Source organism: Pithys albifrons, chromosome 2 (genome assembly GCF_047495875.1).
Source record: "Pithys albifrons albifrons isolate INPA30051 chromosome 2, PitAlb_v1, whole genome shotgun sequence".
In the NCBI taxonomy this organism is placed as follows: Eukaryota; Metazoa; Chordata; class Aves; order Passeriformes; family Thamnophilidae; genus Pithys; species Pithys albifrons.
The window spans coordinates 38,676,958-38,821,136 of record NC_092459.1 but is presented as its reverse complement, the minus strand read 5'-3'; the positions used below and the strand labels follow the sequence as shown (position 1 = coordinate 38,821,136).

At 36.8% G+C, this 144,179-nt stretch overlaps 1 protein-coding gene and 1 long non-coding RNA gene across 5 annotated transcripts in view; both read right to left on the bottom strand.

Annotated features, from left to right (window-relative positions):
* Positions 1–4,631, bottom strand: part of LOC139668313 (uncharacterized) — a 7,626-nt gene extending 2,995 nt beyond the window's left edge. The window contains exon 1 of the long non-coding RNA XR_011697027.1: positions 4,410–4,631. This is a non-coding gene — a long non-coding RNA (uncharacterized lncRNA). The remainder of the gene's footprint in view (positions 1–4,409) is intronic.
* Positions 4,632–28,187: 23,556 nt separating this feature from the next.
* Positions 28,188–132,164, bottom strand: FUT9 (fucosyltransferase 9). Of its 4 annotated transcripts, XM_071548788.1 has the most exons (3): positions 48,999–49,028; positions 48,593–48,685; positions 28,188–35,176 (listed from the first exon to the last, which is right to left on the bottom strand). In XM_071548788.1, exon 3 carries the CDS (start codon positions 35,166–35,168, stop codon positions 34,089–34,091), a length of 1,080 nt encoding a protein of 359 aa, XP_071404889.1. In that variant the 5' UTR covers positions 35,169–35,176; positions 48,593–48,685; positions 48,999–49,028; the 3' UTR covers positions 28,188–34,088. The 4 variants fall into 4 exon arrangements, with proteins under 4 accessions (XP_071404889.1, XP_071404887.1, XP_071404888.1 ...); XM_071548786.1 differs by lacking the exons at positions 48,593–48,685; positions 48,999–49,028 and adding an exon at positions 132,014–132,164; XM_071548787.1 differs by lacking the exons at positions 48,593–48,685; positions 48,999–49,028 and adding an exon at positions 41,820–41,903.
* Between the last annotated feature and the right edge of the window lie 12,015 nt (positions 132,165–144,179).

Here is a 144,179-nt window from a genome sequence, read left to right as displayed (position 1 = left end):
TTTCTTTTGCCTCTCTACATTGGACAAAAGAATGTTATGTTTAAAAAACCCAAAATGCTGTTCATTAATCATCAATAGACTGAGAAAATGGCTTCCAATTAGCTTTAACCATGAGCAATGAATGGGATAGAATGACTCATTTAAAATGACATTGTGGCTATTAAATATAAACACTTATTTACTCAAAAAGTACTTTAGAATTTATCAGAATGACAGTTTCTTTAAGAGTTCCTACACTTGGGAAATTATTTGTTTGCTTTGTTCTATTTATCACAAGCTGATCAAGGGGCAAAAGCTGTCTGCAGTTTCGTTTTCTAAGAGAAGTTTTAGAAGACCATATTAAATATTCAGTTAGGGTGGTCATATTTGTCCTCTAGTTGTACTGATAGAAATCCAAAGAGATTGCTTACTAAGGAGTTACTCTAGATTTACAGCAGTACAAAGAGCAGAACTGAGAGTAAGGTGGGTACATCTCTATTTGTTAGGAAGGCATTCATCAAATGGTTTTACAGTATGAACCAGAATATTCATGTACTATTAATGAGCTAAAAGATGTGGAGCTTTTGCTACTTTTAAGTCTTTTGGTGTTTATCACAGCTCAACTCAGTTGTTTGTCTTTAATATTAGAAAAAAAAAAGTAATTTTGAAGCATATATCCCATTTTCAAATTATCAGCTCAAAATGTGTTGTGGTTTAACTGCAGCCAGCAACCAAGTCCCACACAGCTGCTCACTCACTTCTCTCACAGTGGGATGGGGGAGAGAACCAGAAGAGTAAAAGCAAGAGAACTTGTGAGGTGAGATAAAAACAGTTTAACATGTAAAGCAAAACCCGCACATTCAAGCAAATCAAAACAGGGAATTCATTCATCTCTTTCCATGGGCAGGCAGCTATTCAGACATCTCCAGAAAAAGAGGGCTCCATCACTTTGTAACAGCTGCTTGGGAAGACAAATGCCATTGCTCTGGAGGTACTACATTTTATGCTCCTTCCTCTGGTTTATATGCTGAGCATGACTACCTGTGGTACCCTGTGCTAGCAGCTATGAAGAGAATTGACTCCACGCCACATGTAAAGAGCAACAAATGAAATTTGATTAAGCTTAAAGGTTGGGACAAGTTAAAAATGAAAGCAGGCATATATTTTGATATTCTTGATTGATTAAATCTATACCTGTGAAGGTGAAACAATCTGATATAATCTGTTATTCATAATTAAAATGATCATACTATATGGAATTGATGTAGGATGCTGAAAACACTTGCTGAAACCAACCGTATAAAAATTGAACAGCAGGAAATGATGTGCTTTTTCAGGATCTTATAGAGGCTTATGTTTACAGTAACACGTAACTCTTTTCCCATTGAAGTTATTTTGCCTATATTCTTTAATACTGCCTAAGGCACCTACATAAACTGAGAGGATTTCCAGATGGAGCTGAACTTGAAGGGCAATTACTATTACTGTGTATCTCTGAAACCAAGACACTTAGTCTCATAATTCTTAATGTTAAGGCTAATATTAAGATTGAAAAACTTTGGTTACTGTCTTTTGGAACGAAAATCAAGAATTATATTCCAAATTTTGCTTGTTTTCTATTTTCTCATCTAGACTTTCTCAGCATAGGAACTGCAGGTCATAAAAATACCATCTGCTGAGACAAAGACACAGTCTACATAATTTCTGAGAAGGTGGCACAGCTACTGCCAGTACTGCAACTGTGTCTTCCACTGTGTAATGTGTTGCAATTAAGTGTATGTGGTTGCAAATGCCATATAGTCCTGTCATGGTTTTTCCAGGGTAAGAGACAGCTTTCATATACTATTAAAGGAGTTTTTTCACTTAAAGTTGTTTTGAAGATTTCTGGAGCTGAAAGACATCAGAATTACATGCATGATATGTTCCTGACACTGATTTTATGAACTTCAGTTCTGATGCTTCTTAAAACTAAACAAAAGCATAGCAGGAGAATTAAATCAGTCAGAAAGGTAATATTAATACTAGCAAAAAATGTGTATGCTGTGACATTCAGGCTGATATTGTTACCAAAGACTGTGGTCTCATTTGTAATAGTAGCTTCACACAGTTATTAACCTAATAATCATATTAAGGACTGTACCTGCAGAGCACTTTAACACTCAAAGCTTTGTCCTTGTGGGACATACTGCTACACAGAAAGGAAATGTAAAACACTTTATGGTGCAGCAGAAGGAGTCAGCATGAAACTGCACTTTTCATCTCCAAAACACTTCATAAACAAAACCAGATACTGTAAATATTACTATCCTCATTTCTATAGATGAGGAGAATATAATTTACTTTCACACTGTCATGAGTCATTCTGAGCAATTTCAGGACTGCTCAGTTTCGATTTCTTTGCTCTTGACAAAAATAACCTAGTGATAAACAGACTACTATTACAGCCTCTCAAATATAATTATTTCAAGCTACAGTCTGTTTACATTGGACAATGAGTGTGTATACAAAAAAACTGTGAATGTAGGACAGCACATGTATTATGTGGTACTCATGCACATATAAAGCTGAGGAAAAATGAATTAAATATGTAAATTATTTGTCCTTTTTTGGAAGCTTAAAATTTCACACTCCCAATGTGAGTTATTCAAACTGGATGCTTAGTGCTATGCTTGTTCAAACTGGTAATTTTAACTTAATATATATTTATTTGATTATAATTAAAAATAAGTAATGATATGAGACATATAGGATTTTAAATCTAGTGCCAATACCATGATAACTGCCCTAATAAAAATGCACAGATGACATCACAGAAAAAACAACTTGTACAAAAGAGATTAATAGTTTGTATTATTATTTATGGACACATACATGCAGGTTCTTTAACATCATTGTCTTTACAGGACAGTGTCATTAGTAAATCTAATATTAGATGAACTCATTGAGTTAGGCAAACATGTAACAGATAAATGAAAAAGCTTGATTTAATACATCTGCTTCTGTTTTGGTTTTGGGTTTATTTGTTTGTGGGTGAAGTTTTTTGTTGGTTTTTTTTTTTTTTGGTTTGTTGTTTTGTTTTGTTTTTTTTCTGATCAGTGGAAGTTACAGTAACACAAAGTTTCACTTGAAAAATCTGTTGATTTTACTTGCTTCATTCCAGGCTACTTCTATGGCATTATTTATTGACCTAAGGCTGAGTTGAAAGTGAGGATATTCTCCTTTATCTGGACTTATTAGATTATTTTTTTTAATTTATCTTATTTGAAAAAATGTTGACTGTAACAACAAGTTGACATGCATTTTAACTGAAAAAACAAGTGGATGAAAAATTCTGTCACACCTGTTCAGCATAGTTAAATATTTTTCTAGGTAACTGGAGTGCTTGATAAGCAAGAGAGGCTGAGGGTGATTTCATTCAGCACAGTTAGTATTCATGACAGGTTCACTTTAAAACACCAGATCTCCATTGACAGTTCTGCTCCATTCTGAGTCTCCATTCCCTTTTTACAAAGGCACAGTTCCTGTTATGACTTGTTGAGACAAGAAAATGTTTTAGCAACATGATTGCTTGCCATGGCTACAAATGATGGTATTTTTATTCTTTGAAAGGGTTTTTCTTATATCTAGACCAGAAAAAAGTGTGTAAGGACACTACACTGTGGCATGATGAGGTCTAAAAGTTTTAGCAACATCAGTGTTTGAATCCCATAGGAGTAATCACACTAAAAGTCAATCACTCAGGTCATACTGAGTTAAAGTACACCAGACAAAGAAGCAATAGCTTCAAAGATTTTAGGAGTTCTAAGAAGACTTGTGAATGCCACTTGTAAAGCTATCTTCACATTCAGGCCATCCAAACTAATAATTCAAAAAGAAATTGCAAAATGACAAAAAATTGAAAATTACCCCAAAACTGTAATTTTAGATATATAATAACCTTGCATGTCTCATCAATGAAGTTTTAACCAAAGTAATCTTGCACATGTATATTAGAGAGCAAGAGTAGGCAGAAGAACTAGGAAGTATGATTTACTGTAACCAATGAAGAATTCTCTGAATATCTGAATCTCAAATTTATAGTAACTTTAGTTTTTCCTGCCAGTCTAATACAGTTGCTTTCATTTGAGTAGACAGCTTTAAAGGTAAATATATATAATAAAATTCCAATAATTTTTTGAACAATAACACAAATATATGCTATATATATGCTACATATAAAACATTCCATTAATATTATGTACACACCATTCCATTAATACAGCAGCAGATGGTATAGCAAGTTGCAAGAAAGTCTGCAGTAACCCTTCAGTCTTTCAGTCCGGATATATCATGGTGAAATAAAAATACTTAGTAAGAATAAAGGATTTACATGTTAGCCTACAGTACAACATAGAAGCTGACATGTTTTACTAGATCAGTAATTTCTTTACCTGATCCATGGGCTGAAGTCAGTAGGGTCTAGAGCTGCAAGGTCCATGCAAACACTAAATCTGTGCCATGTTTTGAAAATTATCCTGTCTCCTGAGATACCTCCTGCAAAACCACTGCAGAAATGCTCCTTTATATAAGGAATATGGATGAAATTATGTCTGGGTATCAGCCTGGTAATGTACTCTTGTAGCCATTGTACTCAGATAGAACACATACTAAGTAGACAGTGGTTTTGATTTTGTTTTTGTGGGGAAACTTGTCCTCAGTATCACTTCTGTATTTGCATGTGTAAGTCTGCATATGACAGCTACAGTCCTAAGCTTGATCTCCAAGTAGAATTTTTAAATATCAGCAAAAGCTTGAAGCCTGACATCTTGGCTTACAGTGTTAGACTATAAATATTTATATATACATATATATACCTTTGCAGAGAGATTTTTATACTTTTACACACACTTGTTCCACCTGTACTTTAAGCCATGAATGTACTCACCAGCTTTAAACTGAAATCACCATGCTTGGGGTAATGCAGTAATCCTTGCTCAGAGCAAAGTGCTGCCTAATGAAGCCATGTGAATTCTGGATCACACCTGGCTTGCATTCAGCCAACTCCAAGTGCAAGCAGGACAGTCAGGGCAATTGCAAAAGATCTGGCAGACCCTGAAATGAGGAAAAGGACGACCTGTTCACTGAAAGCTTAAATAATGCCTAACTCCCCAGTTCTGAGAGGAAGGCTAAGACTAAACTGTATTTGAGCAACAGTAGCCTTAAGCTAGTATTTTCATTTAATTGTGGAGTGCTTGTATGTAGGCCCATGTTATGGGTTCACCTAGGTGGGCCTAGATTTGGGCTCTGAAGTGTGGACTAGGCCGAAGCTGTCAGCTGACTTGAGCTGGGCTGAGCTAACAGCTGACCTCTTCTAGCCAGTAAGTTTGTATTCCATACCACATTATGACATCATCTCCAGGGAAGTAGGAACCAGTGTGGGAGTGGTTAAGGCAGTCGCTTCTCAGCCCTCCTCTTGGGAGGACGCACGATGCTGTCCCAGGGGGGATGGAGAGGACCAGGCCCACCACTGGCTCACAGGGTACCTCAGGAAAGTAAAATGTGTTGTTCTGGGTCTCTCATTTCTGCTTGGGTTTGTCTCCCTGGGGAATAAGCTTCTTCTTAAGTAATGTGTAGTTAGGACAGTAGAATTTGTGTGTTCGTTAAGAAGTTGAGGTGGGGAACTTGTTGTTGCAGACTTGTGTGAGTGTATATTTGTACTCTCTTCTAATTGTCTCTTTCTTTCTGTGAAAAATATATGTAGATTTAGTATAAATGCAGTTTGAAGTGTTTTTTTTTTCTTTCCCCTCTCTTTTCCTCCCTTTCCCTGGTGTTAGGAGGGAGGCTTTTCTCTCTGTGCTTGGGGGGGTTGGCAGTTGCTTATCTCAAACCAAGACAGCCCAGTAGTGCATCGTGTGGTATTAGTACAGCATAGGTATAATTGAGGGTGATTGTCATGGTTTAATTCCAGCTGGCAACTCAGTCCCAGACAACTACTTGCTCACTTCCCTCTAGGTGGGATGGGGGAGAGAATTGGAAGAGTAAAAGTGAGAAAACTCATTATCTGAAATAAAGGCAGTTTAACAGATTAAGCAAAAACTGTGTGCAAACACAAACAAACCCAAGGAATTAATTCACCATTTCCCACTGACAAACAGGTGTTCAGCCACCCCCAGGGATGCAGGGCTCCATCACACATAACAGTGACTTGGAAAGACAAAGGCCAGCACTCTGATCGTCCCACACCCCTTCCTTCTACCCCCAGATTTATAAGCTAAGCATTACACCTTATGCACTGGATGTTCCTGTGGTCATCTGGGGTCAGCTCTCCTGGCTGTGTCCCTTCACAACTCCCTGTATACCCAAAATCTCCTCACTGGTGGTCTTGAGTGAGATGCTTTAACTCTCTGCAAGCACTGCATTGCTCAGCAATAACAAAAACATCCCTGTTTTATCAACACTGTTTCTAGTACAAAGCCAAAACATAGACCCTTACCAGCTGCTATGAGGAAAATTAACTCCCATTCTTGTCAAAACCAGCACAATGGTGAACAGACTTTGGTTTAACAAGTATATTTTTAAAATTATTTTTAAGCTTTTTAGAAATCCAATTACTTATTTAGTGTTGAAGGTCTTTTGGGACAGAAATATGGAATCAATCTGTCTTTGTGTGCATGTGCAATGCATTCATATATTTCTACTTCTCAGTGCATATATTTGTTCTTATTCTTAGTTGCTCCTGAATAAAAATAGTGAATGCATTAGAATGACACAGGGGAAGTTAAACATAAGTGGAGGCAGGAGGCAGAATGTTTTTAACAGTGTCAGGTGAAGGTAAAGCTAATTTTCTGATCTAAATTCTGAGAGTCCATTGTTTGTTTTTCAGTGTTTGTATTTGCATCATTCATCAAATACTCACTACAGGCAGTAATCATGTGGGAAGAAATCCTGAAATCCAAGAAAACTGTGAGAGAAATCAATTATTCCTGAGTGGATTCAGAACAACAAAGCATGTTTTTCAGCTGTTGTTTTTCACAAATTCCATAGGATATTAGTGTGCTGAATACAGATTTTAGGCACGATTAGGTCCTGCTGTGCAGAGAAGTGCTGCGGAGAGGGTTAGACTCTTGGATGCCCAAGGCCTCATTTCTTCACACTTCCCTCTTCTCCACACTGCATTAGTGTAGGGCACTTGATGGGAGGGGAAGGAAGAGTCTCTGTGACTAACCTGCTGATTTGGTTGTTTTCTCCCAAAGCAAGGCAGCCACCAAGGGTTGAATTCTCATTCTCTGAGTCTGAAGATTCAGACTGCTGCACTCCTGGGGCAGTACAACTACATGCTGCTGGCTATTCAGGGCTCCAAATAAATTGGCAGCTTTACTCTTATGAATTCTGGGGTTTCTCAAGGTGAAAAAAATACTCTTGGAGAGAAGAGGGAAACATTTCAAAGTCCTGTAAATAGCTTAGCTCTGTTAAACTTGGTGGAATTTGACTGCTAACATCAGTTCAGGATTTTGATAATGTTTTGGCAGAAAAAAGCCTTGAGGTTCAGCCATACTGAGTTCATTGTTACTGTTGTCTTCTCTCCAGGTTTCACAGCAGGGAGAAATGAAATGACTGAAATCTTGTTAGCTATTTGAAGACCATCTGTATTTTCTTAATGAATACTGCACTCCTCTTGGAATCATGAAATATGCAATATTGTATGTTGACTCTAAAACAAATTGTGCAGAATTTAAACTTTGCATATACACTGAACCTTCATTTATTTAACAGATTCTCCTGTGAAATCTACCAACATGATATTAATCATTTAGCAGCTGCTACAAGAAAGAGCTCTTAGAAGGTTTGACTTAATGTCTTGCATTGGAGTAATTACTTAGTGGCTATAGGCACTTGATTCTATGTAGTTAGGAATTCTGAATTTTATCTCATTACTTTTTATGATGACTATATCCTTTAGTGTAAACCTTTCACTGGCTGTAAGCAGCCTATCTATACTACAGCTATAAAACACAAGGATGGGGGAGGAAGAATTATATGTGCAGCCTACCAGAAATACTTTGAAATCCTTTGAGGAAACCTTCAAATAGTACCAAATGTTAATACAGAACAACAGTAAAATATTCAGCTGAGTTTCACAAATGAAGATGGGTATTTCATAAATGTCCCAGCAGACCTATAAAATGTCAAAGCTTATAAGTCATTAAGTATTAGGCTGCTTTGATTCTGAATACAGAATTGGCATGGTTTAATTTTTGCAGAATCATTAACACAATTATGCAATATACTGAGGTTTCATAGAACCTTTTAAAAACCAAGATAGCATGAAATGTGGTTGTGGGATAGAAAACAGTCTATACTGGAGAATTTCCACTGCTCTCACTAAAATAATTCACACTTCATAACATGAATTTTGTGGGATCAGTGATAGGGTCACAGCTCCTCAGAGCAGATGCACATCCAAGCCACAACCTCACTCCCTGTTGGCAAAGACAACAGGCATGAACCACTCTTACCCAGTTGCCTATCCCTGGTTTCCATTAAAAGAAAGTTTGTACTCCTGAGGTACCCATGATGCACTTTCCCACAATCTCCACTTTGGGCAATGGAGGATCGGGGCTGGGAAAGATGCCACAAAACACATCTGGAATGTGAGCTAGGCGGCCAGGGAGCTAAAGAACTTTTTGATAACTCCAGCTGACTTCTTTGCTATATGTGTCTAACACTTCCTTCACCTGGTCCACTCATTGCTTGAAGTAATAGGATAGAACAATTTGACTTTATAATCTATAAATTGCTGGTTTTATAAGAAACCATTAACTATAAGTCATGTATGGCAAAGAAAACTTACATAAAATAAGGATTCTAACATGAACTGTCAGAGGTCATTAACTTCAGGCATTGTTACCACTCTGTGAACATTGCAATCAGGCATCTGTTTAACTTTGAAACATTAATTAGTCCCAGATCAAATGAACTAACTGCTTGCATATTCAACACCGAGCTTAAAATGTTTGCAAAGCCACCACCACAAAAGCTGCTTTTGACTATAGCTTTGTCTTAAAGTGAAACTTTTTCTATTCATTTGAATTCCTGCAAAGGGGACCATGTCTTAGAGGAAATGTGACATCTGCATCTACATAAGTGGCAAGTAAGGAGATTAGGGCATCCTATAATACCTCTGTGTAACTGGACATTTAATTCTTGAAGAGACCTTACAATCAGACTTGATGATCCTGGTGCATCCTTTCCAGCTCAGCATATTCTGTGATTCTGAGATTTGGGCCTGGAAAAATACAGGTCCAGTTGAGGAAGCTCCACAGTGATGTGCCTATATTAAAGCATCACAGAGAATGAAATGCAAAAGGAGGAAAGGCCTCCCTGCTTAACTGTTTGATACTGACAATAAACAAAGCAGTAAGTAAAATTGTGGAAAGAAAAAAGTAGCGTGCACTTACCCTTATTTGCCTTTATTTTCAGAGTCCCTTGACTTTGTGGAACCAAGGACTGTTTCCTAGTCATTGTGTTAATTGGTTTATTGAAATGAAAAATAGAAATTAGATGTAATAAGGATTTTTGGACTGAGATGATTTTGGGGGGCTTTCAAATGTACTTTTCAAGAGCCACCTGTATATGTGCTTGCATAATTAGAATCTGTAAAATACTGATTTGGGTGATGCACACATTCCACAAAAAAAATCAGGTATTTTGGAAATGTGGGTTAAGAATTTGGGTATGTTCAAATGAACTGCTGCTTCTGTTAATTACAGCTACTGACCTGTCTGTTTGGGCTGCGTGAATAACTGATATTTTGGTTCAGCAGCCAAACTGAAAAAATTTAAAGTTAGGGTAAAACCAAAAAGGATGAAAAGAAGGTGCACGTGAATTTAACTGAAATAAACTTCTTTTGATATTTCTCATGGAAAAAAAAATCCAATAAAAAAGTTTGCATTTGATGCCAAATGAAAGATTTTTAGTTGGGTCATATTTAGGAAAAACTGATCAGTGGAAATGTCTGGTAAGAATTACTTATCAGGTACAAACTCTGCCTTTTTCAGAATACAGTAATCTTCTGTTGTATATGTTTTCATGCTTGATCTCGTCACTGTGATGAAATGGGGTGGGAGTGTGTGTGTGTGAGGAAGCATCTTATATTTGAGTGAGCAACTCTTTTGCTGCCTAGCAGTTTCTTCTCTTTTCCTTCTCCTTCCTGCTGTTTGGTCTTGAAATTCTCTTTCCCAGAAGTCTCTCACAGAACAAAGGAGTGTATGAAAATCAGATAGAAACCTCTCCCACACAGGATAAAGTACACACTGTTTCAGAAAATAACGCAATGGAGTTATTGAGGACAAAGGGATACACTTTTATCAGGGAAAGAAGACATTACTTGATGGGATGAGTGGGCAACAGGAGCCTGTGAGTGAATTGGGTTTTTGATTAGCAGAGAGGTTATGTGAGAATATGCACTTTAGAGATAGGATTCTGCCTCACCTCTTTGCCTATCATGTCCATGCATAATGACTAACAACACTCCTGGACCTCAAATCTAGACGATTGGAGGTGAAATCTCATCCTGGCTATAATTCAGAGCAGGGCCTGCCCGTTCTGCTGCTGATCGTACTGTCCACTGTGGCTGTGGCAGAAGTGCTGCAGCACAGCTTTGGTGGGTGCATATGCCTCTGTGGTCACTTCACCTGAAGAGAAAACTACTGCATTAGACAGAAATGAATTTCTGCTGTTGGTCAGCCCCTGGATCATTCTGATAAACAACTTTCCAATTAGCTGTGCAAGTGTTTTCAGAACTTCAAGCTACTTCACTCTGTCTCCCTGGAATTTCATGCCAGTTCTTAAAAAAAACACTTGCAAAGAAAACCTGAATGTTTTGTATGGCTTGACTCTCATCACAGACTCCAATGTGCAGGGATTAATCTCAAGTGAAATGCTGTGTAGACAGAAGATCTGTATAGAATTATACACCATGTTTATAACACTGCAATATATATAAGCTGGGGAACTGTTTCATGGGATGCTTTTAGATCATATGGTCACTTCTTGTAATATATGCATTGTTAATCTAATAATATCAGGTGCTTGAGAATGGATAGGATTAGTTACAAGCAGGAAGCAGCAGTAGGTTGCATATGTGTGACTACTGAAAGTGAAATGAAAAGCAACAACTAGCAATTACAGTAATTCAGACAGAACCAGAAAATAATATCCAATGAGGCCTTGTTGAGTTTACTGCTTGAATTAGCCTCTTCTTTTTACTGTTTGGACCTTGCCATGGGATTTGGAGGTGTTGTTGCAGACCTTATGGTCTCTGCATGATCATACAATGGCCCGTGAAATGGAATTTTGTATCTCATAGTGATTCCATATTTTTTCTGTAGAGTTCAGAAATCCTGATCCTTCAGTGAAGCTGATTCAAAACTGTGCCTTTCCCCAAACCAACATGCACACATGTAGCAGAGTAAGGAAGAGATTAATTTCATATGCTAGCAAGGATTTTATCTTGTGACATGTTGGATGCCTATATCTCCTCTCAAGGTTAATCAAAGCTGAAGGAACTCAGGCTTTTCCAAGACCAAATAGAAATCATGATGCCTTACACAAAGGGAGAAGAAACTCTGTGTTAGCCCTAATGCTGCTTGTGTCTAGAGTTACTAATTCTTTTGAAAGAACACTGTTGATGTGTTTTGTAATATCTAATTTATGGTAATTTAATATCTCTTGCCCTCCAAACAATCCATGTAAGTACTCCTACTAACAGTATAGAATTTTGAAATGAAGTGGAACCATGAAAAATCTCTCTATTTTAAACTGAAAGCCAGAAATTAAATCAGGCCAGTTCAAAACTATAGATTTAATTCTCAAGGCTACCCCTACAGTTGATTCAGATATTAAATCAGGTGTAATGCTTCTGCTCATAAAATGTCAGGTGAAATTCTACACATACCAATTAATTGTTATTTTTGCTCCCAATTCAAAACACTGGAAAGACAGGCTGTTTTTAGAACTCCAATGTTTTATTCATAAATGCACCTTTAAAACAACAATGACTTTTAAATGCTACTAAAGGAAAAATTATTCAGGTTAGAAGCAGCTATAACTACTTCCTTTCAACCAAAAGAATTAAATAGGAATTAGAGTATTATTATTTATTTTAATGTAGTTGGAATTATCCTTCCACATACAGGCTTTCCACACTGATTACTTTTATTTTAAGTTAAAGCAAAACCAAGACAAAATAACAAGTCCAGTGTCCACCAGACAGCTTAGCTGTGCATGAAGTACAGAGAATGAAAGAGAAACCATCTCTGCAGGAAAAGTGTTTCATAATTTAAAAGTGAAGTATACAAAAATCAAGTGCTATGTGTTTATTGCCTCATATGCTGTACAAAGGATGTTGCCACTCAAACTTTTTAAATAGCTCTTCAAAATAGGCTTGTTCCATATGGCTTGCAGCTGTTTGCAGTTTGTAAGTCTAGAGGAAATGCACAAATTATGGACAGATTTTCACCCACTCATCTTTGAAAGATGTTTTAGAGATCAGGCCAATGTGAAAAAAAAATCAGCACAGAGGAACAAACTTGCCTAGACTTGAATTTGCTTCATTGAAATGGTGCAGCAAGACAGCTAGGTTTCCTTTTCATCACCATTAATTTATCTAAATGTCAGTTCTGAAAACTTAGTGGTTATTGACAAGAATGTAAACACAGAAGCTGGATAATAACATTAGGTGGGCTTTACCACTGATGATATTGGAAAGGCAGAAATCAGTTCTCTAAAACTCAGTACAGGTCCTGGAAGAGCCACTTAACTGGTTGCAGCCACCAGAAGAAGTGTATTTTAGTTAGCACACTGCCTTCCTCCAGCTATTTTACTATGTCTAGTAATAGCACTTTTGACTTTCAAATCCCATGCTGCACTTACCTGTCTGGGATACAAACTGAAACCCCAACCCCGTCTTATATAGAATAAGTGATACAGTGTCAAGATGAAGCACACCTAAAATGCTTCATTTTGTAATATCTTCTCAGATTTCAGCCTTGTTGTAAACTTCACCATTGCAATCATGGATTCTCCTAATTTCCCAATAGCCCTCAGGTATAACAAGACATTTCATGTTTACCCATCAAAACTAACAAGCAGAAAGGTGTTTGCATTTTGACTTGCTCCTTGCTTCAGAAAATTAACATTCCCGCATAAACTCTCCAAGTTACTCTCTTTTACTCACTTCATAATCCCTTCCCTCCCCTTACATTCATTTATCCTCTCTGCACACCACAACAGTTTTTTGATCACTCAAGACACAAAAAGTCTGTGCAAATCAAAATGATGTTATTTCATGTTGGACTTTCTAAGGTAAGATACACTTCATCTAATTTAAATGCCCAGATTTTATATATTTAGACTTTCAGCCATTCACCAAAACTTCATTTACAGTTCGTGGAGAGTGACAGGCCTCTTCAAGTATGTATTTACCTCACATATTTAAAATACGTATCTTATTAGTCATTCGATGGAGATATTTGAAAGGAGAAAGCCTAGGTGACAAGATTTAGACATTAAATTCTATGCCCAGCTTTAAGATAACTAAAGTTAGGTAATGTAAAGTTGGTTCTTAACTGCTCATTCCAGTTGGGAGGCCACTGTAGCTGTCCATTTGCAAATTACTTCCTGCTTTTTATTTTCCATTTCTTCCAAGCCAAATCAGTTGATGTAAAATCATTTCCAGCCAATCTTTTGCCAGCTGTTGAAATGAAAGGCAGTCAGATTTACATCAGATAATATAACTGAGGATGTGTTAGAATACTTAGCTTCTTACTGTGAAATAACAGAAGAACAATTTCAGAAAAAGTCATCTCTTCAGGGTTGTTTAGGTCTACCCAACTGTTTTACATTGTTTATGACAGATTTTTTTTTCAAAGATCTTTGATTTCAGTTGATGTTCAGATATCCCTAGAAATTTTGTGTGTAGAACAAATGCATGAAGTATCATAACAGGCCCTGGGCCTCTACTATTTATTCCTTGAAAATAAATGGAAATAGATTAATGAAAGTGCAAGAGTCCTATCTGGACAGCACAACACAAAATGGTAAAAGTATTCTTATTTGGGGTTTTCCTCTCTTGAAGTATTTCTTCTACTTAATTTCTTTTTTTTCTACTTCTTCTTCTAGATGAACAATAAGTTGAATGTAACAAATTTTGTGGATTTTGAATTGTAATTTTTAAGAAAGGTCTTAGGTGCTTTACACTTCCCTGGCAGATGCTTCTGTTTGAACCTCTCTGCCTTCTATACCTTTCAATTATATGCACTCCCATCTTTACCCAGTAAAACTGAATTTCCCAGTGCTGTTTTGTTCTGCTTATAGTTCTTCCAGAACAGCAATGAAATTCTGTCACATTTCCTGCTCTGCTGCAGGACTCTTCCCAGTCTGAAGCAATGTCTTTTTCCCTGTGCGGTTGGTGATGAGCTGTGGTGCTGCAGGAAGGGGTGTCTTCTCTCCAAATACAGCTGTGTATCTTAACCCCATACATTTGAGGAAGGATGTGGTAGGTGGAAGTGTTCCCTTGCTGGGACATTAGGAGAGAGAATTCTGTGTACTTTACATAGTTGCATGCATTCAATTTTACTCACATTTCTGCTACCTGTATTCTTTTGAAAACTACCTAGGCTTTGAGTTTAGACCCATGAGCTTCCTCTGCTTCCTTTTCTGTTGCAAACTGACAGGTGATGGGTGACAATTCTGTTTCACTCCTCCCGTGACACAGAGTTACTAAATTCATGTCCCCATCTTCTGGTCTGAATCAGGGCCAGAATATTGATCACTTCACAGGACAGATCCCATGATGAATGTATATGGTGTGCAGCAACCCAGTCCAGATCACCATATTATGAACCAAATAACTTGAAAGAGAAAGTCATGATGTAGTTTTTAACTGCTTTTGATTTTTATCAGTGAAAGTCTGCTGAATTTAATAACACAACGATAAATAATAATGTAATCAAAGAGTGTGGCCAGATTGCATTAATTTTCGTCTGTTCTAGCTGTGAAGTTTTCTGGAGCAACCCTTTGATTTCACATTGATGCAACGCATATTTAACTGTCAAGCCTTCACCATATCAAGTGCTACAGAAACAACACAAGCAACGGGATTTTTAGGTTGGAAAGACAGTTCAGGTTGTGTTCCTCAGCATTTTTCTGAAGCTGATAATTTTGTAACCAAAATATCCTTTTTAATGACTTGGATAATAGAAAAAATAATTAACATTGAAATTTTAGATAATGTCAGGCTGGATGATTTGAAAGCACTTTGGAAGAATCAGACAGATCAGAATACAAAAGTTCTTTAAGCATTGAAAAAAATAATTTAAAATTGAGAAGAGAAAATTCACTAAACACGTGTATAGTTCAACATTTAGGAAGGCAAAATCAAAGGTGTAGGTACAAAATGAAAAATAACCAAATTGTAAGAGATACTGCAGTGAAGGCTGTGAGAGTCATAGCAGATCACAAATGAAACAGGAATCCCTGCTGGGATGTTATAATGAAAATATGGTGTCTCTCATTCTGTGATATATTAACAAGAATGGCGTATAAAGGAACAAATTACTTCCTCTGTTAAGGTCTGGTGAGAAACTGGAACTTGGGCAACATGTTTAAAGAAGAATCTATAGAAAACTAGAGAAAGAAGACCAAAATGAAAGAAAAAGCCCTTGGGAAGCAGTTGGGTTTATTTAATCTAGACAACAGAATAGATGGAAAAATGGCAGCAGGCTGTGACTACTAAAATGTTAGTATAAGGATATTCTACATAGTTATCAGAGATAGAAGAAAAGTTACTTTGCAACAAGGAAGATTCAAGGCAACTACTCAAAGGAAAAACAGTTTTATCCATTCTTTAGACTACGGGAAGGTTCTTCCTGGATAGTTTCTGGCACTCCATTAGCGAGAGATATTTTACTTAAAATTAGTTTGCCTCCAGATACCACAGTCAGTTCTTAAGTTCTCTCACTGACAAAAATGCTTTTGATTCAGTAACATGATCTCTGAAACAGATGCAGCCTTTGAGAATGGTGGATGTTTTATTCATTTACTGTGAAAATATTTTCAAAGAGATGAATATAAATTGTCCTAACCGAGAGACAATGCAAGTACAAACAGAAATACATGGAAACTTATTTATTCTATTCATAACTTACTGTGGAATCTTGCCAAGGTGAATTACTTCCTTCTAAAATATTTAGTTAAAGGATGAAACAGATGGGCTGGGTTTTTTTTTCTTGCTATGTGTCTATTAAATTATAATTTATGCCTACCAGACTATGAGCTTTGTCCAACAGGGAACCCACACATGTGCAGATTCAGTTCTACTAATAGATTATATGCTTCATGGTTAAGTAGGTGGGTATCAATTGAAAATCAACACAAAAGAACTTAGAAAGCAAACACTAAAGCCAAAAGACACGCTGACATAGTTTTAGAACAAAATTTGGTGAAATTAACTTTAGGTGTCATGGAACCAAACTAGATTTTTTTCCAGCAGACTTTTTTTGAGCCTCATCGATACTATGCTGTTGCTGAAGAGTCTAGTGTGTGATAACTGTATGCAGTACTATGATGATTGGTTTCTTGTAGCCTCGTTATGCTGTGTGCTGAAGGAATCTGCAACGATATGGAACTTCTCCTGGTCCTGAATTATCAGTCCATTAACCTAGTAGAAGTGTGTGCTCTCTGCTTATCCCGACCATGTGGTCTCTGAGAGCCCCCAGAGAGGACACACAGGGACCACCGGCGAAGGCAGAAACAAAGGGCAAGTTTAATCAGGGGTACAGGCTTATATGGACTTTGGAGGGATACAAACTCACCAATAAGGGACAAGGGGAGGAGTCTGGCTTTGGGCCAATAGGAGTAAGGGGATTTACATTCAGTGGGAGGGGGTATCAGGTAACATGAGGTCACTGTCCTTCTCCCAGCCCCCTGGTCTGGCAGGGGGTTATGGGAAGAAAAAGGAATGACAATGCAGTTTTTACATTCAGTACACTCAAACCACATTAAAAACATCAGCTGTTAAAGCATTCTCAGTGGCTGTTGGATTTTCTTCATCAACCCATTTCTGACATGACATTCTCCAAGCCATGTATTGAGAATGCATTGCTACACAGTACCAGTGATGTTTCTCTGTAAATAAACCAGGCATTCACCTAAAAGGCTGTTTGGCCACACTATTTTGATAAAGAATTCTTTTTGTAGAGATTAGCAGTGAGTTCAGTGGCATAATACTCCTGGTAACTGAACTTGACAAAATACAAAAGAGGGACTAAGTAGAGTATTTTTCTTGATGAATTAAAGAGAAATTAAGGAGTAAGCAAGCTGAATTATGATAATCAGTCTTGCCTGCAGTTGCATGAGGGTTTAACATGTCTGGAGGTATGATGCTGCTGTGGTCAATAAGGTCCATTCAGGAAAAAAGGTAAGTGAACATATCCCTACAGTCAGCATCACCTTAAATTTTATGAGTAGTGTGGGAACAACTGAGTGTTGCCATCCCAAGAATGAAATAGAAAGGTCTTGTCAGCATATTGAGGTTTCTGCCAGAAGAAAAAAAAAGATAGGGTCTGAGGCAGAGGCAAAATGTAGATTAGATATCAAAATATGCACCTTTCATTTATACTCAGCAAAATACTGGATGGTATCACCTTGCTGCTGTGAGGTTGATTCAGAGCAGCTTGTAATACTGGACATAAATTCAGCTCAACATAACCTGATTGTTTTATAATAGCTGTTGTTCATCTAGCTAGCTCTAATCATCTTTCATATTTATGTGGAACCTGCATTATTATGGTAATTTCTTTTACTGAGTTTTGATGATGAAGCCTTAACCCATTGCAACTTTAGAGAAGAATGTTGTGCCAGTTAAGAGTTTTGTGTGGATAACCTTACTTTTTCTACTGTAGTGAAAATTTGAACGTAAGGAAATAGTAGTGGGGTCACAAATACACTAGCACTACATTTTATGGTCTGGGTGCCTTTCAGATCTTAAATGTTAGATCTATTATGTTTCATATTTTTTTAATCAAAACCTCAGAAAAGCTAACTAAACCAATATATGACACATTATTATAATTCTGTTTTAGGATTTTTATCGGAAAGGTATGATTTTTTGAAGCAATGCAATATGTGTACAATAGGTGAATGTGGAAGGGCTCTGAAGTTCCATTCAGTTATGATTGCATGCAAACATTCATTCGACTCATTAAAATCCTTCCATGCAAGTCCTCTGATCTGCCATGGTGCCTTTCTTATAGAATCACAGAATATGCTGAGTTGGAAGTGACCCACAAGGATCATCGAGTTCAACCCTTAGCCCTGCATGGAACTATCCCCAAGAGTCACAGCACGTGCCTAGGAGTATCATCCAAATGCTTCTTGAACTCTGTCAGGCTTGGTGCTGTGACCACTCCCCTGGGGAGCCTGTTCCAGTGCCCAGCCTTCCTCTGGGTGAAGAACATTTTCCTAATAACTAACCTAAATGTTCTTCTATGTTTCTATAAACATATTAAGTCCTCATTCAATTATTCTTTTAAAAATGTGTCCCCAGATTCTTGTCAGAAGAGCAGAATTTCTCCTGCTTGCTTTGTGATTTTTCTTGACTCCCAGTTCTTGTTCTATGTAGCTTGCATTTTGAAATATGAACAGAATCTTGCCTTCTATTTCAATTACATGAAAGCAATTCTTTTTGCATGAATAGATATTGTGTGCTGGGGTATAATGAATGAACTGTTTAATCAAGAGCTATCAATTCTCAAAATAACTGAAAAAGATTGAGTTCATTCTTACATGGTTGAACTCTGCAGGAGTACTTTTATAATAATCAATAGAAGGAAGGTCAGCAAAGAACACAAAATTTAGAAAAACATTAGGTTCACATTTTATGTAAAATTTTGTTTTCATTAGGGAGAAATTGCCACCAAAAAAGGGGTAAATTCACATTAAATACATGAGGGTGAATTTTCAGAACACTGCCAAACTGATCATGCATTGAACTGTAACAGGAAAAAGATTTTTCCTAAATGAGTTTACGGGTCTTTCAGCATAACATATTTCATTTCAGCATATCTCCAGAGAATATGACAATGTCTTTTGCAGGTGGTGGGATGTGATACTGTTTTAGTTCATAAGAAATACATGGTTCAAGAATTTAAATCCGTACATATTATTAAAAGCTTGAATCTGTACTTACCTTTATCTACATTTTAATATTGAAATGCGTCCATGACAATTCTCTGGGGCTAGCCAGTGTCCACACTAGTCCAGTCTATCCTCCAGTACAGAATAGTCACATATTAAGTAACTCTCAGCATGAGATGACTCCTGAAATGTGCTGGGGAGGTACTGGGAGTGCAGCAGCTAGTCTGAAGCATAAGTGGAAGCAGGATGCACTCTAATAATCTAGAGCTCTCTAACAAGATAATATAATACACCTGATCACAAAGCCTGGGGCATGATAGAAAAAATGACCTTATATATCTGATTACCACTGCCTGTATCCACCTTTGAAGATTTGGCCCATTGTTCCACCATAGGTATATTAAAGAGATTTGAGCATTCCACAGTCACTTTAGTGTCAGGCAAGGAAAGAATGTTTTGGGGCCAAAAATTGTGGGAGTCCATAGCACTAAGCAAGCATGAGTTTTCCAACATTTATGAGAAGGCTGAAGGATCTTTGTCTTTTACTCATCTGTGGCTCCAAGAGGCTAATGCTGGCTCTGGAATTAGTTGACAGAAACATCTCTATATTTTACAGTGAAATACGATACTAAAAAGTCTACTAGTGATTCCACCCACAATGTCATGATTCTGGCAGTACCACACATTGGTACCTGTAAGGTGTGCAGTTGGCTTGCACATCCCTAGCAGCATATTGCTGAGCACTTCTGTGAGTCAAGGCAGGTGCATCTGGGTAAGCTTTCAATTAACTCACTCAAGAGACTTATTCTGAGATAAGTGATGCTTTTAGACAGTCTGCCACCTGCTGCCATATCTGAAAGAAGTGTGTGTCACTGGGATTGCTAGAAGAGTGTCAAATATTTAAGAAAGCGTTTTCAGAAGTTGGCCAGTGAATGTGGTGCTTATGTGTGAGGAATATGAAGGATCAAACTGGGTTAAACTAGAAGTTTGTCTGGCCTGGTGGTCTGTCTCCAAGAAGAGACAAAAGCAGATGCCCAAATGTGCAGTATCATAGGCTGTTGAATTATTTTTTAATGGCTGTTTGGCTCAATGCTTATTTGAGAGCAGCTTGTGTTTGAGTGAACAGTTGGGGAATGGTTGTGCCTCAGCTAAAATTCTTAGCCATCCTTCTCATGTTTAAAACATTTTATCTGGACATTTGTGTAATACAGCTTTTATAGAGAAGAGAAATATTGTGTGAAAAGAGTTTCATGTGACGCTTATAAAATCTAGGCAGTTTGAGGAAGAAGGAAGATATCTGAAATTGGGTTAAAAGTGAAGCAAATGGCACATATTTATACTGCTGTATGATGGAAAGAGGTATGTATCAGAAATCAATATTTTAGATGTTTCCTAAGGATATGATGCTTAAGTGATTACTTCTTCTCCTTCTCTGCTTGTCTCTACCTGTTTCCCTTTTTGGTGCTCTCTTTCATGGTTCCAGTCTTAGCAGCATATGAGCTGATTTCACAGTGTTAGTAGATGCAAAGGTATGTTCACATTATGATCATCAAAATGAGCAACTAGATAGTTCAAACAGACCTCTGAAGTCCCCCTTCTGTTTTATGAATGCAACCCCCTAGAGACATGAGGGAATCCACAGGAGAGAACTATTATGAGTGTCCTAATTGTGAGAAAAGCTTTAATCAGATATCATATCTAATTATATGCTACAGAATTCAACTACAAGACCTGAATTAATAAACTGGGCTTCATTACTTCCTCTGCTAGAGGATCTTAAAGAAATATATGTCTCTTAAGGTGATGGGGTTGTTGATAAACTTCATTGAAAGACTGATGTTGAGAGGCATTGTTATGTTGGTAAATGAGTGAGAAAGAGCAGCATGTTGGCTAGGTTTAAAAAATGATGGTAGAGTGGCAAGTTTTGAGAAACTTTTAAAAACCAGAATGCATTGTGAATCAAAACCCACAGAAGTAATTAGCTTCAAAGGAGATAACAAAACTTTTTAAGCATGTATTCTTCTGTCCAGGGGGTGTAGTATCATGCAATGAAGATATTACTGCTAGTATTAGAACAATGAAATCAACATTGCCTTGAAATTAATGTTTCTGGACTTCACAAGCAATTCCAGTTATATTATGCTAATATGTTAAATTGGGAAAACAAAAGCTATTTAAGGCTTTTAGATAACATTAGGGTGTTGAGCTGGTAAATGAATGAAGGGAATTCTACTGTAGTGGGAATAAGTGACTGAGGCAATGTTAAAGGAGAGTAATTGGGAAATGCCTTCAAAGTAAGCCATCAGCTTTTGGGAAAACAATAGGAAACCACTGTAAGACCAGAGACATGACCAATAAAGGTCCCTCTGTGGAGGAAAACGAAAAAGGTATCAATAATTTTTGAGATTTTGAAACTGATATTACCAAGATTCTCAAGTACTGTGTAGATATCTAGTCACTTAGATTCCGGAAGGATGCATTTCTTTTGAAAGCTAAGAATATCAGGACGTAGCAAACCCATGATGTGAAAAGCAAATGGAAGAACAAACTAAAAATGGAGAAGGGATGCAACATTACGGAAGCACATAATGAGCATAAACTGAAGGGAGAGAGAAAAAAGTATTTTCCCGCTTAAGATGGAGAACTCTCAAAAAATGAGGTGGAATGCTTTAACTTTAGAAATGCTGAGAGTCCAGAGCAGCAAAACAGCTTCGTAAATAATTTTAAGTATGAATAGTATATTCAGATTTGCTGAAACTTTCTATTTCTGCATGTCCTGACCTAGAATGCTTCCTTTCCAGTCCACTCTTAAATCTTCCACATGATGCTAGCAGCAATGGTAAAAAAAAAGACAGAAGGCCACTAGAAAAATAATTGGTAGGTAGATGATATCTATCTCTTCAGAAAGGGTTAGACAAAACCTCTAAATTTTGCACTGAAGAGAAGTTATACTTGTCTTAAAATGATTGTGCTTAGAGCTTAAGAGAAGAATCTCTGAGACATCTTTATTAATGTTGTGGTCATGTGTAGGAATATGCAGTAATACCCACCACAGGGAGTTGCTCCCAGGTAACTTGGTCACACCTTTTATTACAGGTTAAGGAATTTAGAAAACTGCCTAAGGCCTGTTTTCTAACTAAATTTTGTGGAGAATTCTAGAGATTTCCTGAGTGGAAAGGTTTAACAGATTCCTTGCATAAGTGCAGTGGCTCAAAGTGAGTTTGCTTAGCTGCTGGACCAGGGCAGACAGGGGGATATACTGTTATAGAGCTCTGCTGTGCAACAGCTGACCTACTTTATTCTGCTCATGAATGTACTGGGCTGTGCAGGCAACACAGATAGCTAAAGTGTCATTCATCAACTCTGCCTCAGTTATTTAATTCAGAAATGGAAACGTGGTACTTACATTTATATATTTTATGTAAAAATAAAATATATTTATAAAATAAAATATTTATGCAAGGCAACTTTTTTCCTGGTAAGTAAAGGCTGTAATTCTGCAAACACTTGTGCAGATTGTTTATGTGTGGAAGGAGTCTCAAAAGCTTTTAAACCTACAATTTACAACATCAAGGAAAACCATTTTTACAGATGCTGCAGGGTCAGATCTATTTCACCAACTCTTTGATCTCCTTGGTTGAATGTAACTTGTCACAGTGAGAAGCATTATCACTATGGGGCATGTTCCTTCATATTTTTGCTGATAAGATAGAGCTCATAAACTATATTTTCATTTACAAATACATATTTGAGCATTACAGTATGTTTATCTGTAAAAAGAATACATCTTTAACACTAACTAAAATGTAATGCATCAGAGACATGTAAAATCACTACAAAGATTAAAGGTTTGGTTCTGTAATATTTTGAGTGATCATATTAAGTGCCATTGCTTACTGAGCTTTTAAATATCAAACAAATCGAAGAAAAAAGAATTTTTCAGACATCTAACATGAAAGACTTGAAAAGCAATGGGGAAAAAAAAGCTGCACTTTTTAACACACTCCCTTGTTCACCTGGCAATTATATGGCTTAATGGGTGGTCTACAGGCTTAATCCAGCTCACCAAGAATGGTTATCCAGTTCTCAGGAATGCTTGGAGGTGCATCTGCACTTTAGTATTTCTGGGAAGCTTGTCCAGAGTGCTGGAGAGTGGAGTGGATCCAAATGGTACCCTGCACTTCAGAAGCCATAAGCACCAGAAGGACACTAAATGTAGGCTCCAGGGCTGTGCTGAGACAGCGCTGATAAATCCTGCTGGACACAAACTGAGCCTGTGCAGGCAGATAGCAAATTAGTAGTAAATTATATGTAGTAAATTATATGGTATGCCTACCTGTACCAGTTTTGGATTTTTTCCTATTAATAAAGGAATGTTGAATAACTGCCTAAATGGCTATCCTGTGCCATTAGTCTGTTACCTCCGTATTGCTTGCTGTCTTCAAGCTCTAGACTGAGACTAGTGTGGTAGAACAAAATGGCAGCTTGGAGCTACATTTGAATAAGAGGTTTCAAGGGTAAAACTGCCACTCTGGATGTAGTTGGCACATTCAGTTGATTGCAGTACCATATATTTGGTTGACAAGCAGAACTAATTAAAAAGCACCTGATTGCCCATATTACTTGTTACATTTCATTTCAGTGCATTAAATTTAATGTGAATTAAATCTAATTTAGTGACAATGAAAGGGCAGAGGCATGAAGGTATAGGACTCACTAGTTCAAGGTTACACAGGCCTGAATTGTTCTAGCTGGAAATAGAATTTCTTAATATCAAAATGCTGACAAAGAATGTAAAAATATAGAGTTGGTGTAGAAGGACAGGGCATGCATGATATGGCTGAGGAAAACAAGTGGACATAAGGTGGACACAATATCAACAAATGCCAGAAACTGCTGTAACAGGACTGAGAAGCTTAAGCAAAGTCAACTTCATAACTTGAGAATGTGTGTCTGAAAGATGCTAATCAGCCATTAAATGATTGCCCAAATAACATGATTGTGGTATGGCAACAAGCCTGTAACTATATACAAATTATTTTGAAACCTTTTGCAACTCTTCCATTTTATTAACCATATCCCACTGAGCATGTGTTCTTCACATGTGGAGGATTCAGATGACAGAAGCTAAGAGAAAAATGAAAATGTAGCTGATGACACTTTCCTCATTCAAGAATCCTGTCATAGAAAAAATAGACTCCTTTAGGAAAAAGAAACATTTCAGAAAAAAGTGTTAAAATTGCTATGCAATTTCGCAAGTTAATATTATATAGCAATTACTAAAATCTTAAGTTTTTGATTAAAGACAAAAATCTTGAAAGTGATTTTGATCTTTCATAAAAATATCAATTAGAACATCACAAACTAATTTTGACTGAAAAAATGAAACATGTTAATCTTTCACATTTCAACACAAGTGCCTTTTCCCCCCTTCATTTCTCTGTTTCATCAGAAAAACTAACTGTACATAAAAATCAACTGTAATAACAACTATCATTGAACAGCTAGTTAATAAATTATTTTTAATATGATCTTAGATGAGATTAAGGATGAAGACTCCATTTACTTTTTTTAAACTTGTGACTACTTAACATGTACTGGAAACTCAGGAATTCAATGCACCTCTACACACCTACATGTACAAACCTGTTCTGAGATATCTTAAGTTACTGTAGATCTTTTGCCTACAGACTCATTATCCTATCCAAAGCCTTTACTGAAATTAAAATATATGTTGCGATGATATATTTCTTGAAAGAAGGCTTCAGTTTTAGTCAGTGTGAGAATTTACATGGGGTATTTTGGATATTGAGGGGTACTAGTCCACTCTCACACTCAACCTGGCAGCACATTTGGTTCACTGAAGTGTTTAATGCTGAAGGATCAACCTGGGTAAAGCTTATGCAGGACTTACTGCTTGATTCACTGCATGAGGAAGTTGTGCCAACAGCAACCTTATCACCCACGTATGTAGTTTCAGCAACTGTAATAGCACCCTATTGCTGGCAGTGTTAGAAACCTGCACACCTTCTAAGCCTGACCCTTTTTTTTTTTCAGGTATAACTTCAGTGCTGTGCTCTCAGAAGCTAACATTAAGCTGGCTGCTTCTGACATTCAAGGGCAAAGACCTGGCTTTCCAAATACACAAAGCTTTATGTCCAGTAGGTTGGCGGATTCAGGGGAAGCTAGGAGAGGAAGAAGAAATAAATAATTTCAGAAAAAAAGTTCTGTTTTAAAGACAGAAAATTGTATGTTCTGTTCTAGATTGAATTTTTTATGTGGAATTTGAATGTAAGAATGAGACAGGGGTGTGTGTCAGTGAAATGTGGCAGGGACTTCTGCAACATATACTTATGGAAAAATTAGTCTGTCTCTGCACTTGTTGAAGATGAAGATGGTAAATTTGCTTTGAATAAATGGCAAAACCTAAAAAATATTTTAAAGAATGTATCCAAAATAGCAAAGTTTTATTAGCTCAGGAGGAAAGTAAAATTGCCTGTCTGATAGAAAGGAAAAGGACTTTTGAAGACCCGTAACCTATTCTTTGAGCTGCACAGTAGCCAGAGACAATAGTCTGTTAAGGATAAACTGCAATTGCTGGGACCAAATGACCTTTACTACTTGGAATACTTCATTATTATTACATTTATTTTGGTGACAGCTGAAAATTTCATTTTTTTGCATATATATTTAAAATAAAACTTACACCCTTATATTAGCTATTGCTGTTTTAGACGCAGTTGATCTCTGCAAATGTAGGTTATTTCTGCACTAGATAGCACAGTGAACTATGACCATATAAATTACTGCTCCACTCTTCTGAAAACTTTAAAAGATCATTTCCTTTTGGTAAGAATACATAGACATAATAAGCCCACTTTCCAGGGGCAAATATCTTATAAATTCAGAAAAGCAGGTTATTGCTCAAGGAGTGCTACATACTCAAGTTGGTAAAAACAAGACAAAGTTACATCAACTTTACTACTATCCTACTTTAGCTGTGCTCCTTACTGTACTTAGCAAATTCATAGGACAGTCCATATGAATTCTGTCTGACCCTGAACACTTACAGGAATTTCATGTGTAACAGCTTAAAAAGAACTGAAATTCTGTTTTTGAGATCTCTGCCAGAAGTCATGGTTATGACTAGTGCCAATCTTCAGATCAGGTTCTTGATGGGAACTACTTCAAGAAGAAAGAGGATGACATCAGATATATAAAATAATGATCAAAGACTATAGTACACTTGGAATGTTCTCTTTTTATTTTAAATATACCTATTACAATAATTTGTTAGGCTTATATAGAGCACTATTATTTACATGATTCAGTGTTCATCCTCTGGGGAGAATTCCAGTGATCAATAAATAGGAGTCAATGAGCTGCTTGTTAACCATCTTGGAATCAGTGTTCTGAAATATTAATTTCACATAAATGGTGATTGTCCTTGAAATAGTTACAGTTACCTGTAGTTTCATTCAGTAAGTACCTTCGGACTGCAGTTAAATTATGTTGAAAACTCTGAACATAGCTATAGGCAATCAGAAGAAAGCTCAACAACAACATCAAATAAAAAAATACCAAGAAAACATCAGTGGCTGACCTCTACATTTTTCAGATGCATCTCAGAGTGATGGTAGTGTTCAAAGGGAACAAATAACCAGTTTTTGGTAGACTGCCTGTTATAAAATATCTAGATCATGGGGCAAAATATACAATCACTAATAAATAAAAAATACAGTTTTTTACAAGATCTCCTTTTAACATGGCATCTTAAAATGTGCCATCAGGTAAGAATGGTTTTCATTACTTTTATTACAATTCACTGTACAAAGCTTACAATCTCTACTCAGATCATACCAGTCCTGCATTAACAACTGTCCCATTTTCATGTGATTTACCAGAGAAAGTGAGTTTGAATTAGGACAAATCCTTCTAATTCTCATCAATGTGTCTCAGAAGTCAAGTCCATGGCACATTATGCAAGTGGCTGAATATCTATGATGTTCAGCTATGGCACACAGTTTTGTTTCCCCAACATACACAAAGACAGCTGGGAAACACAGCTCATAACTGCCAGGAATTTATCCCAGAAAATGTAAGATTTTCATTATTACCATGGGGTAGAAACTATCCTTTATTGACAGTGTTTCAAAAAACATAATTGATTTCAGTAGCTTTATAGTTTGGCAGAGAATAGTTTCTGAATTATCAGTTACAGTTTTGAATCTCTGGCACATTTAAGACACTCACCCACCTATTTAAACAATATTTTAAAGTGAAATCAATGTTTGATATAAAATAACAGTTGTGTTGCAAATGTGGAAAAATAGTCTACAAAAATTAAGTATAAAAGCGATTTATGAATATGTTTCATATAAACAAGGTCAGGTGACTATTCTGCATTAGAAATGGCCCTTAGTAGGCTGTGCCACAACAGAACATCACATTTTTTCACAGTTTACAATAACACAGTTATATTCACAATGTGATGACATCTTATGTCATAAAAATAGTATTTTACAAACTATACATTTGGCATCTGTTTTTAGATTTTTTTCTGTTTATTTTTCAGTTTCTTCTTTCTTTTTCCTTTTTTTTTAATTTTCTTACAAAATAGTGCAAAATTACAGTGCGTTAATAGAAGATTTTTCAAATCCTAATAAAAAGTCAGTATATTTAAGTGTTTTGTTCATTCACTGGAAACAGTTTGGCACATTAGGATTTTGTACAGATGGAAAAGCTTCTCACTTGCTTATCTTCAGTATATCCAATGAATCTTTAAAACATTAAATTGCACCAAGGGAGTTAACTTTCCAAACTTTTTAATCTCAGCTCTTATAATATGTGTGTTACTAAGTGGTAAACAGCATATGTCAGACTAGTTTTCCCTATCTTGATATAAAGAGAAGGACTGATGATTCATTTGGTGACTTGCAAAACGTTTATTTAGAGTTTCAAGGTTCTAAAGGAAATTTATCCCAAGTTTATATATATATATATATATATATATATATATATATATATATATGATCTGTTGGTTTACTATATATCTTTCACATTTTGCAATCGAGCATGTCACTGCCTCTGGATCCAAACAGGCTGTATCAAGCCTAATAATTTCCTTAGGATTGCTAATGAAGAGTATCCCCATGTATGAATACTTCATTTGTACAGACTGGCACCACCCCTCAAAAAAATGCCAATTCCCTTATTACGTGGAACAGCAGTCTTCTGTGTAATCATAAACAGGCAGGGCATAGGCTCCAGCAGTGAGAGTGTCCCGAGCCATCCCATGTGTGCCAAGAAATGCACAGGTGTCAGATGCGTCTTAGTTCAGTTCTTTACCTCCTTGTCTGAAAGCAGGAATGAATAACCTGAGACCACTGAATCGTTTACTAGAGGTCACCAAACAGTGGTCTGTACCAACCTACTCGTAATTTGGCCTGTTAACCTGGAGGTCAAAAGCTCATGACTGGATCTCTGAACTGCCACAAGGGCAAATCGCTGAACTATTCACTGCACAGAGACTGTTGGTTTCAGTTAATTGTGTAGAGAATATGGTGACATAGAAGATTACCTATTAATTACATTTTCAATAGAGTAATGAAGTGACTTATTCCAGTATGAAAACTGTAGGGTGATGTCTGTAGGCCTAGTTATTTCTCAATGAGTTTATGGTTTTATCATCTGTATCACTCTGTGGTAATTGTGCCATGAACTAAAATTAATACTGCATGGTTTATTTAATCCATTTATTGGCATTTCTGTGCTTTTTATGAACATGTCTAAGCAGTATGCATTTTACACCAATTGTCTGAAGGTGGAATTTCTTATTGCACGATAATTAGTTATTCAAATATTAGAAGGGAAACATCCATGAATAATAAGATGGTTATTTTTTTACCCAAGCCATTCCACCCTTTGCTCAATCGTTTGTTTGTTTGTTTTTTTCTAGCACAGTAATCTCCCAAATCACCTACTAACTCGGGTGGAAGATCCCAAGCAAGGAGTAAAAGATACAGCTGAAATATCTATCTTGTATGGATCATATTTCTTGATTTCGAACATTTTAAAATCACTTCTTTTAAAAACAAATAAAAAGCCAAAACAGAACTGTTGGTGAAAATTAATGGAAAAGCCCACCAGCTGGGAGATATATAAATATCTGGACTCTCTTCTCAATAATGTACCAGTTTTGACAAAGGAAACATTTGAGTCTTTGATATGTTTCACCATTTTTTTTAATTGGGTCAGAAGCCTCCATGTCAGCATGCATAGAGACACCTCTTGTTCCCACTTTGCACACGGTGATTACTCACAGTCTCATTTAGACTGAATCAAATACTTTCCTCCAAAAGGAAAATCAGATATGGTTGAGACTGAACCTCTCTGGGGCACACTCAGTCCGGATTAAAAAGATCCACATATGATCAGTTTTTATGCTTTCTTCCTAAGAGAGTCACTGAAATACTATCTCAGCAAGCCTCAGTTACTCTCAACTTATGTCCCATGGAAGTTCAGTCACCCTGCATAGCATGGACAGGCAGTAAGCTGGAGTGCTGTGCTGAGGGGATGGCACCAGGCAGTGAGGGCACATATATGATGCTGAAGCAGGTCAGTTGGACCAAGGTTTATTGGATAGACACTAAGCTAGAATTAATCTAAACAGTTTCCAGTGTGGACTAGCCTATTTACTCACTGGATGGATGCACATGATGCAAAAGAAGCCACACAAACTGGTCTCTGTTGACTATAGATTGAATTCTTTTGCATACTTCCTAAAGGCAATAAAACCTCCAATGCTTCAAAGCATTTAAGATGATCTTAAAATTAAATGCATGCTTAAGTCTCATGGTCATCTGCATGTGCTTAAGGTCCTTCTTGAATCAAGTCCAGAGAGTATTGCTGCATGAGGACTTCAAAATCAAAAAAAAAATAGAAATTCTTGAATAAGATAAGAGGTATGATTAGTTTACTGAAAAACTTCACTCTGTGCCGAAATGTAATTTTTCGTCTAATGAAAAGTATAATACAAGGGCAACAGGAGTCCCTTTCTTGAATAATCAGGAACAGTCATTGGTTGTTTAACTGAATCTTGCTTGATTAGAGATGGGGGAAAATTATGCACGGGTTTTTTTAAAGTCTATTTTCATAAAAAAAGCATGAGCAGCTTGAAAGAGTTAAGTAGTTGTTTACTGTGCTCAGTGGTGTCCATTTCATGTATCTCACTCAGGCTGCACAAACTCTACAAATTCCCACATTTCTACTTTCTAGGTCCAACTTTTACTTCATCTGTTTCTTAAAAGACAAATATGTTGCAGGATGTCTCACATGTTCTGTGGACCTCAGTCACTGTGAATACAGTCATCTCATATGGCAAGAGGCAGTCAAAGAAACTGGCAATAGGATTCACTGAGGAATGGAGGTCTCATACTGAGCAAGAGTTGCTGTGGTCATTGAGTGTCTATGAAATGAAAGGAAAAGTCGGCTTTAGAAGGATCTTCTGCTAGATTTTCTGTTGTCTGTTCACATTCAGTAGGGTAGCAATGCGTCTGCAATTAGTATTTTATTGGGTTTGTGTCTCATTTTCCACACTGAGAAAGGCAGTAATATTGATAGCTCAGTGCACAACACAGAGCCTAAAAACAGCCAAAGTAAGCCATTGTAAAAGAAAAATAATGATTACTTTCCATCTTCAGTTGCTGCCTAGTTAACTTGAGACAAGTGCATATGCAAGATTATTGCAGGCTGGCAAGTAAAATGAACTGAATGTCTGAAACAAAATAGTTGAGAGAAGAGTTTTACTGGTGTGATTACTCATCATCCAGTTCTCTTTTCTGGTACAAGTACCTTCTTTTGCCAATGGTACAAAAGCATAATATCTTGTTCTCTATTTTGTCTAATTCCATGTAATTTACCCTTCTGTAATTATTTAATTTTGCCCATTTATCCTTCAGAGTGATTTGCTATTTGAGTCTATTTATTCTAGCTGTTCCTGTAGAGTAGGTCACTGAAGAAGCACAGCCCTCACAATGCTGAATGTCATACATAGGCTGGAAACAATCGGTTAAGCATTTAGGTCTAGGTAGACAACTTCTGTGCATGCCTGTATGGAGTACAGATGTTTTACATTCACTGCTTCACATCATTTACCATGTAGGCTGGACATGCCCGATAATGCTTCATCTGTCAGCAAAGCACTTTGCCTTAAAATCTGCATAAAATAGCTGACTCACATATATTCTAGCCCACACTTATCAAGAATGTCAGTGAGGCATTAGGATCACGTATATTTTTTAGGATTTGGTCAGGACTCTTCTCCATAATTCTGTATTGGATTTCTCTCCTGTTTTACTAATCCTTGAAACAATTTTAGCAATGTATCTTGAATGCAACATATACAAGCCTTCTGTGGAGTTTCTGTGACGAGAACATCTCTCTTTCCACTTCCATCAAAAGACTTTCACATTTCTTAAAATTCAGCCCAAAATGTACCATGCTGACTGGATACCATGCTTACAGAATTAAAGACATTATTTACAAGGTTAAAATTCAGCATGTATTTCACAATTTTTCTGTGTATACAATGATTGATAGTTGTAGCTGCAAGTCACATATCTTATTATTATGTTTGCTTGTTATTACTCTAAGAACTCATCAGCTGAACTTGCTGCCAAGAAACCAGTCTGATTCGACCTAAGGACTTACACAAGGGCAACTCCCACAATCTGAAATGAAGAATGAAATAAAGGATTGTGCACATTCACCTTCTGCTGAGATCAATGCAAAGAACTTCCAAATTCCAGCTCTGATGAAGTCAGGTCATTGAGCTAAACCAGTGGTATATTCAGTGGCTGAGAATTTCACAGTTCTCCTCAAAACAAAACACTATAATGTCCTCTAGTATAGACTGTAAGCTATAGCCATGTGCCTTCAAAATGATAAAATACTACTCACATTAAATCCACATCAGCACTTCATTTTTAGAGGACCTGGTTTTGTTGTATTGCATTAATTTTCAAAGTAAGCTCACATTGTTTCCTTCTGGAATGCTGATGAGTTTAGGTGATTCACATAATACTGAAAACTAGGTTTTAAAGAAAGCAATAAATAATAAAAATAAATATCTGGATCAGAATACATCTTTTGAAGTCATAGAGAGAGCAGAAGTGATTCTGTAACTTTTCTGTGGGGTTTCAAGCTGTAGAAATTACGTTACTCTTACAGCCTTCTGTGTTTCTATTCCAGCCTAGAGGGACAAGTCACCTTAACCTTTTGCTAAATATTTGTCATTTTTTGTCCCTCATTTCCTTACTTCAACAATGTTGTCTGCAAGTTTAATCTTAGGTACTAGATGTTGCTTAATCTGGTTCTTATACACATCACATAAGATGTTTTTCCAGTTGAACATTTTTCTTTTTTTTTTTCCAGTATAAGGTGTGATTTGTAGCACTTTGACCTGAAAATCCAGGCTGACTGGTTTTTGTTTGATACCAAAACATATCCATACATTTATGCCAGTAAACCAACCTTGTATGTATAAATATATATGGCATTCATATATTTATGTCTTAGCTGAAAGAAAGTAATAAAATCAAATGACACATTAAAAGCAGGCATCATGACAATAATTGCAACTTTGTATTTGCCATTAGAGCAAATTTAATACTTAAGAACCTACTCATATTATCAAATATTGATAGCAACTGCTGCTCTGAGGAGTGCATTTTTTTATACCTGTCACATAAAATATTGTCAGACCCCAAAATTCATTAGCTTAGTAAGTTAAAAGGTTGAGTATGTCAACCTGATAGCTTACTTGCTGAATTTCAGCATATTTCTTCAGAAAATTAACTATTTAGTAATTTTGTTTCCACATTCAGGAGTCATAACATCATGGTGTCCAGCTACAATTGAAGTTCAACAAGTCTTTACAGAATTGGGGAAAAAGTCACTATTATTTTTGAAATTATATAAGAGAGCTTTCTCAAATTTCTCAGCAAGCTACTTCTAAAAATCCATCATTACCAGCTGAATGGAGTGCATGAGGCTGATGTAATCAAACACCTTTGGTAAAATCTGTTTATCTCTGTATCACTTACAGCCCTGGTTCAGGTTAGTAATACCTGAAACACAATGAGGCTTAAGGGCACACTGCATTTGGAAACACTCAAAGATTGGATATATGTCAACTTTATACCTGGCTTACTTTTTCTTCAGAGGGTAAGAATAGATATATTCTTCAAGTACCTTAATGGGACTATTTATTAGAAAACATCTTATTGTTAGAAACAAAACCAGTCTACTATTATAATGCCTTTAAAAAACTATAGTTCTATGTTCATTACTCTTATAAAGGGGGGCAATTAATGACACCTGTAATGCTAGACATTGTACTTTACTCTGGTCTTAACTTGTAAGATGAACATATTTAAATTTTACTGTCTTTTGCAGTATCAAATATATTTCAGACCAGAACTGCAAATTATTTTCTTAGAGTTTTCTCTGGCATTTAAAAATTGTTTCCTTATTTTCCAAATAGGTTAAACAGAAAATGTAATGTTAAAAATAAAAAGCAGTTGTTAAAAATGACCACTTGAAGTGTACGATTGGGACACATTTCACAGAAAATGTGGAAAATCTTGTTTTGAATTTATAATAAACAATCAAATAGTCTTCAGTGCACATAATTAGTAGGTCTATTATAATTTGAAACTAAGTATTGATGACTACTCCTGCTGATCTTTTAAAATCTCTTACAAAATATAAATAGGATAGCCAAGAGAGTATAGCTGATAAACCATGTCACAATGTTCTCTTTTCCTGGTTTTTTCCACTCTTTTCCTTTCCTCTCCACTTGGACTGAAGTTCCTTCTGGCTTCTTCAAAAAAGTGCACACACATGCACACACACACACACACACACACAAATTAATTCCAAAACCATTTTTCTAAATTTCCAATGGACTTGTATTCCTGGTGTCTTTTCACATGATCACAAGCAAGACATGCATGTGATTCCCAGAACCTAGGAAGATGCACTGAAAAATCTTTCTTCCAGTTGAAATAACTAAGGTACATCTTGTTATTTTTGTCAAGCATCAGAAGATATTCTGCCAGCTCTCGGGGGGAGAGAAAATCTTCCACGTGTATGAAAGAGTCTGCTGGAATGTAATTCTCATAATTTTCTCTGGAAGGGCCTAGTACAACTGGCACTGATCCAGCCAAAAGAGCATTGTAAAGTTTCTCAGTAATGTAATCTTTGTGGATTGAATTTTCAAATGAAAGGTAGAATTTGCAAGTGGAGATAGTTGGAATCAAGTTTTTGTCATTGACGTAGTCTCCGAAGGCTTGTCCGTAGGTGTGGATTTCAATGTATTTGCTAAGCTCATTGTAATACTTGACTCGAGCGTGCTCAGGGTTCCAGTTACTTACAACCCAACAAACCAAGTTTTCCTTACTTGGGACTTCAAATGTGAAGGAACTGGTACCAACCATCATGAAGCCATAAGGCACCTGAATATCTGAATCACGCCGGTAAGTCAGGGTCAAGTTAAAGAGATGTTCAATGCCAGTCTTTTGTGGAGTATGAGTTGGAGACTCCAAGTTCATCCAAATCCACTTCTGGAATGGTGGCCTGGCTTGCTGAGGTAAATTAGTCAGATCCCAGCTAATGTCCCTGTGATGAATGAGAACAGCATGGGATCTGTTATATAGTGAGCGGTCAATAGTCAGATGGCACCCAGGGATATTGAACATCGTTTGGCAGGATGTTAAATCAAATGTCTGACCAAATGGCCAAACCCAGATCAAAACAGTAGTTTCATTAAGATTATCACTTTTGGAAGAAAAGAAGTTCTTCATTTTCAAAACTGAACTGGCTGATTCTATAGGACCAGAAATCCAGCTATTTGTTGGTTTGATATAAATTAATATAAGTGCCATGAAACAACCAAGGACAATGAAGATAATAAAAAATGGCCGGAAAATTCCTTTAGATGTCGATGTCATAATTTGTTCTGAGAAAAAAGAGAGGAAAAGAGAGAAAATAACATCAGGTATTATATCACATATATATCTCCTGTTAAAGCAATCATATATGAAAATTGATAGAACTGCAATAACACTGAACTGTAATTTCAGACACTTCCTTTGAATGGACAGGGCATGGGTGACATTTGTGACAAAGTGATAATATTTCTTCTCTTCACTTTAAAATTCATTGATGTAAATTAAAACCTGGATTTTAATACACCTCATACTTGATGTGAATCAGTACATATATTCAGGGGGTTTTGGCATAGAATCCAGGCCAAACATTTGAGGCACAAAAGACAGACAAAACTACAGTTTGATTCTATCCTTGTGAGTGTGTAAGGGATAAAATGCTGCAGATTTGCATTCCATTCATATTTTTGTGTATATGGAGGATATGGGAGCAGAGGATTGAAAAAGGAAGAAACTAAAACTTTAATTCTGTAATCAATAAACCTGTTATTAGAAAACTAGTTCATGTCTTATGGCTAAGTAGGGATGAACATCCATGCCTTCTTCAGAGGATACCTAAAAGAGCTAGGGAATGCAGCCTCACATAGTTCCCATATAAAGAAAAAAGAATAAACAGTTGTCCTTAAATCTTTGATTAAGTTTTCATGCCCCAGCCTTGGGTTAAAAATCAGGAAAAGTAGAGATAGTTGCATCTTTGTGAGGTATTGGTATTTTCTATGGGGAAAAAAGGGTGAGGAGTTTACATAGTCCTTGTTCTCTCTCTGGCTGTCTCTTCCTGACAAAAGTGATCAATATCTTTTCAGAACTTCTCTTGCATATGGTTCTTGTGAAATCTAACAAAGTTAGGGGTAGCTTATTGCTAACCTTTGCTCCCAAATGTAGTCACAGAAAAGAGATACTGAATTTCAGGCATTTTAAAGCATTTTCATAACTCATCTCCTCCTACCTGTGAAACAAGTAGTTAAATTCAGAATGAAGACATGGTAGCATGTGATTCAGAGATCCATTAATACCACATAACTTTATTGCTTTTTTGAGTGTAAAAACTGATGCATGAATGTAGCACTACAGTTACAACAAAAATGTTTTGACATCCATTGTTGAGGAAAGGGAAAAGGAGGCAATGTCATGCTTAGCTTTACTCTAACACTGTATCTTGAACAAAAGGGAATTTGCTGCAATATCTTCCCTTGTTTTGGGCAGGCAGCACGTCTTAATTCTCATTTTAGCTATTGTGGTAGGTTAACCTTGTCTGGCTGTCAGACACCCATGCAGCCACTGTCTCTGTCTCCCCCTAAAAATGTAGGGGGAGAAAGTAAAATGAAATTCTTGTGAATTGAAGTAAGGACAGGGAGATCATTCACCAGTTACTGTCAAAGGATAAAGAGGCTAATCTTGGAGCAAAATAATGCAATTTATTGCCATTTAAAATAGATTAAAGACCAAAACTTAAAATAATATCTTCCTGCTCAATTTCTTCACAGACTCAGCTTCCTCCTTCATTCCCAACTCCTCCACTTCCTCCCTGACCCTGAGCAGTGCATAGAGGTCGGGAATGAAGGTTTGTGATCAGTCTGCAATGATTCCTCCTGGCTGCCCCTTCCTCCTCACACATTTCTCCTGTTCCAAAATGCTTCCTTCCTATGGGATACAGTTCCTTCAGGAAAAAACCTCCTGAGTGGGTGTTTATGGGATGCAGTTCCTTCAGGACACATCTTCCTGTTCTAGCATGGAGTTGTCCCTGGGTCACCATGGGCTGCAGAGGAATCTCTGCTCTAGTGCTGGAAGCACCTCCTCCTATCCCTCTTCTTTGACCTTGGTGCTCACAAGGTTATTTCTCACATTTTTCCCTCCCCACTTCCCACTGTCTGTCTCTTTCTTTCACACACTTTCCCAGAGGTGCCATCGCCTTGGTTGCAGGGCTTAGCCGTGCCCTGCAGAGGGTGTGTTGAATCCTTCTGGATTTGGCCAGGTATGGCATGGGGCAGTGCTGTCCACTCTCCACAGAGTCCATGTGGCTGTTCCCACTGTCAGGGCAGAAACACCTGATACAGTTATATAAAACAGAGTGGTATGTGAGTCTGGCACTTTTGTCTATGTCCTTTTCCATAGGACATTATTCACCAGGTCCTCTCTGCGTTCAGCAAAATGAACCTAAGGGGAGTAAAGGAGAGGAACTGTTGTGTCCATGGCTTTTCCACTTCTCCTTATCAGTTAAAATCCCTCTGAAAGAAATATGTGGCTTTACAACAACATCATACTGGCTATTTTTAGCCTATGTTGATTGTTGCTGGCAAATATATCTGGAAGGGAGGTGTGACGTGTGAGAGCCAAAGACTACTTCCTTGCCTTACTACAATGAAAGAAAGAATGGGATCTCTGAGGAAGGAGGGATTTAGGTTGAACAGTTCTAAGAGATAAAGCTCAAGCTAAAAACAAGAGGCTGAGCTGATATTCATGTAATGCTGTTCTTTGTTTCTGTGCTATTGAAACCAACACACAGAACAGGTATAGCTTTTCACTGAACAGGTAGCATGAGCTGAGTTTTGACAATAGATTGGGAAAGGTGTCTATTCACAGGAACTGATCGTTTTCTAGGGATTGAAAAGGATGATGAAAAATCAGAAAAGAACTTTAACATTATGCCTGGTAATGTAGTCACTCTCCAGTTTAAAACCCTTTGATTCAGGTCTCTCTGATAGGGATTATTTTACACTAAGATCTTCTGCTAACTAATAAAAACCTCTGCATCATCACATGGCAATTCTTGCTACATAGGAAATGACCAGACATTGTGCATTCTTTTCTCTGCTTAAAATTCTAGTGTGTCCAGAGTGTTGCATTTGTATAGGAAGCTTTTAAACTCTAGTGCCAATGTGAAGGTAAACACCTGTAGATTGTGCTACCTTGAGTACCAATATTAACATCTCACAATGTCAAACAGGAGAGTTTACCTATTTTTATCCCTTCTGCATCAATTTTTTTCTCATAGCTTTGCTGCTTTTTGAACTCATGTGCCTTCTCCTGATCTGGATCCTGATTCTTAGATTTTGCCTTTCACCAAAACACTAGCCTACATCCAGGATAGTCCTTCATAGTTTTTCATCTTTAGGATTCAGAGAACTAACCGTTCATTTTGGAGACTCATAGATCCAGTAGATGATAGGCATCACTGGCATGTTTGGCTTTGGAACTCCTGCTAATGGGATGGTGGAAAGAGATTCTAAAAGGAAGATCCATTATTAAATTGAATGAGAAGCCTGCAAGGATGCAGAAGACCTGAGCAGACTCCTAAAAATACCACTTAATCTGAGGATCTGGACAGGATTTTTTTTTCCCTGGAATTCTCTTTTTGTATTCCATTTTGTGTTACCTCCAGTAATAAGATGTACACTGGGAATAGAAGTAATTTTTCAGGATGAAGTGCTAACAGAAGTAATGGCTTCTATGCTTCACAAGGCAGACTGAGGAACCTCTCTAGAATGGATCAGCAAAACTCTGCTTTCATGGTTTTGGGGACTGACTTCTGTTCACAGTCAGGCAGCAGTAAATACAATGAAGGTATGTGGTAAGCACTTGCTGACAAACACTATTTTCATAGCATCATAAAATGGTTTGGGTTAGAAGGGATTTTCTTGAGAATTAGCTTGTCTGTACTGTTAGGACATATAGGTTGTGGTGCACAAGAATTCATATAATATTTTCTCATAATATTCTCCAAAATGTGAAGTCTTTTCCATATTTCTTTATTTCCATCTTCTCTTTTGTGCCCAAGATAACCATCAATTTCCCACTGTAATTCTCACTATAAAGGTGACACTGAAGAAACATTTGTTACAGGACATCCAGCCAAGTAACCTTAGCTTACCCTTCCTCTTTTATGGCTTTCCTTCTACCACAGAATCACAAATTTCCTTTCTGCAGATCCCCTCCCCCATGCATGCAGATTCTGAAAAGAAAACTTTGTCAAAGAGATGTGTTTACTGAGACTTTTGCCAACTGGAAGAAATCGGTGCTTTTGATAGTTTTGTCATAAAGTACATTTCAGAATGTTGTGGTTTAACAAGTATTTTCTAGGTGCTTTTTCCCAAGTTGAAAGTATAGTATTTCATCCATAGAAGACTATTTTTCTCCATACAAAACTTAGCAAGGCTACTTTTTAAGTCCAAAACTTGGCATTCCATCAGCAAGCAACTCCATTTAGCAGCAACAAAAACAGGGAGATAGTTACAGGGTACCAGCAATGTTAACCCCAAGTACACCAGGCAAGGCTGGCAAAAATACATCTATTTCATGAACGCATTGTTTCATTAAGAAATAGAAGACAATTTTATGGAAACTGTTTTATCATGGCTTCATTGCAATTGGGACTGATCAACCATTCCAGAAGGGTGAAGTATGGGTTTTTTTCTGGTCATGTAACATGGCAAGTGGGAGAAAATGCAACCCTGCTCATCAAGAATATCAATGTCTCTTTCCCTGGTATATTTTGCACCAATTTCTCCAGTTCCTCAAGGTTTTTCCAATAGCCCAAAATATGTCACTATTTGCAGAGGTATAACGTTCATTAATACTCTAATACTGAGATTTTCCAAAAGAAAAGGACAGTTTTTTGAAAGAAAGCTGAAGCCAAGATTCTTGAAAGCATGGACACTGAATAATGAATAAAAAAACACTAGTTACTTTTAGAATCTTAGAATTCTTAAGCATTCAGGGCTAATTCTTGTCTTCATCATCACTTAGTCTCAGGATCACTCAAGCAGAAATACTTAACAACCTCAAGACAGACTCTGAGGATCACTCCTGGGTGTTTCTGGTCCACTGACTTGCTAGGATTGAAGAGCAGAGGGACATTGAGGCTAACAGAGGTGTCAGAAGTAGGCCCATTTAGAAGCAGACAGCTAGGTAGATGCTCCTGGACTATAAAGGACAGTTGAATGCAGTGGGAACTGATACGATTCACAAGCAAACAATTTTTATTGTTAGAAAGAAGACTTATTTGAAACTAATCTCCCTGTCCTCTGGCATATCTTACCAGCCTTGGCCATGGCATATCTATAAGTGAAAAGCTGTATTTTCTTAGAGCACACTTACAATTAGCTGGGGCTTTTTCACCTGCATTATAAAAGGAAATCTGATTGTCTCAGGATAGCCAGCCTGTGACTTCTCATCTCCAAGTCACTGCTGTATGGACATCCCCAAAACTGCTTGTGCTTTAGCTCTCTGAGACTGAAGAGTTCTTTTTACTGAAATTAACTCTCACTGCTCCCCGTTAAGCCTTCTCTGTCACAATCAGAAGGGTGGAATTTCAGCCCCCCACAGTATCCAGACACAGGCTTGCTTCCACACATTTCCATGCCTGTCCACAGATTTCTGAAAACAGTTCAGTATGAAAAGGCTCAACAGAGCTGCACACAGTTAAAAGGCTGAAAGCCGAATGAGCTGCTGATCTCAGACTGCATATTTTTATTCTATTGTTTACAACATTCTATTTCTTCCCCTCTCCACCTCCTTTGTTTTCAGGTTATTTGTTCAGTTCCTCAGATTCCAGTTTTGTGTATTTGCACTTTGAGAACAGTATAGAATCATTTTATTCAGTGGAGGTAATTTTTACTTTGGATGGTTTTAGAAAAATGATCTAAGAGCACCCTGAGGACAGGTAGCCTTTAAGACAGATTGCTTAGGGATGGTGCTGAACCTGTCACTGGAGACTGATAAGAACAGGTTAGACAAGCACCACTAAGCAATGAGAGATTAAATTGTACCCCCAGGTCCTGGGGCTGGGCTAGATGACCTCACTTGATTCCTTTCAGCCTTGTGTTCAGTGATAATATTAAACACAGATTCCTATAACATGCAATAAGAACACAAGCTGGCAGTCTAAAACTGCAAAGAATTGCTGAATAAATAAGTCAAGGCTATCCCCATCTTCAAAATTGTCTTGAAAATTATGAAAAAAACACACTGTACAAAATGATAATGTGAAGGAAAGCAAAAAATTTTGTGGACAACAGGAGCAACAAAGTCCCTATTTTCAAAGGCTATGCCTAAATCTTCCTATCAATTGCTAGGTGTTGTACTGCTGCTTTTTGTGAATATCTGAATTTTGACCCCTCAGGCCTGGCTGAAAAAAACTCTATTCTCAGCTTCCTTCTCCAAATTGTTGTGCAACATACAGCATGCTGCTATGGCTCAGCAGCCCCCAGCCTTCCCTCGCGGCTGTCATCTATCCTCCTTCTCCCCATGGCACTCACACACTGTCACTCTCCAGCTGCTTATGCCACAGCTCAGTGGTTTCTTTCCATGACATTAGCCAGAGACTAATGTCTCAGACTGAATCCCTCAGAATAGCAGAGGGAAATGGCTACAGCACAGCAGTCCACACTGGACTGACCCTATATCCACCCCCACTGTTACATATGGAAAAAAAATAATAAAGTCCTACCAGCAAGAAACTTTTCCAGGCAATCTGGTATTAGTGTCAGGACACTCCACGTGGTAGTTGTGTTGCTTACTAATTATGAGCTTTTAAGTTTTTCTCAGAGGGTACATGAGTATTCTCTATTCCTTCCTTGGCACAAATGCATGTAAAGCAATCAGAACCTCAGCAGCATTGCCAGCCTTGGTAACATACGTAGACAGAACTTTTTTTACCTTAACTTCCACGTTTGCTTGTCCACATCAAAGCTAGTTTATGACCAATAGCAATGTGTGAAAGGGATGGTGGCTTTCCATTCTGTGCTAACTACAGAAAATGGAGTTCTTCACCACTGTAGCTTAGTAGCAAATTTTTTCTGCTTTGCCAGGAAAGTGCTTTTTATCTTGCTGAATATAAAGCTCATCCTAGTTATGCAGCACAAGCCAGTCCATGTTTCTTTCAAAAGGCCTGAAAAGGCTCTGCACAAAATGAAGCTGATCCAAGGAAAGCTGATCCAAAAGCAAGTGGTCTCTTTCTTCCTTCTTTCCATGAGGTTTGGGAACAGCAAACTGCTGTTCTCTCTGGTTTTGCCAGAATTGCAGAAAGAGCTTTTCAGTAGCTTTATGACTGGCTTGTAAGACTGCAGCCAGCTAGCTAAATATAGATAACATACCTGAACCATCTATGTATTTGTGATGGCCACCAGCCCCCCAGAAAGCTCTAATCAACAGTAGCTGTGAAAATAGTGAGAACTAAGCCAAAGAAAGATGGAGCATGAAGTTGCAGAACTGTAGGCATTCCTGTGCATGTAAGCCAAACTCCCCATCCAAGAATCACACTTGCTTGTGGCTGATTTCCTAATACATAGTTCCCTACTACTATGGAAAAACACCTTTTCATGCAAAACAGACAAATCAGAATCAGGACAGAGCAGAAATACCTGCCTATAATATTGAGCACTTACTGTAGAGTATATTAGTTCTGAAGCAAAGCAAGACTTTTGGAGCTCTAAGCACCAGCTGTTTGTGTAGATATGATTAGAGACTTTGCAGAAGTTACACTGCTATCTCTTGCTGCATAAGCAAGCTCAAAAAAATTTAATTGGGATTTAATGCTGCCTTTTTTTTTTCAGCAGATGCAACTGCATATATCTGCAGGATTTTGCCAGTGGCAACATAACTCCTGAGATGGCTCTGTAGTTAAGAAAGAAAGCCTGAGAGGCCTTTGCAAAATACCATATAATCCACATAATCTGATCTCAATTTAACATTTCACTCTCTGCCTGCCTATCACCTTTTCCATAAGAAACTCACTATATCTCTGTGTTTGGGATCTGTAGTGATGTAACTGTTTTTTTAGGATGCAGGTCAATGTTCTTGCTTTAATTTGCAAAGACTTATGTGCTATGGATACTAGTTACCAGAGAGACAATCATCCTAGAGAGAAAAGAAAGCCACTCAAGTGTTCAAATTAGTTTCAATTTGCTCTGTGGCTGAAAGGGAGAATGCCTCCATTTGCTAATACAAAGTGGTGAAGAGAGGTGATGATTTATAGGTCTATTTTTTAAAAAAATATGTCCATATTTGCAAATAAGAATTTTTAATTTTATTTTTATTTCCTCCCAGGGTAGAAGGATGGGCATTTGTTTTACAAATATAATGAATTGGGTTTCTTGACTGCGCCGAACAAAGAGGTAACTAAATGTTCATCAACAGGACTCAGGATGGCCAAGAGTTGTTATCCAGGTTCTGCTTATTGTCCAAATGCTTTGAACAAAGCTCCTCATTGGTCTAGCTTTCTTAAAAGCCCATCAGTGAAAAATACAAATCTTTCCCATTGTAAGATGCTAGTGCAAAAACCAATGGCTGCTTATTTTCCATCTGGGAAAAGTGCAATCTAAGACAGTGATGGATTGGAGAGTACTTGTGAATGTAAGGACACTGGTACTAAAGTGAAACAATGGAAAACGAGCACCAATTATTTTCCCATTGTGTATCAAAGGCTATGTTTTCAAACTGATTTGTGTTGGTAGTGCTAAGAAGGTGTTTATAAACCAAGACTCTTAAATGAAATGCTGTGTCTTGCTGGAGTAAACAGATTAGCCAAGTTAGGACACTGAAAACAAGAACTGAAGACTTAAGAGTCAGATTCAAGTGGCTTTTTACTCAAGCACAGAGAAAAAGAGCAAGACCCACACAAAGTAAATTCAGAAATATTCCTAAGGAGTTTAAAGGTATTCACACACACAAACAGAAACACAAATGTAATCCCCCAAAGCCTAAAACCTGACATAACAGGAATGAAAGCATATTTTAAATATAATACATATTTTAGATAGTATATATAAAAATAATAACAATCCCTAAACCTCTCAAACTGCAGACTTCTGAGAAAACAAAATTGCAGTTGAGAGAAACCAGTCATTAATTTCTTGGAGTGTCTCTTTGTGAATAACAAAAGGAAGAGCAGAGAGCTGGAACTACTAGTATAACAAGCTAAGAAATACAAAGCACAGCAAAAGTCACTGAAAAGACTTTTTCTGTAGAAAAGAAAAAAAAAGAAATAAAGAAATCCTTCAGTTCAGAAAGGAATGGATTGAAGGAACAAGTGCCTGAAAAAAATCCATCAGTAGTTAAAAAGACCTACATGTTCCAAGGTGATGTTTTCTTTTTACTACTTACTGTCTGGGTTAACATATAGACCAATGTCTCTGAGAGCAACTCTCAAGGTTGTAATATGGGAATGAAGAATATTTGGCACAGACTATTGACAATACATTGTACAAAACAGACCAGCTATTTGCTATTTCTTATCTTATTGTCTTTTATGTTTTTTTTTTTTTTAACAGAAGTTAAATATTTTCAGTGTTAAAGCAGTTGACTCTAATGTACATTTACTGGATTTTAGTGTCATACATTATTCTACTCTTAATAGAGAAAAAAATCCATAATTAATTAAGGAAATTCTGCTACTACAATAACAATTCAATATAACATTATTTGCTATATCTTAGAAATACAATTTGCCAAGTAGTCTTTTTCCCATCTTATGGTTTGTAGTCCATAGTCTTTCTCTGGTACAACTTTACTGCACATATTAAAGTTAGGCATTTAGAAAGTGGAAAGAAAGTTTTCCTTTGTTCCTACTACACAAGGAAGACTTTATATGTAAACAATCGTACTAAAAAAGGAACTTACTAAAGAAAGTCTGCAGAGGTAGCTAGGAGGAAATGCAAGAAAAAATTAAGTGAGTAAAGGAAATAAATTACAAAAGAGTAATAAAAAGAACTAGATACAGGTCAGCAGAACTTAATTCTGTATTTCTTTAAAGACATTGGTATAAAGAAAGTAGATGGCAGGCAGCTGCCTTTTCAAATAGCCTGTGAATTCATACAGTTTAGCAAATGTGGGTAGGACTAATTTGACTACAAGAATGATGAGGGACCTAAACTCCTGTTTGATTAGGCTATCCCTAGTCCTAAGGAGCCCCAAACCAGACATAGGCACTATTACTAGGCATCAACTGTAACTGCAACCCTGCTGGTCATGCTTAAACTCTCTCTGGTCCTCTGCCTTATACACTCCTGTGCTCTTAGCTGCCTGGTGCCAGCACATCCCTAGAAGGGACTCATTCTTCACAAGGAAGGGCCATTCAAAATCTATAAAACTAGCTTTTACCCCAGCTCTCAGCCCTAAGGATATACATGTGCCTACCAGAGCAGACTCTGTCTGAAGTGCAATGGTAGCAGCTGCTTTTTGTTTGTCGGAATTAAAAAAACCAAGCATAGGATGAAGTCCCTTTATGCAGCAATTGAAGCTATGATCTACTAGATATGAATCTTTCTTAAGCCTGAGTAATTCAGACTTGATATTTCAATTTCCTTAATGATTTTCTAGCTCCTAGACAACAACGGATGCCAATTTTACAGTGTGTGAAGAGCTTTAGGATTAGAGGTGGGGAATCCTTTCTTCCTCATTGGTGACCTAGTTGCTAATCATGGCACTACTATTTTCCCTTGACTTCTTTCTGTCTCCTGCCTATTGACTCTCTAATGATTTTTGTCCGGGGCATATCTTCAGCAGTGGAGGGTAGAGTCCCTGTGCAGTTTCTAACTGTAAAAAGAAGGTGGAAGAGAAGGTTTAAATCTCCTTCATTAGAAAAATCAAAAAAACCTGTCTGCATTTTGGGTGAATGTTTTTCTGTGTTTCAAAAGCTGAAATTCAATAGTTTCTTTATAAAAGGAAAGGGATAGCTCACTGCTCTCAAGTGAGGTTTCCCAGCTTTTCATTCCAAGAAGGACTCACTCCTTCAGAGAACTGTATGTCTTGGTGAGGCATGGAGGAGGACACATCTCAGTCCTGTTCTGGGCAACTCTTCCACTGCTTGTAGTGAGTGTCTCCAGTCTTAGGTGCCTGACTGATTTTCTGTGTTAGGAAGGTGGTCTAGGCACCCTAATGAAGCTTTGAAGCTAACAACTAGACCCACTAATGCTCAACACAAAAGCTGGTTTTTGAATGCAGCCTCTGGTCTGTGTGGTCATTTGTGGTCAAATGTCACACAAAACAAATGGTAAAGTATCACAGAGACTTACTTCCAGCCAAAGTAAAAGGAATTTCTGCTAGAATATGTAACTATCATAAATTTTCATAAAGGAAGTTTTATCAAAAACAATAATAATAATGTTAGGAATTCTTTATCTCACTGACAAGCACGTTGCTGTGCTGTAGGGCAGCACAGTTTTATCAGGACAATTAGAATCTGCTGGTACCCTGACAGTCTCACATATAGGACAGACAACAAAGTGATAGGAGGACTTCCTGGCTTTTCTCTCCCTTTCACCTGAGTTTAGTCGAGTGGAATTACTTTTTATCTCGTAGGTACCTATAGCATGAGACTGATGTTTCCTCTCCTTTAACAAAATACTTTTAAATCTACCAATTAAAAGTACCATAACAAGCAAAATTAAATGCTACTCTTGTGATAACAATGCTTTCATTTTTGAAATGCCTTTTCCGAAAGAATCTTTCAGACTTTTAGAAACATAAAGTTTTAATCACAGCACAGTCAGAAAATTATTACTGAAACTGCTTTAAATGCAGTAAAGGAGAGGTGGAAATAAAGTCCTATAGAGACAAGTAATTTTTACAATATCAGGAAAATTTTAACAGATATTTAACAACTATGACTTAAATTTGCTTCAAAACTGTTGAGTCTGTGAGACAGAATATTCTCCTTCAAACAAACTTCACCAGAAAATAGTCATATGACATTTATTTAGATCAGATATCTTTGTTATGTATCTTTGTTTCAAATCTCTGAACATACATCCTAATCTTCTTGATGAAGTAAATTAGTGTAGGGAAATGGAAGATTTTATCAGATTAAAGTCAATGATCCCTTGATCTTTAAAATAAGAAAGCCCACAATGCTTTTGCAGAATTGTAGTTGAAATTTTATGAGCAAAACTGGATTTTCTGAAAGATAAGAAGTATCAGAGATGAAATTTTGCTCACAGAAACACTGGTAAAACTTCTATTAATTTCAGTATGGTTAGGGTTTCGGAAAAAAGGGGTCAAAAGCTATTCCTCTGTGTTTAAAGTTAACTTAGAAATAAAAAACCTAAGGCAACTCAGGAGACAGCAAGAGACATGTAAGTCAGAGCTCAGGGAGTCTAAATGCTGGAAAAAGGTACAAATAATAAACACTCTTCCCTCTACAGAAAAATACACTAGCACACAGAATCTGTAACTTCAGGAAATATTTAATCACGTTAGTAATTTTTTCACACCTGCAACATTTTATAAATAAAAATATATACTTATATGTATACTTTTATATGCACACACACATGCACGCACGCACACACACACACACACACACACACACGCACACACAAATTACGTGGCATTCGTAGCACTCTAATTCTTTAGGTTCCCTGAAATGTATTTATCAATTATGCATTATGTTTCTTTGCATCCATACCCCTATGTACATCTGTACATACATAGTGTATATCCACACACACATATGCTTATAAATGTATAGGACACCACTGCCAAGCTTCTGGCCATGGACAGAGGCAGTGGTCCTAAAGAGATGTGCTCCTGTTGTGTCACTCTGATGAGATGTGCTGCAATGTGACAGGCAGCGGCTGCAGAAGGCAATGAAGTGACCACTGCTGCCATCCTGGCAAATAGAAGGTAGGGAAACAGAGCACTGAATTCACTGAAGTACTGAGTCGGGGAGGGGTAATTGGGAAAAGGAGGCAGAAAGTGGAGACAGGTATTATTATAATATGAGAATTAAAATATTTTTCTTTCTTAACCCTCTCATCAGAGAGGACAAGAAAGAAGGCATTGCTCTGAAACAGCTCTCTCAGCAAGAAGCACAGCAGCAAGCTGAAACCTGCAATCCTGAAGTTTATTGACAGCATGAAATACATGAGACCTCTGTATATATAACTGGACATAGGAAACCTGCCTTTAGACTTTCAGAAAAACTCTAGCAAGGAAAATAAGGCAGCCACTCCAGCTAGAATGCTGATGATATATGTCATGGGGGAATGGGGTGGATTTATTCCCCAGTAAGGAAACAAGCATATTTATTGGCATAACTGATATAAATAGAAAGCTTAAAGATAAAAGCGACTTAAATTCTTGTTTAGTTTTCATTCATATTCTATCCCTTTTTGCACTTTCAGCTCCAGCAAGTATTATCAGCTTCCTTTTTATTACCAGTTTCTTTCACGTTTTCTGTGCTTTTAGGTCTTGAGTCATGAATAAGACAGACATAATTGTCTTCAACCAGCTGTTTTTAGGGGAGATTAAAATGCAAGTAGAATGCATGGAAATTTAATCCATTTAAATCATTCTGTACTCATAGAGGTGGTTGCTTTGTCTGTTCTGCATGGGAGAGTGAGGGGAGGATGACCTGAACACATATGATTTGCTTCCTTAGCAAAGCTGAGACTAGATGCCTGGCTGCAAAACATACCTGCAGCAGAACTCACCTCCTGTGTAGGATCAATCTCCTTCTGACCAGCTCCTATTGTAGGACCTTCAGCAACAGAGTTTCTTTTGCAGATATGTACTCCTCCTGCAGACTGATTTACCAACAGAGAAAGTTTGGCGAAGCCGGAACAATGAAGGCATTGTACCAATATATGAAGGTGGGAGGAGATTTTATAACTTGGTTTGGTGTTCAGTTTGTTTAATCAGCAGGTGGCAGTTAATGTGTGTTAACACAGTGCATATATACACCACATGCAATATGCATGTTAACTGAATGTACTTTGCTCCCTTTAAACAAAGAGCACACCAAAAAAACCCCAAACAAACAAATATTGTTTCAAATTAGAAGCAAGAAATATTAATTAGAAACCTGAGGTTGAAAACCTAGCCATAAGCAATTTTTACCTTATGCCAATCTGTTTGAGTATGTATTTGAAGTGAAGTCATCATTTTATTTCTTTCATGGTGAAGGAGTGGCAAAGACCTTTATGATGTAGTTCCTGGTGGCAGCTGGCAGTGAAGAAGAAAACATATATAGCATGTTATAAAGTGGATGGCCCTTTATAAAGTGTGAAAACCATTTCAAGCTGCTGTAGGAGCTCTGTTTTACAAGTCTTGTGGTTGAATGCAGGCAGGATTCATGCTACAAGACTCCAGGGTCGCCCAGCCCTCTCCTTGGTTTGGAGCTGAATATCCTCGTGAACCTTTGCAGCAGTTTTGAAACCAAACCTCTCACTAGTCTTCTTGGAAAGGAAAATAGTTTGTGCACACCCAAATCGTGTAAAGAACCAAACCAACAGACCACCGGGTAAGCAGCCAGAGAGTCTATTTTAGCATTGCAATATTGTTCCAAAGCAGACCACTAATGCAGACAACAACCCTATATAGAAACTAAATCACAAGAATAACTAACCAAGCCAAGACCTGATATTTTTGCAAAAGAAAGAGAAATAACCTGACATGACATATTAGCTACAGTCTTAATTAGCATAGTTAGCGTATCTGCAAGTTATTTCTGTGCTTATTTGTAGTTCCTAGCGAGGTCCCAATGACACCCGTTATTAGCAGTTGGTACAGCAGATGAGGAGAAACACTATATTTGACTGTCAGAGAAGTATTTTTAAATTTTGAGTTACTTTGGATTTTTGTAGGTGCAACCACATATGCAGAACACTTTTTTATAGATGCCAAATAATTTAATATTAACTGGAAAATATAGTTTTCAGTGGTTCATTAAATAGATATAAAATTCCTTACATTTTAAAAGTGATCTTTCTGCTTTAAGCAGTTTGTTTGAATACCAAGCAAGCATTTGTTCAATGTTCATGGTGTAAGCACCTAAATAGAAAGTAAAAGATTACTTAACAGAACAGATTATTTAACAGAACTTGAGTGAGATTGACAGATATCGGAATTTGACTGCCACTCTCTGTTACTTAATATGATAACAAATGAAATGTGTGCATCCAGAAAAGCTGGTTTTGGATGGATGACCTTTACTTGTTGATGAAAGTAAAATGAAATAAATTACTTTTCAGCTGCTCTGAAACTGCCACATGATGCTGAACTGAACTGTAAGTATTTCACTAGATAGGTTCTCTAAGATTTTTTTTTCCTAAGTAGAGAATAAAATATGATAACCTCCTGGAAGACTTCTGGAAAGATACTTTAAATTGTCATTTTGTGCAAGGAAGCAAACAGTTTTGCAGAGCTGATGTGTTGATAATACGATTACTATAGCTAGATATATTTTTCCATTGGGATTTTACATCACTGTTTTATTTAGCTGCCACATACGAGGGAAATGACATAAAAGGGATAGTGTGTAGGCAAATGTGACACAGAATTTAGCATTGGAATAGCTTGATTTACAAATGTAACGAAAATTAAAATCTTCACACTGTTATAATTGTTTGAAATGCAGAGCAATTTTTAATTTTCTTTTACAGAATCCTGCAGTGTATAACCTGTTGTTCTCTGCTAGCGGAGAACAAACTCAGAACAAACTGGACAGTAGCTATAAACTGTGGTGGAAATTACTTTCTTGTTTTCATTGAGCAAGATGAATTCATTTCCTGTTCTCTCTTCATAAACTGTTTCTCAAATGATTTTGCATTCTGATGTATTCTGCATAAAACTATTCTGATCTTTAGATCTATGAAAGTTCAAAAAGACTTGATTATATATATTTTTGTGTGTGTGTGTCCATTATCAGTTTGTCAAATCAAAAATCTACCTTGAGATACTGGGGTTTGTGAGCATTTTCTCAGGGATGTTTTTTTCAGGAAAGCCCATAGCTGCTTTAATGTCAGTGGTTCCCATTAGGGAGACAATAGTTTGAAAGATTTCAATTTAGCCCTGAATGAAAAGAGAACATTTTCAACATCACAAAAACTTGCGAAGCTACCAATTTCTGATTCCCTTAATGGCTGGAAGATTTCTCTTCAGCTGTCAAGCTAGGAAGAGAGGTATACATGCCACATACTATCAGGACAGCAGCATCACAACTTTCTCATGAGCTGTGCAGCTGAATAACCTCCTAAAGGAAAGCAAGGGTAGAGGAAATGTATCTCACCTTGATACAGACATAGCCTGAGTAATTAACAGTTCTATCAGGAGCAAATCCAGGAACTGTTCCTCTAGCAGCAAGCACCCAGAGGAGTAGCAGGTGAGGGTAGCTCAAGAAACTTGACTTAAAGCTCTTGTACCTGTAACAAGCACATGTGCAATGCTTCTGAGTCTTCCCATGGTCACAAGGTCAGACATCATGGTTCCTGCTAATGGCATTGACACTCTCTTACCTGCCTCTCAGTCTTTTATCCTTCTACTTCTACTGTTCTTCATTCTTCTGACCCTGTTTTCATCTTTATTTTTTTCCTTTTTGGGGCAATGTCACACCCTTTCCCTTTCTCAGAATTAGCAACAATTAGGAAAATCTGTAAACTCCAGCAACATCCAAACAACTTACTGAACTATCCAAATAACACTATCAATGCCACTTTTCCTATCCTGTGTTGTCATTTAGAGTTTGCTATTTTCTGTCCATTTGCCTATTTTAAGTCCTATGAAGAGAACTTTGACTGCTCTTGATAGGGCTCAGCATGTTAATACAACAATTGTTGCATACATGGAAATTGATGGAATAAAGACCCATGAGAAGATTGGAAAAAAGGACTTGGAAGCAGTTTGGTTTTTTCCTCTGAGTACCACTCCTCTGAGAGAGAGGAAAGATTATCAGCAGTCAAACAAATAATGCTAAAGAACTGGAAGTCTTAAGACTTCAAGAATGGGCAGGAGAGAAAGGATCTCCAGAACCGCCCAGAGTAAAGGTGGCAGAATAGAGGCAGTTTCTTGATAGTTATTTTTCTGTTACAGACATATATATACATGTCTTACTGTGCTATTTATTCTGTATTGACAGATCAAAATCAAAGAAGTCATGGCTTTACTATGCTATTTACTATGCAGAATTAATTTCCATGCCCACAAGGGTAAGCACTAAGGGTGCTACAGTTACTTTCATGGAGACATGGTACAGCATGTATTACATTCCTGCCAGATTATGGCTGCACTTGGCAGCATAGCCACCAAACAATGATGGTGCTCTGAACCACCAAGTTGCTTTTTCCAATAATCCCCAGTATGCCTAATCCAGAGGCCACTCTGGTCTGACAATTAGCTGGCACCAGGTCCTGTTCTGACATTTAGTGGAGGTCCATACTGAACCTCACTTTCAATACATTCATATAATAGATATATATTTCAATATATTGTATGTATTTGTAAACTTTTAATATGTTTATGTAATTGGGCATTGCTGTTCTCAGACTTTCCCTAATGGTTGGTCACAGTATAAATATGATCACTAGGCCATCAAGATATTTATACTCCAAATTGGTCCAGCTATGATACCATAAAAGCAGCATAATAAAAAAAGCCACAGAATTATATAAAAAAGAAATTATCATCAAACGGAGTGAAACATACTAAAGTATTTCCTTCTGCTGCTGTCAAGGAGAAAAATCACTTAGATAAAGCCAAAGAAGGGAAGCTTAATAAATAAATGACATAGTGAAGGTCATTCTTAGCCCTCTCTCTTTTGACTTTGGTGGACAAGTCTCCCAAGCAGAATAATTCCAAAAAGAGGCTTGAGAAAGGATAACAGAAGGACTTTTTTCTAGGGGCAAAATATATGGGCAGATGTCCCACAAATGTATGCTTTCCTGGCCCCCAGTCATCAGAACTTTGCCTTTTGCTTGGCAGCTTTGAAAGATGTTGTTACTCCCCGAATAATAAGCCCTGCTTCCTCTGTAATAGTGCTGGCAGATGGTGCTATCACACGTCCTAAGTCTGAAGGTGTATTTTCATTGTAAATACAGAGTATGAAACCCAGTATTTGAATGTCATTCCCACAGCTCAACTAACACTCTGTCACTGTCATTTAAGCATCCTAATTACACCAACATTGTCCTTTGTGAGTCTCACTGCACATTTCCAATCAAAATGTCTCTGATGAGGGAGGTAGCATTATTGCAATCAAGCAGCAGAACAACATCTCTAAATAATCGTAGCTTGTTCAACTTTCCAGCCACATTGTAAAACATAGATCTGAACAGTTAAATGGAAAGTACATGAACTGCTCTGGCTTAGATAGCTGTTGCTGAGCAGTTAAATATGGATAAGAATTGACAGACTTCAGTGCACCTCATCAACAAAGCCCCGTAACACTAAAAGATGGTAAAACCCCAACAAAACAATGTAATTTATGTGCGTTAATATCTTCCCTCTATTCTTGCATACGTGCATTTGAATTCAACAACAACAAAAAACCAAACCCTCACCATAAACTTATTAGAAATGTTTTCACCATTGTTTTTTATTAATTTTCATGTTAAGCCTAAATCCAGGAAGCCCGAGGTTCCTGGGTTCTGCAGCACTGAACATCCATTTTCCCAAGGAGACACATTTCTAGGAATCAGAGCTGTAGTGCAAAGCTTGAAAAAGTAATGTGTTGTACTCCAAAAACTAAGATGAAAATAGTGCAGATTACAAGCAAACCTATTATGAAACTGTGAAAAGCAGCTCCTGAGTTTCAATGTTTGGCACTTCCAATACAGTGTAAAGAACTTACTACTTGTTCTCTCAAGGCAGAAAGCTTTTAAAGTGGATGGACTGAAAATCTCAAACAAATGCTCTTTTAAAAGTTTTTTTACTTTTTTCTTTTTTTTATTTTTTTCTTTTGGATGACACATGGATCTGAACCATGACTGCAGACTGGAGTGTCGGGAGTAAAACTGCGCTGGACACACTTGACTGCAAAGCTTCACTAGGAACTGGTTTAGCAATTGCGTAGGCCCAAAGGAGAAAAATATTTGAGTGATATTCTGTGTGTTTTGGAGCTCATCAGAGGTGTGGAAAGGATATAGTCTAAATAGCTCTAGCTCTATTACTGTCACAGAATAACTGCTATAGTTTCGAGAAATTTGACATTGAACAGATGCTCCTGTCCTGTTTTATGGTGTATTAGGACTAAGTTAGTTAGCATATGTGGTGAAGTATTTTCTGCACAGTTTTTGGATGTTTTTTTTTTCTCCTAAAATGCTCCATGAACCTTCGTAGTGGAGTGTTCCATCCTCTGTTGACTTCTCTAACAGTGAGAACACTGGTAAAACAAAGACACCTGCTTAGGGTGGTCTCCTCCCTGGGAATGGTATACACATTTCTGTCTGCACATTTGATAAAAGAAATGACTGGTGCTTGCTAGCAGCTCTAAAACCATTGTCCTCACTTCTAAATGGGTTTATTTTGTAAAACTGCAAAATACAAATACTGCAAAATACAAAATAATGCAAGAATACATGGAACTTTTATTCTGCTGGGGAAAGATGCACTGAAATGCAAAAAGAACAAAATTTTCAGAAATGCTTATGCTATAAATAGCTAAAAGTGTCTCTTTTCTTATTCTATTAAAAAAAAATCAGGATGCTTACAGAACTCTCAGAGCAATAACCTCCTCCTTAACCATCAGAACTGTTTGTTCTGACTAGGATATTGATCTGCAGCAAGTCTTCCCAAATGCACATGTACTTCACATTTACCTCCCAATCCCTTCCACAGATTTTTCCTCAGATTGTCAATCTTACTATTTAATTAAGGTATCAGTTTTTAACATTGCTCCCAAAGGATTGTTGACTGTTACAGCATTCATTTGGAAATGTTGCTATAGTTAGAGCTGTTTCCCTGTAAACAAGCCTTTTTTCTTCAGAAAGTGTGGAAAACATAATGATTGCACTGGTATTAAATTTTGCTATGAAGGAAAGATTTATCTTACATAAATAAAATCTCCCTTTACACCAAAAGGGAGAGATTTATTTCAGAGTAAACTCATTTACACTTTTCAAATATAATTTAAATTCTTTAAATATCCAGGCATCCTTTAGACTATCATAAAAGAAAAGGTTATGATGATACTTTTCACAGAAATTAGAAATGAGCAATGTATTACAAATTTGGTTGTTAATGATATTGTACTTGGTTTCCTTGAATGGAGGGACAGGTGATGGGGACACTGGCAAGTCAGATCTTATGCCTGATTTGTTTTCCTAAAATATAAAATGGAGTTAAAGAAACTCACCTTCTTTCTAAAGCATTCTGAAAGCATGCACAGAAATTATCGTGTAACTAAGACTGTTTCCCTTGTACTGACTGAATCCTCTGTCAAGTGAGTAATTGGAATCTGTGACAGCTTTGGGCTTGCAAATCAGTGCAGAGGAGATTTAGCAGAGTGGAAAATCAAAAATCAAAAATCAATCTATCAAATTTCTTCCTAATCTCAAGAGTTGTGTCAAGTGCACAAAGTAGGTTGTACTGATTGAAGCAGAAACTGTGATTTACATCTCTGGTGGGTCCATATCACTAGATTATAATCTCAGTGTGTTTGTCTTTCAAATAAGACCAAAGTAAACCATTTTAGTTCACATATCATTTAAATGCAAGTTATAATCTACCTGAGCCAATGTACCCAAACTTTCAGCATGACTTCGGGAGTGCTGACTGCACCGATGCCCTCGAAAACAGCCCAGGAAAGAGCTGTCTCACTTCTTGAGCATGGCCAGAGTCATAATACAGCATAGATCTTACACAGCATAAACATTGTGGCAGTCCTTATGAATCACAGTTCATTAGCACTTCTGTTAGTTTATGCAAAAGCACAATGAGGTTAGAACTTTGTTCACAAAAGGCATAATACACTGCATATCACTTGTGTGTAAAGGCTTTGCTCACTTTATTTAATGAACATCAAGTTTTTTAGGTTGGCAAAACACAGTTTCTACTCTAATATGACTTCGATGCCTGGAACAAGCAGTCCTAGTCTCAAGATGATATGAATATATAATAGATATGATAGGTGAAACTGATGGGTACAGAGGAAAAGTAGACTGGGTAAATATACCCTAAGCTGATATGCAGTACAGATATTATTTTTACATCTTCTCTCCCCTTGTGTACTGTATGTTTAGATACTTGGTGAAAAGTCAATCAATATGCTATAAAATGGCAAATGTTAAGCAAAGATATATTCTTTGAAGGAAAATGGTACAATCATTCTATTTTCTGAAATACAGGAGTAGAAGTATTAGCATTCTCTGTTCATGTTATTGCTTTCAGAGGTGTTTCAAATGCTTTTTTTGCTGGAATGCATCAAACCCAAGGAAGCCGATAAGAAGAAGTAGACTGTAGCAGTTATGTCTTAGAAAAAAAATGTATTTTGAAGAAGTAATTTATGGAGATCTGTCCCGTGTTGACTTCTTAGTGCATGTTATTGACACATGGCTAATAAAATGCATTAACAAAGAAATATTTTGAGAAGGTTTGTAAAGTTTTTGGTTGTGATGGACTCCACTCAGCTACTTCATATTATTTCCCCAAAACACGATTTCCAAATCAGTGTTATCTTTTTAATGGCATGAATTCGAGCAATGATCACAAGTGATTCTTTTTTCTGTATCTTAACTTTGAAATTGTCTATTGAAAATCTGTAAGAATATGCTCTTAGTAAACTCATAATATTATTTTATAAACTTGGTTATAATCATAAGAATGAATGAAGACCTTTATCGTGTGAGCTGAACAAAAAAATTTAAGAGCTAAGAAGAAAAGATGCTGTGATAATAAGAAGATTAAATATTAAGGGGCAGCAAGGGCTTCCGTTTCACTCTGCAAAGACTTATACATAAAAGTACCTTTTGAATGTTTCTTAGACAATATTTTATAACTGTTTTACATGAAGTGTAAATAAATAAATTTTAGACTAGAAATAAAATAAATATAATGACTCTTAATTAAACTCCTTTACACAGAGTCTCATAATGATGGCCACATTAAAATTCCTCATTTAATGCATTTATAATGGTTTTGAAAACAGGTATAATTTAAGCTATAGCTGTATCTTGCACAATTCCGCAAGTTAAAACAGTAAGCTCAGGGAAATGCATTAGTGTCCTATTTGCAGAAGGACTAGGGTCACATTTGTTAAAAGCACCTGCCATCCATATGCATTAGAAATCCATCACTATTTTCAAAATTAACCTAGGCATTTTTATTGGGACTTCCATCTTCTAAAAGTTAGGTTTCTTTTCTAAGCTGGTTGTATAATCTACTTTCACATTAAAGGAGTGAGAGACCTTTCAGTAAGTAAATCACAAGATAACTCTCTGGGAGGGAGAGTAGATGCTTATTTCTTATTTTTGGGGAGACTTAGAGTTATTAATCTTTCAGAGTCAAGTGAATGAAGCAAGGTCAGTTCTTTCTGATTTGGCAGGAATATAAGGAGCAGTTGTCTATAATGCTGCTCCAGAAAGTAGGATAATCAAATCCAAATAACTTATGGTTTTGACTTGTTTTCCTGTCTTCTAGGAAAGAAATCTAAAAACTAAGCTCTACGGAGGAATGCAGAAATTAAGGTCTTTGTGCATCACCACTGTGTCAGAATATGAACCTCATCAGAACACCGTGGTTGTGGAGACAAAGTCTTCCATCTGTGATGCATCTTAGAATATAGCAGCTTCATGTGACAGACTGCAGAAAGGTTAAATATGTTTTATAATTTGAAACAAAACACATTTTAACCGCTTCTTGTAACATCATATGTTAGGGCTTTCAGCTACATTTCAAATAGATATATTTCCTCTCTCTCCCTGGTGACTTACATGAAGCTCATTTATGCATTATAAACTCTGAGGGGGTGTGAGTTGTACAGGGAGAACACATTTTGATTTGAGAATCCTAGCAGGGTAATAGGATGTCCCTGGGCTTTTGATAGCTCAGTCACAATAGAAAGGCATGTGATTTCCTCAGATCTCAGGAGTCGCTATGTGGAATTTTATGCTGAAGGCTTCACTGATAGCTTGGATGCAGAGGTCTTCAGTGATGGGAATATTACATAGCATCTGAGAGTGTATAGTGACCCACAGGTGCCTAAACGTTTGACCTTAAGAACTTGAAGTAGTTGCCTAAGTCTTCTTCAACGAGACTTTAACTCTTTAGACTCTATATGAAATATTTCCAGAAGTGCCCATAGGTCAAATATTTTCCCTTTATGTCAGAAACTAAAAATTAAAATAATATGCTTGGGTCATTTTCCAAAGTTTCTTGGTATAATATTAAGCAATTAGCACCTTTAAATTCTGCCCTCTCCATCCCTTCTACTTGTTTTCAAAAATGAGATTTTAGAAATTTTTGTATTTCATGCTCTTAAAAACTACTCTCTCATTTCACAAGAAAAAGGCAGAGGTTTTGTTGGTTCTAAGTGTCTTCATTTTCAAGACAACAGGTTTGCTTAAAATGTTTTGGAGAAAAAATAAAGAAGGAGAATGTAAATGTTAGTCTTTTAGGGCTTTGATATTATTGAAAATGGAATTCAATTTAGTTGTTGTATTGCTAATTTTTTTAAATATGATTGCTGTGGGTTTTATCGGAGTTTATAGCATGAAAACATGGAGAAGCAGCATGATTATTTTCAGATTTGTGTTTATTTTTTCCATCATAATTGCATGAGAGAGCTGCTTGAATCTATTCAATATAAGATAGCAAATAGTTTTAAAAAGGAGGGAAGGTAATTACCTTCACTTCTTAATGATGCTCCTAATTTAGACTATGCAAGAGATGTATAATGAGTGAGAGAGGTGTTGCCAAAAAAAACTGTTCTTTGGCTAAAGAGCCAAACTGGGAATCAGCAGAGTTTGATTCTATGTGAATCTCTTCATCAGACCTACTCTGTAACGTTAACCCAAATATTTAATTATTCTATAAAATGGAAATAATGACAGTCATCTTGCTGAGAAGTTGTGGGGATTGTTTAATATTTGTACCTTCTGAAATAATACAGATAGAATTTCACAGTATAATGAAAGATTAACATTCTTTTTGGTATTACCAAACTCTGATATTTTGCCCTGGCTATTTTATCATACAAAAATATTTATTTTTTATACTCCCACATCAAACAACTACCCTGACTGAAATGTCTTGAGTGACAAATGTAAAGTCCTTCTCTTGTCTCTTAAATCTAATTGATTTCCAAATTACTCTCAGAAGCAGCAGAGAACAATAATGTTGAAGTCTACCTTTGTTGCTTGTACCTGCAAGTTCCACAGAAGGATGAGTAAAGAGTATCTTCCAGATGATGTATATTTATCACAATCTGATAGTTTAAAAACTCCCAAAACCAGAACAGAGTACATTGTCTGCAGGCTTAGCATACAGGTCCTGGAGACTGAAAAAACACTCCATCTTTCTGCTTCTGGTTGAGCTGGTGAATATGCTCATGGACAATAGATTAGATTTTTTGAAGGCAGTGAGTTCCTGAAGTACAAGTCTGGCCCACATAGCTTCTAAATCTGGCTACCTCAGATAGTATATTAAGCAAATATCTCAAGCAGTAGTTAAAAGAAAAGGTTATATATGTACCCTGGAGGTGTGCCAAATGCACTCTAATTGATGCTGATGAATTGGTCAGAGAAATTACAGAGTAATATTTCTGATGAACAAGTACTGTCATTTTGAATCAACAAGTAATTGCCAAAAAAGTCTTAAAAAAATTTCCTACATAGTTCAATATATAGAAGTGAATGATCTTTTTAATTTAAAATTTTTCTTGCCATTATTGGCCGTATTTCATTAATTATTACTTTGGATTTAGGTGTGGTGACAAAGGTCTTCAACTTCTTCAAGTATCTGATGCAGCTGACCAAGTGGAACTTGCCACCTGAGTTGTCTCTCAACAAAAACTAGAAGAAGGTGCAGGTATCCTTTCTGGTTATAAAAGGAACAAAGCATTGAGTAGATGTTTGCTATCCCCTGTGACTGTGTCCTGCGATCAGTGCCATACACCAATGTTTGCTCGTGATCACAGGCAGGGCACACAGCAAAGTCTGGGTTAGCTCACAGCTCAGCTGCGGTCTCTCCCTATGTATGTGTAAGGAAAAGGGGTTTTAGCTGTAGAGCTGAGGTACAGTTCAGAGAAAAATGAACTCATGCAACTATTTTGGAGAAAAAAAAAGAGAAAGCAAGATTCCATTCTATCCTAGCAAAGTACGCAGAGGATTTAGAACAGGCAAGTGAGGAATGCAATGATTTTATCTATGCCATTCACGTCTGAGGATGATGGTCCCAAAAGAGAAGTATATCAACCTCAAAGCTTAATGGGAAAGTTTAACAAATTCATTTGATTCATGTCTTCATGAACAAAGAGATCATGTGTAAAAGGAAGATTAATTGGATGAGCCTTGGTACTGTGGATTTAACCCAGGGGTAACACTCAGGGATTAGACTATGATCTTGCAATGACACTACAGGTAGAGATTACACCATACACAAGAAGCCACTTTTAAGGGGTCTTGAAGCTTGAATAAACTGTCTAAATGACTTTTCTTACTCCTTCAGTTTCTGTGAAATCTGTTTCTGACCATTGGCAGTGTAAACACAGTTTTAAATACCCTAACCTATATAAGTGCCACATAGGAAAGATCTTCTATTGGTGGCTTGAATTTATTGTATTTGTATCACCTTTGGACTCGGAAACTTTGTTTCTGAGTAACCCTAGATCCTGCTCTATAGCAAACAAGCATCACCACACCCAGCTGCCTGGGCAGACCGGTGCTTACTTGATGAGAAAATGAAAGTCCTGCAAGTTCTGTAACATGAAAACGAGTCAAACTAGTAATTGTTCTGAAGCCACTTAATTCCTGTATGATGGCTTTCATCTGCCCTTGCAGCCCAGAAAGCCAACTGCATCCTGGGCTGCATCAAAAGAAGCCTGGTCAGAAGGTTGAAGGAGGTGATTCTGCCCTTCTACTCTTCTCTTGTGAGTGAGATCCCATCTGGAGTACAATGTCTAGGTCTGGGTCCTCCGAACAGGAGGGACATAGTTGGAGTGAGTCCAGAGCAGGACCACAAAGATGATTAGAAGGACAGAGCACTGATCCTGCAAGGAAAGGCCAAGAGAATTTGGATTATTCAGTCTGAAGAGCAGACTAGTTACCTAGGGACTGGGGACCTACAAGAAAGTTGAAAAGAAACTTTTTACAAGTATATGTAGTGGTAGGACAAAGAGTAATGGCTTTATACTGAGAGAGAGAGTAGCCTTAGATTGGATATTAGGAAGATATTATTCATTATGAGAGTGGTGAGACTCTGGAACAGGTGGCGTGTAGAAGCTGTGAATGCCCCATCCCTGCAAATGTTCTAGTCCAGATTGGATGGGGCTTTGAAGAAACTGGTCTTGGGGAAAGTGTCCTTGCCTAGGGCAGGGGATTCAGAACTAGATAATCTTTAAGCTCCCTTCCAACTCAAACCACTGTATGACTATAAAATCTGAGAATCAAAAAGTCTTAAATTAATCATGCAGGCTCTTTATTTCTTGAGAACAAGATCACAGATGTGGTGATCCCTGAAGTGAAAAGGCCATCCTAGGGCTAAGGTGTTTTGTCCAGTAAAGACAAAAATGGAATCCACAAGTTCATGAAAAAAAAATACAGCAGCATTATAAAAAGCATTTTTTTAGCAAGGGGGATTAGGATACTTTCCTATCTACATTTAATCTTGCTCTATGGAATTTGCATAGATGTATCCTCATGAGCAGTAATATAAAATTCAATGACATCAGAAACATTCCATGTCTTGTCTATAGACTAAGTTGAACTACATAACCTGAACTGCTACAAACGGTGCAGGGCAGGGTATACAGCTTTGGTTTGTACGTGTCCTCTCTACCTTCTTTCAAAACAAAGATCTAGAGGACAGTGTCCCTACATAGGATTCTGCAGACTATGATGAGCTCTTTATCTGACAACCACCAGCACCAGTCCAGGATATAAATTCCATCATGCAAAATGGGATATTGCAAACATTAAATGAAAAAAAAAAACACTAAACAAACAGAACCTAAAATCTATTCACAATAAATACTGATCTAAATATGGTTTATGAAAATGTTGTGGTAAAGGAAATAACAAAATTATATAATTAGAAAATACAGAAAAAAGATTACTGTTTACTTATTGGTTAAAATGATAATTTAATTTCTGTCATTTAAAATGGTGTTAATAACATGCAAAGCTAAATATAGTTTCACTGTGCTTAAGAAAATCAGTCTTTTCAGAACAGAATCATAATCCATCACGCTTGAAGAGAATTAAATTTTCATCAGTGTGACCCATCTTAAATTCACAGAAAATAATACAGGGAGGAAAAAAATACAATTTCTTATTTTTGAATGACAGCTATGGACATCACAGCCACTGGGCATGACAATTGAAAATGACAGATCTGAAACACTTAATAAATACATTGAATAATGTGTTGAGCAAAGTAAGAATGCAAAGTGTAAACCACCCTCCGCCCCCCATTTATTGCAGGTAAAAAAAAGTTAGAATGCAAGGACGAGATGCAGATAATCTAAAACAATATGATTATATTTTTAACACATCAATTGCATTTACAGCTCCGAGTACACATTTGCAATCTTTCAGATTAGTCTAACTAAGTAAGTGTCAGATGTGATTTGAAGCATCAGAAGGAAAAAAATGCAATTAGAATACCAAAAAGGCACAATATGTTTGGCCCTTTTTTGCATTCCTTACTGTCCAACTTTCCCATGTGTTTGTCACACCTCTCCAGTCTGATCTCCAGGATAAATGACCAAATATGCAAAACATGAAGTCTATTATTTTGCAGACTCATAGACATTTTGCCACTTCCTAGCCATTTTGAACCCATCAAATATTTCAGTTGTGGCTTGGCTATTTTCAGACTTAAATGGAAAAGTTTCTTGCATTTTAAAGGTAAAAAATGTGAAGAAAAAAGTATTATTTTTATCTGGTTCGTGCACTCTAAAAGGTTTTCTCTTAATTCACTATCCTTGACTACCTCAGTAAAATGCCTCATGATTAGCCTCTGATTTTCTCTGGTGTATGCCAGTATCCTTCAAAACTGAGGTCAAAGCCTTTTGAGTATTCCCAGCTTACTGGTGTGTAGGGCAAGGATATAAAATAAACAGCACTGTTTGGAATGCAGCTCCAGGAGATAATAATCGTGCTGCACACCCTTACCTTTCAGCAGCTGAAGAACTCCTGGCTTAGAGCATCCACTAGATATGTGCGCATAAGGCCAAAATTGTACTGCAGGAATACATACTAACTTAGAATGGAATTAGCAGCTCCTTGCTGCAGTGAGGGACTCCTCTGGATACTCTGAGCTGTCTCCTACAGAAAATATTGAAAACTGATAGCAGCACAAACCCTTTTAACTCTCTACACTTACCAATGGCATTTTTTTCCACTCCCTCTCTTTCAATAGATTTTCTCTCAGTGATTCTCTTTACCCCCTCAGGGAAATCAAAAGTGAGCGTGTGTCTTTGCTCTTTTTTTGCTCCATCTGATATCGCATTAGCTCTGAGTCACCTGCATTCTCCCGAGCTCTCAGTCTGATCTTGTCTAGGAATTGTACTCATTAACTCAGCTGAAACAACAGTTTACAAAGACATCACTAGCCTACTGTACGGAGTACAGAGCCAAGGTCAGGTTGCTCAACAAATGCATTTGTACAGGTGTTTTTGAATTTCCTCCTACAGATGTGAGCTTGAAGAATGAGTTAGCAAGCTTGATGCTCTTAGAGATCATAAATGGAATAATTAAAAATAAAGTAGTTTATGTGTGCAAAACTGGGTTTTCAAAATGGGCTCTTAAGATGCTTTTTTGCTGTTGTTTTAGAGACTTTTTTAATAAACATTGGCTAATATGTATAGAAAAGACAATGTCAGAGTGAATTACATTATGCAAGAAATAGAAATGCATGTAAATGATGGCTGTAGAATAAACCACATGTGGAAAACAGTAAGTTTAATACTGCAAATGGAAGTTGTAATCTATTATTGACTTGCACTTTTGTGTTAGGAGTGATGTCTTGCTTATGTAATAGACAATTGATAGCATCTACCCCATAACTGAGTTGGATCATCAGGCAGCTCAAACTTCTTTAATATTTTGCAAAACTATACCTCTACAAACACTGCTCATTTAGAAATATACAGTTTAACTGCCTAATGTACCACCCAGTTATAGTTTCTAAAATGTTATAGCAATAACATATCTTTTCTCAAGTTCCTGGACTACTCCATCAGAACAAAAATTTAACTGTATGTGCTTTCTGAACATTCCCTTGCAAGTGGAAAATTTGCCACACAAAGTATTTTACCTGAGCCAAAATACAGTAAATGATGGCAGCATAAAAATTAAAATGAAAGCAGAAGTATGATCATGCATTTAAGTATGCATGTCTCAATTGCTTTAGAAAGTTTAAAATAGACATATCAGCCATCCTATTTGCTGGTGAGTTTATACAAGAGTACTGTCTTTTGGTAACTTTCTTTATTTTCATCATTTTAAGTTTTCTTTTGTTAGTTGGAAGATCAACTTGAGGAATCTATTGTAGCACAAAGGGGCTACCTAGAGAGAACTTGAAAGGTGTTTGCCACCACAGGAGCTAAGTGAATAAAGATGGACATGTTCCAAGGTGAGTTCAACAGCAAAAACATAAAGGCTGACTCTGAGGTACTAGGAAAGAGGAAAAACTAGAGCTTCAGAGCAAAGGCAAGCCTGTCCTAACAACTGACATGGCTATTTTGGCAGCTGTATTTTATATGAGCAGAGGTGTGCAGTGAGGAGCCTGGTTAAAAAGCCAAAAGAGCAGATGAAGGCTTTAGCAGCAATAGCAGAAAAACAAAATTTTGACTCTCTTGGAGGAATACAATGGGCTTATCAAGGGAACAAAGGCAATGGAAAAGGAGGAACTGAAAAATTTCTCTTGCAAGCTAAGGGATCACTGGTTTTTCACTGTTTGGATTGTCTAAAAAATCTGCAAGTAATACCTTATGGCAATCCAGTCTAATGTGTAATTGTGAGAAGGGATGGATGATTTGGGTAATAAAACCACAAAGTATTCCTGTGTCCACACAGCAGGTCAATGTTCTCACTGTTGCTCCTCAATTTATTCCCTTTCTTTCCAGTGTGTCTTACCATTGTTCTATATAGCCAATATTTCCCAACATGGTCTCTCTAGGCAGATTTCTATTTGCTCAGTGCTTGACGAATACATGGAATGATCTGAAGTCTTTAATTAAATTATTTATCATCTTTTTGAGTAGACAACTAACTTTGCATATAGCCTCTGAGGTATAAGAACTTGAGCTGATACTGTCTTGGCTGCCATGAGGGCGTCATTGTTTTCTCTTTCCCCTTTTGTAGTGTGGCCACCACAATGAAGGTGCTGCCCCCTTGACCCTTCTAATGAAGAGATCTTTTCAACAGGATTTATCCTCCTAGAGCACAGGTGAGGAAGGAGCTTTATAAAATGCATTTATACTCTACAAGGAGAAGCCAACAGGCATATATATAGCCAAAACCAGAGATGCTGCTTCTATGAATTGCATCTCCATAATTGCATTGCTCCTGAGGTAAATAATTTTCTGTACCCATTTTTTCATCATTTTTATCCAGCAAATCACAAATATATTCTCTAAGTGCAAAATAGCCCTAAAATTACTCTAGCATACTACAATTCTTACCCAAACTGAAAGTTTCCATCCCAGATCACATTTCACAAATCAGCTTTCCATCCTGCAACTACTCACTTCACATTTAACATTAATCTCTGGGATAAAATCATCTTAAACACTTTTTAAAATAAATCCCGCACAGGAGTTAAGAGTAATTTCCTCTGCTCTGAAGTCATAGATACTTCTTCTATGCATTTCTGCAGACAGCAAAGTGGTTGCTTTTTTCCTCTCTTTTCTCAGTAGCATTACACTTTTTCTTTCTGTGGTAGGTCAATTATAATCCAACTCTTGTGGCAATTTTTGTCCTTAACTTTTTTTCTAGTGAAAGGAAACCGGAGAATGGGAGAATGCAGTGCTCAGTGTCACTTGTCTTAAGAATTATAAAAAAGTTCAGACAACTACAGTTTAATGCTGCAATGCCTAAAACTCACACACTTGGGGCCAAGCGTAATGTTTGCATTGCACTACTGAGAAGTGAGTTTTCAATGTAAAGTCAGGTGTCCCTGTTCCCCTGAATGAATGGAAAATCTAGATACGTAGAAGAGGGATTTGCACCTGTCAGCAGGTGAAACACTTTCATGCTTAAACCAGTCCAGAGCAGGGTGAATCTATAACTCCATTTCTCTTTTGAGTAGGCATCTTCAGGTAGTCATGTCTCTGAAACTGGAATATAGGCCCTGAAGCCCAGCTCCTGAATTTGCCTACCAAGTAAGGTCTTAACTGACCTTTTCTTCCTATGATGCAAAGGATTCATGACTGTAGAGTACAGCACTCAGTGAGAATTATTAATGTTGGAAGAGTCCTTCAAGATCCTCAAGTCCAAGTAGGAGTAAGTAGTCTCAGAAGAGTGAACAAACCAACAAGCACTAACTCATTGTGGAAAGCTGTTGGTCACATAACTTCTATTTTTAACCCTGTTGCAACTTGTCAGCCAAAAATACGAGACATGGAGGCAGTTTGAAACCAAAGCCTGAAAGCCTCATGTCTTACGTACCTTGGGAGCACAGAGCTTTGGTTTTACAACATTCACCTGAGAAAGATGGTTCCAGAGGTCTCCTGTCAACATGCTCAGTGGTAGTGTTCAGTAAATATATTGTTTGACCTGGAGATAATTGAAAAGAAATAAATTCTCCCTGTGTTGAGGAGCCAGAACAGTTATGTTCCCTTAAAATACTCGTCTTCAAAACAGAAGCAGCTACCTGTGAAGTTTGGATGATACCTTGAAATTAGGCTTGAAAATTATTATATTTTCCATTTGAACCTTCTGAATGTTTGCACTTAAACTAAGCAGAACTACTCACGACCTTAACATTGAGAACAGACAAAGTACTTGGATGGCCATGGACACAAAGTACCACATATGATGCTCAGTGATTGAAGTGGGTTTTTCAATAGCACCTATCTGGTGAGTATAGACTTGTCTCCCTTACTTGCTAGCTCATGTAGCATGACTACTTTGGCTCCAAATGACAAGGTCCCTAGTTGCTCCTGGTCTGCTGGGAAAGCCCTCTTCTCTTCAGGAAAGAACTCTGCAAGTCTTGTAAGCCTTTTTAAACTTTCTCCAGCTTCACCCAAGAAAGTCAGTTTATGATTGGCCTTGACATTACGTAAATCCCCTTGATGGGAATCAGACTGCATGATACTCTGGAATGGAGCTAGTCTCTTGAGACCTAAAAACCCTCCTATAGTAAAGTGTTTGTTAATAATTTCTTTCTTGGTTCATACATGCACAAGAATACCATTAAGCACCTCTGTAAATTCCATTAAGCACCTAAATATAACTGAAAAATGGGTTAATGTTTACTAGTGTTCTATTACAAAAAGGTATAATTTACTGCATAATTTTTTTATTAAGAATTAGAATGTTTCACAATGATATAGCATTTTGTCTCAGCTCATATATAAAATTAAGTAATAAAAAAAGTCATTAAAGTGAATTTCTAGTCCTTTTATAAAACAAATCTCCTGCTTCAGCCTCAGATAGTTTCTCTTCCTTCATTGTTAAGCTGACTGACAGTCAATCCACTTTATTAATCGAAAGAGTTTCAAAAGCCTTTTCCACCACATGTTCTTCTCTGTCACATTTAAAAGATCAGATAACTTCCTTTATATTTTTAGATGAAATGGCATTCACCATATCTAATTTTAGTGTTGATTTTTTTTTCATTTTGTATTTTGCATTAGGTAATCTTAACTTGGCTTTTTATTTTTATCAGTTTTCTGCCTCTTTTCCATTGCCTCAGTTTATTCTGATCCCAGTGGTGTTGGAGTTTTTTCCTAGAAGTGATCTTTTTGCTGTTTCTCTTAGCTGATAATATATTTTTTCTTATGCCTTTTCGTATTCTTTTATCAAAATAGTTATGATATAAATCTATTCAGCTCACCAAAAAATTGGTTAACTATACTTTCTTAATTGGCCCACTTCCAGACACAAAATAGATTTTAGTATCATTGGCAGTATAAGCCAAACATCTTGTATAATTTAATAACTACAATCACTCTGTGTTTCTCCACCATTCAAAACACTGTAAAGATGTTAGTATTCCTTATTGTACTTACTCTCTAAAGGAACTATAAAAATTATTCTCATGAAAGCATGTTGGTAATTCTATAGACCTGTTACAAGTAAAGAGTTAAGCACATGCTTTCACAGGAATGATTTTAAGACAATAATAATCTTTGTGTAGTTATTTAGAGAATATTCTTCTGAAACAGTTTGGATTCAAGTGTCCCATCTTTGGTTTGCAAAAAAGCAAAACTCATATACATACACATACTTGTTTACACCTATATATGAGTACTACAAATTTTGGGACATCAATCTAAAAAACCAAAAAGAACATTAACTTAGATAGCTGTAATGTGGAGTAGTACCCTAGTAGCTTGGCTATATAATATATATTAAAAAAAAATTGCAATTTTCCTGTTGAATTTGTGTTTGATTGAAAAGTTCATGATCAATTCCCAAATCACAGCTTATAGGAATATTGTCTCTAGCATATATGTCTCTATCCTGTGTTCTTTGAAGACACTGTAGATACATGTAGCTAAATGTGATGATAACAGAACAGGTGTTGTAGTTTTGGGGATGTTAAAAGAAAAATTCTCTCGCTGCCACTAACTCCCCATGCCATTAGTTAACAAAAGAAGTAGTTAACTGCTACCAATTCCTTTTTGATCATTTTGGGTGGGGGCAGACTAGGGGAAGGTGTGGCAAAGAATGGGTTTGTACTGTCTCTTTTGGTTTTGGGGACATCACACAGCTCTGGGGGAAGGCTGCAGCTGTGTATGTGCTGTCTGTCGGAGAGAAGCTGTTCTCCTGCTCCTCACTGCTGCTGCTGTTGAGTAAGTTGGTTCTTTTTCTTCCCACTGTTGTTTTCTCCTGGTTTGGCATTGGGACCCTGGTCGCCGCTCCAGCTTCACCATCACCCACAGTGTAATGGCTGCCCAACCCACCACAGCAGCGACCGAAAAGGGAGAAGTCACAGCTGCTTTCGGGACACGCTGCAGCTCTCCACTCCCAGCTTTCCTTCTTCATTTGGGACAAAGGACAAAGACAGAGAGACAGAATTCATCTGAGTGCTCACCGCTCATCTCTGCATTGCTGGGAAAAGACAGAATTCATCTCGCAGCCAGCCAAGGTGTGACACTGACACTGTCCATAAGTATAACTGCTCCAGGAGGAATCTACCATTTTGGTGGTTGTTCTCTTTTGTTTTCGCTTGTGGTGTTGGGGGAGTAGTTTGCTCTGGTCTGCTTACAGTTATATCTATATCTACATATATATGTATATATATATACAGTAGTTAAGAACAGTTATCCTTCCTATATCCATTTTCTAATTAAAGTTCCTTTTCTTAAATTTAGTTAAGAGTGACGTGATTATTGTAGAGGAATCCTCTCCTCTGCTTTTTGGTAAACATTTTGGTTTTTCCCCTCAAACCAAGACAACAGGTTTCATAAAAATCAACAACACATTCGTTTGAATAAGGATTGCATGATCAGGTTATTTACTATCAGGCTGGCATCTATCCAAGGCTACAGGACCTCAGAGGGAAAGAATACACAAACAGTGAAGACAAGCTGAGATTTATGGAAAACATTATTTCAGAGTTTTAGAACTGTTGTATTGGGAATATATAGCAATTTATATTTCTGCTATATATCTGCAGTGCTACACAGTACAAGCCTGACCTGTGCTGGCCCTGGAATTTTCATCTGTATGTATCAAGGCAAAGTATATACCTCACAGCTATTCCCTGCTCACTCTTTCCAGTTAATATTCCTTAAAACTGACATACATGAGTTGGCAGTATTAGAACTAGCACAAGATAAGTGACTTTTTTTGCTGCATTTCCCTCTCATCCACCTAAGAAGATTAAGTGATGTAGTGTAGATTTTATATGCAGAAAACTTCTCTTCCAGAGTATTAGAAAATGCTTAAATCCACTTGTATGGAATTTTTCTCTAAAGTGAAATGCTCTTAATGTTGCAGATGGGCTGTTCTAACCAGCTCATGTTTGTCCTTTTGTTAGTGTGCCCTTCACATAGGAGTGATATGAACGATATAGCTAGTGGAGACTTGAACATTTATCCAATCAAAATAATTGCATTATCAAACTGGTATCTTTTCCTGAATGCATGCATAACAATAAGAATATTCAAACACTATGAGGCCTGAAAAAGAACCTGTGCAACTGTCCTACCTGACACTTTTGCACTACCAAAGAGGGCGTCTTATAAAGGAGTCCAAATTCAAATACAGGAATGGAATGGATAAGGGAGATTATCTGTCATTAAAAAAAACCAAAACACCAAAGTGTTCCTTAATCTTTTGGTGAAAGAAATACATTGGCATTTTATTATAGTCTGACAGCAGAAGATGGCAAAAGGAGTAGTGAGGGAAATCAAATAAATACATAAATCTCTTAAGTTAAAACATTCTTTTGAAAATCTTCACTTTTAAAATTGCAAAATTATGAGTCATCATTTACAAGAACTAACAATAAAGATCTCTATGATTCAGGTTTGCAATTCCACCTATAAACAGCACTTCTCTGTGTCTGCCAGCTCTTTCAGAGGTGGAAAGCTTAGTTTTCAATAAAAGCATGAAATAGATTTAAAAAAAATCCTGTTAGTTTATAGATAATATCTTCATAGATTTAAACTCACTAGTATTCATGATACACTGTTAAACTGCAAATTAATCATCTAAAGTGTTTGGCAGAAGCATGAAATGCTGGTTTGGACCTCTCTGTAGTCCCACCACTCAAGGCTCATTACCCTCATAAACTAAGATTATCCCTTTACACTTTGACCAGAAGTTGAGAGAAATTTAAAAGCCAAAACAAAATCTAAAGTCTAATTTCCCTAGCACCAGTATGTATTTTTGCACAGATTTGAGTGAGATCATTTGGCTTCTGAACTAAACCCTTCCTATCTGCTACCTTTTAAACTACTGATAATCAATCAGATGGAAACAGATAACTACAGACATTAAGCATAGTCAGAATCAACCCTGTGACAACTATTGCCTTATTTTCACCAAAGTTCTTTACAATATAAAGGACTCCTTTCCTTGAAAGCAGAGCTGTTAATTTTTATTTAATGATCCAAAGTCTGCAGGAGTAAATGCTTTGCCTGACTTAAATTAGTTTTGCAAGAATTTCTGCAAAGTAAAAGTGGTTCAAACTAATCAAAATCCATGCAGTGGTGAGCAATTGTTGTGTGGAAGCACATCATGAAGGGCGATTGTCTCTTAAATACCATATTGCATTTTTTCCTTCAACCTTGGCCTTTTTTATCTTTAGGAAATAAAATGCATTTAGAAAAACATGGAGTTCAGATTAATGTAATTTCCTTTGCTTTCTCTAAAACCTCTTATACAGAGAGACTGTGGGCTTTCACAGGAACTTTTGATTATAGGCACATTTAGGCTATAGTACTAGAAAGTTGTTTTCACCTGCTTGCTCTTTTGCATTGCAAAGAGCCCCACTGATTTCAGTGAGTTAAGCCAAGCTTCTGAGCATGCCTTTGCAGGATCAAAGCTTAGGTGCTTCAAACTTGAAACATGAAGAATATGGTATACGTAGGTCAAACTTCTTTTCTGTTTCAACAATCTGTTTCTTGTTTTTCTTGAGTACTCTCTTCTTGGTCCTACCTAGGATAATTAAAATTGTAGTTCAAACCCACATTTGCCTATCAATTTATCAAAATAAAACTGAAGCTTGTTATGGTACTTTTGACATAAAAACACAGAATAAGTAAAGCATATGAATATTTTCATAGGCATAATAAAGTGAAATCAACAGGTCAGGTAGTAGAACATAAAACTTGAAACTTATTTAAACACACACATGAAATCTTAGAATGAGACCGGAAAGACAGAAATAAAACTGTTTTCTTGCAGATTAAGTGGCTATGAATTTCACAAAGCTAAGATTGCCTAGCTATTTCAACTTACAGTATAACATAATTGATTCTCAAAGCCTGAAATAACTCCACCAGTGGACATAAAATAAGCAATGAAGTAACATACAGTGAAAAAGTTTCCATGTTTCCTTTTGACAGAGTCTGCAAGTGCAGGCAAACCAATGAGACTTGTGTGGTTTATATTTTAAATTACTTGCATGAATCTTAGCATGACTGTCTCACCCCTGAAGATTTTTTCTTTCTTTCTTTTGAGTCTGCTTTGCACATTCATAGCATGCTGGTTTTCTAGGTAGAAAAGTCATTGTCTTTAAAATTGACTTTCTTATTTGGGAGCTTTGCTTTGTAGACAGCAGACAAAATAGTCAGTCTTTAGGTCAGGCACTCATGAATCAATTTGACCAGACCTGTCTATGGTGGAGGTTAAAACCAGATTGAAGTGAGCTTTATTGGACAACATAGCATCTAATAGCTTAGAAGTAGACAAGAAATTTCTGGTTTATGGAATTGCTATAATAATAATGACTATAATAAGGTAGATTAATCTTAGAGGGGGTGTTGTTTATTTGTTTTGTTTTGGTTTTATTCTGATAAGCGTTTCACTTGATTATTTGCCTGGATAACATCATGCATAAGGGAGACAGTCTTTGTGTTCTTTGTCCCCAGTGTTAGAGTGACCTATAGAATCTGGGGGAAAAAAAGCTTTAGGGAAAGTCCTTTTCAGTCTGCACACGTCTGGCATGTCATATTGACAGTTTAACTCAACTTTTTTTTTCAGAGAAATTAGTAACTATGCTATTGAGCATTTATGAGCTGAGATATCTGACACAGAAAAATCAAGTTCAAATGACAAGAAGTGGCAAGAACTGAAATAAAAAATCTTTTGCCTGAAAATATGAAGCATTAGCTCTGGTTACCATAAATGACATGGCCTTGGGAGTTTTGAAGATGAGTTTTAGGCCACTTCTTCACTTCCTTTTTTGCCTTCAGAATATTGCCAAATATCCTGGGTGATGGCACTGATTGATTTATCTAATATTTCTTCTGGAGTAAGTGAGCAAAGTGCTTGAAATTCTTCCTCAGGTCTTGTCTGCTGTCTCCTGGTTTTGGTTCTCTATAGACTCTTTCAGAGAGTGAATAATCTTCATATGGAAAGATGATAAATCAGAATCAGATAAAAGTATTGTGGACTGAGGCTGAATGGGAGTAGTGTGGTTTCCTGTCCCTATGAAACTTCAGCTACACTCCACATACTTAAACTACCTGATATCTACAATATTCTTATTCTACTGTTGCTATCTTCCTGATACTGAAATTAGTGTAACTTTTCTCCAATTGTTGTACTGACTAGCAATTAAATACAACTACAGATATTTACTTACTTTACAATTTGTCTGTGTAACTGGGATGTCATAGTTTGTGCCAAACTGTGCATTGTAATTCCTATTATAAAATGCAATATCAAGTAAAACTTGTGGTGTTGTGGAAGAATTTAGTTGGGCAACTACTGTAACATTAATAGAAGTCAAATAGCTTGATCCTTGTAAAGTTTGTTGGAATTTAAGTACTTAAATATTCTAAAAATTGTTCAAGTAAACAGAATACCTTCAATCAATTTCTAAATATTTACCAGTATTTAGACACTTTGATACCACTCCTATATATCCATGCACTTCATCTCTATAAAGGGAAAGTAATTTTCTTTTGTATCAGTTTTGTACTATTGGAGAAAAAGTCTTCAGCTTTCTTTTAATTTTTAATAGCTAATCCTTTATTTTTGCCAGTCACTGAGAACTTTCAAATTTTTATGATGAGTGAGTCAGAGGTCCTTTGGGAAAAATAGTGTGTGATCATGTAATTAAAGATCTAATATGCACATTCACATGAGGGTAGACTGGAACTGGCAAACAGTCTTGATTCTGACACTTCCAGCTCTCAGTGTTTCAGCTTTACAATCCAAGTAATATTCTTCAATCCGTTTTTTGTGTGTGAAGAATTGGTTACGTGAGTTAATATTTGTAGGAAATGTTATTCAAATAAGAAAAGCAATATTGTGAACTAAATCAAAGTGTTGCACAACTTCCCCAAAAATATGATTCCATTGTACATCAAGTAGACTAAGTAACTTTTCCTACTTTGCTCTCAAAATGCACTGACTTGACATCATCCTGTTACTCTATGTCTTTTTGTGCTTCTGAGGCACTGTGTCTCTGCTCTTGACCAAAGCACGTAATTATTTATCTTCCTCCCAGGCATGTTTATCTATAGCTATCTATATCTTCAGTATGCAGGTTAAAGAAGAGACTTGATTGAATTTTCAAGTTATTCTACAGTCGGTCAGTATTTGAGCCCTGTAGTTTAAAGACAGGGCAATAGTAACTGTGGAGGGATTCTTATATGCTTTTACTCAGTTGTGCTAGTTTCTGGTAGAAGAGGGACTGTTGGTACAGTTATCTGCATTCTGAAGTAAAAAATATGCTCCTGAAAATATCTATGGAAGCTGGATCCTAGGAATCATGTAATAGCCCATTTCTTTTTCAGTTTCTCCATTGAATCTACCTTGCCTTGAGGGAAGTAAGACCTTTTCTGTTAAGGAACTCTTGGCTCAGTTTTCATCACATACTCCAGTAGCTTGATGGATATTAACTCAGTATGAGTTCATCAGCTGTAAAAAGAATGAATGGGATGGGATTTTTTGACTGCTGCTATTCTGAGATTTTGTTTGAGCCTACAATTGTCTTATTAAAATGAAGTAGGAAAATAAAGGTGCGCATATAAATGTAAGTTACTGAGTAATAAAATGATGACATATTTACATTAATGTTAACACATTGTGAAACAAGCATCAGATATTGGTCTCAGTGAACAAAGCTTCACCCTTTCTTAGCATCTGGACCTGTAGATTTCTAAAGCAACAATGCCATAATGAAGACAAAGGTACCTGCCATCTGTTCTGTTTTATGAAGATTATTTGCTGCCCTTGTGATTTTGGAAAGTTTCCAGCAAATGTTCCAACAAATTTGAGCATAGAAACAATCAGGTATGAGCATATGACCATTATTGTGTCTGACGTGCTGTAAAATATGGAGTAGGGAGGACTAACAAAGGAGAAGGTAAAAATTGAGCACCAAACATAAGGAAAAAAAAAAGTAAATAGATATAAAGGATGCTTGTTTGGTTTTTTTTCAATTTTTTTAAAGCTGAAAAATAATAATCCTATGCATAAAAAAGACAATATTAAGGATGTGAATTCCATTACTTAAAAGCTAGTAAATATTCTGTTGATGAACTCCTCAACAACTGCACAGAAGTCCCTGGTGGCTTTATGAGAAACTGTCCTGCCTGAGAGAAGTTCAGGTGACTGACTGTGAGTTGTGCAGCTTGTGATGAAGATGAAAAGATCCTGATGAAATATGTAAAATGGATGGCAGAAAACAGCTCTAAAAGGGGAATATAGGGAAGACACTTTAAGCTAGAAAGAAATTATGGTAAAATCATTAAGTTTGGAAGAAGAATTAACAATAGGTTAATACATAACATTCTATTTCACTTTGTGAGTCACTGCATAAAATTTAGTTTTACTGTATTCACTTGAGTGCCTGAAGTTGTCCAGTCCTCAGTATAAACTAATGGCATACACTTACTGTCATCTGTTCAAAAATGCAGCAGGAACAATTTCAGACTTTCCAATACAATGCCTTCTGGAAAAAAAAAATTAATCAGGTCCAAGTAGAATTTTTCACTTGAGCAGAAAACATCTCAGGTTTCTTTTTCAGTTTGAATTTTGTGAGCTGGCACTAGATGCTTGGCTAGGGCCTCTAGAGTCTGATACAGTTATTACAAGGTCCAAGTTAGAATTTCCATACAAAATCAATGCTGCTGTCTCAGTTCTCCATCAGGATAACTTTGCTTACTATTGCAATGGTCTCCTCCATTGCTATTAATATATTGATAAATAAAGTGTTTATTTTGAAAAGAAAGGAAAAGAACAAGGCTGTGGTCTATGGTAAAGAGCATACAAGCTGCCAGAATTTTCAGGGTTACCAGAGAACTAAAGAAATATGCTCCAATTTGGGACTGGGTTTTTGTTTGTTTCTGTTGTTGTTGTTAAAGTCTCTTTTCATAAATAAACTAAACTAAAATAATAGGGACTTTTTTTGTAGTTGCATCATCAGAAGAAAAGAGAGACAATGCCTCTCTGTAATACTGAGGGGAGGATAAAGTTCTGGACAGGAAGGCTTCAAAGGATATTGATGAAAACATAGCAAGACCATGAAACGGAAGCAAAGTAATAGGGAGTCCTGGAGGAACTGATTTATGAAAATGATTAAAAAGGTAAAACAAACAAACTTATAACTAATCAGTGACTGAGGATGAAACAGCAATAGATGTTGGCATGCTTTATAGTCATGCAGGGAAATGTTATTGGAATAACATGAGGGTTTTGGGGACTGGCAGCCCTGTGAACTCATTCCAAGATGACCTGGTAGAAGAGCTCAGTAGGCTTACTAACAGAAAAAAACATGGGAGAAAATAAAGGTAGCGATTGGATACAGATGTCAGAGACAACACAACTAGATTTTTAACTTCAAATTCAGTAGCATATTAATGTCAAAGTGGAGGTGGGAGAAATAATTGGTGGTAATGACTGCTGTAGTGGCTGTCCTCATGCTATATCTCTTGTCTCTTTTTTCATGATCATGTCTATCTTGCTGGGCAAGGAAAATGTAAGGATCATGTATACTTAGGGTGCTAAGCAGTTTGTGAGGCAGGAAATACATAAAAGCTTCATTCAGCCTAAATTTGGGCATGGAAAGTATTGAACCTTGCTCTTAGTAGTGTCTGACTCATCTGCCATTGTATGAGGACAGAAGAATGACCCCTCCTTCTAGTGACCACAGGCACACTGTCATCCACTTGGAAAAAAACCTTTTGCTAACCTAAAATGAAATACTGAAGATCTTTTCTGATGTGTGAATTGATGGAAAGGTGTTAGTACCAGTCTCTGAAAGGACACTCCTGAGTTTATCATATTAATGACAGAATTTGACAGGTACGTCTGGAGGGGAAAAAAGCCAGAAGGGAGATGTTTACTTTTTTCTCTGTTTGATGAGAAGAAAATCCTTGTATAATCTAGTGAGGAAAAGAAGAACAGCATGTATATCAATGAACCTGTCTGCCAAAGATAATCCTGGTTCCAGGATTTCTGGTGCTGAAAAAACAGTGAGTGGGATTTAGCATATCAGAAAAGAGAGAAAAAAAGTATTATCTGAAGACTGAAACAAACGTGACACTGCTGTTTACAAAGGAGGTTCAGATCATGTGTTTTTCTGAAGCCACTTTATTCAGAAGCAAAGCAAACCCCAAAGTTGTACTAATTCAGCAGTGAAGGTCATGTACAGGCACAAAAAAATGGCCATTTCAATAAAAATTGATATAGCAGACTAAGAATGGCTTAGCCTTCATGAGCTCTCAGGTTCTCACTGTTAGACTGGCTTGTAAATGTCCATGTTTCATAGACTTCTGTCCGTAGATGACAAAGGTGTTTCTTGGTGATGGATGTTTTTGGTAAGAATTTTTTTTTGCTTTGGGGACCAAGTAAGTAGGTAAGGGCTAATGGCCAGGGCTATGATTCAGGGGGACTTCAACAGGCTGGAGGAATGGTCCAGCAAATAAGGTGTCAAAATGCAACAGCAAATGTCCAGTCATGAACCTGGGAAAACCCCTTGTAATGTTATAGACTGGAGATTGTGTGGTTGCGGAACAGCTCTGGTGAAAAGGAACCGAAGATCTTAGCAGACAGCAAGCTGAACAGGAGACATCAGTGTGACCTCGTAGAAAAGGCTAACAGCATCTTTGGCTGCATGGGAGAATAGCCAGTATATTAAGGGAAATGATTATCCCCCACTACTCAGCATTCAGGTTACACATAGATCCCATGGCTAGATTTTGGAACCCCCCAATACAAGACTGAAAAACTGGAGTCAGTTTGGTGAAGGACCACCAAGATGCCCTGCGGGCTAAAGAACTTGCCCTGTGAGGAGAAGCTGAGGGACTGATGCTTTTGATCCTGGAAAAGAGGTGGCTTAGGGGGGAACTTATGAGCTCCTCAGACCTACAAGGTCATCACTGAGAAGAAATCTAAGCCTCAATCCTCTCTAGTGGCATATGGGAAGAGAACAAGACATGATGGGCAAAAACCTGAAAAAAACAAAGAAAATTTTCCATCCTGAAGACAGCCAAGCAATGGCTGAACAGAGATGTTGTGCAGTCTCTATCCTTGGAGATTTTCCAGATTCAGCTAGACACAACCCTGAGCACCTGGCCAGACCTCATATCTGAGACTGCTTTGAGCAGGACATTGGGCTAGAAGTTTTCCGAAGTCTATTCATACCTGAATTAGTCAAGGATTCTTAATTAATGACATTGCCAGTTCAGATCTTACATGGTCTCTAACTGGAATCTACTGAAGGATTCAAATGAGAGTAATACATTGAACTGAATTCAGAGAGGACTGTAGCTAACACTTTTACTAGAGTACTAGGTCTAATACCCAAATCTATGAAATATATCGCAGACTTCTCAAATAACTTCCACTGGACTTCAGTATCAACTTAAAAAAAAAAGAAAGAAAAAGTAAACCAGTTTCTCCTCACAGTTATAGTGATGACTTAAGTGACTTAAGTGCTTGCTTTTCTGCACTTTTTCCTATGCAAAGAGGAGTACATTCACTGATATCCCATAACAGTAACAAATAAAATATAATCATAGAATCATAGAATCGATTGGGTTGGAAAAGACCTGCAACCAAGCAAAAATGGAATTGATATTGCTGTCTTCTGGTTTACCTGTATAATTTACAAAACCTCCAAAAACAAACAGTCTTAGCTGAAAGAAAAAAACAAAAAAACCCCAAACCCTAACAAAAACCTTTCAATGGGTTTTACCCCAGAACAAGATTCATCCTATTAATTAAAATTATTATTTAATCAAGGAATACTGAACTCTTCATATGCTATCAAACTATTTTAAAAAGCAAATTAATAATGCTCAAGTGACTGATAATGCAGCTGCACTTTTCAGGCTTCGAGTCCAATTTATTTAATCCAAAAACTATAGCAATGCAGAAAGCAAGGTAGTCTTTTCCAGTTTAAGTAAAGATCTGAATGGAAAGAAAATACATACTACAGAAACTATAAAAGTTACATGTTTTGGGATTTTTTTTCTTCATTTGCTGTTTGAACATTATTTAAAATAGAAAGTCAGCAATCTTGTCCTGTAATTACCTTTGTCAGGATTGCCAATATTATACCTAGCCAAAAAAAGCTGCTGATTTTTAATTGGTTAACTCCTCTGCTGCCAAAGACAATATAATTGAAATGAAAGTCACTTATGGTACACCTGGAAAATCTACTTTTAAAATCTGTACACACTATCTATATTAACATACATTATAACAAAGGCTATGTAAATTTTATGAACTGCATTAACTTATAGTGGATGCATACTTTCATTTTTTTTATGTTGCACTGGGTAAAGAGTCTCCATACCAGTAAAAAACATGGTTTAAAATTTTATTTTCCTTTTACCTTCTGAACTCTTTCTTTATTATGTTTACTGTTTCTTTTCTTTTACCTTCTGGGAGTTCTCCTTCTCCAAGTTATCTCTATACTTGAACTGCACATTTCATCTCTACTTATTCCCTAACTCCCTGCTTCCTTCCCCTTCCTTGTTACAGATTCTTCTCCCTTTTATTCCAGTCCATGACTCAACATTTATTACTCTTAGAAGTGAATGTCACGGAATCTGTAATATCTCATAAGAGAGAGTAGCACGGAGCAGAAGAAATATGCAAACTATTGAAAAGAGGAATTGAAAAAAAATCATTATGGAAGGGTTGCAGCCCTCACTGTCCCTTGGATATCAGGAGTCTAAGACTGATAGATGGAAGAGTTGTGTGATGAAACATCAGCAAAGAGCAGATGCTGTGATGGCCTTGTTCAAAACAAATAGTAGGAAGGGAATGCCATATCATAACATAAAAGATACACGTGTATACATATTATATTCACTATCATTGCTGCTATATTTAATTTCTTTCTCTTTTTGCTTTCAGAGCTAGAAAATCTCTATTCTTCCTTTCCACGTATTTTGACGTGAGAATTGATCTCTTTTTAAACACTCTGTCTTGGTTACCAACTGCATGGTTTCACACCAGGCTGCATAATTAAGAAACTATCCTAAAATAATGAGTAATGGTCAAATTAAATTGGCTGTGGAAGATGTTAAAAATTTCCAATTATGGAATACATCCCCTTGGAATATGAAAATATAAAAGCAAACAAATCAGAACACTGCTTAACTTTCATTCTAAGAACAAGACCATAATTTTTTACAAGTCATACACACACGCAAAAAAAATCAAACTGTTATAGCTATGTTCAGAAATCATAATAGAGCCATGCTTATGGAGTTATATTCAAAAACAAGGGTATATATATTTTTTCAGAAGAGTTATATATATGCAAATGATATTATTACAGCAGAATTAATCTCATGCACTGTAAAAATGACAAAAGGTATCAGTTTCTGAAATTAAAATGAATTCTGTGTCACGTTAAAGATAGCAACACCTATTTTTTAAAAAAAGTTGGGTAGTTTCCAAACTATGTATTTTAGGATTTTTTTTTTTCAAAAAATTCATCAAGTAATTAAGGATAATGTGAATAAATGTCACACATAATGAGGATAGTTTGACTGCAAAACACAAAAATTTGTGAAGATTTATTTAGGATAGGAGGAACTGCCTTTTTTTTCCTAGGGAGTATAAACACAGAGATACTTTTAATGAAAACTCATGTAAAATATTGCAGAAATACTGTATGCTTTCTGATTATAATATTAAAACAAACCAAATTAGAGGAACAGAGGTTATATTAGTCTGCATAAGTCATAATGTGTGATTTCTATCTCAGACTGGTGGGTTTTAAAATAGTGACCTGCTGTGATTTTAAAACACAAAGTGTCTTCTTCCAAGTTTGATATTAAGGTAAAAAGATTTGAATCCTTGTTTTTGCTAGTTTAACAGAATAGGTGATCATACCCTACTGCCATTGGTATAACATAAACCCCTATGTCTAATGAGTTATGTTAGCCAGACTGCCCAGGAGAATTTGGGATCATCCTTCAACAAAAATAGAATAAAGTGGCAAGCACATACCTGAAAGAAAAAATTACTGACCAATACAGGTACGCTGTTAAGGCCATATGGTACTGAAATTTCACAACAGGAATCTACTTTGGTTTTAAAAAAGAACTAAATGAGTGGGTGCGGGATCATATACCAAGAACAGAAAAGTTTTTAAACATAGAATGCTCAGAATAATGAGAAAGTTACACACTTTACTAAAACAAAATTAACCCTTAAAATTGTATTCCTGACACACTTTGAAGCGCATGTAGGCATAGACATTTTTGTTAGGATTTTGTAATCCCAAAAGGGAAAAATCTCCATGAGATGAAGCAGTGTTTCAAAAGCACTTTTAAATTTTGATTTTTTTTTTGAGTTGGATGCTATCGTTCTTACATTGTTCTCTGAAGTACCACAATAGGTATCTTCACTTGTATTGATGTCTAAGGGTTTTAGTGTGTGTTTTGTAGATTTTTGGAACTTTTAGGATTATGTAGGTTTTCCTGGGTTGCGCACTTTTTTTTAGGTGGTGTTTAGAAATCACTGCATGTTTCTCACACTCTGCCAAGGACATGGTGTTTTGAAGAAACACCTGCAAGATAGCTTCGAAGAAAGCAATAGAGAAGGCCTAGATCCTCTCCAAGGGGCAGTCCTGAGGATCTCTATGGGTGGGCACCAAGGGAAATTGGTACCAATGAGTTGGCTATAGATATGATATATGCTAATGGCTGGAGGTTATAAAAATTGTAACATCTCTGATCATGGGTGTGCATGCTTTGGTGTGCACCTGAAAAGCTTCCAATAAAGTCTACTTATCCATCTTTCTCCACTAATGTTGTTTTGAGTGCCTTTTTGCAGGAATTTTAGGCATCAGTACAATCACCTGCCATTTCCCAGATAAAATGCTACTATATCTCCAGCCCTGCTAGATGATCTTGTAATCATGTAATTTATTTATCTTCACTCCTTTTGTTCCTGTTTTTTAGACAGCTGCTATCTTTCATTATCCTAAATACAATTTATATTGAACCACATTTTTTGTGATTTATATTGATCATGCTTTTATGTTCTCATGCATGTGTTTCTGTGATTGTCCCTGTGTATTTATTACATCATTAGCAGAAAATATTTCTCTTTAGGAGACAAATCCCAATCTGATTGTCATCTATTAGTATATTACTTGTAAATTTTTTTTTATAGTTCAAAGCTTGAATGTAATTGTTTTTTGTTACTTTGCTGCCTATTGTCTACATTGAAAACAATAGATACTATTTTCTCCAAGTACTGAGTATATCTTCAATGTATTATTATACTATTTAATGAGTGGAGAGTATTTTGACATATATTCTTCGTATGATCTTTATAATTAGAGGAATACAAATATAGGGAAAATGCGTTTTTGTCTTTGCAAGTTAATATGTTTGTGTTTCCAGTTGCAAAACCTCAATTAATATTGCAATTTGATTCTCAGAAATGATCAAATATTTGTGCTGAACCACAAGGAATCTTACCTAAAGGAAATATGCCAAATTATTCTGCATGTAATATAATGAATATAAGGTCTGAAGGTAGAAGGACAGAACAGTAAAAGTAGAGGAGTTCCCTTCATCATAGGATTAAATTTTCTCACAATTTTGCTAATGGTTGAAAGGATAGATCCAAGATAGGATTATTTATTATGCTATATAGATAAATAGATACAATATATCTAAGCAGATAAAAGGCTGATGAGATTTTTGCAAATATCACAGAAGAATACACTGATCAGGAGGGATTTAAAGGAAAGGATAGGAGACCTGTAGCTTTTTAAAATAATGTATAAGCAAATCATAAAGGAATAAAGGGTCATGGGAGAAATGAGAACAAGAACCTGAGGTTGAAATACCCACCTTGAAGTAGCTGAGGTACCTGCAGAGACTGCAAATTGAAATACCTCTGCGTTCTGCACCTGAAGGATTGGCAAGTAAAGTGGATAGTGTACTCATATGCATAATCCTAATGGCAGTGAAAAAGAGCACAAACTTTGGGAATGGCAAAGAGAAATTAGAACTGAAGGAGTAACTGTGTAGATTTGTAGCCTTTTTTTAATGACAAAAACAGAAGCAGAAAGAAATGTTGCAAAGACACAACATGATTCAATTTTCATGTTTTAAGAAGAAAGTTGTGTCTAGTAAAATACCTCCTGGAGAAGGTACCATTTATTTCTAAATGCATTGCTTATTGTAGTTGAAATGAGCTGTCATTTAGACAGGGTGTTACAGATCTATGTAGTGACTTGGAGCCGTGCTTCACTTTCAGACTGATTATTGAGGTTTTCCACAGAAATGATTTACTGGGAATGAAATAAAATACAGTCCTCCAAGAGCGTGCACAAGTGACTGCCTACTGAATAAAGAGGAAATAGTGTCGAAATAATATTTGACCTGAGAAATCTTATTCAAAAACAAAGCATTAGAAGAATACACATATTTTGTACTGCAGTAATTCAGTCATGTATGAGTAGTTGCAGCCTGTGGAACCTTTACAATTGTAATATTTTATTTCAAATAATTTAGTTTCATTTTCTGTGTTCATTTACAGAAGAACAGCAACCTAAAAAGTACCCAAAGAAGACTTTTATCTAGGGTTGTGCTATATTCTGAAAAGATAAAGGTCACAATTCTGTGTTCTTTCAGGTCAAAAGCCTGAGCTTGTGAATGCAAACAAGCATCCTCATAGCCATCTAGACTCTGCAATCACCTTTGCTTTACTTCTTATGAGGATGAAGTTATTCACCCACTCAGTGAATCCCAGGTGCATAGTGAATGCCTGGTTTCTGTCCCAGACCTTCAGAGCACCTGCCCCAAAACTTTGGTTCCAGCAAGTAAGTTCTAGTAATTGAAATAACATTGTTAAGGAATTCAAGAGCACATTTTCATTTGTTCCAAAGCTCCAAAATTCTATTTCCTCTTTAACTCTGGTTCTGGACCATAACACCTCACAGGGACTGAGCAATTTACTGAGCACTTAATTATTGAGTGTAAATTTTCTCAAGTGTCTAGCTAATGAGTTTAGCAAAAACATGCAAAGGAATAACCAGAAAGAGGTTCAGTGTAGGCTGAACTTTCCCTATTGCCAATTTGCATGTGGATAATTCCTTTCTGTATGACTTTTGTAATTCAGCTGGAAAAATATGTTTTCCTTTTCAGCTTTAAACTCCTCTATTTTGTTACTCTGTGTCACTGATCTGTTGCTGTAATTTTACTCCAAGATGTTCTTTTTATTATTATTTTTTGTGGCTTCAATTAAATCAGTGTTCATTAAATACCTTCCATTTGCATCCATAGTTTTTATTTAAATCACATATATGTTCTTTATTTTTCGGGCTATCTAGTCATAAATTTGCAAAAATGACCTTTACAACTCTAAAGCACTTACAGATGAAGCAGGAATTAATGTTCTATAGCAGATTCCTAGGCACTCTACTGCAATCTCTTCTCTCTTTTTAATGAATGCAGTGCTTAGGGAAAGATTCTAGAAATTATCCTTGGGGTTTTTTTTTCTATATATGGGCTTATCAGTTAGGTTTTCTCTCCAAAACTCACAGAAACTTGTTTGAGCCTCAAAACATGATACCTCAAGACTTTTCATAATGTTTCTAAGTAGTAATGGTAATAATTACGGCAAATCTAGTTTTTATTCCCTTTTTATTGAATGATACAAGATATGATGCCAGCTTGGTAATCTTAGAATTGTTCTCACTATATTACATCTAATGAAACACTTGTAAGTCTGCTAAGTCAGTGTAAAACATTAGAACCGTGCTGGTCTGTGTCTGTTCTGGAATTACTTTGCACTGGTAAACGTGTGCTAACAAAGGGGAGCAGGGGGAGAGAAGACAAAACAGAATTAGAAGTCGTCTTCAGATAGAGTTTAATTTTGGATCATAGTCAGACTTCTTTAAGTGACTATTATCCACTAAGCTAACTGCTTACTAAATTCTGTTACTTGAATGAAATATCAGAAATTAATTCCATTTTGCTCAGAATACAAAATATTTGTTTCTACCTTGATAGAAATAGGACTCCTGTATAATGTGGATTTTTGGGAATTATTTTAGACTTGTTGTCAAATAGGCTCACTTAACTATTCAAAAAGCCTTGCAGTTCTTCTGCGTCAGGAGAAAAATGTTGAACAGTGAAAGGAGCAGGCAGAGAGGAAAGTGCATTAGTTGAACATGCCGAGGGGTAACAAACAGAGAGAAACCACTCATGCTTTAAAATTAAATCTCACTCTGTGTATTCTATGTCCAGTGATGTTCTTTTTACTCTTCTTGAAGCTCTCTTCCAGTTCAGAGCCAACAGCTATCAGTGTAACTGATCTGGATTAATTTACACTGTATTTCATAACATTTGTTTTCATGAATAATGTTTTTATTCAAATAATCCATATCAAGATATAATTACCAATCATAACTTTTTTCTGCTGTATTACCAGAAAATTTCAAATAAACTGACTGTCAGAGAAATAAATAGAATTTAAGCTATAACTAAGTATAATACAAGATCTACTTCTCTAAAACTTTGAGATCAATACTTCTGAGGCTGTGGAATGCTCTAGTTGTACAAATATGATGTGAATTAAGTTACTGCCTTAACTGATGTGCTAAAAATGCATTATTTATTATTTCATCTCAGTCTCATTGAAGTCTTTGTCTTGTTCTGATATGTAACTTGAATTCTTCTCATTTTCTCTCAATTACTAAGTGACACAGCCTACAGAATTGCTCTCAAGAGGCCAAATTGGATCTGCTTCAGTAGTCCACAAATAATAAATTAGTTTAAGAACTTCAGTTTCTGAACTGATCTCGTTTATGCTTCTGATATACCCTCTGCAAATCCGTGTACTGTAAAAGACATGAATATGAAACAAAGGTATGTGTACTGCTAAGTACCATTGGAGTATGAAGATGGGATTGCAGTTTAAATATGAGATACTGGGATGTGTCCATAGTTCTCTTTTCCTGGGTATTTTCTAAAGCCTTGAGCCCTGTATGAATCTAAATTCCATGACATTTTTATTTGGAAGTATTAGAGCTCATGAAGATATAAAAGTTCATAATGTTCTGTTGCCATGCTATGCTATGCTATGCTATGCTATGCTATGCTATGCTATACTACTCCTGTCTAACTTCATCTATTTACCAAGATTTTTAAATCCACTACTTTTATCCACAAAGACCCTTCAAAGGGACAAGATTTCAATTTGGCCAGGAGGCAGAAACCAGAGAATGAAGGAAAATTGCTCCAAGGTAGTAGTAGCATTTACTAGGTAGAGATGATCCATAGAGAGAAAAGAAAAAGGACAAGTAGAACAAACAAGTTTTTCTTTTAAGTTTCATGCAAATTTAGGGAAGAAATGAAGATACTCTCCTGAAGTGGAGGAGGGGAGATGTTTCTTAAGAATCAACATTGTGATCAGTGTTAGCTGGTGGCTTGGGGAATTCTGAGGCATCTAGACTGGATCTAAATGAAGACTGGAGATCTTGTAGATCCACTGCAGATCTGCTCTAGATTTAGATCTGAATTGTAAAGTGGCTTCAGTACGAAGGGTAAAACTTGATTTAGAAACAACCTAGTGTATTTTTGTGAAGTCCAAACTACATTTGACAAGACTTGCCATCAGTACAGTCTAGTAAGTCCTGTAAAACATGTGGAAAGATCTAGTAAGTAAAAAAGATGAAAGGGTAGGAATGAGAACTGCCAGAGGAGATATGAAGTTACTGGATCACATGAACAAAAGAGACATCAGAGAGATTGAATGTACTACTCTGTTTTGGATGCTGTCTATTGTTGACTGTTGGATGTGTATAAATACTAAATCATAAAATAATATTAGTCAAGACTTTACACAGTCTCATTTTTTTCAAAATTATGAGCTGTTAATGATCAATTAAACTTAGAAATAATTTTGTAGCGCAAGACTCAAAAATAGAAAGAGTATAAGATATTAAAGACCTAGTTCAAGTACTTGATTCAAGAAAGATGGGTTATGGCAATGAATTTAAGGTCACCCATATAGACCAAAACACAAGTTAGAGTCTGAGGATGGCTTATGCCCATGTGGCTATGCACAAACCTATTTCTTCTGAAGGGAACAGATTTATCAATGAATTGACCTTATGTGTTTTACCAGACTCCAAACTATGTGTCAGCATTTCTAAGGCCCCAAGAAAAATCAATCCAAGGAACATGCTAAAAACTAACCAGTGTAAGATGCTTTTTTTTACTAGCACTCCTGTAGCCTTAATGTCCTGCATTCCTGTCTTCCCTTCATTTGCAGGGTTATTATTTTCAGAAGTTGAGCAAAATGTAAGTATTTCCCTCTAATAGAAAATGACATGAAAAGACTAGCACAGCACTTCAGTACAATCACTCAGAATCCCTGTCTACAATGGCACTGGCAACAAAGCACAGGAAACAGGAGAGAATGGTAATATTAATTTGGACCAAAGTAATGTGAGTACTGAGAAAGGCTTTAGCTTAGTTTTGTTAGCTGTTAGAGATAGATCTATAGCAAGTCATCAAACATCCACATGACTCACCTCTCTCCTTTATTTCATGATCTTACTATGATGCTTTAAATAGCAGAGAATACCCCACGGTAGTTTTTCTTTCCTGATTTGCAGTGATAGCTATTCAGGCACTTGGCTAAAATAGATTCTGCCTCTCTGATGCTTTACATTCTGGAGATTGCTTGTTGGAGCAGGGAACATCTACATGATGCATCAGTGAGCTGCAGACATATTCTTTCTAGTGTTGGTTGAAATAACACTGCAACACAGATGGCTACCCTACAGCACTAGGATGCATATGCTGTTTTCTTCTTTGAGTACCAGTGTTTTTGTAACCAACATGCAGGACTGAAAGCACTTTAAGTTTTAAGATCATAAGGTTTGTAAGGTTTAACTTGATGTTTAGGTTATAAAGATTGAGTTTTTATATACATTTATAAAAATTATAGAAAAATATTATATTTTATTAATAATATGTAAAATAAACCTTTTATATAATTATTACAGATGCTAAGGAATGTTACAATTACCACTGAAACTTAGATTAAATATGACATAATTAAGCAGGTAATGCACTCAAGCTTATTCTTTTAATTTAGTCTTTCAAAATTTGAACTGTATGAGTTCATAATCTACCAGAAGAAAGACAACATTTTTATGTAGCTTTTTTTTCCTTCCTCTTTTCTATTTTTTTCTAATACATGTTGCGTAAAGAAAAAGGCTTTAAGATCAGATGAAGGCAAAGTTATTCTGCTCAACATTTCAGAGTTTTATGATTTTTTTTTTTGTGTAAGGCCAGGCAGATGAGCTACATCTTACTTTGGCAGTTTAAAGGTATACCACTGTATGTATACAGTAACAGCATGGAGTCATACAATACTTCACAGTCTGATAAGAAGACCTGTCATCTTGTACTACAACAAAGCATATTATTTAGAATCGTTTTAAATACACATGGCTGATACAAGGCCACAGAGTAAGATTGTAGCATTTTACCTGCATGTCTATAAATCACGGCTGAATTTTCAGTTCTTTTAAGATGGATAGGATTGTGGTGGGACTGTTATATCTATTCATCATGATAGGAATGTAATCCCTATCATGTAATTCCCATGCATATACAAGATCCTTTCATACAACTGCTTCAGAATTTTTTTTGTTATGTACAAAACATGAAAAGGCATCAAGTCAGTGTGGTAGCCTATGCACTCAGGTTTTGAAACAGAATTTTGAAAGAGATTGGGACCAGAAAAGTCTTCCCCATCCAGCAACACATTGACACAGACAGCTAAGATATTCCTTCCATCCCTCTGGAACTATTTACATATATCCATATCTATATATCTATATTTATCTATAAATAATCTATCTTACACTAGTGTCTTGTTACAGTGCTCTGCACTCAATAGGAGAAATTGATTTTCATCATGAAAACAAAACACATCCAGAATTTATTTATATTTTTAAAACATGCACTTTCCTTAAACTCCATGTACTACATAGTTCTGACAAGAAAAATAGTTTTGTAGTAAATGTCTCAAAGGAAGTTCAGTCACTTCTCACTGCACAGCCTCCTGTACACAGAATATCTAAAGAAGACAAGAGAATTCATTAGTATTCTAGTGACTTTTTAGATAGACTGCACAGGAATCCTGAGGGCTAATTTACAGCTAAATTAATTAAGATAGTACATAATTAATAGCACAAAAGAATTAAGATAGAACACTTTCAGTGGTTCCCAGTGACAGGACATGGAAAAATGGGCACAAATTGAGACAGAGGAAGTTCCATCTGAACATGATGAAAAACTTCTTTACTTTGAAAGAGCACTGAAACAGACTGCCCACAGAAGTTGTACAGCCTCCTTCTCTGGAAATATTAAAAATCAGTCTGGATATGATCCTGCAGTTATGTCATTCAATCATCAATCTTTTTTTTTTTCTATTTTTTCAGCCACTTTTCCTAAAATCCTCCTTGTGGGTCCCTTCCAACTCAGAATAGTCTGTGATTCTGTGATAAATAAATACAAAGGTGTAAATGATGCATTAGTCCATGTTGGGGCAGGGGGAGCAGGGAGAAAAAATGAGAAATGGTATTCAGATGGAAAAGGGCAGGTTAGAAAACTGGTAAAATAGACCAGTGATCAAAACCTACAGGAATGAAGGAAACCCATTGTTTACATTTATTAGAATGCCAGTCTCATTTGAGTGCTTGCATCTTTCTGTGAAATGAAATGACATCTTAACTGAACCCATTGCATTCTATGCAGAAGAGTGAAAATGATGAAATATTGATTTTGAATCTAAAAGAAGAAAGCACAGGGTGGATATATATGGTCACTTTTTGCCTTAGGAGTATTGGGAGGCTCCATAGTCTGGTACTTACTGACTAGGCCTATCAGGTCACATGGTGTCTCCTTTTCCTTTCGACCATAACTAATAATTGTGCTTTTTCCAGGGCTGTGGTCCTGTAAAGCCATTGATCACTTCATAGATTTTAAGGCCAGAAGAGTACACTGCATTCATTTACTCTGACCTGTGATGTGACATAGGCAGTAAGACCTCATCCAGTAACATCCTCATGAAGTCCAATAATTTATGGTTTAATACAGTACATGTTTAGAAAGAAACTCATATTGATTTTAAAATGTTGCATGATGGACAGGAAATCTACTACTTTCCTTTATAAAGTGCCTCTGTTTATTTCCTCTCACTGATAGAAATGTCTCATATTTTCACTTTGAATGTGCCCATCTTTAAACTGTATGCAGTGGGTTTTATTGTAGCTATAAATAATACAGCATTCATTACCTCTCTCCTATTGCATACTCCTAACTTGTTATGATGCTATAGGTCAGTCCCTTTATTCCTGATGGACAGATTGCTTCCTTCATTTCCTTGTGAGGGGGACTTTAAGTCCCATGATTCATTCTCCAAACTAGAGGTCTTTGATGTACAGAGATGATACTTAATACTTAGGTGCATACATATAAATGATGTAACCCAATATCTGTTCTAATGATCTTGTGAAGACTGTGAATCTTGCAAACATATGTCTTAACAGGGAAACAGTCTCTGCAGACTGGAAAATGTTTCCACAAAAGGCAGTGGAGGTTTCTCATGTTTTCTAATGGAAGATCGAATGGCAAACTTGACCAAAAAAGTCCAAACATCACGAATTAGCTTACGTGCCTATGCTACCTCTGCCAAGTTGAGCTGTATTGAGCAGCCAACCTAAAATGACAGGATATCTGATACAGCAATTACCATCCAGTCTGTCAGAAGCCCTTCTTTTTGTCAGCAATGCCAGGTTTTTATCACTTGAAACCTCCTTATTTAAGTTGCTATGAGAGCTGCAAATGTTCAAACACTTGGTAACAAAAACAGTTCTGTGTTTACAAAGGACAATGGGAATAAAAACCCCTGGAACTATGAAAGTCCAATTTTTAGGCTTTGTTTCATCTTATTTTAGCAGTATAAAGCACCTAATCTGGGCAGCAATGCATGTAAACTTCTAGTCCATGGAGGCAGGTGATAAATCATGCGTGACTGAACTTATTGCCTTCCATAATAAAGTAAATGGATCTGTGGACAGTGGATGTCATTAGCATGGTTTTCAGCAAGGTTTTTGACTGTCTTTCACAGTGTTATTGTATGTAAGCAAGGCCTTTACAACTGTTTGAGTGAAAAATTCTAAGCATCGAAAGATGGCTGGAGGGTTAGACTCAGAGGTTGGTATTCAATAGGTCATACACTACATGAAGGGTAGTCCACAAGTGATCATCACAGAGGTCTAAACTGGGACCTATACTCCTCAGTATTTTTATCTGTGACCTAGAGGAGGAAATGGGGTGCACTCTCACTGAGTTTGCAGATAGCACCACACTCAGTTCACTTGAAAGCAGAACTTCCATGAAGACTTAGACAAGGGTGTAGGAATGGGCCAGCGGGAACCTTTGAAATTCAGTGAAAATGTTAAGTTCTGCACATGGGAAGGAAGAATCCCTTATGATGATGAGTGAGGAGTAGCTTTTTGAAAAAGGACCTGGTGCTCCTTGAAGACAGAAAGCTGATTGTGAGACATCAGTGTGTCCTGCCAGCAAAGGCCAAAGGCATCAGAGCCTACATAACAGGAGCTCAGACAAAAGATCCAGAGAAGCAATTACCTTCTTTACTCAATATTTAATAGACAGCATCTAGATACAGTGTCCATTCCTGAGGCTCTTCCTTGTCCCCTTATCCCTCACTCCCCTAGTCTGGGAAAGGCTTCAATAACCTGGAGAAAGCCCAGCAGAGACCACAAAGAAGCCCAGTGAGCAGGAGCATCTGCCCTCTGAGGTGAGGTTGAGGGAGATCTGCTGGAGAAGAGGCAGTTTTGGGGAGACTGAACAGTAGCCCACTAGTAGCTACAGGAGGTCACTGACAAGTGGTGAACAACAGTGAAGAGACAGAAAATGGGCATAGAGGAAAACAAGAGAAGTTGTTTACATATACTGATTACATATAAGGAGATATGTTTATTGCAGAGGACAGCCAAATAGTGGAATAGGTTATGTAGAGATGTTGTGCTGTCTCCATCTCTGCAGGTTTTCCAGGCCCAGCTGTGTAAAGCCTTGGAAAACTGTAGGTTGGATTGGAGATGTTCTGAAGTTCTTTAATCCTGAATTATCCTATGATTTCTAGTCTTCATAATAGCTAATTGCTCTCACAAGGTGCCTATACTGCTATAGAAAGAGCCTTGGGTTAAGGTGCCAGTGTTCAATAGGAGAATCATCCTTCCAGGGAATGTCAATGTCACTAATAAGCTAAGTAATAATGATAATTGTAGCAAACGACTTAAATGACAAGTCACTTCTTCAATCTCACCCCTGTAGTAAGGATCAAAAGTATTTTTCACTGGAAAAGCCATTTCCTCTCAATTTCCTGTCATAGATATTTAGATATCTTACTCCTTCACCCACACATTCACACATACACTAACAATACAGCCACAATCTCCTCTGGTTTCTGAACTCCATTTATGCCTCTTTTACTTACCTCAGAGAGCAGGTTACCATAAATCTCTGTTCATGGATGGGGATGTGAGACCCAGAAGGACATTTCTATAGGCACTGAACCGTCCTTCATGAGATAGTCTTCCTTGAAAATTATCCTCCTACACATGATTCTAATCAGCTGAAATAGTCAGACCAAGGTGCTTCTGGTCATGCTTTATTCAAACAGTGCCTATTATTCCCGTATCTGCTATGCTCTCTTCCAAAGCAGTATTTGGCTTCAGGTCTAATGCTCTAATAGATACCTCTGACTAGCCTTTGACTTTTAGCCCCTTACAACTATATGCTATTAATCAATGAATAAAACAGTAGTTAAATTACAAGTGCAGTGTCCTTTGGTGCCAAGAAAGACAAGTGTTTCAAGTGACTACAAAGTCAAGAATAGTTTTAAGAAACATAAAATTAGTCTGGACTACAGATGTGAGATGACGAGATGAACACAAGAGGAACTGATATTCTGAAGGGGAAACTTGATAAATCAGGATAAATTATGCATGCTTAATTAGATGACTATTTTTCTATCTCTGTTAAAATGCAGGCTAAAGGGTCATAAGATGAGAATAACCTTAAAGATCTCTGTAGAGAGGCTAGCAGAAGCTGTCAGGAGCAGACATGCCGTCTGCCTTATTGTCTTTACACTCTGAAATGAGTAGGGGGAGTCTGGAGACCTGGGGATGTCTAGGAACAATATAAAAACTTTAAAGAAAAGATATGGACCACTTATTCATAGGAATAGAAAAAAAATGTGTGCCTTAAGCCTCCTATCTCCATTCAATGCTGCAGCAATTATAAAATAGGTAAATTTAATTTGTAAATAATCAGTGAACCTTTCATTTACATGATTTTAATATGCATACATTAACAAATTTACACAGCTTTGAAGAACTCTGTCCTTTCTTGTTTTTAACCTCCCAGTCATGCCATCTGGTTCTGTGCAATGGCTGCTTAAATAGTTCATTTCCTTTTTAAGGTGACCTTGAGTTGACTTCACATTTCATGTAACTGATTAAATTTAGTGTCAATTATTTTCAGATATTCTATCATACTCTCATTCCTTTCTCATGTACTTGCCAGAAATCTAATTTTAAAATAAATTTGCACATGTAAAATTTTTGTTATTTGCTTTAGGTATATAATTATAGTGGTACCACTGTGAAGACACCTTCAGTATGTCCAAAAGGGGTGTAAAGACCTGCCAGTAAATGCATTCAAGATGGTAGTTTGGACATCATCTTTCAAATGTATAGCTAACAATGAAACAAGTGCAAACTCACATTCTGTAAAATTAGGTGTGTAGTAATACATATGTTCCAGTAGATTAACATCTCAAACACTGTAATATTGAAAACACCATGTTGGAAATTTCTTGAATCTTTGCCATATGCTAAAGCAATCCCAATTCAATAGGCCTGTTGAATTACTGAATAAAATTCTAATGTCACGCAGATATTTTGTCTCAATAATATGATTTTGTGTTGCCATTTATACTCAGAAATTAATTAAAAGACCATCTGAAACCCCTCAGGTAATTTTCAAACACAATGAGAACCTCTCTTTTACTGATACTGCTGTCCCTGTCAGTCTGTGAAGATATTTTAATCAGATACATTAATTTTACTCCACTAAAATAAAAGCGGGAAATATATGACTATGGCCTTTTCCTACTGTCAGTAATGCATAAATCTAATGATATGAGTAGGATGTATAGGTTGTAAGTTGATGGCACAAACCCAGTATATTATTTCATTTGAAATATAGCAGGCTATAACAAAGCGAACCCACATTTTGTGTAGGCTTTCATGTGTGAGAAAGCCAAGATTCAGAAAGATTTATTTAACACCTTTGGCAACTAATATACATACGTGTTATGACAGCTCATGGAAGCAGCTGGCAACAGTAAATAGCTGTTCAGCTGAGACACTCAGGGATTTCAGGAAACACACTGGTCACAAAATATGTCTATCTGAAAGCTACTTCTTTCTCCATATCTCTCTACCAGTCTTACTAGTTGAGGGTCTCCACATGTAACACAGTTCATGAGCTGGCATACTGCTGGATGGACTGAAAGATGATTCTCCCTCTCAAGATACCTCTTTTTTTGGTTTTCTGCAAGTGAGACATGTATCACATCTTTTCTGCATAATTTTGGTCCTCGATGTCAAATATCTTTGCCTTAATGAAAATATCATTCATTGGAAGGCTCTTTCACTGCTTTGCTGTTCATGCTGACTTCTCTCCATTAATAATTAGAAATTGCAACAGGTTCTCAAGCCTTATTTTCATTTCATTATATCAATCTGGATTCAAGGTTCCAACTGATCAACAGTGGCTTTTTACGATATCACTGTCTTCCCATAAGTATTGGCCTCCTGCGAGCTGCTTCTGGCAACAAGAGTGAAAGCGCATTGTCCCCTGAGCTGCCACACTTCATAACCTATGACATTAACATAAAAGTAACTCATTTGAGTTTGGAATGATATGCTGAGCCACAGAGTGTCATGACTAAGAAGATAATACACCTTCACTTCTGCTACTAAGGCAGAAAAATTCTGGAGCAAGTAAAAAAATGCCAGTCATTTCTTTAAATATGACAACAGGAATCAAGCAACCTCATTGATCACAACCATCTGAATTTTCCTTCTGAAATTATTCCATTTTCCATAGGTTTGGCCTGTTTACTTTTAGAATTGATTCTTCTAGAATGGAGAATGACAATAAATCTCTAACAGCTTGCAAACTAATCTGGAAAGAAGCAAGATATATTGTGATTAGAAAGGGTCTATAGTTTGGTGGAAGCGCTTCATATCTGTGCAGGAAGTCATGTTTCTTTAGATATACCCAATAAATTATAATTTTTATTTTTGAATCCTCAATCCCTGCCATGGGTGATGGAATCTATAGCCTTGGTAAGTGAGATAAAAGTAAAGTCAAAAATGACAAAAAATCTCAGTTCACTTACATTTGCAATTTTGTATTCTTTTCATAAATGGCATTAAATATTAGTGGACTGCTCTATAGAAGAGTCAGTACTTGGGCTTTTTTGGTTTTGTTTGGTTTGGTTTTTTGTTTTGTTTTGTTTTTTGTTTTTTGTTTCTATTATTGGACTGTGCAGGTTCAGAGAAGTGGGCTCACTTTTTAAAGGTGATCAAACCCAATAACTAACACAGTTTAGTGTTTGAAGGAAGAATATCTTCCAGGCTTGGATACAATGATCGCAGTTCTGGTCCCAGGCTCTGATAATATCTTTATGATAGGCTTAGATATTTCTACGGTCAAAGTTTGACAGATAGAAAACTATTTTAGAGCTGTTCCTGAGGTTGAATTCTATGCTCATTCAAGGTTGAAAAGACTGTATTTTATACTGGATATGCAAAGTCACACAAGTTTTGTTGTGGTTTTTTTTTTCTTTAATTACCCTGTAACCACTGGCTTTTAAAATTAAGAATGTCATTATCCAACACTGGTCTTGTAATGCAAATTTTTAAAATTCATCTTCAAAGGAATCTGTTAAAGAGTCACAAATAAAGCGAAATAAAGAAACATCCCATATCTAGATATCTACAAATTCAATCATTGGCTAATATATTGTTTAGATTTTTTTTTCTAATTTAATTTTAAAAAACACACTTAAAATTCTGCAAAATATTTTGGGTTTGTGCCTGTCTCAACATTCACTAGAAATCTTTTCAGGTGAGTCCTACAGCCAGATTTGACACCACAGGACTTTTTGCGCCATCAAAGTTGTAACCTGTGGAGTATACATTTGTCTTATCCTTTACTAAAGACAAGGAAAGGCCCTATAACATGCTAGCAAACAATTATATGTGGAAGACAATCTGGAAATAAATATCTATTGACTACATCGCACACAATAGTGCTTTAAAATTGGGTTTGGACTGTTAAGAATCCCACTTTTCTATTTAATTCTCATTTTGTTTTCCTCAAAAAAACAGGAGATTGGTACTTTAAAAACTACATCTAGAACTGCCACAACAAAGTATGACCACTTCTGTGATCATGCATAGAGCATTTCCATATATCTCTGTCAAGCTGAAAGAAAAATCAGCTGAGTATGTCCAAATTACCCTGCTCATAAATTTTCCCACTAAATACCCTGAAGAGAGACAAAGAAAATGAGTGACAGAAAGAGAAAACATATGGAGAGAAAAGTAAAAAAAGAGGACATATAAGAGCACAAAGTAAGTTGTAGATTTAAAGAGGAAAAGAGAGAAAGGAGAGAGATGGAGGGGTAACGAGTATGTGTTAGAAACAGGAAAGCTTTTGATAACACTATACCATAAGCTTGTATTTGTTCTTTCTTTTAGCTCTTAAGACACTTAAAAGTATGACCTATGGGATTGCAGACACAAATAGAGAGAAGAATTAACAGCACAGTATATTTAAGCCCACAATTAATGACTTTCATGGAGTGACTTTTCTTTCAGTGGGGCTGAAAACATTTGCATGAGCCCATCATTTATCAGTGCAAAGTCATATGGTTCTGCATAAATGTCTGTGGGCAAAATGTAAAGTCAAGGTAATAATACACGGTACTGCTTTAGATGCATTCTAGTAGCTTAGGAAGCTGTGTCAAAGTGAGCATCATTATAGGGCTCGCAGGCAATTTAGACGGATACCAATCTATGAACAGTGGACAAGTGAAGAAAGTGTTCAAATTAGGAATTCAGATAATTATATCTTGCAGAAATCAAACAGATCAGAACACTTTCATTTTTAAAAGCTCAAACACTTTTTTCACTGTTTACTCACAAAGTGCAGCACTGGAAAAAGACATACTTCCAGGCTGAGTCAATTCAAGAATAGTTTATTCTTTTAGAGAGCAGTGATACTCCCATTATCAGAAAGAGAAATTAATTTTTAAGATGTAGTTTAACAATCTCTATTACTCAGAGGAATTGATAGTATAATAAGATGCTGGTAGAATATAACTCCTGCAAAGAAAAAGTTACTTTTTAAAGGTTTATGACATATCATTTACAATAAATTTCTTTTCTTAACTGTAGCTAAGATTCAAAATGTGCTGAACTCTTCCAATGCCGAGACTAAAAAACATATACTGATTCACAATTTTTCCCAAGGTCTTGAAATTTCTTCATAATATTACTCTCCTAGAACTTATGCTCTAATGTGACATGCTGGGAAAGCTACATTAGTGAATCATAATTGCTATAGCAGTACTTAAAATACAGTGTCAGGTTATAATCTCAAATAGGCAAGTATTAGGTCATTTTAAAAATACATTCTGTTGCTCTCCTACTTTTAGAATGAGATTTAAAAAAAACCCAAAGCCTCAACAAAGTATTTTCATTCTTAAAATGTGCTTTCTGGCAGGAAAAGAATCTAACTGAAAAAGAGTTTATTTTAACCTTTAGACCAGTTTAAGTGTCTCCACTTAAATTTAGTGAGTGGTTTAATGTCCCTCCAATTGGATCTCAATTACATACACTTCAGTTCTTGCATTTAGCTCATTGTTCTCTTTAAAAAATCAATAAATAAGTTACCTCCCTAGGGAATACACTATTAATACAAAATCCAGTGGACTTAGACATATACATGTTTGAATTTCCTAAATAATATTATTATAAGCAATGATAAGCAATTATTATGCAAAACCTGTACAATTCTAATGAGATCACCTCATATTGCAGTTACATTGATATCACTTATTTTGCCAGTACAAGCCATCTCTTATAATTTGTTATCTCAGCTGTTTGTTTTTGTGAACAAAAATTAAATGGTATTGCTTAATTTTCCTCAGCTTGAGTGAACGTTCTTTTACTTTGCAGAATCCAATTATAATTTTTTTATTCACAACATAACCTAAAGTGGGCTGAGTGCCAAAGAGAGACCTTCTCAGGTCTGTGAGAGCATTGCGGACCTGACTGTCCCTGCCAAGTTATCCCCAACCTACTCAAAACCCAGTATCCCACTTTAGCACCCTCCAGAGATGCTGCATATCTTCAGTCCTGTTCCTGAGTAATTATTTGGAATTTCCAGTTTGTCCTTGACCTTATATTTTACCTGGTTTTTGTCTGGTGTTCATTGATCTGTCATCAGAGCCTGTTGCCATCCCAACCTGCTTAACTGTCTTGGGTGCTATGGGGCCGCACCCATCAGTGTGGGTGCTGACTGCCTGCAGCATGCCTTCCCCTGACCCCTAAAACCCTGGCCCTGAAGAAGCCACACTACACCTTGTCAGTGAGCTCAGACCTTCTTGAGTCCTAAACTGGTCAACAAGAAGACCTGAGTTCCATAGCCCCTTCTGTCCTCCAAATTTCAGCTCTGCACTCAAAGCTGCCCCTTGCCTCACATTGCTCCCAACCCTTCATAGAACCACAGAATCATAGAATCGACTGGATCGGAATCATAGAATCATAGAATCATAGAATCGATTGGGTTGGAAAAGACCTCCAAGATCATCGAGTCCAACCCTTGGTCCAACTCCAGTCCATTTACTAGATCATGGCACCCAGTGTCACGTCCAATCTGTGTTTAAAAATCTCTAGGGATGGTGAACCCACCACCTCTCTGGGCAGCCCATTCCAATGCCTGATTACTCTCTCTGTAAAGAATTTTTTTCTGATCTCCAACTTAAATTTCCCCTGGCAGAGCTTAAGCCCGTGCCCCCTTGTCCTATTGCTGAGTGCCTGGGAGAAGAGACCAACCCCCACCTGGCTAGAACTTCCCTTCAGGTATAGACAGTGATGAGGTCACCTCTGAGCCTCCTCTTCTCCAGGCTAAACAACCCCAGCTCCCTCAGCCTCTCCCCATAGGACTTGTGCTCCAGTCCCTTCACCAGCCTTGTTGCTCTTCTCTGGACCCGCTCCAGCACCTCAATATCTTTCCTGAACTGAGGAGCCCAGAACTAAACACAATACTCAAGGTGTGGCCTCACCAATGCAGAGTACAGGGGAAGGATCACTTCCCTGGTCCTGCTATCCACGCTGTTTTTGGTACAGGCCAGGAACCCATTGGCCTTCTTGGCCACCTGGGCACACTGTTGGCTCATGTTGAGCTTCCTCTCAATTAGTACCCCCAGGTCACTTTCTGCCTGGCTGCTCTCCAGCCACTCTGTGCCCAGCCTGTAGCACTGCATGGGGTTGTTGTGGCCAAAGTGCAGGACCTGCCACTAGGCCTTATTGAACTTCATCCCATTGGAATCAGCCCATCTCTCAAGTCTATTCAGATCCCTCTGCAGAGCTCTCCTGCCTTCCAGCTCATCGACACTCCCTCCCAACTTGGTGTCATCAGGAAACTTGCTGATGATGGACTCAATCCATGCTGACTGAGCAATGATATGAGGATTTTCTGTCAGCTGCGATTAATAACTCCTGCCTTTACCCAGTGGACAACAGGCATCAGTCTGTTGCAGCACAATTCCCTCCTGGCTCTCAGGAAAGCCTCTAAAACTGGATCACCTCCTACATGGAGCCAATGGCTGCCTGTGACTGAGTGACAAACCTTGACAATGGAAGAAGGCTCAGAAGAAATGGGTATGGATGATGTATTTGCAGTGCTCAGAGAAGAGCGTAGAAAGTGACCACAGTCATGGTAAAGGAAAGTGAAGTTGAGTAGGGGAATTAGACTAGGTGTTCTCAAGAAGTCCATTCCTATCTAAGTGATTCAGTGATTCTGTACAAGAGGGAATTCAAAGGTGTGCTGTAAAGCCAAAGAGTGGAATAAAACCAAAACTGGCCAAAGAGCAAGAGAAGTCCAAGGTTTTTTTTTACCTTTGCCTTTAATTTTGTACAAAACCACACTCTCAGAATTTGCATCTTTGATATAAATAATGTATACAGATAAACAATGATTTAACACTAATCGAAAAGTACACTTAAGCCTAGAATTTGTGCCTCAGTTCATGCATTAGGAGCAAGAGGTATAATGTTTTACCTACTTAAAGCCTGAACGGTTGTTTTTCAAAGAGAAGCATTAATTTTGTGGTGCTTCAAGTGACTTAAATCCTGGAACCACTGAAGTCTGAATAAGATTTGACACTGTTTGGCTGAGTGCATAAGTTACTCTCTGTTAGAGAGTAAATAATTTACTCTGTAAAACCCATTACACATATCTTTTGAAATTCCTGCAGTGCATCTGCAAATGTTTCATGAATTTGCTCCTTGCCTTCCCCTCCATTTTTAAGGTCTCTCATTCGTGTGTGCATTTTCCTGGGTGGAGAGTATGCTTGCTGATCTACTCTTTCTTTTCCATAGCTTCAGGGAAGTTCTGACCTAGTGTGTACAAATTCCTGTGTCACCATTAGCATCACAGTACTGAGTAATTTACTCAACACACAGCCTCTAGAACACATAACTGATCTGAAACACTGCTGCTGCATGATGCATCCAGATTCTTCCTTATCAATAACTCTGCCAAGCCTTCTCAACCGCTCAATAAAGTCAAATGAGCATAATCAATTGGGCATTGCACATTCTGCAATTCTGACCTAGGAAACACAGATGGGCCCCTAAACTCTACAGTCAAAAGACTGGGTCTGTAATGCCAGCATGTGTGCCACACATGGCATAGTGTGCAGAAATGCTCAGAGAGGCATGCTTCAAACCTGTCCAGTGACTATAGTGGAACTCACATCAGAAGATGATGTCTATTCAAGATGACAACATAGGAATAAGTGTCAGGAAAAGTAGAAAAGTGTGACAGATTGGATTCACTCTTGGCAAGACATGAGTGATGCTTCGCCTTTCACCACTGACTGGTCTAAAGAAGGAATTGTGACAGAGCTGACTTCCATCTAACACAGTTTGAAAATCTTATGCCAGGGGGTAAGACATGATGAGAAACAGAGAAATATTCCATGTAAGAAAAATAAATAAACAAACAAATGAACAAAACTGCCCCTACAAAATGAAAACACTTAGAAAAACTGTCTCTATTTAGACTCCAGTTACTGAAAACCTGCTGCTTTGTGCACAGAGTTTACCATTATGCCAGAAAATTGAATTCTGACAGCAGAGCTCAATTATAGACCACAGTGTTCATCTGTGACTGCTGAAAAATTTTCAATATACTTGTCTTCACTACTACATACCCAAGACCATCAATTTGCCCTCGTGTGACATAGGAACTTAGGATATTGGGGATTTTTTTTTTTACTATCTCCAGTTCATATATCTGAAGAACTAATCTGTATTTCTAACTGAAATGTCTGTTCTATTCTAAAAAGGTAGTGTTTAGAAACTACAGACTGCAAGTGACTGTATATATGAACTTTCAAACAGAGATGGAAGCTTCAGCTTTGTATACAATCATAAAACCATAGAATTTCCTAAGCTGGAAGGGACTCACAAGTATTTCCAAGAATTTTCTTCTGAGCACAGAGGTAACTTTGGATTTCCTTCAGTTTAGCTTCCACTGGCTGTTCCTAGTTCCTAGGTAGATTGTCTCTATGTCCTGTAGCTGTCTCAGTCCCTATGGAAATGGAAATAAAGCAAGATGATGCTCAAAGTTTACTAGGAAACATCCAGATGATGGTGATGAAGGGAACAGTATCCTGGTCTCTCTTATTCAGGATATTTGTCTACAGTTTGTGAATCAAGATTGTCTTTGACAATTTACCAATTACAGGGGGTGGTAAAGAACTACATTTAAAAATATATCAGGAATGTTTTCATATCTGAACTTAGTAAGACAAATGCAAAATTATCTTTTTGAAAAGATTTTGCTGCTTTTCTCAACTTTACATGGAACTACTCATAATTTATTCTAACTTGGACTGGTTCAGAGTGCAGTAGATTATCCAACAAGTTATACAGTATACTTATATATATATACACTTCATATGTCTCTTTATAGCATACTCACAAAGAATATTTGAGTGTCTTCCAGTAGTGCATTAAGCAATGTGACTAATGCTTGCTACGTTTATTCTTTCATTTCTCTCCCCAGGGGAAGATGTGTCTACTGTGCAATGTTTTGTTTTACAACATATAATGCTTGTCTGACTGTTTGTCTAAATGTTTACGTTGCAGAAGGAAAGGTTAACAAAATCCAATTTGCACTTAGAAAGGAATGTGGCATTCAAACTTGTCCTGGTCCTTGCCTTCTGGAGGAGTCAATTTCTCAGTCTCAGAGTGGCCTGTTTTCTATTTAGGAAGATTTACTGTCCTTGGAAAGGTTTCCCTTTGCCAGTAGAACAAAATCGTCAATCACAGTTTTCATTCTGGGACTTCAGCTTAGAGAACCTGGATCCTGGCCACAAAAAACCCCAGTGCAACTTTGAATCCAATTCAGTAGCTGGTGAGCCTGGAAATAACACTCTGTAAACTACAGCAGTTGCTCTTCAGCTGGAAGAGTTTGAAATTCCCCACAGCTCACCAGTCTACTATCACAAAGACTGTTTCTCTTGCCAGACAGTGTTACTGTGACCTGCAAAGGCAACCAGGATGGACTTCTATCAAAAGTGTGTTTCTGATGGCGTATGTTTTGAGAGTAATGCTTATTTGTGCAGGAAGATTTTGAATATGACAAATATCAGGACTGGCAACATCTAGACCCCAATAGGAAAATCAGATTGCTGGAGGAAGTAGTTGGGAAGGAAAAGAAAGGATTTGTTGTGTTGTTTGTTTTGATATATTGCAGAGAAATATTATAATGCATACCTGCCCTAATTTTTGGATATTATGTAGAATTTCAATGTAATGTAGAATTGTTTAATCATTAATTAATGCCATGAATCATAAGTCGCTAAATTCTTCTTTTAAACCTTTGCTCTGCTAAGTTTGCAGTGAGCTGCAAGCAATTTTGTAGAAGGTAAGTATAAAGGATATATTTATTTCAGTTTTATCTTTATTTCACAAGTATAAATAGTAGAATTTCATTATAAAAGTCTTGCTTCATGCTTTATGGTATTTTTATACTCTTTTTGCACTACTGTCATTACTCCATATTTCATATTTCAGAGAATATAATGCTTCTTAGAGCAATAACAATGTCTTTCCCGGTAGCAGGCAGTATCATGAAGACTCCTGAAGGTATGGCATAACTGATGGAGATGAGTTTTGCAGGAATCAGGACCCTGTGCCCAGCCTAGAACATCTTGAATGGCCATGAGGCTCAAGATTTGCATATTAGTAAAAGTGAAAACAGAGCTTCAGCATGTTAGGAAAATCAGTAAAAAACTACCTATATGAGGCAATGAGTGGATCAGTGTTTGTTAATACATGTCACTCTTATTTGTCTTCTTTTTCAGATGGCAAATAGCTTCTCATATTTTTTTTTTTCTTTACAACTTGCAATTATCTTTAAAGCACAAAAGAGAGTAATGGATCAATCAGATTTTTACAAGTATTTTCCAGGAAAAATGTTATGTCTGTTCCAAGAGAGCAACATTTTTTCTTCTTTGTTCTCGCTTTATATTTTAATAGATATTAATTATAGCTTGTCAAAACTGTACCTGAAATACCTGCTTTTACGAAGGAATATAAAAATAAGACTTTTTCTGTTATACTATACTACAGAAAATAATGTTTTCTCTTTTTATGTGTTGTGTTTAAAAAAAGCATCAATGGGATATAAGTAGGCAAACTAAGACTACTTTGCACACCTTCATATGCCATGAAATATATTTTGATGTTGGGAAATGTTTCTTTGTAAGATTAAAATTTTTCTCATCTCACCAGCTAGTTACAAGTAAAGCAAATGGTGACAGTGAATGACCTATCATTTACCACAGTATAGCAGACGGGTCCAATGGTTTAATTAAATAATGTTGCTGTGGGCCACATGATTAAACAGAGGTATTGAAAAGAGTTTTGTTGCAGCTTTAGTGCTATAGAATTTGCTGCCAAAAAGCAAATCACAAAAATGACTGCTTGGGAAAAAATGTAAGAGAAAAGTCAAAATTACTTTGCACTTCACCTTCAGAAAAAAAATCTACAGGAAATCTGGAAATCTGCCACTGTTCTTCTCCTTTCCTGACTATCCTCTTCTCAGATATTCCTCTCTGCTTAACTGCATTCTCAGTTGAATGAATGAAAATAAGTTTGTTTCAATTTTTTCCTATTTCTTATCTGATTCATACCAGTTGTAGCAACATGAGTCTCAGAGGACTAATCCCAGAAAAATCTATCTGTACCAGAGTATAGCATGCACCTTCAAAATCTTCTCGTAATAAGATCTTTTGTAATGTCTGTATAACCTCTGACACCACCTAAACCTCACCTGTTGATTTGTTCATCATCGTTCCGTTTGATTCTTTCATCAGGAAATTTGCCATATTTGTCCCAGTTTCCAAAACAATTAATGATTTTTTTCTCCCTATTTATACTGTGAACTGTTTCTGCCTCAGAAAATAAAATCGTCCCTGGTAAAACTTCATACATACATTTTGAAATCTGGTAGAGATTTTCATTCCTCCCATTTAGGTAAAATTTATTCAAACTGAAAAAGCATATGAAAAACCCTACTATGATGATCTGAAGAAGGTGGGTTGTTCTTTAGGAAAAGTTATGTGACCTAATAGAGAGGAGAGTGAGATGGCTTGTGGTGACATTTTATAAATATATAATAGTAAAAATGAGAGATAAATAAATATTTCAACTCAAGGATGATAGACACATTGATAATTTAGTAAATTAATTCCTTCAGAAACCTACCATATCCTTAAATTAATCATAAAAACTTATCTGTTAATTGAGGTTCCAGGTTTCTTCCCTGTGCAGCTGAGAATTGGGCTCTAACTTCAGAACTGACTCATGACCTCTTGTATAAAATAAGCCCCTGCAAAATCTCAGTCAAATTTTATTAATGATAAACTATTTTGTATTTTGTTACTGTTTATGAATAAAGAGTTCTACTAATTGTCCTGTGTATGTATCCTGCTCCTTTCACCCAAACAATTCTCAACATGAAAATCAGATTCTGTCTTTCTGAAATATGTTACAGATATATATTATTCATTCAGAAAATCAAAATGTATGCTACAATCAAGTACTATGGAGGTATTTTTTAAATCAAGTGCAAACCGTATAGAGTGGCACAGCCAGAGTAGTCTACAAACAGCAAACTCCTGTGCATCCTTGCTGAGTCCAAACTCCTAGAATGATAATAGCTGTGAAAAGCAGTAAACTAACACAACAGGTATGCTGTTATTTTTCTAAGATATCCAGTTTTCACACAATTTAAAAGCAATGCAACTATTTGTGCATATGATTATATTCATGATTTCATGGGGAGACAATTGATGTAATTGAGATATTAGTAGAACATTTATTCATCAACTGATAATATCTCAATTTAAAACCTGCACACAAACCAAATGGGACAATTACTGTCAAGAGTTATAACAATGGAGACTAAATATGTAACTGCTGCTACCTTTAAAAAAAAGAGTAATGAAAGTGGTCATTAGCACTGTTATCGTACATGTTGACTGCATCCTAATTTAGTACTGGTTCTGCAAATCCCCTACAGTATGTCTGGTCTTCAGTTTCAATAAAAAAAGGTATGAACACAATTTTAGATTGCTGGCTAAGAGCCAGTTATTCCTTTTTTGGATTCAGCATCACCAAAGCATTGTTTTTCTTGGCATGTGCTTCAAAATGTTACACAGACTGCTTTACCCATGAAGCCCAGAAACGGAGCCAGACCTGCAATCACTACCTTGGAAGCTACGCTACAATCATGTAACTTGTGAGGATGTTACTAATCATTAGTGGGCTAGAATTCACTATAATTTCTGGTTTGGGACTTACCAGAATTAGATGACCTAGGTAAATGAGATAGTACTGAGAGACGTGGCTGGTCAATATGATGATGATCTGAGGAATTAGATGAAATATGAAAGAGCATGGAAGTGGAAGAATAGACAGGTAAGAAGGATAGAGAATAAATAATCAATTAATTAAATGGAAGGACGGGATGGAAGGAGACAATATTCCAAGAAGTTAGAATTAAGTTAACATCAGAACAAAAATGAGCTGTTGTTCGAAGAAGTCAGTTCAGTGGAGACTAATGAAATAGATTTAACTGAAGAAAACAGAAACTTGAAAAAACTTGAAATCTGAGTATAAGAAACACTTAAGCTTGCTTTGTGCTAAGGGTGAAGGAAAATTATGGGAGGAAGTAACCTGGAACTAGAATTTTGAAGAAGAATGATATATTCTATATCAGTGGTCAAGTTCATCCTCAAAACCATTTTGTGCAGAAGACAGCTCAGAGAAAACTTGATCTGTGGAGCTGAACCCTAAAGTTGAAACGATACAAGAGAAAACAGTGTAAATTATCTGCAAAGTATTGTTCCATACATATCGTTCCTACTTTTTTATTATTATATTTGTGGGAAAAGGCAGAGGGATGAAATAATATGAATCATATATAAGAATCCATTTTGAGTGTAGGATCTTGTAAAAGCTATGTGAAGTCAAATGTATTGAAGGATCACTGCTGAGGGCCTGGCAAGTTAGGAAGTAGAACAAGTATGAAGCTTCTAAATATTATCATTAAGTTGGAAATACATATGCAACTAGATTATCTAAATTTATGTACCAATTACAAGCAGGGTTTGCATGCTTAGCTGGCTTTCCTCAAAGGCTTACCCACCTCTTTCTATGCTCCCAATTACACAGACAATTGCTATTATTGGGCAAGCAGTGCAGATGTATGTCAGAAAATTTAGCTTGCAAAAGGAAGGAGAAAAAGATTGTTGGGAGGTGTTAGGGTTTTTTTGATTCTGCCTCAGATAATAGTGTCTGCAGGTTTTGAAGAATACATATCCTCTCCTATGTCACACATCTGAAAGAGAATTCAGGCATTTCTAAAACTGAAATCTTACCCCATTGAAATCCATGGGAGTTACACCACTTGTTCCCTGTCCTTCCAGTACCAAAACAGGTCCTCTGGCAACATTCTCTGCTGAAGACATTGAAAACTGAGTAATAAAGATGCCATATTTTTGTGTTAGCTTTTGTTGATCTTTATGCTATAAGCAAACAAGACTATAGAATCACAGACTATTCTGAGTTGGTAGGGACCCACAAGGATAATCAAGTCTAACTCTTAAGTCAATGGCCCATACAGGGGATTGAGCCCATGACCTTGGCATTATTACAACCAAGTTTTATCCAAATGAGCTAATCTCAGGGCCCTAAAAATAAATATAACCTAAAAATATGCGCTAATCACCAAAAGTTTGGCAATGTAGCACAGAGATATTTATGAATGAGAATGTATCTTACAATATTCTGTCAAATTCTGCTTCTATTTCCAGTGAATTGGAGAAGACTTCTATGAAGTATGGAAAAGGAAAATTTCAGGGCATTTTGAAGAGAATATTTGCTTGTTAAACAGTTTTTCTAGTATTTTTAAATTTTTTAGATTAATTATGTGATGTTGTTGGTTTATTTGAAGAGTTTCTCTTCACAAAAAGATAATCTGTGCCATCACGTTACATGTGGAGGACAATGAAGGAATTAGGTCCAGCCAGCATGGGCTTAAGAAAGGCAGATCCTTCTCGACCAACCTGATCCACTTAGTGGATGAGGGAAGGGCTGTGGATGTAGTCTACCTGAATTTAGTAAAACCTTTGACACAGTTTTCCACAGCATTCTCCAGGAGAAACTGGCTGCTCATGGCTTGCATGGGTGCCCTGTTTGATGGGTAAAAACAGGCTGGATGGCAGGGATCAGAGGGATGGCAGGGATCAGAGTCAAATCCAGCTGGTGGCCAGTCATGAGTGGTGTTCTCCAGGACTTAGTGTAGGGTCAATCCTGTTTTATAACTTTATTGATGACCTGGATGAGATGATGGAATGCACCCTAAGCAAGTTTGTAGATGATACTAAGTTGGGTGGGACTGTTGGTTGGTGGAGGGTAGGAAGGCTCTGCAGGGGGATTTGGATAGGCTAGATTGATGGGCCAAGGCCATTGGTATGAGGTTCAACGAGGAGAAGTGTTGGGTCCTGCACTTGGGTCACAACTATCCCAAGAAGCACTACAGGCTGGGGGAAGAGTGACTGGAAAGCTGCCTGGCTGAAAATGACCTGGGAGTGTTGCCCCACAGCAGCAGAACATGAGCTAGAATGTGCCCAGGTTGCAAACAAGTTTAGATTTAGTATCATGAAAATTTTATCCATGGAGAGGGTTGTTAAGCATTGGAATTGGCATCCCAGAAGAGTGGCGGTGTCAGGCTCTGAAGGTATGTAAAAGCTGTGTAGATGTGGTACTTAGGGAAATGGTTTAGTGATAAACTTGGTAGTGCTAGATTAATGACTGGTCTTGATAATCTTGAAGGTTTTTTCCAACCTAAACAATTCTTCAACATACAGCAGTGTTTCCATTTGCTCAGACAATGAGTGGAATTGTAACTTGAGTCAAAGATGATGCATTCATCCCATGTGGTACTCGGGAACAAAAGAAGTGTGCTGCCATACTACTACAATGGACCAAAGCAAAAAGCCACTATTTGATAACTTGAAAACAGATACAACATATTATGAACACTTGCAAAACAATAATAAAAGTTATAAAGTGGGAATATTTTTAGTATTTTTGTACTTTGTCCCCCAAAGAGGGACTTCTCTGATGGAATGTGTTGGTTTCTTGACCACTTCTAATCAAAACAAGATATTTATTCCATAGCGGTAGATAACACAGATATCAGCCATTTGAATAATTTCCCCTGCTTATTCTCTTCCACATGCTACTTTGACTTGTTGCCTTCTTCATTGCTAACAGTTCTTCAATCACTTTTTCATGTCATACATCCTTCTGTGCTTTGCTTCCTGTTGTATTGTAAACTTTGTAGTGAAAATACATTATAATACAAGAGAAGGAGAAAGCAGCCAAAGGAAGCAGCCAAGGCAATAACACAAAAAAATGAAGATTAAGCCAGCTGTTATGTTTGATTTCCTCATGTAGAAAGTCATGGAGAAAGAAGTAAGAAGGCTTAGTTGGGATCAATGATTTTGTCATTGTTGGTGTATGTGCCTTTCCATTACATCTCAAATCCCTTCCCTTATCATTCCTTGCTAAATACCTTTTCAATATCTCAGTCTTATTCTTGCTGTAAAAAGCCCAAATCACCAGTAGAGATATCTGTTTCCCTGTTAATATAGACCCAAATTCCCATTTTGGTGCTGACCACCCCTTGAGCTGTGGTTTGATCTTGTTGACAAGCCTGGGTATCACACAGGCTTTCAATACTTAAGAGCACACAGCTGTGCCAGGCCTGCTTATGAAAAAGGAATGAAAAACCATGGTTTAGAATAAGATAAATATTGCCAGTCACTTGGTAGTCTAGTCATTTCTACATATCATAACTATAAACTCCCACTCCCACAAGACATGCCTTCCATTAATCATCCTACATTATACAGCCATCAGATATAAAGATTATGAAAGTTGTGCCCTTTGTGAAGTTATCATTGACAAGTTTCACTGTGCTTCTATGGATAGCTTTTTTATTTTTTTTTTCCTCTCACACATGTTTTTAGGCATTCAAAACCAGATTTAGACTCTGGGGTTTGTCATAGATTTAACTATGATCGTCTGTTAATTGAACACTAGAAGTATCAGAACGTTGCTTTCTGTTGCATTTGAATATCTTTGTTTAAGCACACTTTATGTAGCAATTGCTGGGGTGCTCTTCAACCCCGATATAATTCTGTTTGGTTTTTTTCTTTCTGTGCTTATATAAAATACTCTAAGCATCTTCTTTATGTAAACAAAAAATGTGCAAAATGTAACAATAACTAGACTATAAAAAAATGAAATGTTCCTGTAGAGTAGCTAGTTTTGATTATAACTGCTTTTTCTCCACAGTTTTTCAATCTATTTTCAGCTCTTACAGGCATGGGGAATTTTTTACTGTAATAGCTGCTTCCCTATCCTCAAAGGAAATAAAATTGATAACAGACTTTTCTATTAAGCAAACAATGAAGTCAGTGCACTGACAAGAAGCTAATTATTTTTAAGTTTTCTCATTTATTTTTTCTAATGCTAATTCATTGAAGATAACTGGCCCTGTGTGCATATGTTCATAGTTTTAAACTTACATGGTAATTTTGTTGTCCCTTGTTTTCCCAGTTTAAAATATTTGCAAATTCATCCATTAATACTTCAAACATTAAATTAGCTACTTTTCACATCATTATTATACAGTTAGTTTTTGTTCGTTTAAAAAGGTTATGCTGTGTTACTTCTTCAAATCAATTATGCCCTTAAATATATTTTATTCTCATTTGGGAAGAAAGCCAGTTTCCCACCCTTTGCTCCCTCTCTCACTGTCCCTGTCCTCTAATTCCAGTGGTCATGAAAAGAGATTTTCTTTTGTGACTGCTTCAACATTGAGTGCTTCTCTCTTGTTAAAAAAGTCAAGCATTTCCTACTAAAACTTAAACTGACATTTTTATTATACTGCTGATTCTGTTGAGTGAGAAGACCTCAGACAAAGGGCACTTGTATAAGGGAACTATTCACAGGAGGCACTTCGTTTCTCAGGAATGGGTAAAGCTTTACTTAGTGACAACTGAGGGCAGCAAAACAGAACAAAACTGAATGCACTAACAGCACCTCAGATTTCCCAAGCTGAGAGTGTGTGGGATCAGTTACAGGCTCCAGCATTGACCCTTTAAAGGTAAGAGATAACGAAGCTGAATCTCAAACAATAAAAGAAGATGGGTCCAGATAGGTGATGTGATATTTCCTCTTAGTTTTTAATGTTATGATCATTGAAAAAATGTACAGAAAAAAGATTGAAAATGTCATAACTGCAGAAGAGACATTAAATAGATAGTTCTCTCCTAGTAGGAACATCAGCCAGACTCAAATGAGGATGAAAAAATTTATGTGTCTTTGCTAATAATTAAAGAATTAGAAATTACTATTTTGCTTAATTTGGTATCGAAATACAGCCACCACCTTGAGCTAATTTGGCAGCTCATTTAGGATTAAAAAGGAAACAATTCTCCACTTGTAATATTTGGCTTCAAATGGAACTGGTGGATATTTGGTTTATTATTCATTAATTTTGAGCAGCTTTAGTCATGTAGATTTAAATATTTTTGCAAGGAGCTCAAGGATAAAATCTCACAGAGTTGAACAAAATCCCGGATTTGGAGATATTCCTGCCATTCCACTTTCTTCAGCAACTCTAACATTTTCCTCGTGCTTATGACGAGGACATAAGAATTACAACTCTCCATATACCTGCTTCCTGACAATGATGATCCCTAAACCAAAGCATAAACAGATTCTAACAGATTCCATAGATTCTCTAGGGAAAGGACAGTCTCTTCCTCTCATCTAACTTTATCTGAGTGATTTAAGTTCTACTCAATGTTGATATCAAAATTAAACAAACAAAAATTATAATTTTTATGTGTATGATACTTCAGCAGCAGTTTAGCAAAGAATCTGAAAATTTGGTTGATTCCCTTAATAAAGAGATATCTTCAGCAGCTTTCAGAAGTTTGCTATAATAATTTTGGATTAATTATGTATGATTTCTTTAAATATATGAGATTTATTAGATTTTCTGGAACAAAGAAATAAGTTGAGTCCTGTGATGGGATTCCGGAGTTTGGAAGGTCTTTTTCACCCCACTAGTGGACTCCATACACTGCAGGCCCCCATAGAAATTTGGTGTGGAATTTTTAACTTATCAAACTCTGTGCATGCCTAGAGAACAGCCTTCATTTTAAGTTGGCATTAGTCACTACTTGCAGACATGAAAGATGGATATCTAACTGGAAATTACATGTGGGCCTCTCCCCTGACAGTGCCCACTTCCCTGTTTTCGTAAACAGAAACAACCTGCTTTTAGCATAAAACAGATTTTACTTTTCCCCCTGAAAAAGGGAAATGAGGAATACAAATAAAGCAAGGTAGCTAGTATCCATTAATATTTGAAATAAGTGTCATCTTCTGCATATCTTAAGAGAAAAAAAATGCAGGTTATGATTCTCTTCTCAGAAGCGGGAAAGGCAAGGGGAAAGTGAACTTCCTGCACAGAATGAGGAAGCCTGAGTGAATCTGCCATAAATGATATTGAAATGGACATGACCACTTTTGCTTCCAGTCACACTGGTTTTTTCTTTTTTCTTTTTACCCTCAGAAGGAGATTTTGGATGAAATTTGGGTGAAATTTGCACTTGTACAATTCAGAAATCACACTGCATAAGCCAGGTGTTTTGCACCTATCTCTTAGTAAATCATTGGTCCCTTAGAAATTATGTTAAATGTTGAATTTTTATAGATCTGCTTTCCTTTCTTGTTATTTTTAAAGGTAATTTCTACTTCTCTAACTGGAAACACATTGCTAAATTACTTTTGTAATTCATCCATTGTATTTTCTACAGTTTTTCTGTAGTGGCTGCTGCAGTCTTCAATATTTATTATTTCTTCTCTGTCTTTTCTAATTATAAAATGTTCATTTAATTTATTCCTGTCTCTAATTGTTTTCTTTAAGACCCTTTTCTGGATGAATGTTTTTGCTTTGTTACATGATGCCATTATTTCTAGTCTGTAATAAAACCTTTTAGACCTTACGTCTTATCAAAACATGGAAAGATCATTAAATCACCCACTCTGAATTACAGGTTCACTGTAATTTCTTTCTGATAAAAATCTTTAATCATAGACAGAAAAATCCTCTTGGACATAAAGTCATCATTCATTAACCAAGTTTCTCTTATCTTCTTAAAAAGCAGACAAACCAATTCACAACTTCATAAGACTGGGTTTACAGGGAAATGCTCTTTTCCTGAGGAATTGGCAGTTCAGGCATGTTCATAATCATTCAACTATAGTAAACTTTTAGGAGTCCAAGTTAAACAGTAGAGATCTCAAGTCTTAAACTTGTCTTTATTCATTACAAGTTCTGTTGCTTGAAAAAAAACCCCAAGCTAACTCATACCCACTCCCCCCCGGTGTCTTAAGGACAGATAAAGAGTAAGAAAAGTTGCATTATACTGACACTCTATTTACTTTTCTTCTGTATCTGTCAGCTGAGTTTAAAAGTCTTGGAAAACAGTCTGTGTGAACAGCAAAATAAGTTTTCTCCATTCAAAAGGAACTCATTAAGAAACTGTTTTATTTTTTTAATGATGCTATTTGTATAAGTAAAAAAGGACTAAAGTTAGAGTAAAAAAATGGATTCTTAATCATTATTGCAACAGTTTCACCCAGAAAACAGATGCCTCACATTTAGTATCACAGAAAGAGCTTTTCATATTGCCTCCAAAAATATATGCTGAACTGAGATTAATTACATTCTTAAATAAATAAAAATGATTGCTACTCTAATGAGACAGTAAAATCAAAAGCAGAATAAATGTGAAGTACTGATAAAAAAATAAATTATGCTGACCATACCGAAGCAATTTTCTAAAATTAGCCTTACATATCTAATGATATGCATGCAGTTATATATTATTTGAAATAAATAAATGTATAATCATCATAACTCATTTTCATTCAGCATCACTACAAATCTATATGAAGAAAACCTACCCTTTTAAGTCAATTTATGCATCTGGTCACAGTCATAAAAATAATCTTCATTTCTAAGGACTGAAATTTATTCCTTTTACTGAGAATTAACATATTCTAGAGAATGGACTGATAACTATTTCATGGCTGCAATACACAGAAATCATATTATATGTAATGCAACAATTAAGCCTTTTTAAACAAATCTGACAAATTCCAATTTTGCAACATTTTGGGGATTTTTTTTTTGTTTTGGGGAAAAAATATATTTCCTTAATTAAAAAGTAGTTTAGAAAACAATTTTATTCTGCATGTGTGAACAGTATATGATCAGCATTTCTTTTCACTCTCTTTGAAAACAGGTGTGTATACCAGGATTTGTTCTGTTGTCCCTGTGAAGAAGATCTGTTACTTCAGATCTGCCAAAACTGTTTTGGAAGCCTGCCATGATGTTAGTGAAGGACTGTGAGGTTAAGACTTTTCCCGTTATCTGTGTAGAAAGTTTCCTGTGACAGTTCCCCAGCTGATGAGTGTTTGCAGAGAAGCCTGGAGGGTACCTGGGGAGCTGTGTTGGCTGCTCTGACCCAGCATTAGAACATCATGGATTGTTTCTTTCTCTGGATCCTCCAGCACATCTGTGATGCTCTGACCTTCCACAAGGCAACTGGGTCATACAGAGCAGTGGGAATGCTGCTGTGAGGGTGTTTCTAGGGGCCTGGTACTCATTTTAGGTGTTTGTGAGGCTCCCTAAATGGAAGACTACTAAACTGAAATAACAGGAAAAGTATGAAGCAAAATATGTTACTTTTGATACTATTTGCTGGTGTTAACTGCAAAACACAGCTAAACAATCAAGAAGATAAAACCTTTCAAATATGTATCCAAACTGATTATTTTCTCAGTTATTCTGAGGTCTGATCTCCAGTATGGTTCTTCTGAATCTCATCCAGTGTCACAAGAACTGGCTGTTAAGTGTGGTAACTCAATGCTCAAAATTCTTCAAGGACTTCCTCAATCTTGTACCAGAATTAAAAGGATGAAATCTATCTAAAAGTCTGTATTTGTCTGAATAGGACAAGAGAACAGTGATCCTTGAGTCATGTAGAAGATACCCCCTGTTGGGCTACAAAGTAATAAGGCATAGCATTCAATGAATTGAGGGTCACTGTTTTCAAAATGTAGTTGCCAAAAGGGTAAAAAAAAAAAAAAGTCTGCAAACTAGACTTGATTTTAATGAGACTTCAACAAAAAAACGCAAACAAAAATCAAAACCAGTTTACCTAAAATTCAGTAATATGAATCAAATCTAGCAAACCAAAAGTTTTCCTGCAAATATCAGAATGTAGTATGGAAATAAATTTCAAAACTGAAAATATTATTGCTTGTGGTTATTACCATGAAAAATATGAAAATGCATTAATTTCTACAAATATTAGGTAGATAATATATTTAATCTATTACAGCACAGTGCTGATAATACATGAAGAAAACCCAGATGCTTATGGTGTTACCAGTTCCTAAAACTGGTAAAAAACAATAAATTAAAATTCAGATACAACCTTTTATGATTAATAATAAAAGAAATTACTTAGTAAACATGAAACGTAAGGATAGAACTACTGCTATCTTTTTTTTTTTGGCAAAACTCAAACAAGAACCTTTCCTGTGAAAGTGGGTAATCATCAGATACAGAAGATATCAGTGCCTTCTCTGTCCATATGGAGGGCTCAGAATGAATGTTGGCAGCACCCAGGCAAGGACCTGAGTATTTTCCAAGGGAAAGTGATGGTCAGAGGAACAGGTTCCAATAAGTGACATGTGCTCATGTGCAGACCTTTAGCTCTTTGTAATACGGATTTAGCTCTCAAAACTGCAGTAGAAAAGTGTACATGCCTAGTATTCTGCCCCCTGCCCCACTATTTTTGTTAGTTTAGCACTCAATGATTCAGATACCTTTCTCCCATTACTTTCTTGAGTTATAATTTAAATCTGCATCCACTCATGCTTATCAAAGCTTTTAGCAACTTCTGCTGGAGAAAACACAGATGAAAATACTTGGCCATCTTGGAACAGAGTAGAATAAGTGAGATGAATGAAGCAGTAACACACAAAGAGTAAGACCTAATGAGCAAGTAAAATATGCAGAAAATCAAAGGCCTAGTGTAGACCATTATGTTTATCAGAAAAAGCAGATGCTCGGGGAAAGCTGCAGCTGATGGCATCAAATCATAGTGAGTCAGCATTACCAGTTCCCCACACCCTATCCCATAACAGAAAAACATACAGACTGACTGAAGATTTGAGTGTAAGGCTTATCTTCAGTTTTGAAGCAAGATGAACAGTCAAGGGGACTAGTACTTTGTGAAAGATTATAATTATAGCATTAGATATTTCCATGCTGATTACTCACCCTGATTTATATTCCTGCTGGTGAGAAGGCACACTTGATGTCAATAGTACTACCTGCCTAAGTACATGACCATCAATGTATGGGTGGTAAATTAGGATTAAGATTCACCAAGTTTAAGATAGTTCAAACTATGTATCAAAAAGATAATATCTTAACAGCTCCCCCCTGAAAACTACTCTGTGTAGAAACGAAGTGGTTTTATTCCTGCTGGCCTTATGTTTGTTTGTTTGTTTGTTTTTTGTTTTATCAGGAGTAAAACTTCTATAAACCCAAAAGAAAGAAAAAGTTGCCCTTATTTCTGCACAACTTCATAGTTCTCAAAAGGGGTGTGAAAAAACTACTTAAATATTTGTGAAATGATACACAGACTATGTGAAAAGTACGAAAGTCTCTTGTCTCATTTTTGAAGCACAATTTTATCCAACTTCAGTGGATTCACTCAAACTTGTCAGTCTCTGGGCTCCATTTGAACTGTCCCACTGGTACAGATTTTTTTGAAGAACTGACAAAAGTGCTTAAAAATTGAACTCAAATCATATGACACTATGAGATGTGCTCAAAAATTATGTGATTCAAAAAGACAGACACATGAATGCTTTAAAAATAAGCTTTACTCTTTCAGTTTGGTTTGATTTCTTTGTTTTGTTTACCTACGGGATGTATTATGAAGATATCATGTACGCTCATGATATCTAAAAAACAAAGATTTGGAAACACATCATCCTTCATCATCCTCTAGTTACAGATATGATTAACTTCATTAACTTCCACCTACACTCATCATCCTGTCAGCTGAAAGTTCTAATGTCTGTGATCCAGAAGTTCAATTGCTCACATTAGTGTACGCTCATATAATTTGCTCATGATTTGTTTCAGGGTTAAACCTCTAGTCTAACCTAAATATTTTAAATAGTATCTGTTTGCTACTGTAACTGAGAAGACAATAGTATACTGCTATTGTGTATATTTCTAGCTTTCTCTCTCTTTTTTTTTCTTTTTATTTTCCTTTTCTGTCTAATGGCATTTGAGATTTTCATGCAATGATCTAATTTTCTAGGTTGGAACATTAAGAGAAAAAAAAAATTATAGCACATATCACAAAATAAGATTAGGTATCTCCAGCCCTTCTCAGGCCCATAAGCAGTAGGGAAACTAAGCAGTGAATTTGTAAGAGTAAAGTGAATGTAAAGATAGTGCTGCTTTAAAACCAGTTTTAGTTCCCTTATTTTGTGTGCCTTGTTACTTTTACCTCAAAAGATACCAGTGTATATATCAAAGAATTAAAATCAACTTTCTGCAACAAGAAGACAAAGCTGGATCTCAAACCTACTGTTCCATGCTTTTCTCATGGAGCAAAAGCAACTTAGGGAAGTAAAACAAGTTCAAATGCTCATGCTGTCCTGAGAGTTCTCAGGAAAGCGCACTAGCAATTCCCTCCCAGCAGCTCAGCTCCCAAGTCATGTCTGCTGAAAATGACAGTCAAAAAATTAGTTTAACCCTATGTATAAAGGCTTAGGAATTCCTTATACATAGATTGTAATTTCCCAACATAGATGTACTTTTATGTGAAACAACACAGACTAATACTTGTGAAAAAGACTAGTAAACCAAAATGGAGAGCAGTCTCCATCCTTATATAAAGATGTTTCTCTTGGCAAGCACAAATTTCATTTTACCCAGTCAAAATACTGTTTCTTATAAAACCTTATGTAGCACTAATACTACAGGGTCTAACCTAAATGACATTTATTCATTCAGCTGGGAAAATGACAGTAACTGTACAGAAAGCCAGACATGCTTTTCAGGCCTTAAAAAAAGATTAGTTTTATCCTCCACAGTCTTGCAGTTCTAAAAGAAGTATCGACATGTCATGAACAGCATCTGAAAATCTTCTGTAGAATGATACTGTGAGTATTTATTGCAAAATTTAGGTTGTGTATCTTTTTTATTTAAGAATAAAGAATGACACACATTTGTCTAAGAGCATTCAGCTTGAATTCATTCACAAAAATTAATGAAAAGACTTTTATGTAATTAAATTAAGTTGCACTACTCCTCCAGAACTGAGTATCTCACTTTTTCCTGCTCAACCCTTGCTTAATATAGATGTACATACATATAGAAATCAGAGGGTAAAGGAACGATTGCATTGCTTTTCAAGAGAGCATATACTGTGTAACAGCAAATAGCTTGTACAAGGTGTCTAAGCTTGCTGAATATTTGTGATGGTCTGTTCAAAACCAAGTAGAAAACTGAAAGAATGTGCTAATCTGGAAGAAACCTGCTAAATATGTAGACTTTTCTACTAGTCTATTCGCTATAAACAAATTTCAAATAAATTTGTATATTCTGACAGTGAATTAAGCTGATTTCAGCAGCATTTCTTAACTCAGTGTGCAGTGCTGCATGAACACAGCTGTGCTGCTCTACAATAGCTTCTATGCTGCCAGCTCAGGTATTTCTGAACCATACTCCTCCATTTTCCCAACTGCAGGAATAGCACAGCTTGCTCATCTGGCCTCTTTCCTGCTCTCTACACATAACCCAAGTCAACCACAGATGATGACAGTGGAAATCAAAACTCTTAGAGAAATATAATTTATAGTCTTAAATACTGCCATCATATTTTCAAGTATGAATGCCTAGTTCAACTTGAATAAATCATATTTTAAGGACTTCAGCAAATCAGTTTTACTGCTACAGAAACATATGGAAAGTAAAATGTAAAAACTAGATTTGGTTATCATGTTTGTACATAGTTGCTTTCAAGGACACAGGAGCCATGAAAAGTTAAAAATCATAAAGAGCAGGAGCAACAAAGGACTGGTAAAGTAAAGATCTTTCTGAGTCTGTCAAAAATAAGTATCTATGGGAAGTGATATTTGCTGTCATTGGAAGACTAACTTTCTGAACTAAAACATTTTTTCTACTCCTTTGGACATTAAATTATTTTATGCTTTTGCCACAAACCTGAATATCTTTTAACAACAAATGGAGACAAAGTGGTGAAGTAATGTTGGAAAGCTATGTTATCACTCACTGTAATGTATGTCTTACGTGAAAGGAGACAGACTTTTAGTTCCACAATCTGGATACTAAGCACTAGCTTTAAAACATTAAATTTACCAAATGTTTCCCTTATTAGTGCCTTTTTGTATTTCTAAAGGTTTCTAAATATTCCTTTTTTAATGCCCTAAAATGAAGTGTAAAGTCTATCAAGAGATGCAGTTGCCACTTTGGACAATATCAAGTTGAGCACATCAGACACCACTAACACTTTCCAGCCCTCACACAACTCAGCACAGTATGTCCAAGCTCATGGTGCTCATGCAGCAGCTCCCTCAAGCCCTAATTCTGCCAAAGTTCTTGGACTGCAACTTGCTTGTGAGAGGTAGTAGTCTCACGCCACAGAGAGAACCAATATATTTTCTGAGAACATGCTTGGCAGTGCAGATGTTACATACATGAGGAAAAAAATTTTAAAAAAGCAAGAAGCAAGACTCTCTGAGACCACATAAAATTAAATTCTTTCTTGGGAAACAGACAACCACAATTCATCTGATCTATAGAGAGTATTAGACTTAAGGCTGTCTGCCTCCCAGGAGGTTCCCATTAACCAGAAAGTACTTGTTATCTGACAAGACAACTTTTTAATTTTCCCCTCTTGGAACTGTTCAGTTTGATTTAAATATTTATTCAGCCAAATAGCAAGCAATTGACTCCACAGACTAATGCTAGTCTGCTCTTCTGTGAAGAAAGGGGGTCAGGTTTAAGTTCCTGCTCCATTAGCTATTTAATCAATTATCCAAATTGGCAAGGTTTCAAGGGGAGAAAGTCACTAACTTCATCCCAAAATAACCATTCAGTCAGTAGTTAGGGCACATTTCTCACTTGAAAGTCCCTGTGAGTGAAATTTTTTCTCACCTCAGGAGTATGGGCATGTTTTTAAAAGGTCATCCACCTCAATGGTAAGTGCTCTAATTACTGTGTATTTGGGCATCAATTAGCAGCATGTTCTAATAACTTTGGAGAGAAGGTAGATTTAGCTTATATGTTTATTTTCAGGGGACAGTAGAAACTTCTCCAGTGTGTTAAAGTGTAGGCTCTATGTGTATTACTGTTCCACCATACTTCCTCGAAGCTATCCTTCCTCCTACTTGCTGATTTCTGTGGTTACCTCTCTTACCCACCTGTCTCCTATGCCTTGCACTGGAAGCCTAACTCAGGGTAAAGTCTTCATAAACAAAGCACCTGTCAGTTAGACATTGCAGTGTTTGATGGTTGCATCCAAAAAGGTGTTTGGTTGCTAAAAGGCAGAGCAATTCAGTACATCACTTTTGGAGTCGTGTCCTCATGTTAGATGAAGCATCCATATTTAAGTGTTTATGAAGTGGATAGGCAAACACCAGGAAGGTAAGTGGCACAGATTGGGTAGTGGGAAACCCAGAGAACTATATAATGTCATGGCACTGAAAAGGTAGTTTGATACAAAGGGAAATGTTAATCATAAAGTCTGTTTTAAATTTTACCCAGACAGGAGTTAAGCACCATGTGTAAGTTTAGAAGGATGTGCGTCTACCTGATCAGGCTTCAGAGTTTTTTAGCAAAGTAGACATTTTTTTTAATAATTATTCTTAGAAACTGGAGGGAAAACAACAAGAAAGGGAATAAAGCTTTCTTTTAAAATAAAAACAGAAGAGATGTGCTGGTACTGTCCTAAAAACACTAGGATTACATTTTCTAGCTAAAATGTTGGCAGTCTGAGTTCAAATCTGCTGATTCCGTGCTCTGGCTATGGCACTGTAACCTACTATTCCCAAAGACTGTTCTGAGGTAAAACACTGGCCACACTTGTAGGAACCATGCCACTACAGGGTCAGAATGAGGGGAAAAAGTACTCGCCCACACAAGGTGAATTACTCTTTAGCCTAGTGCCTCACACAGCTGATCAAGGAACCAGTAGCAGATTGCAGTACTTATTCCATGAGCCAGAACAATGAAATATTTACACAGTTCTTGAACTTATTCTGCCTTCAGAAGACAAGGTTCTTCTGATGACACAGGCAAATAAAAATTTTAAGACTAAAAACTGAGCTGGGAATGTGAAATTTCAGGGCAAAGTGGTGGTTTCTTGTTGAGAAGCTAGGAGACTGCCATTTGACCAGGAAAAGTAGTGTGGGTTTGCAGTGAGTCCTGATTACCATACATTGCTTTGGCTTGCAAAGCAGCCTGGGTATGCATGGATTCAATTTCATGGATTCAAGTAAATTCGAAACTCTGCTTATAGTCTGTAGCAAATGTACTATAAACTGCAGTGGGGACAAAAGGATCTCAACTCATTAGTCCTTCAAGTAGCCTTAAACTACACTCAGGGTAATAAGATTTGGTCTGAAACAACAAACTGGATTCAGAATTGGTAAAACATATTGATCACTTACTTAAATATAAGGACCTCTACACCAGATGCTTTGATCTACTGCTCTGCTCCTATTGTGCTGAATTGGTTGCTAATACAGACAAGAGCATCCAACTCACATTTCTGCCACCTAAACCCTCAACAGAACTGTAAGTCTCTGTATGGATTTTGCCTTTGTTCACCACAGATAAGTTTTAGTGCAAACTTCAAATTTCCTCCCCTTCCCCTCCCCCCGCAAGTAAAAGAATGTTTCAATAATTAAGAAGGGATTAAGAAGGGATAATTAGGGAAATGATACAAAGGCCAAGATGGAAATTAAGAATTGAAATAAAGCAAATACAAGGAATAAAATGCACGAAGAAAGTTTCTGAGAAGTTAATGAATGATCAGTAATGACTAAGAGGGAACAAACCAGAAAGGAAAACAGGTGGCAATGAAGCAGGAGGAAAATACTATTTAGGAGCAATACTTTGTAGAAAGCTTAAAAATATGCACATACTAGTAGACAGTATAGTTTGCTATCTAAACTGATCAGTGACTATCTTCTCAAGTCTATACCAGCCTTTTCTCATTGCTGCTGAAATAGCCAGTGATTATCACATTTTGCCTTCTCTTCATGGCATCAAAATTCTTGCCCACATTTTGGGGAAAATCTGTGCTAAACCAATTTTGTACTATACAAGGAAGTGTGTCTGGAGACTGAGAACACAGTGCCTTGGCTTCCATTTGTAGCTGTGCATCTCTGACCTTCAGGGGTGGATAATTCTGGAGTCATTTCTTCTACTTACCAGAAAACTATAGATAATCCATTACCATTATACAGCATTAAGCAGTTACAAAAATGGAGCACAAACATCAAAATTACTTATTCTATAACAACCCAATGAAAGGAACAAATATCTGCATAGTAATGTGAGCAAATAGAATTAAAAATTAGGCCAATCAAACAAAGTTCAAGAAAAGAGATCAATTCATAAATTCCCCCCCAGGGATTTGCTCCACTGGGGGGGGGAGGGGGGGGGGGGGGGGGGGGGGCAGAGGGGAGTTGGTGGGGGAAGCAAAGAGTTTCAGAGAGAAGATTTTAACCATGTAGGGTGCCTGAGGAGCTCAGCTGCTATTGTGGATGAGAAAGAAAAGGAGTATATATGTGTGTGTGCATATGTATGTATTTATATGCATATTACATATTTATATATATAGATATATTATATATGCATATATGCTTATATTTATGCTTATATATAAATACCGTAAAAGAATTATATGGTTAAGACACAGTGATTCTGTTCAGTAGATCAGACTGTTGCCTTTATATATGTTAACACAGAAAACTGCAGGTTTTCCCAGTAATATCCAATAGGATGCCATAAACTTCTTGTAGATCTAGAGCTGCATGAAAGTTTTTTCAGGGGATAATGAAAGACAATTTGATAATTTCACACCAAAACATCTCTGGGAATTGGACGTATTTCAAGAAAACTCAAGTTTCTGTTCTGAAATACCTTTCCACGGCAGTGTCTTTTTCATAATAAAAATTAAATAATTATAATCAATCTTTTAAATTGTCTTTTTCATAATAAAAATTAATAAAAATCAATATTTTAAATTTATCTACAACTAGATTGACCTAAAGCAACAGACTCTACTTCTGTTCTTTTACTAAATTGAGTTCATTCATTCATACTGTAGTTTACATGTACACACACATAGCAACCACCTTCCTATCTATTTCACTGATTGCATGAAATTAAATTATTCTTAAGCTCATGTGGGATACTATCAACTGTGTAAAAATTCTCCACCTTGAGTTTCATAGCTGTTGGATTTCACTCCAATGTGCCAGCAACTTGGAATTCATTCCTGTTGAATATTGGTACCACTTGCCATGCAAGGCTTAAACTTTTATTGTCTGGAAAGATCTAACCCTAGATGTGATTATTATTGTTAATTTTGGGTTTTGGTTATGATTGCTTTAAAAATACAGATACTGTCATCAGCTTGCACTTGCCTTCCCCTAGGATGCCTGTGGAAAGAAGACTTTTCATCTCAATGGGACCTTAAGGAAGCAAACTTCACCTAGTTATGTGGATTTTAATTGCGAAAATATTTTAAATCTTATTTTCAATTTTTCTCATTGCTTTCCTCTTAAATATTCTTTACTGTGAATCTCAAATACTACCAGCTTGCTGTAGGTGGGCATGTGGGCTGGTGTGAAGGCCCAGCAGGTCAGGAATCTATGTACAGAGCACTGAGGCTCAGCGAGGTCAAGTCATTGAGAAGCTCAGCTGTGTGCCCTGGGAAGCTCTGTGGAGGAGGCAGCGGGTCATTCCTTTGCTCCCCAGGCACACTGCTGTGCAGAAAGGGTAGCTGGTGAGCATTTGTAGGAGAGGCAGGGAGACCATCCAAGAAACAAAGTTCAATCCCTTCCCTGAGTTCCTAACTTGCTATGTCTTAGCATAGCTGGTTGAGGTGAATGTTGTTTGTGGCAAACATTCTCACTTGAAACTCTCCTAGTTATTTCAAGTTCTAAATGGCATTTATTGGATAATACTGCATTTTCTTTCTCCATTCATCTATATGTGGTTGCTAAAAAAATCTTTTTTTAAGTCTGGTAGTTGCAATAAACTAATTAGCATTTGTGTCAGAGCAATCTTACTCATTATTTTTAAACATTGGCCTTTAAACTATGGGTATTCAGAACTGCTGAATAACAGTCTTAAGCAGCTAGTTTGTGCAAATCTTCTATTGTCAGCATAAATAAAACAAAATTGGTATTGCCTAGGTTGATAGCCTTGGCTGATAAATTTTATTTCAAGCATAACACACAGGCAAAAACTTGATTGATATCTAAATGTAGTTTGATGCCCTCTCATTCCATTGAAATGCAATACTCAGCAATAGTAACCATAAAATATTTCCCATTTCAAATTCTTAATTTTGAAATTTTATGTTTTTCTGTTTTTCAAATTAAATTAGGGATCTTCTATTTTTGATCCATACTAATGTCAATGTTCATTTCAAAGTGTGAATTATTTCTATTGAAAAATAAGCTTGATGGAGAATTCCAAACCAGTTTCTATGGCTGGTTCTACCCTTTCCCTCTCAGCCAAGACTCACTGCTTTGCCAAAGAATAGCAAGGACTCAATTCTGACAAAAGTCAAAGTACTTGTCATATGAGTAACTTGATGCACATAATTAGCCAGTTTCTTGGAATACACACACTCCTCGAACTCTGCATCTACACAGACAATATAAGAATTGATGCCTTCATCCAGCACAACCTTGATTTTAAGAAAGGTGTTTCTTCTCTTGTTTAAGCCACCAAAAAAACCTTGCTGAAATCTTATTCTGTCAGAATATGTAGTACAAACTAAAATCACTATGCTCCCCTACACTGAAATAATTTCACTAAAGTTTTAGTTTTAAAAAAATCCCTCTAAATAATACTTTTTTTTCTGATATGTTGGTATGTTTACTACAATATTTTACATTTCAGTCTATCAAAATACAATTTGCAAAGAGACTGGTTTTTTTGAGGACTTCTAAATTTTTATCTTTCATTTCAAAAGGTGATAACTGAAATTTAAAAAACCTTTGAAATGTCACCCTGATAAACAGAGTTTTTATTGCTTTATGAGCCTGCTTCACCCCGTGGTGTCTGGCATGGTCTATTTGCCACCTGCATCCATCTGTCCTTGATTTGTAATCCACTCTGGGTACTGCTGTTGATACCTGACTTCATAAGATCTGGTGACTCATTTGAAGAAAGTCTTTGAATATACAGGAAGTTAATGATGCTTAATTTTAAAAAAGCTATTTAAAAATATTTTGAACTCCTATTCTGCATTTCCATCTGGGGTGAAAAAGTGAGTGAAGAAAAGCTGCAAGAGGAACTGTGGGCAAATGACAAAAATGTAAACAAGATACTCAGCTCAGTCATTACTTGATCATAACTATGGTGAGATTTCATTCTAAGTAGTTCAAATCTTCAACTTGAATCATAGTTCAAATCAGTAAAAAAGATACCAAATATTAAATGATTCTATTTAATCTTGGACTAGATTCATGCTTTTTAGTTATTTCCTTAAAGAATATTTAAGCATCCCTCACTCTTGAACATTAAAGCAAACTAATCAACAATCAAATATAAGTTATGCAAAACTGGATAGCATTTTTTGATAATCACAAGAAGTGCACATCTGTCATTTTTTCAGACTTTTAATTTGCACATTTTAATAGGACAAATTATGATTAATCTTGTAGTGCTTGCTAGATGGGTTGTGAAGTAAGTTGATATAGAAAGTGCAGAAAATATTTTCTAGGATTGTTATATTAGTTAAATAAAGCAAAAATAAATGCTCTAAACAAATATAAATTAAAATTCCCCAATCTTTCATATTTTAAAAAGCCCACAGTCATTGCCTCAGTGAGTGAAATAATTCTGAAGGAAGCATATGTTTTATGTCATCATGACCTTCAAAGTTTAGACCTTATAGAGTTCTGTCTCTCACCGCCTCTCAACTAACACTGGAATGGGAAAACAGGCTTTCCTGCGCTTTCAGCTTTAACACACTTTGTCAGTCTGAAATTTCTGTAGTTGCTGTCCCGGACAAACTAAAAGGAAGAAGACATCCGCAGAAATGACAAGAGGCTTTTGAATACCTGGATTATCAATTAAATATTAATTTTCAGTGTTGGTGGCTTTCCTTAGTTCAGTAGCATTACTTACACAGTAGGTTTAGACTGTAGTATAAAACAATTACAGTAGTTTTAGGCTGATTTGTTTTTCCAAAAGAGTAATAGGCTTAAATTAGACAAAATATTTTACATAAAAAATCAATTATAAATTATGGATGTTTATTTCATTTACCTTTTTACATTTATGCATTTATTTCATCTGTTAGTGGCAGATATTGGGGGCAGGGGGAAAAACCTACACTTCAAACATTAGTGTTAGAATGTTTCAATTTAGCCAGGTGTGGGAGTGAAAGGTTAAATCATAGTCTACTGTTAGATGAAAAACACAGCTTTATGTGTTAAAGAAATACCAACAAACTATAAAACTGTTTGCTCATGGATTAGTTATGTATTTCTGAACCTGGCAACATGAACTTAACAGTATCTCTACAAAATCAGGGGGAAAAAAAGTGTTAAAGCATTTTTTAGGAAAGAAAAATATTTGTATATTATTAATTTCTCTCTGCTTCAGTTTCTGAAATACAAATAAGTATTTCCAGCAAGATATCCTTGAAGAACTAAATGTCTCAGGGGATTGGTAATCACATTTTTGGAGCCTTTCACCTCTAGTTCACTGATTCAAATACAGGCAACATACAGTAGTGACGGAAAATCATTGAGATTTGAAAGCTGGTTTGTGACCTGTGTGTAATGAACTGGTATTTCTCTCCATTTCTTAGAGGATCTTGAAAAAGCCCTTGGCGCTTCTGAAAGCACCAATGCTGAGCTTCTCGCGCAATCCATTGAGGTGCCCATGGAGTCACAACCAGGGATGGTTTCCTTGAGGATGACAGAGGCTGAGACTATCAATTAAAACCTCATTCCAGACAAATTTCCTCAGTTCATTGACCACTTGGAGCAAATTGGTCCTTAGCTGTCTGGAAGATCTTGGTGGGCAAACCCTTTCCCCATGTCAAATAGCCAGCCTAGCTGGGCTGCAATGACAGCTCATTCTGGGATCACCACACTGCCCTGTTCCTTCCTGGGTTCCACAAAGGCTGGGTGAAAACAGAGTTTTATTTTCCATTTCTGCCAATCTGGTACTTTTCATTAGCATTAAATATACTTAATTTAGGAGGAAAACCAGCAGAAAGATGTTACAGAAATTCCTATTTTTTGAAGACAACAGTGGTTTAATCTCTTTCTTTAGACAGAGGTACATACCTAGTTAGGAACACTTAATAAAATGTCCTTTGTCAAGATCATACCTACCACATTCTGGAAAATCTCTCTGACAATAATTTTTCTCATCAGTTACAAATTATCTCAGTTCTATGTTTGCCTTGTGAAGGCTTTAAATTATCTCTTTAGTGATCTCATCTTCTTTACATTAGGGACTTATATTCACAAAAATCATATACATTTTTATGAAAATAAATGCCTTTTTTTCTGAACATATAATATGCTGTATTAGGAGTTTCCTCGGAGGAAAGAAATGAATCTGTCTTCATTAATCACTAAATGTAACAGGCAGAAATTAAAACATTTGGATGTCATGTCAGCTATATACATTGTATTCTATGATGTCACATTTGATTTTCTTTTTTTTATAACTTTGACAGCATCATATTAAAAATTTGATTGCACAATGACAGTTCAGGCATTGAATTATTCAGCTTATGAGTGCACACTTTCAGAAAGACTGTTTTGTATTTCTTGCCACTACTGAAAAACTGACCAAAAAAATGTAAAAAGAAAAAGAAAATGGTTACTAGTAACTAATTAATAACTCAAGCTTGGCAAAGGTAACCTCATTTTAATAGAATATCACACAAAATTAAAATCAAATTAAATATAACAGGCAGCATATTTCAAAAGTCACTTGAAACTTTATTCTCAGGATGACATTTTGGTCCCAGAGAAATAGAATCCAATTAATTTTCAGTGAAGCCAGGACTTACTTCTAAGTGAAGAAAACCCATGTATTTCTAATCTGGTTTTAGTAACTATCACCCTAAATTATTTTGCTACTTAGTTGAATTACCCTTCCTTTCTCTTAGCATATGCTCAAGCTATCAATGCTTATGGAATTCAATGGGGCTCTTTCCATCTGACTCCCAAAAGCAATCTCCTTAAAACTGGAGTCTCTTGGGTAATTTTAGCCATAGTCTTTCAGAGTTCATACTGTGCTTTTTCCTATGACAACAGTTTTTGACAGGTTTTTTGTTCCATTTTACCTCTGTCTAGTGACACATAAGTACAACCTGCAGGTTCATTTGAATCAAATTACTTCAGTTGTAACCCTTTTCAGAGTGTCCAAATTTGTCTTTTCTTCATTTACAACCTAAGGTTATTTTAAGTCACTAAGGATATTTTTAAATCATTAAGATAGAAACATCTACTCTCCACGTTGATTAAATTCATCTAGCCCTTTCATATCAGAACCTTAAAATAAATAATACCATTTTAAGAAACATGCTATTTCCATCCCTTAATATGAAATTTTAGTGGTATCAGGTGTGAAAACATCACTCAAAGTCCAAACTTTTTTCCAGTAAATGTGGCTATTATCTGGTCACAATAAAGTTGCCCCAAGCAATACATGTATTATTTCCCACCAGAATCACCTCAGCTGAGCTGTCTGAGAAGGTAAGAACTACAGGCCTGAGCACTGCTTGAAATGGTAAAGTGTGGAATATTCCATATGAGACAAAAAATAAATACTTCCGGCTATGACAATGGGGAAAAATACAAATAATCTTTTCATGTCCTGATTCCTCAAAAATGGTTTGCAGAGATGTCTTTGAATCTGCTCACAGCAGTGACTATAGAGAATCTCATACTACTTTTGCTGGGATCAGAATTATGACCACAGTTATACAAACAAATGTGCTTGCACTCCCTTGGAAATATCTGATGGTTATGCAAAAGTTTAGGCCATCATTAAATATATATATTTTGCTTCATATAGATATATATATATATATACTCATCTCTCTCTCTTCCAGCATCTCTAAATTCCAACTTGAAGATAAAAAGAATGCCTGTTTTCATTGCAAGCAATGAAAATTAGTTACGGATCACTTACACTACAATATTTTAGTTCACTTATTTAACCTGAATCTAGCCTGTTTCAACTCATAAATCACCCCAGGACAACATTTTCTTTTTATTCTTAAGTGAACAATTACACATTCATGTTGCTTTTCTAATGACAAGCCAAACATTTCAAAATGTACAACTGGAAGCAAGATACCACAATTCAGTAACATTTCATTCTGCAATATCAATATCAGTCTACAAGTACTATGACAGAAATAAAAATATGTGAACTACCAGGACAGGAACTTCTGTCCTTATCATTTACTCCATCTCTGCCCAAGTGAACTCTGGTTGAAGACAACAAATGGTACCTATACAAGTGCAGAGTAAAAACTGCAAAGTAATACAGCCCTTTGTAAATTTCATATGTTTTTGACCTCCATCCTCATCAAAGGTTTCATGGTTTAGACACTTTTAAAAAAAAACTGGCTAAACTGAAATAAAAATCAGTGTTTCCCTTACAACTATATGTATTTTGACTGAGAATAGGCTGATCATTGAAGGTGACATAGAAACTTACTTCCTAAATAACCTTTACATCTTATTGAGACTGTCATCAGCTGTCTCAGGTTAGATGTGCTGAAACCATTCTGATGAGTCTCATACAGATTCCTCTCTGTATTGCAAGAAGAAAACTCATCATCCTATGACCTATACAGAAAAGTATATCAACAAAATTGCAAGCTTTCCTTTTTTGTGGATGCTCCTTGCATCCCTTCACGCAGTGTAATGCAGGACTGAGAAATTCTCTATAAATAAGAAAGAATACTATGAAAAAGTATAAGTGAAATATGAAAAATCACAAGGCGAAACAGAGGAAAAATTCCAACAAAATTTAACAAAAAGTAGCAATTGAGAGGGGGGAGGAAAAAAAGATATTTTTCAGTCATAAGTGTTATCACAGCACCAGCTTCTGGAGAAGGGACTGAAGATTTACTGTAAATCTTATGTTCTTACTTGTTGGTTATTTGGCAAAGAGGCAAGAGGTTGCTTGTTTTTCTTGGTTTTGTTTTTGTTTGGGTTTTTTGTTTGTTTGTTTTGTTTAAGGCAGCTTCCAGGTCTTTAACAATACCCTGTGCCAGAGATATAAAATAAAAGAAGCGGGGAATGCTGCTGCCATAACAACCTTCCACAGGGAACTATTGGGATACAGATAGTTACTATACCAGCTACCATCAGCCTTGTGTATCATGACATATAAAAACCAGAAAACCCTTTTCAGCCACAGCATCCCGTCCTTTGCATTGTCGGCACTGGTCAGCAAAAGCAGAACAAGCACAGAATTCTAGCCCCCCGTCACCACTTTATTTATTTATTTATTTTACTGTGGGGAGCGTTAGAAAAGTCCCTTTTGAGAACCGAGTCCTGCCCGAAGCCGCCCACCGTCCCCCGAGAAGGGCCGCGCTCCGCTGCACCCCGCGGCCGCGGGAGCGGGAGTGGGAGCGAGATCGGGACCCTCCGCCACTTCCCTCCGGGGTGACTCGGGGGAACCAGCCAATTCTGCTAAGCTGGGTCTTGCCTCCCCACATTCGAAAGCTCCCTTGCAAAAGTTAAGGCGCTGCCCTCTCCCCGAGCCGCCTCGGGTGCTGGGGGGAAGGGAGATGCAGGCAATTGGGGGTCAGGGATGTCCTGGCTCCAGCTGGGGAGTGGGGCTGTCGGGGTGTCTGTTTTACGCTTCTGTGGGTCTGCGAGATCCCCGTGGGAATGGGTAGCAGTGCCCGGGAGGGGCAGCAGGGTGGGAGCCCCTTTCCCCGCATCCCGACGGATCCGCACGGACACCGCTGCTGCCCCGCGGACCTTCCGCACCCGTGGAGACGGCAAGATCGCGGGCCGGGACCCTCCGTTCCCCCGGGGACGGAGGTGATCGCCGTGCCCTCCCCCGCGACCCGCCCTGCTCTCCCAGCGCTCATCCCCGGGGCCGCTCCGGGATGGGGGTCGCGGGGGCAGGAAGCGGGGGGAATGCACGGCAGGTGCTATTCGGGGTGGGGGCGCAGGGCCCGCTGACTCACCCGTCCGAGGCTGGGGCTGCGGGTGGCGCGGCGGCGGCGCTGCCCCCGATACGCGGGGGGCGGCGGGGCAGGAGCAGCAGCGGGCGCGGTAGCAGGGGGGAGCGGTAGGGCCCGGACTGCTCCTGGGCGCGCTCTCGCTGCCCATCCCCGGCGCTGCCGCCGCCGCCGGAGGAGGATGCGAGGGAGACTCAGCCCCGGGCGCGGGCACGCGCAGCGGCGGAGCGGGGAAGGGGGGGACCAGGAGCGGCGCGGGGGCGCGCAGCGGAGGGGGAGCAGCTGGAAAGCGCGGCGCTCGCTCCTGCAGCCCTCTGGCCCTCAGCTTTTCCATCCTTTCGTCCCTCAGCCCTCATTTTCTCATTCTTCTACCCCTTCTCTCTCCACCTCTCATCCTTGCATCCCACATCCTCCCATCCGTCCATCCTTCACCCCTCCATCTTTCCATCCGTCCGTCCCTCACCCCTCCATCCCTTCACCCGTTATCCCTCATTCCTCAGTCTCTACGCTCCCGCGGGCGAGGTGCCGCTGACCCCCGTGGTTCTCTCCCCACGTCTTCCCCCGTAGGGTGTCCCTGGAGCGTCCGGGGGCCGGGGCAGGAGTGATGCTGCCCCTGTGGCACGTCCACACGACCCCTCGTTCCCTCCCTGAAGGGTGACCTGCGCCTTTGAAGGGCAGGAGGTCCTCAGACTCGCTTCCTCCCTCCCCCAGCAACCCCTAAAGGAAAAGCGCTGCTAGAGCTTTCCTATCCTGCTCTTCCTATTTCGCCCCCCCCACTCGGCAGGAGGAAACAAAACGGTGCTATGTAAGGAAAAAAGGCGGTAAACAAAATGAAAACAACACATAGAGTACAGTAATCATTGACTGTGTGAGAAATAAACCATACACTGGCTTAGTTCTTAAAAGCAGTCTGAAACCTAAAGCACTTCTTGAATTTTTATTTAGAATCAATTCTAAGTATCTGAACATTAAAAATAAAATAAATAAAAAACCCCAACAAACCAGCTCAGAGTACATCATGTAAAGATGAGATCTGTAAATAAAGTGAGTCAAATAAACAAGCACACCAAAATCTGGCTATCAACTCTTCATCCTTGCTCTGAACTCCCCTTGCATTACATAATATTCATAAACTGCTGAGACTACATTTGGGGAAAAGATATAGCAATGACGACAGTGTACCACTTTTTATTAGAGCGCATTAGTAGCCTTACCTGACAAGTAGTTGCTTCAGAGGTTCATCTGTGCTTTTCTCATCAGCCTTCCAAGTAAACAAATTACTCGATGTTCAATGCAGACATTTGATTCCCTGGTGTCAGTGTCTCTGTCCTAGACGTTTCTGAATGGCTTGTGGATTAACTTACTATGCTCTTCTGCTCTGCCTTGTACCAAGAGCCGTGCAGGTATCAACAGCTCCCACTTGTGAAGACAGGGAAGAGAGAGATTGGGTAGATTTTCACATAGCTCCACATTTCAAACTGCTGATTTGCTGCAAGGATTATAGTTACTTAGAGAATAGGTCTGGTCTTCTGACAGGTTTATTCAGAAAGAGAGGCCTGACCCAAACTTCAATGAAGGTAATACAAATATTTCTATAACCATGATAGGAATTGGTTCAAACCACTGTGAGCTCGATGTTGGTGTGAAGGCATTTCAGAGTGCTGCTATTCTAGTAAAAGCTAGTAAGAACTAGTAGGGACTCCCTGGGAACAAGAAAAATTGCATGTTTTTCATAAAATTATTAAGAGAAGGTCAGGGACCTGTCTCGGTTTCCCTGCAGCTATTGGCAAAAATATGTACTAGAAGGCAGGTTACAGCCCCTAGCTAGAGGATGTCCTATGGTGTCAGTAGGCTCAACCAAGCTGCTAAATACAGTAGGAAAGGATAGGGAAATTACAGGTCCAATTCTGAGCATCTGTAAAGCCAATAGGAGAACTCAGTGCTTCATTCTGAGCCATTGCTGCTTGCAAGGAAAGTCAACAAGTAAATCTTGCAATGTTTTTGTCTTCTCTGATCTCAGTCCTCAGATCAGGTCTGAGCACCCCTGCAAGATGGAAGTAGTCAGGGAGGGAAAGGAAACTGCAGTGGGAGAGATTTGGGCTCTGTATAGGTAACAGCATCAACCTATCTAGCATGAGTGGCAAAGAAATTGGCTTATATTTTTAATGATACTTAATATAGAGATCTAGTATATTTAATGTAGTTTTTAATATAAGTTTTAATATAAGTTGGTTTTTTGTTTGTTTTTTTTTTTTTGTTGCTCTCTTGCTTTGTAGTTGGAGATGCATGGCTCCAGCAGGGATAACTGAACTCAATCTAGTAGTGGCCTGGTATTTAGAGTGATTCCTGAGAAATGAGAGACTGAATGTAAACACTTTTTCTCTGAGATTCAGAATAGGAAATGAATGGTTGAGGTCCTGTCTTTTCTCAGATGAATGACTTTAGCTCTCCTAGCTTTGACTACAAATTTAGTCTCCATCAAAGCAAGATCTGCCTACAGAACTTTTTTCCTCAAAATTATTTTTTTAGAAATTGGTCAGTTCTTCAGAAAATTACAGGGCTTGCTTCAGCTTCTTGCATGCCCTTTATATACAGGCATGCAAGGATTTATGTACAAGGATTTATCTGTTTTTAAACTATAGCAGCATTTTGCTTATGAAGAATACAAATATTAACCCTTACATTTCAAATTCATTGTAGTGAACTGGTTTATTCTAAGATACAAGGCTTCATCTCTTTTAAAAAACCTTTGTAACTGTAATTAACATTTTTTTGTATTGAAAATATAAGCCTTTTGTGATTACCGTTACTATACAAACTGCCTTTGCAAAAGTTGGTTGCTGAGCTTGCCATCTTAGACTGGAAATATGCTTGTGCTCTTTTCTGAAGTTTCCAAAATGTGTAATAGGTTTTATTCACATAATGGAAAACGTGTGGATATTAATAGATATTTTAAAAGTAGAAAGCATGACACTGTAAAGGTCAAAAGAAACCGAACAAAATTACAAAAATAAACCAAAAGAAACAATCCCCTACCCAAAGAGTTTCCCAGCCCCAAAAGTAGATATTTGTCAATATCACGTGAAAAAAAGATGAAGCTTCATTTTTTACCTAACATGATCTGACTATTTATGTGAGATGTTTCAAAAGTAACATTTTAGCCCTTACTAAAAACTTACATGCAGTACTGAAACATGTGCTCTTCCACTGATGTTATTTCCATCAAGTTACTCCCCACAGTGTTTGCAGGGGACAGAATTTCTCTTTTCATCTGCATTCATTTTAGAAGACTTAAAACCTGTGCTCCTGGGAATCCCATGTGCATTCTACTATTTGTAATTGATTGTTGGCTAGTGGGTTAAGTGCATCATTTAATAATCTATCATCCTTTGACTTGCTGTTCTTGACATTCATTAGTTATGGCTTGCCTTAAACTTGGCTCTGTTTCTGCAGCTGGGTTGCCTAATGCCTGTAGCTGGAGCTGTACAATCAGCCTTAATAACCTTGAGGAGAGCAGTGTCTTGATGCAGTTTGCAAAGTTGTGGGACAAAGAGTAGAATTCTACATCCAAATGGGAACTGTATTATACAAGGAGAACTGAACCCAGGCTGAAGCTTTACGTATAAGTTTAAAAAAATAACAAAATATTACTGATATTACTGAAAAAGAACAGTATGTTTTCAGTTTTTGCTTGGCAACAGATTGAGCATCTTTAACTCTGATACCTGAGTAGTTTAAGTCTCAATTCTTAGACACATTTGTACTATCTGCTAATCTGTTTATTTCAGACAAAATAAAATAAATCACTTAATAAAATATTTTCTGTATGGAAATGTAGATAGTGGGCTTTATTGAAGTTTTATTTTATTCACAGAGGATTTTTTCTATGTTTTATCAAGGATATACAAAGATTAAGTGAGAATAAGTAATCTATGGTGAACTAGGGTAGTTTGGGGTTTGTTTTTGTATTTTTTTGCGTATGTGTATTGTAACATTTTCATTGAGCAAGGCTCTTTGCTAAATAGCAGTTTCACATTATACAGGATAATTAGATTTAAAATTTCAAATTAAATGCTATTGCACTGTGACTCATAGGACTGATCCTGAAAACATGTTTTGCTCCAGCACACCAAAATAAAACAAGGACTTCATTCTTGAATCCAGTCTGATCTGGGGTAGTGCTTTCTTTAAAGGGACATGGTTTGCTGCATTCAAGCTCAAGCTCCACTGAGCCCAACGGATGGCTGTGAAAATTGCAACTTGTCTAGTCAAGACTTTCTGTCAAGACTTTCTTAACAAATTTGATCACCTCTCGTACCAAACACAAGGAACTTTGCAGGCAAGCTTATATCAGCAAGTGGAAAAAGAAAGTGTGAGAGAAGAAATGAAACACAGTTACCCCTTTCCATTACAGCAACAACTCAGGAGAGGGAAGATATCATCAGATACCAGACATATAGACACTGGTATAACTTTCTTCCCATTTTAATCAAATTTAAAAGGGGCAAATAATTGAACTAGGAAACTTCAATATACTTACAGATTCTCATAATATGCAGTAAATCTTTACAGTTCAACTCTCCAAGGAGATTCTTGAGTAAATAATAATGACTTTGGCCTCTTGGATAAATGAAGATGGATGTACTGAGAAAAATCTAATTATAGATTTCTCCTGCCTTTTTTCTGCCTTGGCTCTTATCTTTTGCACCAGTAATATATTGTTAATACTTCATATATATATTCATATACATATATTTCAGTTAATACAGGGAAAAAGAGCATAAAACCAGCAGCAGATTTGTTTCTTTAATAATTCAGTATTAAATCTTGTGGTTTCGGAAACAACCTACCAATTTTTTTCAACATTACCTAGTATTACCAAGTCAATACAGCTACGCTGCAAACTGGTCTGTTTTATGTCTCATCAACACAGTTGTTCACTAAGGACCTTGTCTTCACCAGCAATCATTTAAAGTTATTCCTACAGTAATGTATCATAGCAGGGACTCTTTCCCAACAAGGATGCAGCTTATCTTGTGGAAGCTATATATTGCATAATTTTATTACCTCTGAATTAAACTAGGTGAGCAGCTGAACAAACTTAATAGATAAAAATTCTGCATTGTTGTTTTGTTTACCTTTTCTTTTTTAAAAGCATGTATGCTTATAACGGGAGCTCTAAAACATTTTCCTATCAATGGATCACAAAGCTATGCTCACAGAATTCTACAATGTAGGCATAGCTGAATTTCAGATTGATACAGGTGCAGATTGCAAAAACTGTTATTCCCTGCATTATTGGAAGAAACTATCTCAGGTCCCAGCTGGTCTGGCCATTTTTACTGCTAATGCTCAGGGGAATAGAAATACGCCATTTTCATGTTACATCCCTGTCTGATTTGGCAGAGCCTATAGTTAGGAAAAATGAACATGTTTTCTATTTGAAACATAGAATCAGTTATGGAATGGTTTTGTTTGGAAGGGACCTTAAAGATCATCTAGCTGTAACTCTGTTCTGGGCAGGGACATTTTCCACTAGACCAGGCTATCTGTATATATGTGATCAAACTAATGGAGAGAAGTAAAAACATTAAACTGCATGGTGACTCACTTTACAGTGTCTTTGCAGGGATATATTAAGCTTTAAAGGTCTTTTCACCCATGTGAATGTTAATCCTCTGTTCTCTCAAAGTGTTTTTCTTCAGTATCCATTACAACTGTTAATGATTAATTATAGATCTGACTCTTTTGCGCTCTTCTCCAGGGTTCCTGGCTTCATTCATTTGTCTGGAAGGATGACCGTAAGGTGTTCAGAGTCACAAACCATTTTTCTGTTTTCACACTTTGCAGTCTATAGGACAACAGAGTCATGGTCCGCCAGTATGGTTCCAAATAGTAGCTAGAAATAATGGTAATGCATCAGCTCTAAATCCTGTAATCACATAGGCTAGACAGCTGGGAGATGTGGAAAGCCTCAGACTCCTTTGATGTTAGAAAAATATGCAGTGGAGTGGGAAGCAGCCATGAAAAGTTTGTGCATGCAGACAAGGCAAAGTTAGTAGCCCACAGAGGGATTTGAGAAGCTGCCTTCATGCTGACTGCAGGAGATGTGGTGAAAAAGAACACTTGGTACTTTGGAAACTTCCACTTCAAGTATGGGTACAGTGAAGGTTTTCATGGCAGTTAATGGTAAGCTAATTCTTAAATATTGTTTGCAAATTTGTAGAGCAAGTAGGAGAATATTTTGAATTGTTTATGATGGTTGAAGTTACATACATAAAATCACTCATATAGTTTATGAATCATTACAGGAACAATAGTAATAAAATCCATTTGCCTGTAACAAATTCAAACTTCTAAGAAAGTACATTTGCAAAAGCGTCAGCTTTTTTTGAGTGCATAAGATTGAAGACCAAGTTAGACAGTGATTAAACTTTTTGCCACGAAGACCCACTCCAGTAAAATCCATACAATAATTAATATATTTTGAATACTGAAAAACTCTGTTGGTGTGTTCAAAACATGACCAGTCGCTCTGGATGTCAATATTCCAGTTTAATTCACTCTTGTGAGGAAACACTTTTCAAAAACCTAGGAGCTACTACTAAACCTCAAAACAGAAGATGAATCAGAATATTAAAATAAAAAAGTGTTAATATGCATGATTACTGTTGTGGCTGTGCTAATCTAGGGACATAAGAGAGGCAAGGTCTGTGGAGAGAGGAAATTTCTCTTGCAAAACAAACTGATGGATTTGGAAAAGAAGCAGTACTCCCCTCCCACCTCCAGTTTATTTCCTCCTCTTTATTTGAATAATATTGAGCATAGAAATACTGGGTCTGATGAATCTGAGTCATGTGAATGCAACAGGACTATTTGCAACACAAATAACTAGTGGCAAGATTAGGTCCTGTCTTGTTCTCTCTAAATGTCTAACTGAATAACCTGTTACAAATCAGAGTCTAGATGCCACTTACTGAATTTACATAAAATCTAAATCCTTTTCTGGAATTTTATTTAGGGTAAAAGCAATGGATATGTGAATTTTTGAAACACAACTGTTTCAAAATGGTTTGCACAAGAAAATTCTCTTTGATCTGTTTATTACTTAATTTTTGATAGAAGTCTAGGAAAATGTTTAAATTTATATTTATTAAGGAGCAGTGCAGATATATGAGGTCAAAAATACATAATAATTACCTGTAATTAATTATACTGAAACACACACACACACACACACACACACACACACACAACACACACACACACAGAGTACATGAACCAAAGATAGGTGCTGCATGTTAAGTTCAGTAACTGAATGCTGTACATCTTGTGTATACCATTGCTTTCTCTCTTTATTTCAGTAGTCTGGTTACTTGAATAGTCAGTATCTCAAGTCCTTTGCCAGGAGGAGAGTGGTATTGCTGGTTTCTTCCTCTTCAACCAAGTATAAATTTAGGGCTTTTTTTGGCTTTCTGGCCAATCCTTCACCTAGCTCCCTCTCCATTGGCTTGCATTTTGAAAGCATTTCTGAATTTAGTCTATATGGATTTACATTATATATTTCAGACACTTGCTTTCTTTGTTGCTCCTAAAATCAGTTTTGTTGAGGTCCAGGAGCTTCATTCTTCTAGTGGTCAGAAGTTGATAACAGGAAGTTGTGTAAAGCCCTGAAGACTCTGTGTTTGGGCTAGTGCTCCTGTGTCCCCTCCTGCACTTGTTTCCCGCTACACTGCTTTGTTATTCTGGAGTCACAGATATTTTATTCTAAACAGATTAACTACCAGAATAGCTGCTGTGACCAATGGCTATTACTTAGAGGAAATATACCAACATTACAACAGCAATAGGTGCTGCAGCATGAAATTATACAGAGCTAAGAAAGCCTAAAATGAATTAAGTAATGTCCACCTGGTCATTAGGCAATTGCAGTTTTTAGCTAAGTAAATGAAACAAACTTTATGACTTGCAAAGGCAAAAGCAGGCAAGGAGAGTCTGAAAAGCTTCATCCTGAGCACATGCCGTTATCAAAAACCTGTAAATTGTTACTAGCCATGGTGATACTGCATTTATTTGACTAAAGGGACACACCAGTTAAGAATCTAAAATTAGATTAGGTGAATCTAGTCTTTGAAGACCAGGCTACAACCAGGCTATGACTAGTCTATTACCAATGATGAGGAGCAAATTGTGTGTTTCTGATCCTGTCATACTAATCATGGTAAAGATACAGCCTTAGAGGTTTTTGGGTTGTACCAATTATAAAATCCAATATAGTTTGAAATCCTAAAAGTCTAATGAGCTCTCCAATATTTGAATTTCTAATGCAGAATGACTTCCTATGAATTTCCAAGAGTGAAATTCCTACTGTAGAAATTGCAAGATGGAATTTATATCTCACTCACTAGACTTTTTTTATTTGTTGGGTTTTTTGATTGTTTGTTTTAATCTAAATTCATGACTCAAAGAAATGATTTGGTTTATTGGCTAATTTTGGCCCAAGCTTTGCCATAAATTAATAGATAAATGCAGACTGGTCCATGAGATTGAGAAAAGAAAGAGTTTTCTAGGCGTCTTACAGGGCAAAGTGTAAGCCATGCTGGTACATCTGTGTTTTCTTGTTTGGTATAGTGTGGGCAGACTCCAGCTCCACATTTGCATGTTGACTATAGTCTATAACAGTACATAGTGACCTGCACCAGCACTGCAAAATTTTAGAAGATAACCAAGCATCATGTGAAGTGCTCTGGTGTGTTACCCCTGTTGTGCAGACTGTGATTTGGTGGATCGGCAGCACCAATCTTATTGAGTGTAGTCTTGTCCAGGCTGCCCATGGAATGGAGTAGTTTTCCTTTTTGGTGTTGACTTCCAGTATGCTGAGGGTATTGCAGTATGTGAAAACATCTGCATTTGGGAAATATGGCTGTGAGGATGCTGATAGAGCTTTTTGATAATCACTTCTGCTGGAGCCAGAGACAGATGCCTGAAAAGACCATCTAAGTCCTTGAACTTCCAACAAACCATTAAACAATAGAGTAAAACCAGGCTACACAGAATTAAATGCTAGGCTAAGCTTAGATTAGTACCTCTTTTTAAAGTCACTGGCAATTATATGCCCATATCCAGAGGAAGAAAGTGGTCTTTAATAGTAATTAAATGAGTCTTGTTTACTGCCATGAGTTGATTAGTGTGGTGAATTGATGCAACCTGCAGGAAATCACTCACCAGGCACCACAAAGCACTCTATAGAATGTCTATGTATTTCAAATCTTGCACACCTGTAAAATCCCTGAGGATCTCACAATCTCTAGCAAACCATTGAGCTGCGATCAAACACTTTCCAGATGATGGCATTGACTGTAAACTATCTTGTGCTATAACAATATATGATGCGTGTAACATTTATTGCAGAAGGCACATAGGATCATTAAAAAGTATGTTTTACATGTTCCACCTGAAAAACAGAAGTATTCTGTAAAGACATGCAACTGTAAAATAACCTTTTGATATACATGGTAGTAATAAAACATGATTTAATGTAGGCAGTGATTTTTGAGAAATAAATGTATTGTAAACCCTTATGAAGAGGTTGCAAATCTAAGTAGAAGATTAGCAGGCATTCCTTAAATCTGTTCATAGGAGGGGCTGGAGGCACAACTTTGGAATTTCTTGGGGTTTTTGGAGGATTGAAAATAACATTTTCTTCTCCTCATTTAACGTATTTTAACAAAAAATATTCACATCACAAATGAAGCCTTAATGAAAATAGCTTAGGTTTCTGGCTGCTGATAGTGAAAGAATGCTTTCTGATGCATTTCAGAAAGGCAAACTGGTGTTTTTGTCAAAGAAAGAAGGCTGTTACACACATTCATCAAACATTATCTGTTCTTTGTGAGCTCTCCTCTGGATCTTCTGCTTATTGTAGTGTTTTCTGTTACCAATCAAATCCTTTTATTCAAAAGAAGATAATTTTACCACTGAACAATGATGCCCTAAATGAAGGTTCACTTTACTCATAACTACATTACTCCATAGTTAAACTATTTAGCTCTGCTTTACTCAGCCGAACAAAATTATCATCAGACTTAATTTTTTTTCAAACTTATCTGAAGTTTGATGCACTCTCTGTTGCATTTTCTGCAAGCTGATTGGATATCTCTCAGCTCAGGATACATCCATACATATGACTTTTTGATGGTTTGAAATTACCATAAATATAGTCCATGGCAGCTTTTGAGCTACCATTTGTAATTATGACATGTAAAAAGCCAAGGATGGGGATCAGAGAGGGAGGCAGTTTCACTGATCAGTGAGACCAGAGATTATTTTGAGACTCAAACATTTGTAATTAAAACCCTAAACCACTCCATGCATAATGTAATCAAAGATAAATGGCCCTGTGCTTAGTAACAGTTGTTTTTCCTTCTGTATTAGACTATTCATGCTGGACTAAATCAAGAGTGACAAAGGAGTCACATAATAGAAGTTTTCTTCTATCCTACCACAGACTATAGATGAGGGAGGTTGCACAGAGATAAAATTGAGCTTTAAGTTTTGTTAACAGAGGGGTTGACAGTTTCTTGACTGTAATTATATTGTCTTAGGTTATCTACAAGTTTTTTATAATCTATTCATTCTCAGCTTATTGGAACAAATTCCAGAAGGGAATCAAATGACCTTGGCATTTTAATCTGACAGTTATTTTTGACCCTTTGGACATGTAATCTTACATCAAATCAGCCTGACAGACCAAATTCTCACGTGAAACAGACTCCTGACTATCTCTTTGTGACAGAAACCTATGGACTGTATCTTCTGAGAGAAATCAAAGTGCTAATATAAAATCCACTCTTATTATTTCATATTCAGTTACTGCATGTATTGCATATATATATTTGCATTATGATTTTGATCCATTTTATGATCACTCTTTGATTATCTTAACATTTTCCTTTCTTATTTCTTTCAGTATGAGAGTCAACAGAATAAAGCTCTTTTTTACAAAGTCAGGTACCATGTGTTAAGGTTAAGGTTTTCTCTATTTTTGTAGGATACTATGGGGTAATAGCCCTGATAAACTCTTGATGAGTTGAGGGAAACACCTCAGCCCCATGAAGGGGTGCTCTCAGAACCATTGTCAGAGGATAAAGACATCCCAGCAGATTTCCAAAAGTGCTAAAGCCAGACATAAGATTAACAAAGGGTGGAGTATTGTGGAGGTGACATGGCTATCTTTTGCTACATTTTCTGGGAACACAGGGAGCCTCTCAGGCCTATGTCATCTGTCTATCACCCCAAACCCAATTATTAACTAAAGCCACTCAAACCACTTAAGAAAAAAATTATAAAACCGATTGGGCATGAGCAAAAATTCGGGAGAAATGCCATCGTCTCTGCGGAGGTAGCTGAGAGGAGCTGTCGGGTCTCCTCCCATCTCTTTGGACAATGTAGCAGTGAGAAAACCATATACTCTTTGTATTTTATATTCTATATCTTATACTTTAGTCTCTTACAATGCCTCTTAATTTATACATTCTATCTTATATCTTATACTATGCCTGTTTGTTATAACTTATAAAGTACCTTATAGCCTTATAATATGCTTTCACTTCTATCTCACAGCTACTTTGATCTTAATTTCACTGGGATATATCTTTACTCTACAGGCAATTTTACTAACTGTGTTTTGCCACTTTAGTACTAATAATTATAACTTGCCTTACACTTCGTAACTTACTAGGTATATATCTCACTTTAGTGGTTGTTGTGTTCCTTTAAGGTGTGTAGTTCTTTTTCAATGTGTGTTCATGGGACACAGCTCTATTCTTTCCTTTTGTTTTGTGTTACAGAGAAGGTAGTGTGAAGTTCATTTTGTTGCTCTGTGTTACTAAGGAAGGTGTTTTAAGTTGTTGTGCTTCTGGTTAGTAGTGTTCTGTTGCTAGTTAAGTCTACCGTGGGGGATAAACAGCCCAAGTTCTGTATTGAAACTTAAGTTTGGTGTGCTTGTCTCTGTAGAGTGTGTTTTGTGCTGGTTTCTTTGGGGATCTTTTGTCACCAATTAAATACAATCATGCAGCTAAATGTTATCACCGGCAACGCTAAACCCACAATAACTGTCACATATTTGCATTAATCAAAGTTATTTCTGCTATAGAGAGAGTTCTTTCTTGCT

Bases quoted from the DNA above. Each gene is read 5' to 3' on its own strand.
- FUT9 (XM_071548786.1), bottom strand. From the start codon at position 132,158: ATGGGCAGCGAGAGCGCGCCCAGGAGCAGTCCGGGCCCTACCGCTCCC. The intron at 35,177-132,013 runs GTGAGTCAGCGG...CTTTTTTCTCAG, and splicing joins GCAGCCCCAGCCTCGGACGG to AACAAATTATGACATCGACA.